At 43.2% G+C, this 142,509-nt stretch overlaps 8 protein-coding genes and 1 non-coding gene across 10 annotated transcripts in view; 6 read left to right on the top strand and 3 right to left on the bottom strand.

Annotated features, from left to right (window-relative positions):
* Window positions 1–29,145, bottom strand: part of als2b (alsin Rho guanine nucleotide exchange factor ALS2 b) — a 33,407-nt gene extending 4,262 nt beyond the window's left edge. Inside the window, exons 1-35 of the mRNA XM_072683551.1 lie at window positions 28,930–29,145; window positions 25,777–25,849; window positions 25,506–25,589; window positions 23,964–24,112; window positions 22,787–23,847; window positions 22,065–22,241; window positions 21,456–21,606; window positions 16,977–17,145; window positions 16,351–16,447; window positions 16,014–16,091; window positions 15,504–15,695; window positions 14,912–15,083; window positions 14,428–14,617; window positions 14,215–14,280; window positions 13,321–13,483; window positions 13,070–13,201; window positions 12,135–12,263; window positions 8,881–8,951; window positions 8,736–8,802; window positions 7,737–7,927; window positions 7,576–7,641; window positions 7,383–7,481; window positions 6,648–6,812; window positions 5,304–5,415; window positions 5,092–5,169; window positions 4,861–4,994; window positions 4,561–4,725; window positions 4,321–4,438; window positions 3,309–3,466; window positions 3,088–3,195; window positions 2,045–2,221; window positions 1,913–1,958; window positions 1,116–1,177; window positions 851–1,000; window positions 108–204 (exon numbers count right to left, since the gene is read on the bottom strand). Coding sequence (XP_072539652.1) covers window positions 108–204; window positions 851–1,000; window positions 1,116–1,177; window positions 1,913–1,958; window positions 2,045–2,221; window positions 3,088–3,195; window positions 3,309–3,466; window positions 4,321–4,438; window positions 4,561–4,725; window positions 4,861–4,994; window positions 5,092–5,169; window positions 5,304–5,415; window positions 6,648–6,812; window positions 7,383–7,481; window positions 7,576–7,641; window positions 7,737–7,927; window positions 8,736–8,802; window positions 8,881–8,951; window positions 12,135–12,263; window positions 13,070–13,201; window positions 13,321–13,483; window positions 14,215–14,280; window positions 14,428–14,617; window positions 14,912–15,083; window positions 15,504–15,695; window positions 16,014–16,091; window positions 16,351–16,447; window positions 16,977–17,145; window positions 21,456–21,606; window positions 22,065–22,241; window positions 22,787–23,847; window positions 23,964–24,112; window positions 25,506–25,522 — 5,007 coding nt within the window. The 5' untranslated portion in view covers window positions 25,523–25,589; window positions 25,777–25,849; window positions 28,930–29,145. The remainder of the gene's footprint in view (window positions 1–107; window positions 205–850; window positions 1,001–1,115; window positions 1,178–1,912; window positions 1,959–2,044; window positions 2,222–3,087; window positions 3,196–3,308; window positions 3,467–4,320; window positions 4,439–4,560; window positions 4,726–4,860; window positions 4,995–5,091; window positions 5,170–5,303; window positions 5,416–6,647; window positions 6,813–7,382; window positions 7,482–7,575; window positions 7,642–7,736; window positions 7,928–8,735; window positions 8,803–8,880; window positions 8,952–12,134; window positions 12,264–13,069; window positions 13,202–13,320; window positions 13,484–14,214; window positions 14,281–14,427; window positions 14,618–14,911; window positions 15,084–15,503; window positions 15,696–16,013; window positions 16,092–16,350; window positions 16,448–16,976; window positions 17,146–21,455; window positions 21,607–22,064; window positions 22,242–22,786; window positions 23,848–23,963; window positions 24,113–25,505; window positions 25,590–25,776; window positions 25,850–28,929) is intronic.
* A 3,136-nt stretch (window positions 29,146–32,281) lies between these two features.
* Window positions 32,282–61,326, top strand: cdk15 (cyclin-dependent kinase 15). Its single transcript, XM_072682865.1, has 14 exons — window positions 32,282–32,552; window positions 42,735–42,766; window positions 45,878–46,015; window positions 46,153–46,247; window positions 48,222–48,301; window positions 49,340–49,434; window positions 49,719–49,781; window positions 49,884–50,007; window positions 51,099–51,219; window positions 51,471–51,564; window positions 53,015–53,078; window positions 57,880–57,928; window positions 58,215–58,357; window positions 59,551–61,326. The coding sequence occupies exons 1-14, from the start codon at window positions 32,507–32,509 to the stop codon at window positions 59,661–59,663; spliced, it is 1,257 nt and encodes a 418-aa protein (XP_072538966.1). The 5' UTR covers window positions 32,282–32,506; the 3' UTR covers window positions 59,664–61,326.
* Window positions 61,327–81,469: 20,143 nt separating this feature from the next.
* fzd7b (frizzled class receptor 7b) lies at window positions 81,470–84,621 on the top strand. The gene is made up of 2 exons (XM_072682863.1): window positions 81,470–81,815; window positions 82,107–84,621. Coding segments are annotated over exons 1-2 (1,680 nt in total). The 5' UTR covers window positions 81,470–81,813; the 3' UTR covers window positions 83,785–84,621.
* A 6,987-nt stretch (window positions 84,622–91,608) lies between these two features.
* Window positions 91,609–98,436, bottom strand: sumo1 (small ubiquitin like modifier 1). Its single transcript, XM_072683550.1, has 5 exons — window positions 98,265–98,436; window positions 97,482–97,550; window positions 95,420–95,497; window positions 93,818–93,889; window positions 91,609–93,247 (listed from the first exon to the last, which is right to left on the bottom strand). The coding sequence occupies exons 1-5, from the start codon at window positions 98,274–98,276 to the stop codon at window positions 93,179–93,181; spliced, it is 300 nt and encodes a 99-aa protein (XP_072539651.1). The 5' UTR covers window positions 98,277–98,436; the 3' UTR covers window positions 91,609–93,178.
* A 1,921-nt stretch (window positions 98,437–100,357) lies between these two features.
* nop58 (NOP58 ribonucleoprotein homolog (yeast)) lies at window positions 100,358–108,096 on the top strand. Its single transcript, XM_072683547.1, has 15 exons — window positions 100,358–100,541; window positions 101,202–101,278; window positions 101,721–101,773; window positions 102,066–102,190; window positions 102,865–103,001; window positions 103,213–103,277; window positions 103,500–103,634; window positions 104,008–104,153; window positions 104,244–104,370; window positions 104,742–105,040; window positions 105,257–105,318; window positions 105,435–105,583; window positions 106,465–106,577; window positions 106,699–106,782; window positions 107,484–108,096. Exons 1-15 carry the CDS (start codon window positions 100,497–100,499, stop codon window positions 107,535–107,537), a joined length of 1,671 nt encoding a protein of 556 aa, XP_072539648.1. The 5' UTR covers window positions 100,358–100,496; the 3' UTR covers window positions 107,538–108,096.
* On the top strand, window positions 101,864–101,951 carry LOC140560465 (small nucleolar RNA SNORD70). The gene has a single exon (XR_011979968.1). It is a non-coding gene; the product is annotated as a small nucleolar RNA SNORD70 (small nucleolar RNA).
* A 3,898-nt stretch (window positions 108,097–111,994) lies between the features above and the next one.
* tcf23 (transcription factor 23) lies at window positions 111,995–114,858 on the bottom strand. 2 transcript variants are annotated; one of them, XM_072683548.1, is made up of 3 exons: window positions 114,571–114,858; window positions 113,238–113,519; window positions 111,995–112,382 (listed from the first exon to the last, which is right to left on the bottom strand). In XM_072683548.1, the coding sequence occupies exons 1-3, from the start codon at window positions 114,700–114,702 to the stop codon at window positions 112,245–112,247; spliced, it is 552 nt and encodes a 183-aa protein (XP_072539649.1). In that variant the 5' UTR covers window positions 114,703–114,858; the 3' UTR covers window positions 111,995–112,244. The 2 variants fall into 2 exon arrangements, with proteins under 2 accessions (XP_072539649.1, XP_072539650.1); XM_072683549.1 differs by having other exon boundaries at window positions 111,995–112,364.
* Window positions 114,859–118,037: 3,179 nt separating this feature from the next.
* wdr12 (WD repeat domain 12) lies at window positions 118,038–127,963 on the top strand. Its single transcript, XM_072682861.1, has 14 exons — window positions 118,038–118,178; window positions 118,488–118,582; window positions 119,590–119,637; window positions 120,826–120,920; window positions 121,088–121,194; window positions 122,905–123,020; window positions 123,670–123,824; window positions 124,399–124,444; window positions 124,579–124,661; window positions 124,843–124,983; window positions 125,652–125,757; window positions 125,892–126,024; window positions 126,140–126,212; window positions 127,301–127,963. The coding sequence occupies exons 1-14, from the start codon at window positions 118,138–118,140 to the stop codon at window positions 127,376–127,378; spliced, it is 1,317 nt and encodes a 438-aa protein (XP_072538962.1). The 5' UTR covers window positions 118,038–118,137; the 3' UTR covers window positions 127,379–127,963.
* A 1,156-nt stretch (window positions 127,964–129,119) lies between these two features.
* Window positions 129,120–142,309, top strand: ercc3 (excision repair cross-complementation group 3). Its single transcript, XM_072682860.1, has 15 exons — window positions 129,120–129,288; window positions 129,888–130,087; window positions 130,320–130,556; window positions 131,047–131,096; window positions 133,119–133,254; window positions 133,353–133,520; window positions 134,382–134,586; window positions 134,688–135,002; window positions 135,382–135,566; window positions 136,054–136,256; window positions 136,982–137,078; window positions 139,442–139,559; window positions 139,679–139,797; window positions 140,155–140,304; window positions 141,574–142,309. The coding sequence occupies exons 1-15, from the start codon at window positions 129,261–129,263 to the stop codon at window positions 141,709–141,711; spliced, it is 2,349 nt and encodes a 782-aa protein (XP_072538961.1). The 5' UTR covers window positions 129,120–129,260; the 3' UTR covers window positions 141,712–142,309.
* The last annotated feature ends 200 nt before the right edge of the window (window positions 142,310–142,509 follow it).

Raw genomic sequence — 142,509 nt, 5'->3', positions numbered from 1 at the left:
TCACACATAGAGTCAAAAGAAGGAGGAGCTTAGTGTACTTTTACTAATCACCCAGCTAGTTTAGCGCATATTCCTATACAGTATGTGGATGTTTGTATGTACAGTACCTTCAGTGTGGTAAACATGATGCCATGTTCTCCATGCTGCACGCATGGGTCCATCAGGTCCTCTATCAGACTGACCTCTGAGCCCAGGTTCCTTATGCTGATGAGGTAACACAGAGGTAACTTGGTCACAATCTCTGGAGGTCTCTTGAGAGCCCATTTCTACCCATTGCAGAGCAGGAATCGGGACTAATACTTAAGAGAGGTCCATATTAAATGTATTATAATACTGAGTTACATTAACACCAACTGCCTAATATTGGGTAGGTCCCTACTCTGTGCTGCCTCAACAGATCTGACCATTCAAGGAATAAACTCCACAAGACCTCTGAGGGTGTCCCATGATATCTGGCACCAAGATGTTAGCAGCAGATCCTTTGAGTCCTGTAGGTTGTGGGGTGTTCGGGGCCTCCATGGATCAAATCAATGGGCCTTAGGTGCCCATGACACTGTTTAACAGTTGTCCTTTCTAGGACATCCAGACTTTTGGTAGGTACTGACCACTGCATACCAGAAAAACCTGGAAGTCATGATGTTTTGGAGATGTTCTGACCCCGTCATCTAACCCTCACAATTTGACACATCAACCTCAAGACCTGACTGTTCACTTGCTGCCTCCACCACTGTAGATTAAGATAATCCATGGTTTTTTATACTGAATATATGGAAACTGTCTTCATTTAGGATTTATATTTATTAAGCCTACAGGAATTTGGCTCCATCATGCATCATAGGGTGTTACATACCGAGCGCGCAGCACAACATAGAGGAAAACAGGAAACAGATCATCCATGGACCAAAGAAAGTCTTGTTTCAGCAAAGCAAGAACTTCTTGGGTTATCTCCTCAAAGGTCAGCTGGATGACCTGCAGCTTGTCTGAGGGAGTGAATGTAGTGCTAGAGGAACCAAAATGAAAACCACACAAAGGGGCATTAAACTGTAGCTCTTTGCATTTCTAAGCTGATTTGCTGGAATGTCTTATGCTGATCATTGTCACGCAACATCTCTAACCTGATTTGCTGTAGCGTTTCCACTGCTGATGCGAAACAGGCATCTTTAGTGCTGGAGAGGACCTAGACATTGAACCCAGAGAAGAACAGGCATACTATAATATTATTACAGCATTTCTTTGATTATATATAGAGACACACCAACTCCACCTTTTTTCTTGCTACTGATACATATACCTGATCGTCCAGTATCTGCTGATCCTTGCTGAACTTGATCGAATATGCCTATAAATCCTGTATCATGTATCCCTTTCTACTTTTTACATACACTTCATAAACATTCATTGTTTGTTCTGAAATCAAGGGTATTAAAAGTTCATCATGTTTTTGTTGGAGTGTTTTTCTCTACAGTCCAGGACAGTCTTTCTACTAGATTTTCTAGCATTGCTGTGAGAACTTGACTGCATTTAGTGACAAGTGTTATTATACATTAGTGAGGTCAGGGTGTTGGATGATTACCACCCCACCTCATCATCCCTCAACTCATCCCAAAAATATTTGATGGAGCACTGTCATTCCAATAGGTTCATGTTTATCTGCTCCAGAGAGTCATATTCTATTGGCAGTACTTCTTGGCAATACAAGGACTAGACAAGTGTCAGCAATAGATGCCCCCTAAATTATCTGAATGCATTCATAAAGAGTGTCCACAAACATTTGACGCATTGCGTATGTAATGTTATTTACTGCATGAATAACTTTTAAATGGTTTCAGAGCCATGAAATGTAAAACAAGCAAGCAAGCAAGCAAACAAACAAACAAACAAACAAACAAACAAACACCGACAGCATTTTTACCTGTTGCTTTTCTCCATGTAACGTCATGGTCACAGGCCAGAATTTCCTACGAAACAGAGAGAGACAACAGTAAACAAACACACAGCAAAGACACCACAGCTTTGTACGTTTCTGCCCGAGTGTGTGCCTCACTGTTGCACTCCGAGGAAAGCGAGGAGAGCCAGGTCTGGCTGTTTGTTAAGCCTCAACACACACTCCCAGTACACATCGTCCTCTTTCTCCTTTTCCAGGGCGTACAGAGTGAAAAGAGGGGGGTACAGACGCGGCAGCAACACGGGCAAGAGCAGAGCTGAACTACTGACCACGCGCCTGCAGAGCAACACAGACAGACATGCTCATATCATAAAATGAAACTGGATTAAAGGTCATAATGGTTCAATTTGATAACAATTCTTGCAGAAACAATAAAGCGCATCCTAAAATATGTGATTTTATTAGATTTGATTATTTTTACACCGAAGACACAAATGTGGCTTGAGGAACTATGAAAGAAAGTGGTGGGATGTAGGCAATAAAACAATGCTAGGCGCTGATGCCAAACCTCCTTAAATCATTTTAAGTGACCTTTTTCCAAACCTCCCTTTATCCATTACACTTTTATATGTAAATGAGTTCGGTTCTGATTGGCTGCCCTGTATTTTGCCTCATAAAAAACAAAAAAAAAACAAAAAACAGTATGGGGCTGAAACTGTACTTAAAACCTCTTTGTAAATAAGTGGTGCTAAATTGATGTGGAGGAGAGGCTTAGTGAGGAGTAGGTATGGTAGAATGAAGCCAATCAGAGGCTTTTCTGCTTTGACAGTCACTGGTGCAACCAGTGGGAGCATTAATTGAAATGTCATTTATCTGTGTAAATGGTTCCTGTTGGATGAATCACAAAATGTTACAAGTAGTGTATCTGTGCAAATCATTGTGTACTATATGTCCAAATGTTTGTGGACACCCCTTTTAATAAATGCATTCAGCTACTTTCAGTTGCACCTATTGCTGACCTAGATGTGCAAATGCACGCAGAGACACACACACAGCTTGTCTAGTCACTGCTACCTCAGAGGTGCTGCCAATAGAATAAGACTCTCTGGAGGAGATAAATATGAATCTATTGGCACCATGTCTAATGCCAGGTGTGTGCTAGAGGGGTATAAATCCTTCCAGCATTGAGCTGTGGAGCTCACCCTGGTTTTGGAGACTCTATTTTGGTTCCAGATGAGTCCGGTTGTTTCTTCTCATTTGGAGCCTCTGTCAGCAAGCCCCCTTCCTCAGGAAGATCAGGAAAGAGGAACCTAAAAACACACCCGTACACGCCAGATTCAGATCAGCTTAGGCTGGAATCCCACTGCAATTCCATTAAAATCCTAACCTGGTTCAGGCACAGATGACACACAGACATACACACCTGACGATCTGGAAGATGCGGCTGAGGTAGGATTTGATCTCATTAACAGCCTGCTGCAGCAGCCTGCGGTTTGCTCCAACACCCACATAGGTCATCCGGTACACGGCAACTAGTGCCTCCACCAGCCGCCCCAGAGGGTGCAGAGGCGTATCACATGCCTGGGGGAAATGGATAAAGGTGAATAGCAAGAAGAAGCGGGATTCAACTCCAGTCCTGGAGGGTTAAATACCGCCAGGCTCCAGTGCAACGGCAGGGAGAGAGACGGAGACGGAGAAGCGAGAGCCTGATAGCCAGATACTAGGCTAAAAGCTAACCCTACCAGACCCTACTGCAATCTCATCTTATAGCTAACCACACAGTATTCTGACTGAACCCAGACAGGCCAGCAACACTATCCAGTAAGTTCTTGTTACAATGTTACTACGCAATGTGGCTGACATAAACCAGACAATAACAGAACTTGGCCTGTAAAACATCTGAGCATTTTACACCCCACCACCACTATATGTCCAAATGTTTGTGGACACCCTTTCTAAACAATGCATTCAGCCACTTTAAGTTGCAGCCACTGCTCTGGAATGATGGTTGGTGCTCCATCCAGTACTTTTAGAGTAAGTTGTGGAGTTGGGGATGGGGTGGGGATCATCCAACATCCTGACCTCACTAATGCTATTGTTGCTGAATGCAATCAAATCCTCATAGCAAATCTCCAAAATGTAGCAGAAAGCCTTCCTCCCTGGACAGTAGACACAGTTACTCCAACAAAAAGGATCTCTATTTAATACCCTAGATTATAGGAGGAACAATGAATGAGCATGTGTCCCAATACTTTTGTCCATGTAGTGTACTTACTATTTATACATCCAAGAACTAATTAACATACTCAATTAATGCATTATATGGCACCTTTAAAAATATGATGTGTGAATGAAAATGAACTAAATAAAGATTAGCCGTATTTATTTCCAGCCCAGGATTCATTAGGCTTTTACTGAAGGCCCATCAGACCCACCTTGATGAGGTAGCGGCGGACAATATGGTACTTCTCCAAGGTAACCGGCCCCACGTGCTGAGGGATAAACTCCAAACTCTCCAGGGTTTTATGATGGGAACGACTCAGCAACTCAGGACTAAACCACATACACGGACACACACAAACACAATGACACTGTGGCTTCGGTGTGTATGCTGTGAATAATTTACTGAACACATACACATGTACGCAGAAACATTAGCCTGTCTGTGTTTATACCTGTCTCTATGCTGCCTCCTGTTGGCAGTGAGTGCTATAGCGATATTGTCCCAGGCTGTGCTGGTCTCTCCCTGTGCTGGTGAGTCACAGCCCAGTCTGCTCCAGCATTCTCCAAACACTGCCTTCCACTTTTCCTCTGAAGGCACTGACAATCGACCTAGCTTCCTACACACACACACACACACACACACACACACACACACACACACACACACACACACACACACAAAGGATTATGTACACACATAACAGAAATGCAAGCCACAGCAATTTATTTTTTGACATTTGGGGCAAACATACAGTGTGCGGTTCTTCTCCTTGTCCGAATCGTAAAGGTTGGGTTTGTAGTAGGACCCAGAGATCTTTAGGGCGGTGCCCCAGACTCCACTGAAGGACCCTTCAATGTAATCACCATTAGGCATGGTCAAAGTTCCCTGCAGAAAAATCAATATGAGTGTATGTGGCATGTCACGACTCAGACAGAGATAAAGACTGACAGGGGGGGAAGGGGGTCTGCAGTCTGGGTTTTACCTTCCCACTCAGAGTCCAGTCATCTGAGAAATCCCCCTCAAAGGTAGTGTCGTCTTCTGAAAGCAAAACACCCATACCCTGTGTGTGTGTGTGTGTGTGTGTGTGTGTGTGTGTGTGTGTGTGTTTAGGAGAGCAAACAAGAGAGCAGGAAGTCAATAAATCAATCATTTCTAACACAGTTCAACTGCTGTAATATTGAATTTAGGCCTCACCATCATCTTGTTGTTGCTAAAGGCTCCCTCATAGTACAGACCAAACTGGGTGACAATAACTCCATTGCCCTGCCTCTGATCGTCTTGCCATAACCCCATATACTTCTCCCCTCTGATGCATACAAACACACACAAGCAAAAACACAAAAGAGGTAGAGTTGGCTCAACATCCTCCGACAAAGACCGTTATACCCCCTTCCTCTCCCAGTTCACGCTTTCATTTTTGACACACTTGACACACTACTGCTGCCAGATGTACAGTCAGTTATTGTTTGATGCCTCGGTTTAGAAACTGTTTCAGAATTATTCATTAGACAGAACTGATTATGAGGAGGTAGGAGATGAGTCATCATGGTCTCTGCAAATAACCCAAGGTGTCCCACAGGGACCAATTCTAGGTATGAAATATTCAGCTACATGCTGATGACAGCATTAACATATTCTCCTGATTCTCCTTTCTATTTGCTTTTAATAATATTCAAAAGACACTCACTCATGAATTTACACACAGTTACACACTGCTAAAAGATGCAGTCTTTTGAACGTTTGGGTGCCCCTGGTCAACGGTTGATTTTGATGTGTAAATAAGTGAACACATTCACTATAGGAAATAAACTTACACATCATAACGTTCTGCACATTTTAGACACAACTCACATATAAGCCATAGTGTTATATGCCACTCTCACAATTTCTTTCACAATCTTTCAACCGGTTAAATTAAGCTACTTAACATTAATGATGTAATGTTATGATGATTGTAAATGGGTATACGTGTATCTGTGTAGAGGATGTGAACTTAATTACACTTTAGAAAATCAAAAAAACTTTTTTCGGGGGGGGGCAATAGGTTGCTATCCAAAATACTCACCTATAGCAACATACTAGGCCTGCGCCTAACAACTATTTCTAATGGTTCTAATGGTCCATTACGATTTACTTTTAATTGGCAATTTTTGGCCATTTGCCAGAATTGGGAAAAAGTGCTGTTAAGTCCTTCATAAACTAAATATTTCAATTTTAAAAATCAAGAATTTATTTGTCCTGTTGCATAACAGTCCTTTAAACAACAAGCTCTAAATACCAATCATCACATAACGCTCCTTTAAGGGATGTTAACGTGAAGTGTTTCCATATTTTTGACTAATTAGGTCATGAACAGCCCTGTAGTGCAGTCTCTGCTGTGTGTTGTAAATGTGAAGAGCTTATCTAGCAAACTAACCGATGATCAGATTTGATTGGATTGTCGATTAGTTGTATCAAAACTACAACAGAAACGGCAGCTTTTGAGATGCCATGGTACACTGGACAGGTTTCCACACACTCAGTCATGTGGGCTCTTACCTTGTAATATCATCAAACACACCGTAGCCAGTTTTCTTGTCGTTAAGCCATTGGCCAATGAAGACACTGGGGGAGGTGGAGTTCAGCTTGCCGCTCCGCAGCATGCCGTGGCCATGGCGCATGTTATCTTGAAAGGAGCCCTCATACACTTCCCCTGTGGCATACCTGCATATACATACACACACAGCATGTAATGTGCTTACACTATATGGACAAAAGTATTGGGACACCTGCTCATTCATTGTTTCTTCCAAAATCAAGGGTATTTTAAAAAATAAAGCTTACCTGTCTCTACTGTGTTTCTAGCTTTCTACTAGATTTTCTAAGCATTGCTGTGAGGATTTGATTGCATCCAGCGACAACAGCGTTATTGAGGTAAGGATGTTGGATGATCACCACCCCACCTCATCCCTAAAAGTATTGGGTGGAGCACCATCATTCCAGTGAGCACAGCTTTACTGCTCCACAGCTCAGTGCTAGAGGGTTTTATACCCCTCTATCCTATGTCTGGCATTAGGAGGCATTATACCAAGAGGTTCATGTTTATCTGCTCCAGGGAGTCTTACTCTATTGGCAGTACTTCTGCACAGTGACTAGACCAGCTGTGTGTCTGTGCATATTCACATAGTTGAAGGCATTAATTAGAAGGGGTGTCCACAAATTTTTGGACGTACAGTGTGTTTACCATCTGATGGTGGCGTCAAAACCAATCCCCTATCGTACACACACACACACCTGAACGTCCCAAAGCCATGCATCTTCCCATCCTTCCAGTGGCCTTGGTAATGGTCACTTTTGTTAAGGTTCTTGTTAGGAACAATATAATCACCATATCTAGAAAAAAATGGAAAAAGATGTGAGAGATCAATAAAGTCGCAAATGATGAATGATTAAATGATTAAATGATTAAACCTTTAGTGTGACTAACCCGTCCTCAAGGCCATTCTTAAACGTCCCAGTGTACGTTCTACCATCCGCCCATTTCAACACACCCCTAAAAAGACAAAAACAACCAGTCAGTGTTTTCTCCTCCAAGGTGAGAGTTGCACCCTCATCCCATTTCCTTACAATTCCTTCCTGGGCACCCACCTGCCATGGGGTTTGCCTGCCAGCCAGCGTCCCTCATACGTGACTTCCTTCAGCCTGCTATCTTTGTAGAAGGTGTAAGAGGCGGTCCGGGAGATGGGCGGGTCTGCTCGCGGCGCCGTGCCTGAGGTGTCAGACCCTGCCCCACTTAACGCTTGCTCCACTGCCTGATTTATAGCACGTAGCCACTTAGCCTGAAATCACACAAAACATGGGATGGTCAGACTAGAATATAGTCAGAGTAAAATGTCTGAGGCAGTAATGGCTCTAAATGCTCTCTGAATGCCTTGTCCGAGTATGGACACCTGTGGTTCGTTTTTTTTTTGAGTACTGGTATACACCTTTTTAGCCAATATCTGCACAGAACTGTACCCCACATGTACTCTTGCCCTGCTGATATTTGGTGGCTTGCCTGTGGCTTCTTTCTGTTTTGTCCCTTGTTTAAATTTGGCCTTAGCTTAGATTGGCCTAGCCTAGGTCATCCCAGACTAGCCCAAACTAGCCCAGCTCAATGCTAATTGTATCATTTTTTTTAAAAGATTTTATTAGCCGTAGATGCTGGCCTACAGCCACCTACACACCACCTTATTTGCCTTTGACTTTATCTTTAGCCGTCTGAAGTCTGATGTAAGTATCTGGACACAGCTGAGAGCAGAGAGCCTCCTCGCCTCATTTATTAACTATGAGCGCTTTCTTGTGAAGATGAACTGTCCTTCTGACAATTATGAAGAAGATGCTGAGATACAGCAGGTCAGTCATTGTGTCTGTCGTCTTGCCAACACCAGAAACAACCGAGACTGCCAGTTAATTATATTATATTATATTGTATTGTAATATATTATTAATATTACAATATATTAATAGTAATATATTATATTAATTATTATTAACAGTGTGGTCGTTATATTGTAACGGCTACAAAAGTCCCAACAATTAATGAGCAAGTTTATAGTGAACGCATCCGTCTTGACAAAGATAAAGCAGGCATGACTGAGACTCTACCTTCTCTGATGGGGAGGAGGCTAGCAGCGTGAAGCTTTCCTCAGGTGAAGTCACCTTCAGCCCATACCTACACAAAGCAACACACGTTACTCACATCACACTAGCACACTCAAGCAAAGAAACACATTCTGATGGACACACTCACAGGCCAGCGTTCTCCTCAGATATTGGCTCCACCCACAGAGTGGCCAACGGGAACACGTGATGCGTGGAGAACTGAGAAAGAGGGAGGGAAGAAGACGGTGGTGATGATGAGGACAGTCAAGAGTCATCCAAACACTTATTCATACAAACATCGAAATGTTTGGTGGTACGAGTCTCCACTAGTCAAATAATACCGGGTTCTGAACACCTCACTGTGCAACGCATTCCAGAATTCATCCGTGGCATGCTTGCACGTTTATTCGCAAGCACTATACATTCACTTAACATGTAAATAAACACACATACACGCTAGAGCTGCACAATATATAGTCAGTTAAGGCATTATATTGTAATATGAAGACAATATAATGCATGTTATAGATATTTCTGTTTACGATCCCATTTACACTTGCATTTATATCTTGTAAGCAAATGCACCTGAATTAATTACTGCATTAATAAACAATATATTGTGTATGTCTAAAATCAAACCCTTTAAATAGGTGTTGAAGAAAGTTGAAGAAAATATTACATTTACATTTATGGCATTCAGCTGACGCTCTTATCCAGAGCGGCTTACAAGGTTACTCATCTTACACAGAGGCAGTGTAGCGTTAGGAGTCTTGCTCAAAGACTGGGTTTTGGTGTAGCGCTGCATGGTCACCCAGACCAGGAATTAAACCTGTGGTGTTATCTGTTGCGCCACACCAACCAAACAGAAGCCTATATAGTTTTAAAATAGTGTAAATCACATTTGCACAATTTATCGCTTACACCACAAGTAGCGGAACAGCAAAGACATGTTTGGTGTCCAGATTTTGCTTTTTTAGTTTAAAACTAGAGCTACATGGGTAATGTAGCTAACAAACACTAGAAGTCAATAGGCATTAAAGTTTTATCCTCTCTCAAGCCATTCAAGTTTTTTTATTAAGGTGTCACAGACTAGTCCATGTGGTTTAGGACTTACTGTGTAGCTGAGCACTTTTAAGCATGGTACAGATTTCTTAGTTTTTAAAGTTCACAGTAAGTCGTACTGCACCCTAAACCTCATCAACAAATCTGTAACACCACAACAAAGACCTTACCGTGATTTGAGTGGGTTGAGAGACGTGTGCAGGCACATTTCATTGGAAAAGCTGTGGGTGACTACTGACCTTTCTAGTGTTTGCTAGCAATGTTAGTCTGTAGCGCCTGATCAACTGCAATTGTGTGAATCTGATCTTTAACTGCACCTTTCCTTTACAACACTTCAACCCTGCAGAGACAAAAATGCAGTGCATCCAACAACAAAAGCGGCATTGTGCTTCTGTTATATAGTATAGTATAGACCGCTTCTATTCCACATGCTGGTCTATCTCACTATGGCCTGATTACTCTGGGGGCAGATCTGAATAAGCTGAAGAGGACAAAGTCAAAGGTTCAGAACGTATTGCCGACAGGACGCCAGGTAAAACAAAGTCCACGTTTCTAGCAAACAAATGGACCTTATTGCCTTGGTCATCACCAGCAGCTTTTTCTCCAACAGAGACAGACACAGATTTATCACAGACTTTGTAAACTGGAAAATCTGGGATTATTTATTTATTTATTTTTTATTTTATTTTATTTTTTTTTTAGGTATCCTAGTTCACTTGCCAGTGCTGAAACCACCCACAAATATTGCCCCTAAAAAATCTTGCAATATTGCAAATCGTTCCACAACCAAAATACGTAGCAGTCTCACTGCAGTGTAATACTTCATATATATTATGCAGCCCTATAATATACACATAAACTGTACACAAGAACTGCAAAAACAGAAGTAACTGGAGAACTAGAGGGAGAACTAATAAAGGCAGGGGTCTGTCAAAGGGGACAACTTACACTAAGTACTATGTCCGACAAAACCAAAGAGTCAAAACAGAACGGATTAACGCACTGTACTTCAGCATACATGGGTACAGGCTTGGGGGAAAGGGGGAAATACAGGCACTGAAAAGGGCTTGGATCAGGCACTTCTGTGCCACTGGCTCCGAAAAGACACTACTAAATTGGTTCCTATAAAAGCAGTTTTTCGAAGACGCAAAAAAGGTATGTAGGGTGGATATTGCAGACAGGGAACACAGCTACAGATAGCTAGGCTCTAAGGCGGCATGTTGCACCTGCACTCACTCTCACTGTTGCACTGTGTACAGACCCTGCCTTGAAAATTTGAATGGAAAGCTCCTTATCTGGGCAGGAAGTGTTCATTTCCTCAGTATAATGAATAGTAGAATAAATACAAAAAAAAAAACCAGTAGTGATTTTACATCACTGTGGGAGTCTAGTATTATGTATAGTCCTTATCCAACACCTGGTTTGGTAAATCAGAGCTTACTGATGGTAAATCAGGTGAGCCGCTGATGGAATTGATGGAGCACATTCACGTGTGTAAACCACCCCCTTACTGCTGAGAGAAATGCTTTTGGGTAATGTGCTTAGGTGCCTAAAATGTCTGCATAGTACTGCGTATGAATATAGTTATATAATGTTGCGCAAAAAACTCCATATTATTAAAATGGTCTCTCCACCCCTTAACTTTTAATGGAAATCTATGTAAAAACGTATTTCCAAGTCATTTTGGTTCGTTTTTATTGACCTATTCGTCACACAATTTTGACACAATGTTAAAAAAAAGAAAACAACTGACAGATTCAGTTGATGTCAAAATATAGAATGCATCACAGATGGAGATGCAAGGTTTTTGTGTGACCGCAACATTATGGTCCATACTTTTGACCGTTTTTCATCATCAGAGCCTACATAAGAAAGTATATTTAAGATTACCAAACATGCATGCCGTTTGTACGACCTTCGTGCTGTATATATTAGTTTCCTTATATCCAGTTAACTTGTTACCTGCATTAGCCTCATAACTCCAACTCGAGAAAAAAAAAACAAAAAACTTTGGACGCCGATCATATTTCAGCGAGAACTATGTTAATTTGACTTTTTGCTGAACTGCTCTTTTAACGAGTATAGTGCTGAACCCAGCCCTGGACACTACAGGGATCTGTGCTAGAGGGGAGTGTGCTCAACTGTTCGTACTCTGTGTATACTTACAAGGCCCTTACAGGGAAGCATTCCCTACCAGGACAGAAATAAACATCAGACACTCAGAACTCCCTCAGAGACACAATAGACCAAAAGAGACAAAAAAGGAGGAGAAGACTGAAAAGTAGAAGCAGAAAAGAACAAGGGAGAACACAACAAACGGGGGACGGGGTAGCGGCGTACTTGTGCGTGAACGAGAGCATCGTTGAAAAGGATGAACCAGTTGACGGAGAAGCGGCCAGCGTTCTGCAGGGTCAGAGCTTTGTTGCTGCTCTCACACACCAAGCGGCGAGATGGCTTACGCAGCGAGTCCTGAGACAGGGGCGAACAGAGGAGAGAGACCGGTCAATAACTCAGCACTATGATGCAACCTTGCCTCACTGTGATTAATGCCCCACCTGCTGTAAAAGAATATGTTTGGAAAACCCCACAAAAACTAAATCAACGCAGGGTCACAATTCACTGGTTGTAATAACTGACGGGCCTTACGGAAGGAAGAAGTTGAAGTGTGAAGATCTGGTGGCTGAGGTGAGAGAGCGTGGGTGGCAGGCATATATTAGACCAGACCACAGAGAGGTGTTAGGGTTTTGCAGCAAAGTCTGCTATGTCTTTGCTGGTTGAACCTGGATTCAGAGGCCGTGTGCAAAAAGCAGACGTGAAAGAACTAACAGAAGGCCGGGTAGCGTGGCGGGTGATGTAGGCTGTTTTTTTTGCATATGTTAATATGTGAAATGTGCATATAATCCACATGGAACTGGTGCCACTGAGCATGCATCAACAGAGCCAGTGGGAACAGACATGGCCATTAGTCATCAGGGAGGCTGGTGTGGTCCTACAGTTAGTTAAGCTGGTTAAGTGATCGTTTTGTGAAGTGAGCTAGGAGGGGAGTGGGTCTGGGATGCCAGACCTCATTGTTGAGCCTTCCTGAGGAGTCAAGGGCTTTTTTTTTTTTTTTACTGTCAATAGACTAAAACTGAGATGTTTTGCCAGAATGACTAGAACTGTTAAGCATGGTAGGGGTAGCATCATGCTCTGGGGCTGGTACACTGCACAGTACGTAGACAACATGACAGCATGTAGTGAGGTATATTTGTGAAGCTGTAGATAAAATCACTCACAGTCATCTTCCCTGGGAAGCTCTTCCAGAAGTGTAGTGTATACTCAGCCTCCTTCCTCTTCCTCTTTAGATGAAGAGCCAGCGACTCATACTTGGAGCAGACATCCTGCAGTTTCTGATAGTCCATGGAATTCTGAGAGGTAATTCAACACACATTTATATAGGGTTTATGTTTTATAATTGGTAATATTTCATAAAAAATGATAATAAATAAATGACAACATAAAAGAATCTTTGTGCATGTGTACCCACCACCTCATAGCATGTTGCTAGCTTAAGCAGTAGATGGCCATACTCGTGGAGATGGCGAACAGGGAGGTAAAACAGATGCGTCAGAATGTCAGGCAGTATTGCCCCGTCTTCACAACCCTCAGACAGTTTCTGCACAACCTCTGCTCCCTTCCCAAAAACATCCCTGGGGAGAGAGGGGAGATACACTAAATGGACAAAAGTATTTGGACACATTCATTGTTTTGTTTTTTTGTTGATGTTTTGGTGTTTTTTTCTGACATCACAGATTTAATTAAAAAATTAAAACTTTATTCAGCTTTTGTTGGAGTAACTGTCTTTCTGACATATTGTAGAGCATTGTTGTGAGGATTTGATTGTACTTAGTGGCAAGAGCAATAGTGAGGTCAGGGTGTCATCCCATCTCAAGTACTGGATGGAGCACATGCCCACACACTCTAGCCCACACATGGCATTAGGCATGGTGCCAACAAGCTCATATGTATCTGCTCCTGAGAGGAACTAGACAAGTGTGCATTTGCACATTTGTGCCAACAATGGGTGCGACTTAAAGTAGCTGATTACATTCATTTGAAGGGTCATTTTAAGGGGTGTCCACGAACATTTGGACATATCATTTATACATCAGGACTACTCAGAACTGCTTACTACATAAACAAACATGACATAAGTATTCTTAAGTGTGAAAGAGTGCATATTATCGTGGAGGTTGACTCTCTAGATTGGAAGGTCAACTACTGTACTTTGCACCAGTGCTTTATGTTGAGACAGGCAGACCTCCATCTATATAAAGTCAGACAAATGTCAGTGCTAATTTTCCACCAACCAAGAGAGAGACTCTAAAACCATATATGAGCACAAACACACACACGCCCACACGCAGGAAAGATGACTCACTGGCAAGGTTTGACAAGAGCCTGAAAGCCCCCCATGACAAGCAGGTTGCCTAACGCAGCGCAGTACCTGTAAATAAAGAGACAAACGTCAGAAGATATAGTAACATATATAAAAACTGATTTTATGAATGTATGCAACTATGTGTATATAATGTCAGCATGTTATTGCCTTATGTTTTATTTACTCAGATTGTGTGTGTGAGTGTGTACTTGCTCAGAATACGTGTCCAGGAACAGATGTGCGTTTTCAAGGACAACGAGGCCTCTGACATCACGCGAGCGCCTCAGGAAGGACGTCAATGAGGCCGAGTTCTGACCTGTTAACTGAGACAGGCGGCCAAATCGACCAATCAGATTTTGCAGGAGTCCGGTACAGGCCGGTCCCAGGGCAGAGCTTAAAGAATCTGTGGGAAAAGCAGACAAGCAGAAGATCATTCAAACCCGGCTGTAGTTATCTGGTACATATATGTGAATGTGTGACGAATATGTGATAATTTTATTTAAAAAAATAAATAAATAAAATAAATATTATATATATATATATATATATATATATATATATATATATATATAGTAAAAATATATAAAATAATATATGATAAAATATAACAATGTAATATAACATATCAATAACTGCGGCACACTATCTAAAATGACACCATTCTCACACAAGCATACACGCTACCCTCCACTCATACCCAGTTTGAGCAGAGGCTGCAGCAAGACGCTCTTGATGCTGCTCAGTTTGCAGTAGTATTTCCTCTCAGCTGCTGCCAGCTCATGAAGGCTGGCTATGAAGCCCATTACGTTGCGGTCAGCCAGTGCTGCGCAGCTCTGTCCACCCGCACACACACTGCTCACATAACCCAGCTACAACACACACAGTAAATAGTCATGATACCAAGAACTGACAAAATGGACCAACCTATACTTACAGTAGTAGTTCATACACACACAGTTAATAAATGATAAACACTATTGTGGAATGGAGTGTTTACAGTAATCTTCTGTCAAGGTATCTGCCTAAAAACTAGATTAACACTTGAAATACAAAGCATTCCATTTAACAATTTCATTGTAACTCCAATCATCATTCTGTACTTCTTTGTCCCACTGATATCAAATCATCTGCAGCTCAGTTCCTCAAACTAGATAATCTGAAACTTCACATGTTTATTATTTCAGAATCATTTTATCAATTTATCTAAATTAAACCTCAAATTACTGCAAACACAGCAAGTCAAAATCATCTGTTCTGCTTAGTGGCAATTGTACTGCCGTGTCACTAACGTTCATGCAGAAGGGCAGCAGCACAGGTTGCTGCGTGTACCCCCCTGTCTGCTCCTGGGACGACTCCGCTGACCCCTCTTTCACTTGCTGACCGCTGTAGTATAGAATTGGTTGGAAGCAGTCTCCATCAGCCAATAGGAGAGTGTGGTGCTGACCCGCCCCCACGTCCCATGCACGGATCCCCTCTGATAGCTACAGAAAGAACAAACAGAGCAAATAAAGCAAGGCAGTAAAAACTACACTCTACAAAGCTCTGTAGAGTGTAACCACTGATTTTACATGGATATTTATAGTTATATATGATACATATAGGACGCCTTATTAGAAAGTATAGATATGTATGTAGAACTCGAGACATAGTGTTTTATATACATATCTACATGTATATGTAAAATCCCATAAGAACTCCACACACTCTCTCTCTATATATTATATATATTATATTATATATTATATTATATATAAAAGCAAGCGAGTGAGTGATTAGAGAATGTGTGTGTGAGTGTGTACCTTGGCCAGACGGGGGATGGTGCTGGGAGATTCCATGTGCCCCAGCTGACCGAAGCTGTTACTGCCCCAGGAGTAGACCTGCCACAGTAAACACACACTCAGCATTACCAATAAGCACACATACACAAACAATCACACAGCAAACACAATTAGAATTGCCAACAAACACACTCAGCAAATACATTCAGCTTGACAAACACCCAGCAATTGAAAAACCACCCTTATAAACACACACATACATACAGGGAGCATCTCACACACACAGCAGAGGCCAAATGGAGCTGCTCTGATGGTACATTTTCTGTACCAGGCAGCCCAAATACAAACACCTACACACCTGTGATTGTGCAGTCAGGGCGAGAGAATGGAGGGCACCTGCTGCCACTCTAATCACCTCTTTACCACTCAGGCTTTTAATACAGAGAGGCTGCAGTCTGCAAGGGGAGAGAGGGAGAGGGAGAGGGAGATGGATTAGCGTTTTAACGGATTAGTGCAAGACCCATGACATTTTTTTGTTTGTTTGTTTGTTAGGCCAATATTTGGTCTTTGCCTTTGTTAGACAGATATAAGAAATGGCTAAAGCATAGAACCCTTATTTAAAGACACACTATGTAGAAATGTAACCTTAAACAGCATCAAAATCATGGTAATGCTCCACAGACTGTAATAGGACAACGTCTCTGTCAGTCCTACTCTGGACAGAAACACTGCTACTGCACTATGGAACTGTGAAGGTGTTGCACAAGCTTCTTGCTCAAGAAGTGCTTAAGGCTGTGTTACCATATTTTACTGATATCAAATCATCAGCAGCTCGGTTTATAGACGATGGTGGTGTAAAAAAAAGTGACCCAGGAGCAAAGAATACAAATTCTCGCACAGTCCTGCTTTAAACATGGCTCCAGAGTGGTGTCAGTGTCTTTAGCCCTGTTTTGCAGTGCACTATGGGAAGTGTGAAGTACTGACCTGGGCAGTAGATCTCCGTGTCCCAGTTGCCCCTCCTGACCACGACCCCAGCTCCACACCTCAGTCTGCAGGGACGGCAGATGGGCGTCTGACTCGGCCACACCAACCGGGGTGAGGGCCACCGCTCGGACAGGCGGCCGACTCGCCCTCCGCAAGAGGCGTGGGGACACTGAGAAAGCGAGAGAGAAAGCCAGAGTGAGAGTTCACACACAACTCACTGAGCGAAAAGGCCTCTTATAGCTCTGTTTACACTTCGCCTGGCAAATTTGTCCCTAATGAACTCAATAAGTCTGGTTTTCCATTAAAGATGCATTAGCTCAGCTGTGCTGTACGATCAGACCCAAACAAACACAACAGACAGGCCAGCGCAAGCACATGAATAATTCACACCAGCGCAGCCTGCTTCACCAACACAGCCAAGACTCTGAGAAACGAGCCCAAGCACTCCACAGCATCCACTGACAGCCAAAACACACTCGCTCACACATACACACAGGAACACACCGTCAGGTGGGAACATCAATGTGAAGGCGCACATACACATTCCTGTCCTGCTGTGTTTTGTTCCTTCCCCACAGAGGTCCATCTGTTGCTCAGGTGGGGGTAAGAAGAGGAGAAAGCTCAAATCTAAGGCTAAATGATGGAGCAGGACTGCTAGTGTAAGACTCAGGCTTGTAAAGCAGGACTCAGCGGTGAACTGGACTGTGCCAACATACCCCAAGGGTGGTGAGCAGCCAGCTTAGCCCCCACTTCCTGACAGTACAGGGAATTGAACCCTATAGGAGGATAAAAGCCCACTTCTCTCATCCATGGGCCATAGCTACACCCACTAACAGAGGCCAATGGCCAGGTACTAAAGCAGCTGCCCATTGGCTTCTACTAAAAGTGTGCTTGGAATCAACAGGTTTTCTGTTCTTTAAGAGATGCACCGATTGCTCAGCCAGTGAGCCTCATATGACCGATTCTGTGTACCGTGCAAGGGCGTCAGGGGCACAAACACAGCCACACACACACATGCTGTGACTGAAATGGCTCCCTATAAACCTTTCTGAAGGTCACTACGCCATCACAATCAGCTCTCAACCTCTTCAAAAATCTTCATTGGACTTCAAGCCAGAAGACAACAGGAGGGCAATTCACATGTCTGGAAGTCTCTCCAGAATGGACTAAAGGCTAGTTTGCGTGGAGCTCAGCGATGAGGCGTATTGGTCTGATCCCAGAGGAATCATGTTCAACACCATATAATAAATAAATGGACAGACTGAAGAAACTAGCATATATTGTGCTTCAATCTGGAGGTTTAATTCCTTCCACTACGGCTGTGTACACATTAGCAACATCAGCAAGTTAACGTTTTTTAAGCACAGATTTACAGACTAAATATGTCCCACCGTTTAGGCCTCGTTAACTGGTTGCCTCGTTAAAAATTACACATGATGAGCAGAGCTTTTCAGCTGGAGTTGAACATTATTCAACTAAATGGAATGGAACCTCTGGTCAGTTTGTTTGGTAGGATTAGTTATGGGTGTGTTATGGGGGAAAGGGTAGCAACCTCAGCCACTGTTTACAACCCGAACACGGCAGCATTAATGTTATAAATATATATATATATATATATATATAAATAATGCACGGCTACATATTTAATAAATGACTATATATTAATAAAAACGTAGTATAAAAGTAGAACACAAAATGTTTCTGTTTGCAGTCATTTATGATTCCTAGAAACACACGAAATCCAAAAATCGTAATCAGCCAAGAAAATTGCAATCGGTGCATCTCTTTAATTAGGAAAAGAGGTATTAGGATAAAAAAACTACTCCTATTACTGAGCCTCTACAAATATTGCTGAGTCTAAAAGCCAATAACTACCATCCCTCTCTATGGCCCTTTACAGTACAGTAACAGTAGGGTGGTTAGCTATGTTCTAGCATTAGTACTACAACATACTAGCACAACGATGGCTAAAATGTTAATCACTACACAGTGATAATCAATTATTTTTCTCACACACAACTATTCAGCCAATCCAGATCTATCTACAGCCTTAAGTAAAAGTTTTGGCACCCTTGGTCAAATGGAAAAGTCTTTATGTAGCTATCTGCAATTTGTCCCTGGTTCTGAGATATTCTTAACACTTGAATTGTCTTGCCTGCATAGCTCTGTTTAAGATCCACCTACACATTTCAGATTATATTGTTTAGGTCAGGGGACTAATTTTTGGGGGCATTCCAGAATCGTCAGTTTGTGTCTTATCAAGTAGGCCATAGTGGATTATTGAATCTTTTGGATCATTACCCTGTTGTAGAATTCATCCTCTTTTCAGCTTCAACTTATTAACAGATGTTTTGACATTTGCATCCAGGACTTGCTGGTATTTTTTAGAATTCCTTCTTCCCACCTGTGCAATATTTATATATCTGCATTCTCTAGATCTCTCTCTCTGTTCTTCAACTGTCGAAGATGTGTAGTGATAAGGGCAATGTTAAGAGATTTCCTTCAAATGATTCTTCCCTGAGGATTATGTTTGTGCAAGCAACAATGCCCAGTAGAACGATGCACCATAGACTCAGCTAAACGTGCAGGTTTTTGGTAATTATATGGGGGTTTTGCACATCTTACCAGCATATGAGCAGTTCTCTTAAGCCATTTTCTCATATGACCTCCGGAAAATGTCAGAAAATCAGATTTAGACATTTTCCATAGTTACCATTTTACACATGTAGCAGAGAACGGGAGAATTTGTCTTGGTTCCTCTCAAGGTTTCTTTCTTTTGATCAGAGAAAGTTTTTCCTTGCCACTGTCGCCCTTGGCTTGCTCAAAGGAGTCTTGGACCCGGATCTCTGTTAAGCTGCTTTGTGACAACATTCGCAGTTAAAATAACTATATAAAGACATTTGAACTGAACTGAAAAGAGTTTCGGTGTCCGGTTTAGGCAAGGGGCAGCAGCTGTGTAGTGCATGCATGGGGTACGGCATGACCCACTGGAAATTCACTGGAAAATGACCTGCTCTATTCACACAGGGGCTCACTCTGAGGTTACCCGGCCTTTATACTAGGGGGCTGGCAGCATAACATCTGTGTAACGTCCAGTACAAATGACGCGGACATTTGCATTCACACGTACAGCTCCTCCAGGTAATGTCCAGAAAAGATAGCTGCCTAGAGAAGCCCATGCTTGATGAGTTTTAGCTTTCTGAGCCAGAAAACATAAAAAGCTTGGAAAATTGATTCAGTTGACAGTTCCTAATTTTAATTGGTGGCCTGCCTCAGGCCTGATTTTCTAACCATGTGATCATACATAGTATCTACAGTACTTTGACTTTGTAAATCGACGTAAAAGGTCATTTGACCAGGGGTGCCCTTAGGAAGCCAAGAATAACTGCTCATGAATTAACTACGACTAGTTGTGCAGCTCTACCACATCCTAGAAATACCTGCAACTGGAGCAAAAGCAGACGGCTCCTTCACTTCAGTCTCTGCTTTGTCTGTAACCATGGCAACAACAGTATTACCGCACATCCGTTAAGTGAGCAGCGAAAGAAGATACAGTTATTTCAGAGGCCTGTATGTCTGTATGCTTTGGGTCAAAGAACGAAAAAGATTCAAATTCAGCTTCTGGCTCCAAACGAAAACCCTGGCTTTATTTCCCCTCAGTCTATAAAACAATAGCTGGCAAATCCCTTTGATTCTTAAAATACTAAGTACCCAATGAACACTCTGCCTGCATAAGAAGACAGAAGTAAGCTACTGGAATTCTTGGAATTCGGTCACATGATGATAAAAAAAAATGGCTTGTATTATTGAAGGGAGTAGACCGCAACAATTTCCACCACCCACATCAAGCAAAGCTTATATACAAGTAAAAACACAGAGCTGGGTTTAGCATTAAGAATACACAAACAAACACAGGCTCATTTACAAAAACACACTTCCGTAAAAGCAGCAATCACTCGAGCATGTACAGTTAAAGCAACAGTCCAGCAAAAAAATAATAAATCAAAATGTACACAATTTGTCCCTTACTCAAAAAGCAGTCCATCAGCCAAGACACGGTTTTGGCTTCCTTTGATTAACATTAGAGCATGTAATGGCAGAGTGCGTACCTAAATAAACACACACTCGCCTCAAACAGTGTTTAGGGTGTCCTAATTACAACTTGCATTACCAGCAGTGGAATCTGAGAGCATTTCTGAAACTTTCGAAATAATAAAGCTGGTAAATCAAATTTATCCCCCCTCAACAAATGCTTTAGTTAAAAGTCTCAACAACAATCTGACCATTTCAGGTCTCCTAACATGGTCAACCCTGGTCAGGATTGGTTTAATTTTGATGACTGGCCACATTCAGAGGAAGGGGAAAATTGTGAAAATGCGATTTTTCGCCAAACTTATGCTTTAACACCAACCCCCCTCCACACTTACACTGATGCAAACTTACGCATGTGGTGGCATAAGATATGGAGAGCGCATGTACCCTGTGAGAGCAGGCCGGGGAGTGAGAGGCGGCGGCTGAGCCCCTCTGCCTCCTCTTCACGGATGTCCCCCAGGCTGCAGCTCTTCTTGCCCTGCCGGTGCTCCTCCTGACGCACCCTCTCTTCAGGACGTTCACGGCTCTCGCCGGGACCCTGGATGGATCACACCACAACACACAGCGGACACTAGGAAGGTGAGGACTAGCACATGCCTCCTGATACATGCAAAGTCAGCCACTGCCACTTGATGCGTCATCACCGGGCAGCTAAACATGCTCTGAGGAAAGCGCCAGGTCCCTGGCTCCATCGCACAAGATAACAGACGCCTGTGCCAACATCGCATCTAGTGATGAAGGGAGAGAGAGTGCCCAGAGAGAGCATGGACAACTGAGCTCTCTCAGACTAGTCTCATATTGATATTTTGACCTCAAACCCATGTCATTCCAGTATGTTTAGAGGGGATTGTACAAATTAGCAAAGATGATTCCAATAGGAATGCCAAACAAAGGCCTTGATGCCTTCATTGAGTTGCTGGGGTTGTACACTAAGCCTGAATGCAAGTAGAACGCTCAGTGTTGTGATAGTGACGCTGTGAATATTTTTATACTCACCCAGTAGTTGATGACCTTCCTCAGAGATAGAGCTTCATATGTGGATGCTACTCTTTCCCCGACAGCCGATGCACACGAAACCACCAGGTGATTCAGGGCCGACCCCATAGGGGTTACCGACTGGGCAACAGGGGTTGTGGGGTCAGAGGCGAAAACATCACCAGGCTCTGGAAGAGGCTTTGATAGAAGGAAAATGATGCTTTTCAGGACTTCACTGCAATCTGCTGCTTTGACACTGTTCATGGTGGATTCCCATCTGCATGGCATCATGATCATATGACCATGTGTAACACCATAACCCCAGAGCCACAGAAAATACAACGCACTAGAAACTTGCTGGTTCTGTGACACATTTATTACTGTTATGTTTATGTTATGCAACATAAAACCTCCAGGGTCTGGAGTTGTCACTGCTTTATAGAAGAAAATGTGGTAATATTTGAATTCTACAACTATGCAAATTTAAGTCATGCCTAAAAAGCTCCTTCTGAGACCCCATATCTATTAGAAGCAGAGGCCATTCTAAAAACACTGTGCTCTACTGGCTCCTTAATGGAGCTTAGTGCTTGGACCCCAATGATTGCCACTTTCAATGTAATTTCAAACTGGATGCTCAAGTCTCATAGTGATTATGACAGTACAGAGAAATCAATGTGATGAATCAAATTAAAGAAACAACTAGCATACTAGCTGTGGCTAGCTGAGCTCTGTACCTCACTGACCTGAGCGCACTGCACTGCTGGGGGGTTCTTAGACGCTTGCTCAGCGAGGGTCTGGTCCGAAAGCCTCTTCAGGTAGTCCTTGAGTGCCTGCTCGTCTGGATAGGGGGAGCACTTCACCCCTGTTGCAGTCAACCCTCCTAAAGCTTTTGCGCTGTCCATCTCAAGCGCTTGTACCTCCTCTCCATCAGCCACTGCAGGTCTGGACCCCTCTGGGTTCAGAGTGATTGACTGAAGATGCTCTTTCTCAGGACAAGGTGTCTGGTCCTGGGCTTCTGGGACAGGTGCAGGTGCTGAAACCGAAGCAGCACCAGGACTGGAACTTGACGGGATGAATGGTTTAGGATTTTGAGTGTGGGCAGACAGTATTGGCTCAGATGGGGAACTCTTCATTCTGCCGTGACTTAAGCTGCTTTCTGATCCTGATTTACTGTCCCCATCCTCAAGCTCCACCCCGAGGGGGCAGTAGTGGCTGTCCGAGATGATGACGTGGTCCTCCTTGTCAGTCATAGTGTAGAGCGACTGGTTGCACTGGCCGCATTTGTCCGCAGGGAGCCTGCGCGCTTTCTGTGCGGGGGGCAGGCAGCGCACCAGAGCCATGCTGTGAGAGGCTCCGCAAACGACCTGCAGGACATGCCTCCCAGCCAGGTGCTCTACCTTCTGAGGCTTCCAGACGGGAAATGTGGTGGTCAGCAGGCCCAGCTGACAGCCGCTGCCCCAGGACCAAACCTCGTGCCGGGCTGAGAGGGCCAGCGTGTGCTGCTCCCCACACGCCACCTCCAGGACCCTCACCGGATGGGGAGGTGTGGCTTCACAGTCCACCACACCCACAGGGGTGGGGTTAGGGACAACGGAAAGCCCTGATAGGCCACACTGGCCGTAGGTGTTGTCCCCCCACATGTGCACCATGCCATCCTCTGTCACAGCCCCACTGTGGGAGGCGCCTGCCGCCACAGAAACAACATGCTGCTCACTAAGTCCTGCCTCAAGCAAAGGCTCTGTGGTTCCGGATGGAGCCTGGTTTTGTTTCCATGGCAATTCTCCAAAACTATACACCTGTCCACCTATTCATGAGTAAATAAAGGCATAAAACAAACCGATTTAAGTAAAGTGGCCTGATAATGAGACCAGATCAGACGTGCGTTATTACATTCTGTATAAATATTAAGAGAATGCTTACCTTCCACTAGCAGAACCCCATGTTTGGTCCCCAGGGCAGCCTGAAGCACAGGTCGGGAGAGGAGCACCTTCTCTGGAGTGACGCTGCAGGAGTAGCCCCTCCACTTGTGAAGCACTCCTCGCTCCCCGGAGCTCTCCTCCTCGCCCGAGCTGGACATATGAACAGCGTGAATGATAGGAAGCTAATCAGTTTGTCTCAAAGAGCTCATATCCTATAATTTTGTACATTGATTAACTACATGTGAAAATACGCAAAATTCATGGTGTGCGGTTGTAACTATCTAGTAACTATCACTTGCCTAAATGAGCAAACGTCATCAGTTCCAGTTCTTTTTACTGTCTGTTGCTTAGTAACAAGAGACTCGCAATGCATTCTGGTCCACATTCAGTTGAGGTAGTGAACTACGGTGTTTACTCTAATTTCCAAATAAAAGATTCAGATTTTATCATTCAGATTAGATAGTGTTCTAAAACGTAAATAGAAGCCATTTCAATCACAGCATGTGCCTTTAAGAGTGATGTATGCAAATGAGCTATTTTTCGATTGGCTGTGTTGTTTCTTTAAAAAGCAGTCCACCTGAACAGACAGGCAAGCCTGTCTCCAGGCTCAAAAGAAGGGTATACAGTGTGGCATGCAAAGGTTTGGGGACCTCTGGTGATAACTGGGTCATTACTCTGCTGTAGAAACCATCTCCTTTTCAGCTTCAGCTTTTTTTTTTGTACACAGATGTTGTATGTGTTGTATGTAACTGAGCCCATTCCTCTACCAGTGAAATGTTCCCTAAGCCACTGGCTGCAACACAAGCCTAAAGCATGACCAATCCACTCTGTGCTTAACAGTTGGAAAGGTGTTCTTTTTATGAAGTTTCGCCCCGTTTTTCCAAACATACCTTTGCTCATTGCAGTGAAAAATGTCTATTTTGACTCACTGTTCTGAATCCTGGGTCATGCCTTGCTCTCTCTGGGTGGGCTACAAGTTACAATATGCTTTACTGAGCATGTTGAGGGAATCGAGGAGATCAGTGATCAACTGTATGCTTCATTAAAAAGATGTCAAACATTTTTTTAAAGTGGTGTCACAGCCCTACGTGGTTTTGCAGCACTGCCAAAAGGTTGCAAGTTCAAACCCTGACAACGTTGTGCATCCAAACCAGTATAACAGGACCTGTTTATTTTTTTTGTATGGGTGCATAAAGTGTGAAAACTGTCTGAGTAGGAATCAATTTAATGTGGCACCACTCCCCATTACCTACCTTCGCAGAAACTACATTTTGAGACATCTGAATCTTAAAAAGTCTCATTGCACTGTATTTCTGCCAAATCGCCCACCTTTGAGCCAAATTTAGACACAGCTCTTGGCACGGCTAGATATTTACTGTGAACACAAGCTGCACTGTCTCATATTCAAAGAGCTGCCCCCCCACTGCCTGATGTCCCGAAGACAAAACTGCCACCGGCTCCTTCTGTTCTGCATCATGTGGAGGGAATGAAGCTGAAGACTCTTTGCTCACATGCCTAGTGAAGATCTCAGCTCGCTGCTTACCTCTTCAGCTTCTCCATCTTTAAGCGTTCCCCATATCACAGAAGGCGAACCAGCATGGCGGGTGACTGTGTTTTGACGACCAGCCTGTGTGCAAGCATATGGGCAATATTACACAACCAATATCAACCCATAAACAGTTCTAAAAGGCATCTGTGAAGCTGGTTTATGCCTGAAAACAAGCCGACTGTTCTGAGAATTAGTGGGGTGGTAAGAGTGAGTATATCCTTCAGGACAGCCAAGAAAAGCAAACAGTAAACAGTAAAACATTAACCTTTAGAAAACCTGGTGCTCCTCTGTGACCGGAGGAAACGAGCAGTCAGGATGTAAACAGATGTTCCAGACGCCTGAGCGAACAAAAAGACAAATGCCAGTTAGTTGTGATTAAAAAGATCATTAATCAGGATTTTCCTGTGATGTAGCAGTCTAAGGGTGAAGTCCCCTACTCCCCAAATTACCTCCCCTTCACCTCCTTCTTAACCCGGTCATCTATCCTTCTTGGCTCCACATAACAGAGAATGTGAGTGGCTTCTTTCCTACCAAGAAAGTAGCCACGCAGCCCAAAATTCCCAAGAGTTGTCCACCCCCACCCCTCACAGTCTTCTCCTAAATTATCACAGGCTGAAGACAAGGTTCGAACCAGTAAAATGTAATTAAAATGTAAAACTCACAACCCATTATTTTCAAAAGCTTGCATCTACAAAACAACATCTTAACTTTCAATAGAAGTTAAAGTCATTTCTTTTTTAATTTCAAGTCATTTTGGAGCATTTTTATTGGTCCACTCATCATGCACTTCTGGGTCAATGTAAAGAACAACGATCAGATTTCCAGTTATGTCAAAAAGTGAAAAACAGCTAAAATAGATAGAAGGCTTTTGCGTGACAGCAGAAATATTATTTATTATATAATTGTATTAATCAATAATGAATTATAATTATATTATTACTAATACTAAACATAAATAAATAAATAAATAAATAAAAGTAGAAGAATGCTTTACCACAAATCACTATAAATGGCATGTGATTAAAAAGGGATAAATTTGGCAGAAAACCATAAAACTTCATATAGATAAAGGTGTCAAATGCAGTGCAAATAAATGAGGTTATAGAAATCTAGCAGCAGAACATCCCATCACCCACAGAACATGGTTAAAAGGGTGGACTGTACACACATGGGTCTTAGACAAGCCAAGACAACCAAGACAACCACTGAGTTGGAAACAGTTGTAATTTGGCCTCCGTCTTTAACCCATTCGTTCAGTGAACAATCACACACACACACACACACACACACACATACATACACATACACAATATTGATCAAGCACACACAGTGACAGTGAGCACACATGCCCATAGTGGAGGGCAGTCACTGCTGCGGCGCCCAGGGAGCAGAGAGGGTGAAAATCCTTCCTCAAGAGCCCAACGGTGGCAGCTTGCCGAGATCGGCTATCGAACCCACAACCCTGTCATTAATGGCCCGGACTTCTAACCGCTGGAAGAGTGCAGAGTAAGAGTAGAAGGGTACGGGCAGAGTAAATTACATAGATGCGGACGTTGAATTTTGCAAATGCTGTAACTATCTACGACACATCAGTATGGATGGGTGTGGAGTCGATATCAGCAGATGGGTGGGATATCAGACGGAAGCAGGAACGAATCTGATCTGATCTGATCCCGAACCAAATTTAGATGTAGCTGTCTGTGTGTGTCTTTTTTCCTGTAGGATAGTCGAGTGTTTGGGTAGTGTGAGCATGACAGCCTACTTTTATATGTTCATCTTTACTCAAATGCGATAGCAGGTTTCGGATCGGTATCAGACGACAGTCAAGATTTCAATATCAGTACTAGAAAAGAAAAGGTGGTCTTAGACCAAATCTGGGGCCTAAACTAGGACCTGTTTAAACTCATGATCAAAACATGATATTACCGGTTACCCATTTTTGTTTTTTGCCCCCTGCCTGCCGGCGCATGGTAATGCGATCAAGCACAGGAAGATGATTTAGAGCCGAGCCGACCTCATTACCAGTAGAAATTATTAAAAGGTTTATTTCATCAAGTTCTGCCTTCATTCTGCCTCAAAAATACCTTTGCTTACAGGTAAACGTGTGAGAGAATTTTGTGCATATCAGAATTTAAACACATTAATATTTCATCACACCTCCTGTTTTCCAACTGGCTGGATGGTCTTTTTTGTAGAGGGTGTGGAGGGTGGTCCACTTAAAGACAGCCTTGTCTTTAGAATTAAATGATCAGCTCAACCTCAGCTACCTCTGCCTATTCTGTAATGGTAGCGTAGTCCACCAAAAAGGGGGGTTCTATGAAACGAGGTCTTTTTATATGTTCATATCTTCATATCTTCAACAAGACATTCAAAAAATTCTACTGATACTTCTAAAAAAAAAAAAGGCCAGACCAGTAGTTAAAGTCATATTCCATCTTTTAGATCTTTTAGGCCTCTGTCATTACATAACGCTGTGACTGAAGTGCAGGTAAAACCCTGGGACATGGAAAGATGAGCAGTTGAAGCCGACCTCATTCAGGTTGGATTATGATTATGTGAAGATACAGATATTGTCTGTATGAAGTGATATGAGGGCTGTATAGAGTCATGCGAAATAATAAGGTAAACAAAGGCTCAGTGTTTTAGATTTCAGATGATTTCAGATGATCTTTAAGAGAAGCTAGCAGCTCTCAACATTCAGTCCGAGGACATGAATGCACAGTATCTGATGTATGGCTGGACAGCCCTTGACAGCCCAATAGTCAGTTAGCTAGTGCTGCTTACTCAGCTCTCCACTTAGACCACAGCTGTCTCGCTAGCCGAGTAAACAAAGCACTGTTTGCTGTAAACGTTGCAGAAACCAGGGCTTATTTCAGTAGCCTACATTGCTAAAGCACTCTTTAAAAAGCACATTGAAAAATCCAAACCTAATACCCCAATAAAATGCACTGTACACTGTACCTCACCATGGGATCAGTGCATGGGATCAGTGCATGGGATCAGGGAATCGCTGCTGTGAGTGAAGTCTGATCTAATGACCCAAACAAACCAGAGTATATAAACACTGATGATCGGACACTCAACTGCACAGACCTGTCATTAAGCCCTGACCAGGACAACTGTCAAGTCAACTGACCAGCCTTCAGGTGCTGCTGTAACCTTAACTCCAGTGGTAACGTAGCGTTAGCTAGTGCTGCTCAGATAAACAAGCAAGGAAGGCAAAACCTGGGTTATTGGCATTATTAGTTAGTTATTACTAGGTGGTGAGAGCTCTAGTTAGCATGATGAAGATGATGAAGATGATGATCAGGATGATGATGATGATGATGACAGCGCTGGAGCTCCGAGCTGCCCCCTGTTTATCCTAGTTTAGCTAGTGCTAGCTAAAGGCTAATTTCTGTGCGTTTCGCGAACTTACCCGTCAGACAGCCAACCGGTACTTGTGTCAAAATTACAGAGGGACCGTGCGCACCCGTACCGCTGGACCCTCGCCGGGTGAGGTGGGTATAATCTGCGGGGCGAAGGCAAACAGGGCTGTTGTTGGGAGTCTTTCTTCGACGGGGTGAGGAGAGGGACAATCTCAGAGGGACCGTTACGACTTCGCTTTCTGTGGGAGCCTGGCCTAGCGACGACTCCGGGAGAGAGGAGAGGGAAGGCTGGCCGCTTCTACACCGTTTAAAGGAGAAGCTCACCCCCCCAAAAAATCTCTTTTCTCTTAAGAAGATTAACCAGGACATGTTCGGTGTGTTGAGTTGTACTTCTTTAGCTTTGTTTTGAGGATGAGGCTAATAAATAATAATAATAATACATTTTATTTATAGGCATCTTTCAGGACTCTCAAGGTCACAGAACATAAAAAAAATAAATAAAAGCAAAAACATATACAAACAACATAAGATTTAATTATATTTGATTAATAATTAATAAAATAATTAATAAAAAATAAAAATTAAAGGAATAATAATTTTAAAATGACATTTTACTGTATTTACATTTATGGCATTTAGCAGACGCTCTTATCCAGAGTGACTTACAAGGTTACTCGTATTACAGAGGTGGGCCAATGTAGTGCAATGTAGTCTTGCCCAGGGACTCTTATCTTATTGGTGCAGCGCAGCATAGTCACCCAGACCGGGAATCGAACCCCAGTCTCCCACATGGTGTGGTAGCTCAGTGGCAGGCAGTGGTGTTATCTGTTGCGCCACACCAACCGCCGTACTGACTGTATGCTGTCCTAAGTGTAGCTACCAAGCAAGCTAGCTACACAATGCTCTGTAGTCACCCAAAATCTATTAGCCGTGTAGCTTCAGTGCAAACTTCATCCACCATAAGTTATCTTGGCATTTATTGCCTCTAAAAGTCACATTACAAAAAAATGCACACGACAAATGGATGCCAATACCGTTGGGAGCAAACACTTGGACACCCCTGCTCAGAATTGCTGTTACTGTAAACAGCCAAGCATGTAAAAGATGGCACTGTTCCTTAATAGTTCTAGTACAAGTTCATTTTTCAGCTCTTATAGTTTTAAAATAACAAAATAAAGTTTAAAAAAGGGCACAAAGCTACAGTTTAGGCATCCTGCATGGCCAGTGCTTAGTATCACCGCTTGTAAACACTGGTCATAGCCAGCTTTTCCAGGCAAAATGCTTTGATGAGATTTTTTTTCTATGTGAGATCTTTTCACAGATGCTCGATGATGTTTAGGGCAGGAAACTGTCCTCTTCACTGGCTTTCCTGTAGCTGCTGCCCAGATCAGATTCAAAACCCTGACTCAGGCCTACAAAGACAAGACTGGACCAGCCCCTCCGTACTTGATGGCAACGGTCAAAAGCAAATCTGCACCAAGGGCCCTTCCAGCTTCAAGAACGGCTCATCTTGACCCGTCATCCTTTAAGATCCACGGAGGACAAGTGTCCAGGCTTTTTTCTGTCCTGGAACGATCTTTCCATCGGTGTCCATACGGACACTGAGTCGCTCGCTGTCTTTAAACGGTGGGTCTTCAGACTGAAGACCCACCTTTTCCTAGAGTACTTAGTGTGTGTTGAGTATTGTGTATCTAGAGATACGTACTGACTTTTGTGTTTAGTAGTATCTAAGCTTAGAGGTATCTTTTGGATCCGAACTGTGCCACTTGAGGTAGCCCATTATGGATTCTGAGGTGTGTTTAGGATCATTATCCTGCTGTAAAATTCATTCTTGCTTCCGTCTAACAGTGAAAGGTTTCCTGTGCCACTGGCTGCAACACAAGCCCAATGCTTGTTGATTTATCCCTGTGCTTAACAGTAGGAAAGGTGTTCTTTTAGTGAAGTTCTGTTTCATTCTGCCTCAAAAATACCTTTGCTCACAGGTAACAGTTATGTGTATATTAGAATTAATAGAATTAAAAAATATATATTTCATTAACAGCAGGCTTTCACACCTCCTTTTTTCACACCCACCTTTTTTGTAGAGGATGTGGAGGGTGGTCCACTTAAAGACAGCCTTGTCTTTAAAATTAAATGATCAGCTGAACTTCGTAACCCCCTCTGCCTAAGACTTTACCTCTGCCTATTCTGGTAGCGTAGTCCACCAAAAAAAGGTGGGTTCGTTGGAATGAGGCAAACATGTTCCTATGCTCTTCAACAAGACATTAAAAAAATTCTACTGATGAAAGGGAAGGAGGCAATTAATGCAGGGCAATGTTGCAAATGAATGTAGATAGAGAGAGGAGCTCCACAGTCCAAAATATGTTATTTTCTATGTATAAATATGTATAAATAAAAAGTCTTTAATTTGGCTTAATAATTGTAAAATACCAGCTATACCAGCTAATTATACCAGCTTCTTGTCTACATTCTATATTATATATAATGAGTTCTATATTATATTTCTTGCAGTTCCTTCTTTTAAAGAGCAATAAAGAGCAATAAAGGTGATATTTCACCCATTTTCAAATATTATGCATAATTTTATGTAAAAAAAAAAAAAGTAGTTTAGAGTGGTTTAGTGTGAAAGGCTACATTCTAGAGAGACTCTAGACTCTAGAGAGAGTCCATGATATGAACTTATGATAGGAACCAGATGTTGGTAGAATTTAGTTCCTCTGATAGATACATCACATAAAGCTATTCCACAAAAGCAAATACATGGTCCTGATCCCTGATACATTGCTTTTACAGTAGTGTTGCGACAAGCTGTAGGTGAGAGTGTATTCTTTAAATCCATTTAAAGCAGAAAGACACATCCAGGGTGTTGAAAAGGAAAGAAAAGAATTGGGCCCAATGAAAACTGTGGCTATAACGTGGCTATATTTCTGTTTTAGACATCAGGACCCCTGGTTCCATTCACTACCACTGTAAAGAAATCTGAATCGAAAAGTTTATCTACAAGGAATTATTCACGACAACAAAAAAATGTAAATGAGTTCCTGGTAAAGGAAAAATAGATTTAATGAGAATTTTAGAGATTGGTGGACTTCCCCTTTAAATCTTATCAGGTGTGCTTTAAGGTGAGTGGAACTACACAGATAACCAAACAAAGGGTGGTTGTCCTTTAACAACTCTCTCTCTTTCTCTCACTCACACACACACACACACATACTGTACAGAGTCACGCACACACACACACACACACACACACACACACACACACACACTCGGCTCCCTCAGTGAGGCGCTCCAGCATTTCAAAACAAACACCGACCAACAGTCTCGCTCTTGGTCCAGCCAATTGCATGGTGACTCCCATCCCGCAATTCTGATTGGCTGGTGACCACACACACACACACACACACACACACACACACACACACATAGATCAGTGGCAGCTGCAGGAGATAGAAGGAAGGGAAGCAGGGAAAGAGAGAGAAAGAGAGGACGCACTTGTCGGTGTGGATGCTGCAGGTGTTAAAGAATGAGGACAATGTGGATTCCCTGACCAGGTCCAGATCCACTGTGGAAATGTCCAGCTTGCTGTGAGGACTGACCACATCAAGGTCCAGCCGAACTGTCAGCATGCAGAACCTCCGGCACGCTGCCACTGAAGCCTTCCAGCGTCTGGGTGAGTACACGCCACTGACTGATCTAACACAACACTGCTCACACTCCACTATCAGCACTGCAGTCTGTCCCAGAGGCTGGAGGTAAATATAGGTAAATATGAGTCTGGGAATTAGGTTCACCTTCCTTGTTCCCTTGTAGCCCATCTGTTGCTCTACAGTTAATGACCTCCACCATCTACAATAGAAAGGGACCACTGTTATAGGACCACTGCTGAGTAGATATTATTTGGATAGCGGCTGAGGCTCAGCACAGCAGTGGCACTGACATGGTAGTGGCATGTCAGTGTATGTTGCCTACAAGCGTATGAGTGTCTGAGGGAGTCTGAGTGTCACTACTGGGATAAGAACCGAAAATATCCAGCCAACGGTGGTTCTTCTGCTCAGATATCTACCTCAGGGCTAGAAGGTGACTCAGGATCATATAAATATGGACTAAAGTGTCTAACTGTGCATCTACAAGGTGTAGCAACAACATGTCCAGCATTTTGCTGATGTTCTTATTCAGAGCATTACATTAAAATCACGTTTCACAGGTAGATGAACGGTAGATGATTTGGAGTTTTAGCCAAGTACCGTTATTGCCAGCAGGCCCTGGACGTCAAGTTAACATCAAAACCAAATGTTGTACAGATTTCAAAATCACATACAAACGAACATTGGTCCATCAAACTAAGGTGCTGCCACTATGACCTGAGGATTGTTGGTTCGAATCCCGGGTCATGCTGCCTGCCATCAGCAGCCAAAACCTGAGAGAGCACAATTGGCCTTGCCCTTTTGCTCTCTCTCCCCACTTTACTTCAGTGTGCCAACTAAATAAACGGTACACTATTCTACGTCAAACCGACTTTGGCATTAGACGGTGTCCTGACACTGACACTTTGGTCACCTGACATCACATCCAACATTAAACCAGATAACAACATCTATCCACGTCGGTGGCCAGCTTGGTTGTGTAGCATGGTGTACTTACCCAGCTACGAAATAGAATTCTAGTCTGCCACAAGGCAGGTGGTGTTGTTACCCATTAGGTTCCCAACCTTGGTCCTGGAGAACTCCCTGCCCCACATATTTTAGGGTTTACCCTGTTCCCAACACATCTGATCTAGCCAAATAACTCACTATCAAGTCCTTCCTGAGTTTAAGGTAGTGTGTTAGAGCAGGAAACCACTGAAGTGTCCTCCAGGACCAGGGTGGGATCAACTGCATTAGACTACACCACACCACAGAGGTAGGTATGTTTCTAATAAAATGGCCACTAAGTGTATTTGTGTCCTGTTTACTTACTGTACACTCCCTGTACAGTGCCGTATAGTCCAATGTAATGTAATGCTGGATTTGACTTGACCTGGCTACACATTACTGGCCCAAAAAAGACAACCTGTTAGCATTTACCTCCCATATCTTTCTAAACAAACTACACCCTGCTCTGTTATGCGTGAAGCTTATCAGCACACCTGCCCGTGATATTACTTAGGCCATGCACCTTTAACTCCTTAAACTCTGTACATATGCCTACACTTCAGGTATTCACCTGCATAACTGCCTTACAGTTTCATAGGCCCTAAAATAGAACCCAGTGGGACTCCACAAAGTGGAAATGTTATATGGTTATAGTAGTTTCTGTATTAGGGTTAATAATAAAAAAACACTCCAGGGGTTAAAGGGCCCATTTCAGGAAAGTGGGGAAAATTGGGGATGGGGTGGGTTCTGGTGATCATCCAACATCCTAACCTCACAATTCTCCCAAATCTACTTAGCGGATGGTTCCCAGGACAGCAGTGGCACAAACATGGTAGTGGTATGTTAGTGCATGTTGCCTACAAGCATATGAGTGTCTGAGGGATTTCACAATGGCAAGGATCATGCTACCTGCCATCAGCAGCCGGAACCTGAGAAAGCACAATTGCGAAGTCTTTCTCTTTCCAGGTGGCTCGCACTTCCTTTCCCCACATCACTTCACTGCGATGCTGGCATGGCTGGCATGGGTGTCTGCTAGCTGATGTTCCCAGCGCTGTCCTATGAGTGCGTTGGATGCCTGGTGACGTTGTGTTGGTGGCAGTGGCTTCCCTGCAAAGTAGAGACAGTTTTTCCAACAAAAGCAGGATAAAGTCTCAGATTTCAGAAGAAGCAAAGAATGAACAACCACGAATCGGTAGACCACGTACTGTGCACTGACCTGACTGAAATCAGATTGCTGTGTGAGGTGGAACGTGCAGATTCGCTTGCTGCACTGCAATTATTACTGGTGTTTCAGTTGTACTGCGAGAGGTTTTGGTTGTGGAATATCTTGGAGAGAGACGAGTGCCACTAAGGTGGCTCAGATATGTCTCAGACCAAATCCTGAAGTGATCCAATTTGAGTGATCAGATTTGTATCTGGTTTTAATGGATCTTGGCCTCAGTCTTATACAGATATAATCCTGATACTCAAGACTCATGAAGTAGGCAGGTGTAAATAGGGTCTAAGGCCTTGTTCACACCATGTAATAATATTTGTCTCAGGTGATCTGATCATTAATGATTGCCAAAAAGCATAGCCGTTTGCACCTGACATTTTAAATGCATGTCCTGTAACCACTTGTGATCGGATTTCTTACATCATTTCTGCTGGAGGAGGGGCATGGTGCATATTAGAGCTGGGCAATATATTGATATTTTTATCGTATCTTGATCAATTTTCTTATCATGAGAACAACATGCTTTTCTAAGCATATGCAGGATACTGTTAGTGTTTAATAAACACTGATCAGTGGCAGGTTTCATTACTTACAGTGTAATTAGACTGGTTTAATTAGATAAAGAGCAGCAGATGTTGAATTAAAATCACTGTGTTCAGTTCGGGAGAGAATCTGAATAGTATTTTTTTTAAGTGTTTGTTGCTACTGATGTATTTAGTCTGTGAAAAAAGTCTTTAAATATTGTGATATAGTATTTTTACCATATCGTCCAGCCCTAGTCACTCTCCCGCTGCTTTTGTTTTGACATAGAAATGTCTAGCAATTTTTAGTTAGTTACTGTAGCATTGTCATCTGAATGGCACGGGCGGTTGATGGTGTGGTCTCACAGTTATTGCGTATTTTCCCTCTGGGGCAGTGATGCTGTTGATGTGGGTGGTGCTTTGCCGGCGCGGACGCGTCGAGACACTTTGGCATTCATACTACAAGAATAATGTGGTCAGATGCATCTCTGACCACCTCCCAGTGTGTGTCCCAGTGTCCCAGGGTTTGAGGGATCAGATTACAATGTATCCTGGAGACGCATTGTATCCTGTTCACCCCTGTACTTTGTGCAGTCCACTGATGATCAGATCTCCCAGAGCGCATGTTCATGCCATGTGTAGATGAGGCCTTAGAGGACTTTTCTGAGGTTTTTAAAAGCGCTCTCAAGGGTGGAGACTTCAGAGAATGCTACTTTCAGGGGTTTTGTGCAGACTGGCAAAACGCAGCTTTTTGAAAACACTGACTTCACGATGTTAATGACTGGGTTTACAGTGTTATTAAACTGTGACAAAACGTCCTGCGCTTAAATTTGGAAAAAGCTACAAAAGCATCACTGTAAATTCCCAATTTTTCTAAACTCTGTGCGTCAGTATTTTGCGAGGTTTGCACTGTATTTAGCCATATTGTAGCCGTTAAAATTGGTGACGCCCCCTGCTGGGCTGCCATGCTCACATGAGTGTTGTAGGGTTGCATTGTCAGAAATGCTGAAGACTGCATACGTTTGGTTTCAAGCAGCCTCATTTCGATGCGCAGCAGTGTTAGCTTAGCTTGTAGCATGGATATATGTAGCTTGTAGCATTCATATTTCGACTTGTTAATGATCTCATATTCTCATAATTCAAATGGATTGTGACCTGTCCCTTCCTGGTCTGTGTGTCTGTTTTGTCCTGTCATCTGCACATTAGCACATGGCTCTGTTTGTTTATTTTCTTGTCTCGGCCCTAGCCCTGCCTTATCATTAGTGTTCCCACCTGTGTCTCCTTTGTAGCCCTGTCATCTCATTATCTTCCTCAGGTGCTCCTGCTTGTGTCTGATGCTCTTAAACCCTTGTGTTTTCTTGGTTGTCTAGCATTGTTGATCTTGGTTTGGTTCACTTGTTTTGGCTTTATTGTGGGTTTTGTTTCTTTGTGCTTATGGATATTTCAGTACTTTTGGATTCTGTGACCTCTTTTAGGGATGATATTAGAAGGATTACTGAAGACCACTCGCACGTGCATCCTGCCTCAACCCCCCAATTGTTACATGAATTCAGTGGCTGAGGTGAAACAGACACGGGTCATAGCAAACTGGCTTTGCTTTGCTTTTTAAAATGCTGTTCAAATTCTCCCGTTTGCTCAGATCCTAGATGGTCTTACTATGGCATCAACTACAGAAGGCCACACCACTTTAGAGGCTCATTTAATGTTTTTTTAATGTTCCATTTCTACATTTTTAAAAACGAGCCACCAGCTTCTCAGTAGTTCAAACCAGTACAAATATACAGAGTGAAGCCGCTGCATAGATCACATAGCAGAGTGCAGGCAGGCCATACACAGAAGGTGTACAGTGGGCTGGAAGTCTTAGCTCCGTGCCAGGAGATCCCCCTCCCCCCTCCTCCCTCCTGTCCTGGGCCGCAGTGACAGACGGCCGGCTGTGCACTGCTATACACAGAGCTGTCCACTTACTGTCTCTCAGCGGCCTACACACACCACCATCACAGAATGCTGATCAGCCTACAAACCCTGCGGGCTGTACAGGGGAACAGGGGCACGACAGAAAGCGAGAAAGAGAGAGAGTAAGCAAGAGCAGTGGGACTTAAAAAATAAAAAAAGAACCAAAGCAATGCACAGGCAAGCAGAAGGATGCAGGTTTGGATGAAGCAGGAAAGATAAGATGAATGGAAAAGCAGGAGGGAGGCAAACAGATGGAAAGACAAAACAAGGAAGATGGGTGAAAAGAGGTGAGGAAGGATGGAGAGAGGGGGGAAAGCTGTGTGTGTGTGTGTGTGTGTGTTTGAGCACTGAGCACTGAGGGCATTGGCGCGTGAGTTATGGGCACTTAGAGCTTCCTTCTCTTGCTCTTGTTCTCCTTCATCTCTCTCTCTTTCATGAATATCACTGCAGAGGACGAGGAGACAGGCACACAATGGTACTCAGACCGAAAGTGAGTGGCAAGTGAGGACCAGAATGTCAGGAAAGGCCTATTTGGATGCATCTTTTTAGGCTGTCCTCATAAATCCCAGGAGGGCAAAGTTAGCATTACCCTCAACCCCTTAACATCTAGGTAATTATTTATTTATTGATCTCAATACAGAAATGATTATGTATTATCTGATAGCCTCACAGGGTTCTATTTTAGCCAGTATATAAAAATAGTCATGAGAGTGCAGAACTAATGTTTGGACCTATATACACAGAGTTTAAGGAGTTAAAGTGATGGTTTGGCAAAAACTCAAGTGTACCCCTTTACGTCGGCCAAGTGCCGTAAATGTAATCTAATGTGATGAACCCTGAATGTCTCAGCCAAGAAAATTTTGGTGTCTTGCTTGTGTTGCAGCCAGTGGCACAGGGACCATTTCCCTGGATAAGAGAAGAATTGATTCAGTCAGGTACCAGCAAATTCAGGAAGCCAACATCACACCATCTGTAAAAAAAAAAGAAAAAGAAAGAAGATGTGTCATGCACTCTGTATCGCACCCTCCCCCGGGGCGATTCTAAGCCGCCGCCCACAGGCCCAAATAAGGACTTCTGCCTTGTTTACGTTTATGTGTTTGGTTCAAAATGTGTTTGGTGTCGATTCATGTTCATTTGGGCCATTTGGTGTTACACCTGGGACTGGGGGGTACTTAAGGAGTCTCGACACCGCCATTTAGTGCCGAGAATTGAACCTGTTGGAGCCTTCAGAACGCCCTCTGGTTCCTCTTGGGTCTCAGGTGTGTTTAGGTTAGCTCAGGCGATTCACCCTCATTCAGAAGGAGGTTTTCTCAGTTACTCACGTGACAAGCGAGGCTCACTCGCTTCAGGTCTGGATACTCAGGTCACCCACGCCCCAGCAAGGCGACCCACGCTCCTTGTCTATGTATTGAGTGCTGCTCGAGTGCCCGCTCAGCTCCCAGCTTCTCCCAGTCCCAGGCTTGTTATGTTTGCCATTTGTGTCGTCACGTTTCGGTTTTGCTCATGTTTCGCCCTCTCATTGCTGCTCATGTTTTTCATACTCTTGGTGTTTGTGTTCGATTTTTGTTGAATAAATCCTCTTGCTTAGATCTCCATCTCTGCAAGTGTTCATCCCATCACCTCTGGCCTAACACGCCATGACAGGACGAAAGAAGAAACGATTGCTTTGGGCTCATTTTCCTTTTTTGTTGTTTTAAAATTTGGAAATAAAAAGATATAAAAGATGGAAATTAAAAAGTAATCTTTTTTTAGAATATTAAGGCATATAAAATATTAAATGAATATTAAATATTAAAGGAATATTACATTTGAATAATTTTTCAAATTTATGTTCATTGGAAATCGAGTCATATTTTACAGTTCTGTGGCCCAGTGTCATCTTTTCATGGGGCCCAAAATCCCTGCCAGCGCTCCTGTGCCACAGTAATGGAAGTGTTTGCTAACAACCAAAAATAAGTCCAGTCAAGATATTCCTTCCTAAAGCTCCAACCCCTATTGGTTATCCACTAGATCCTTCATGGTTAAGGTGGTGGTGCTGGGGGTTACTTCAAGTAGGCCTAAGTTGCAGGACCACGGCAGTGGGTATATATGAGAGTAGGAGCGAGTTAAATATCAAGTTCATGCAGCATTATTAATGAAAATGAGCATATAAACATTAATCATCTATATAATAACCTATAGGGTCAAATCATCTCCTTTCAGTTCAACTTCATTGTCTAAATTTAATATATAAAAAAGAATTATGAATATATAAAAAGGCAGGTAAAGTCAAACTGATTTGTGTTTATTTACATTTGTGTTTAGGCATCTTTAGGCTGTGGTTGACCAATAGTTGATGTAGATGCCTGTAGACCAGTAGTGACGGTGAGAAGGTGAGACGTAAGCAGTTCGACCAATGGTTGATGTAGATGCAGGTACATGTAGACCAACAGTAGTGGTGAGAAGGTGGGACATAAGCAGTTCGACCAATGGTTGATGTAGATGCAGGTACATGTAGACCAATAGTGATGGTGAGAAGGCGGGACATAAGCAGTTCGACCAATTGGTGTAGCTGCAGGTACACGTAGACCAATCGTGATGGTGAGAAGGCAGGGTGTAAGCAGTTTGACCAATGGTTGATGTAGATGCAGGTACATGTAGACCAGTAGTGGTGGTGAAAAATCCGGACGTAAGCAGTTCGACCAATGGTTGGTGTAGCTTCAGGTATATGTAGACCAATAGTGGTGGTGAGAAGGCCGGATGTTAGCAGTTTGACCAAGGGTCGACGTAGATGCAGGTACATGTAGACCAATAGTGGTGGTGAGAAGGCCGGATGTTAGCAGTTCGACCAATGGTTGGTGTAGCTGCAGGTACATGTAGACCAATAGTGGTGGTGAGAAGGCCGGATGTTAGCAGTTTGACCAACGGTCGACGTAGATGCAGGTACATGTTGACCAATAGTGGTGGTGAAAAACCCGGACGTAAGCAGTTTGACCGATGGTTGGTGTAGCTGCAGGTACACATAGACCAATAATGATGGTGAGAGGGCGGGACTTAAACAGATGTGTTTAAGGCTGTATAAATCAATGCGAAATCCCAGTCTGGGTGAATTTTTCACACCCCAAAAAGAGGAGAGGTCTGGGAACAAGAGGACATATGATCGCACTAGCTTATGGCCTTTCCGACACTGTGTGCCACACTGCCATCTGTAAAAATAGACAGATGTCACACAATTTAGGCGTTGGGATGGTTCCTACTACTGTTTGTAACAAAGTAGTGCCTCATTCAGAGAGCCAGAGACTCACAAATGAGTGGTGGTGATGCAGCTGGGCCACTGCTGGCGGTCGCCCATGAACATCCACCCTTAAGGAAAATCAGTTGTGGCTCTAATTCAGTCTCAGCTGCTGTCCTGTCAGTGCTGTGCCAAGGAGGGTTTTTAGTAAATGAAATGTGGAGCGTCCCCACCGGGCCCCAATTATTCGGCGTTAATTGCCTCTTGCTTTAGTCACCTGACCTGTTCGTTTATGTGTCAACTTCCACACCAAGATGATATAATGCTCTTGCCTAAATCCTGTAAGGCCTGTTTTGGCTTTGGCAGTCACCCAGTGGGAATCAGAAAGCACAGGGCACTTCAGGCCTCGGGCCCTCTGACGCTAACGCTAACGGGATTCCTCAGAAACTTTTTCAGAAGCGGTTCGTCTCAGGGCCCCCACCTGTCAAATCACATCACATGTCTCTGCTACACCATAGTGACTAAAGGCCTGCTGCAAAGATACTGAGCAGGAGACATGCTCACACTCAGAGCCATGCTCTTACCCTCTCAAATGAGGTCCCAACAGCCATAACACCCCTGGAGATAAAACTAATTTGACAACTGTCCTCTCCCCTCATTTTCTCTCGACTCCTCTCCAGTCCTGTCCTCCACTCTTATCTCCTCTCCTCTCTTCCCTATTCCTCACCTCTTCTCTCCTGTCCTATCTCCACCCCCTTTCCTCTTATCTCATCTCTTTTCCTACAGTGTCCTGTCCTCTCATTTCCTCTCCTCTCGTCTATTCACCTCTTCTGTCCTCTTTGTCCCTCTCATCTCCTCTCCTCTCTTCCCTACTCCTCGCCTCTTCTCTCCTGTATCTCATCTCTTCTCCTATAGTGTCCTGTCCTCTTATTTCCTCTCCTCTCGTCTATTCACCTCTTCTGTCCTCTTTGTCCCTCTCATCTCTTTTCCTCTCCTCTCTAGTTATCCCCTCCCCTGTCCTGTCCTGTCCTGTCCTTTCTTCTCACGTCTTCTTTTCTCCTCTCCTCTCCTCTGTTCTTAGCCCCTCTGCTCTCTTTTGGTCTCCCCCCTGTCCTGATGTGTCCTTTCCTGTCCTATTTTTCTTCGCCCCTCTTCTCCTCTCTTTCTCTTCTTTGAACTCTTCTCATCTACTCTCCTATGATCTCTTGATCTCCCTGTCTTGCTTTGTCCAATCCTGTCCTCTTCTTTCTCTTCTTACTTCTGCTACTCTTCTTTCCTCTCTTTTGTCCTGTCCGGCCCTCTCTTTTCGTCCCCTTTCCTATCCTTTTCTCTGTCTTCTTTTCTGTCCTGTCTTGTCCTATCCTGTTCTCCTCATCATCTTCTCACATACGAAGAGTATCCCTTGTCCTGTCCTCTCCTCTCTTCACTTATCTTCCTATCACTTGTCCTCTCTACCGCTCTCCTGTCCTACGCTCTCGACTCATCTCAGTGTTTTGCTGTTGGTCTCTCCTTGTTACACATGTCATGTGGCTGCTCTCTGCTGGGACACCTGTTCTCTCTCAGAATGTCAGAGGTGTGCCATCTGGCCCTCAGCTCTCCTTGCCTTCTCTCCATTTTCCACCCCGTCCTTTCGTGTCCTTTCCTGTCATATCCGTCCCCTTTTATTTCTTCTTTTGCATTTTGTCCTGGCTTGTGTTTTCTTTTATGTCATACCCATCACTGTCCTGTCCTTCCCTTTTAAGTCTGTCCTCTACTGTCATTATCCCGTTCTATCATTTCATCATTCCCTTTCCTTTTAAATCCTCATCTATCATGCTGTCCTGTCTTTTCATGTCTTTTCTCATCATGTCCTGTCTTTTCATTATGCCTTTCCTTTCATCCTTTATTTCCAGCTTTAGCTCTAGTCTCCGGTCCTTGCCTTTCATTTTGTCCTGTCCTGTCCTGTCTCTTCATCCTGTCTTTTCTTATCATGTCCTCAACTGTCACTTCTGTTGATCTTGTCCTGTCATTTCATCATGCCCTGTCCCTTCATCAAAGTTCTGCCCTTCATTGTCCTGTAATTCCGTACTTTGCTCTGCTCCATCTTGTCCTATCCTTTTCTGTCCTTATCATTTTTCTTCCTTGTCCTTTTTTCCCTTAACTTTCCTGTTCTGTTCTGTCCTGTCCAGTCCTTCCCCAAATCATTTCTTCAACACTCATCTTACATACCACCTCCTACTTGTACAGTTTATCTGCATATGTGGAAGAATGTGTTCATGGTTACAACTGTCCAGTTTTTTGGGGTAAAGTGTCCTTTCTTTGTCTTTGCTTGTATTCCCAGGTTTGAAGCAGAGACATCTGGGCTATCATGAGGTAAGCAGACAACTGTCTCCACAGTCTTCAGAAACAACACCAGCATCATCTTAAAATTATTTAGACTTAACTTGGTGTGTTCCAGCATAGAAAAGCAGGTGATATTTAAAACACAGCACTGCCACCTGCTGGAGAGAGAAGACCTTTACAGGCACACACACACAATGCTCTTAGTCCAAATTAGTACAGATGAAGAATAACCAAAGCAAGAACATAGACCACATACCCAATCTCTTTATCACTCTCTCTCTCTCTTACACACTCTAACTCTCTCTCTTCTACTGATCACACACTCCACTTGTACTTAATCTTCATCACCACCAAAGGTAAAGGTGCACGTATTTGTCACTGTACTATGTACAGTATATATATACAGTCCTCCGCATTTAACCCATCTGGGCAGCCAACTCCAGCGCCAGAGGAGCAGAGAGGGTAAAGGGCCTTGCTCAAGGGCCCCAACAGCGGCAGCTTGCCGAGTCCGGGAATCGAACCCACAACCCTGTTATCAATAGCCCGGCGCTGTAACCGCTGAGCCACCACTGCCCTACACCAGCTGAATTGTTTAAGCAGGATTTTCATTTTTAGGCCTATTCTTTAAGCCTTTGGACAAAAGAGTCTCTCTCTCTCACACTCACACATAAACACACAGCTTTGCTGGAGACTTGGATTATGAACCATCACTCCACAATCAGGCCTTTTATACAGGACTTACATGCTCCAAAAGTACAGTACCTCTTCATTACTGCTACTGCTCTCTCTTTCTCTCTCTCTGTCTCTTACCCTCTCCGGCTACTCCTTCTCTCCTGTCTGCTTGAATAGACATGCTTGTTCCCATTAATACAGAGAACATGGCTGTTTTTGTGTTACTCTTGCGGACGAGAGATGGTCATAAGACCAGGCCGCTGCGCTGAACACACACACACACACACACACTCCTGCTGGTCATATGAGCGACAGGGCCGACCCACAAGAAGAGGGAGAGAGAGTGTAATGGAGGACTTGTTATGGAGGCTCCGGCTCTGGGGGTCTCTGTGTGTGAGGAAGTGCTGCTGGTGTTGTGGACAAGAGAAAAAGTCCAGGAACGGTCAGGAAAGGGTGGACGAGACTAGCGGCATAGGGACAGAAGGGCATGAGGAGGTGGAAATGGAAGAGAGGCCTTCGAGGAGCTGGAGTGTGTCGTCCCTGCCAGTCACTGAGGTAATGCCTGTGTATGCTCCAGTGGAGCGAGAAAGGGTGTTGTCACTCGTCAGTGAGCCATAACATCTAATTTAGTCGAACTGATCCGCCTTTCTGATTGGAAAATGAGCATCAGTACGTAATTAGAGATAAGGCCTTCAGTTTTCTTTCAGAAATGACAGATTTTGATTGAATTAGGGCATCACAGGGAATTCTTTTGATGTGTTTCTGCTGTAGATTATCATATCATCATGGCATCATAAGACGCCAAAGCAACAGTGATCTTTCCTGTAGATTATGATGTCAGAATAGGGAAAGAAGCAATCATAACAGTGATATTTCATATAGACAGTGATGTCATAATAGAGCAAAGAAACACTTAACAATTGTATTTCTAACCAATTATGAAATACGGCAGTTTGCAGTAATATTTGTATGGATCATGATCTCTGTGTGTGTACAGATCTATGTTACAACATATCTGTAGATTATGATGTCATAATAGGAAAAGAAGCAATCAGAACAATGATCTATCATATAGATTGTGATGTCTGAATGGGACAAAGAAGCAGTTCTAGCAGTAATCTTTTCTGTGGATTGTGATGTCATAATAGGGAAAAGCAGCAGTTATAACTGATCTTTCCTGTAGGCTATGATGTCATAAAAGGGCAAAGAAACAGTTGTAGCAGTGATCTTTCCTGTTGATTATGATGTAATAGGGGAAAGAAACAGTCATAACAGTGTTCATTGCTGTGGATTATGATGTCATAAAAGAGCAAAGAAACAGTTGTAACAGTGATCTTTCCTGTTGATTATGATGTCAATAGGGGAGAGAAACAGTCATAACTGTGATCATTGCTGTGGATTATGATGTCATAAAAGGGCAAAGAAACAGTTGTAACAGTGATCTTTCCTGTTGATTATGATGTCATAATAGGGGGAAGAAACAGTCGTAACAGTGATCATTGCTGTGGATTATGATGTCATAAAAGGGCAAAGAAACAGTTGTAACAGTGATCTTTCCTGTTGATTATGATGTCATAATAGGGGAAAGAAACAGTCATAACAGTGATCATTGCTGTGGATTATGATGTCATAAAAGGTCAAAGAAACAGTTATAACAGTTCTCTGTAGGTTATGGTGTTATAATAGGGAAAGAAGCAAACATAACAGTGATATTTCATATAGATAGTGATATGATATAAGATACACTTATAACAATTGTATTTCTAACCTGTTATGATGTCAAAATAGGGCAAAGAAGCAGTTAGCAGTAATATTTGTTTGGATCATGATTACATTACGACCCATTCAGATTCCACAGCTAGTACTTCTCTCTATTCTCTTCACTGGCTACACAAATTCTTAGACTTGATCTCAGTCGTCTCTGTCTGCACTAGCTTGCTGACATTTACTTCACCTTGAGTTCACATCTCTCTCTTTCTCTTTTTTCTTCCTCTCCTCCTCTTGTTTCCTCTATTCACAGGTTCTGTGAATTTCAATTTATGTTACTTATAAATAACATTATTCTTCTCATATTGCACAACACCCATACACACACACACACACACACACACACACATTCTCAATCGTAGGTTACCATACTTGTCTGTCTGGTCTGTCTGTTCTTAGGTTCCCAGCTATTAAAACTAGGATAAATAAACACTCATGATGCTGGGTTGGGTTTTTTGTTCATTTTCTATTGTTCACAGTCTTCTTCTTGGCAGCCACAGTACAAAAAAACACACTTCATGACTTGACAACTGCACACACAGACATATACAGTATACATATACACACTAACAGACACTTTAGCAGCATCATACTGAACCATGTTATTAAATCAGAGATAATAGATAGCTGACGTCAGGCTTCAGTCACAGTGTTGAATTATTAATCATTTTTAACGATCGTATCTGTCATCTCCCTCCCAAGCTGGGCGACTTGGACGGGGTTGAAACTCCTCAGCCTCACTGGTTCCACACACTGCAGGTGCGTAGACTGCGGGTGCAGCGAGGCCGCAGCAACAGTGACCCGCTGGGAGGCAAAAGCTTCCAGCAGGAGTTTCAGTGGGTGAGCACACACACACACACACACACACTGGAGTACTGGGAGCTGCAAAACTAGCCATAAATACACAATAACACCTGAAAGACCCTTAACTGCATCATATCAGAACAATACACTCACATTCTCTGCTGTATTCCCAGAACACAGGGCTGCAGTTCGGAACAGCCACTTCTTACCTGAACCTGGAGAAGCTAGGAGAAGGCACATACGCCACTGTGTACAAAGGAATAAGCAGGTCAGTAACACACAAACAGACGCACACAACCTCATATGTGCAAACCTAATAGTCTTCAGCCGTGGAAAGAGTCCAGAGAATGGGTTTATCACTGACCCCAGATGCTGTCCATCAGCCACAACACATTTCCTATCTAAGGTTTGCTTCTTTTATTCAGAATAGGAGATGCTGTGCTAGCATTGCTAACAATTACTGGAATTAGACTGTCCCCTAGCTCATCTCTGTAAATACAGGCCACAAACATATCTCTGAGCCCACTCAAAACACTAGATCTAGATCTCCATGCTGCTTTGCCATCAGCAGCCGGGGTCGGAGAGAGCACAATTGGCCATGTGGGTGGGTCTCTCCGTGTGGATAGATGGCGCACTCTCTCTCCTCATCACTCTACAAGCAATGCTGTCTGGCACAGGCGTCTGTTAGCTGGTGCAGTGTTCTTAAAGAAGGTCTCTATGGAAGGGTTTGAGGTTTTGGGACTTGAGTGGTCCAGCGGATTAATTGCGCTTTTACGATGATCAGAGGATTGCTAGCTGGAATCCTGGTCATGCTGCAAGCTATCAGCAGGCAGGGCCCCGAGAGAGCACAATTGGACTTGATCTCTCCAGGAGTGGGGAGATGGTACTTTCTCCACACATCACTCCACAGTGCGGTGTTGGCCGGTGCTGGCCGGCACTGGCATCTGCTGGCCATTGCATCAGAGCCGAGTATACATCGCTGTCCTCCAAGCGTGTTGGGTGCGTGGTGGCGTTGGGGGGACAATATGTATGGGGTGGATAATTGACCGTCCACACTGGGGAGAAAATGGGGGGGTAAACATCAGCAATAAAACTTTACAGGGAAAGGTTAGGGGGTTCAGAATTAGGAGCACCGTTTTAGCCTCAGGTCATTTTAGGACACATTTCGGTTTCAGGGTTCTTGCCTGTGTGGAGCTCTACTGTGGCTGACTCAGTAGTAGAAAAGTGCTGTGGTTGCCCTCTGCTGGATGAATGACATATCAATCAACCCTCAATTTCTCTTGCATTGACAAGCAATCACTTGCCTTCATAGTAAGTGACAGGCGGTTCTTACTGTACAGGCAGAACTGGGTATTTACTAAAAGTGATATAACCAGATACAACCAGTTGCCACAATGGCCTTGACAATTATCCTTTTTTACTATTAATCTATCCCTCTATTAGAGGTTGGTTGGAGATATGATTGGATAATGGTATTTAACTGTGTGACAACTATAAGAAAACTGGTCAAATTGGTATGACATGATAAATCATGACCAATATGGTCAAGTGCATAAACCAACTGACTTTAAAGAAGGGATGGAAGGACCTGACAAAAGTATTGGGACACCTACACATTAAATCTTACTTTATGTGGTCTGGCAGTTGGTGGCTGAGTTGCTCTCTGTGGTTCCTAAATGTTTCCCCTGTTCAATAATACCACTCACAGCTGACGGTGGGATGTCTAGGAGGGAGGATATTTCACCAGCTGACTTGCATTATGCAATGGTAGCATCCTATTACAGTACCTCATCCATTCTTTCACTAATGTGTGTAAAGACAGACTGCATGGCTAGGTGCTTGATTTTATACACCTTTGACAATTAGACTGAATGAAACAGCTGGGTTCAGTGATTAAGAGGTCTCAATACCTATGTCCATATAGTGTGAGGGCGGTCAGATTGTTCTGAGGTCAGTGTTTATAGGCACTATTTCCCACAATGAGCATTTCTTACGATGTGAACACAGAATTCAGAAGTTTGAGAACTTCTCTATGGTAAATAGACTCAAAAGGACGCACTTTACTCCTGAGCTCTTTGTTTAAGGTCATGCTTGTGACTAAACCCTGTTGTAGAAACTGACTATTAGCACACTTACATAAAGAAAAACAGCAGACCTGCACTAATACAAAACCCCCTTAGTAGCTAAGTTCCTTTGGCTGTAGTTGCAGCTCATGTGATGTGTGTTTCTGCTGTGCTTTAAGGATTAATGGCCACTTGGTAGCACTGAAGGTGATCCGCATGAAGACTGAAGAGGGCGTTCCGTTCACTGCAATCAGAGAGGGTAAGCGCAATATCTACCTGCTGTAGTAATAAGCCCTCATTGGCTGCCTCTTTCGATCCAACAGCATTAAAGGAATGTGGTAAAAAAAAATTCCATTTCCATTTACACAGTTTTTCCCCTTACCCTTTCCCTCTTACTGTACCTGATTAGCCAAGGCATGTTTGGTGTTAGTGGTTGGTGGTCACCTCTGTAAATACAGGCCACCAACATCTCTGAACCCACCCAAAACACATCCAGATCTCTTTTTGCTGCTTTGCCATCAGCAGCCAGAGGCTGAGAGAGCACAATTGGCCGTGTGGGTGGGTCTCTCATGATGGGCAGTTCAAAAAGAGGTGGTGGCTGGCTTCACATATGTGATGGCGATGTGTTAGGTCGGGAGGATTGCTAGTGCAAGGGGGAGCTCCGGACAGGTGGGGTAACTAGTAGTACCAAATTAAAGAAAAATGGGGAAAGATTTGATGATGAAATTTCTATATATATTTTTTTAATATATACATATGATGCATGAGGTTAGAGGAGCCAATCTCTAATCAATCAAGTGGATTTAGGGGAGCTTCTCCACCTGGCCAGGTGGTGGTGGGTGTCTATATGTAATAATAATTGTCACATATGTTTATATATATATATATATATATATATATATATATATATATATATATATATATATACCATACACTATATTGTGTTTGTGGACACCCCTACTCATGAATGCATTCACATGTTATGATAATGTTTCATATGTATTATATATAGTATGCGCACATATATATAGCATACACAATATGTCCAAATGTTTGCGGACACCCCTACTAGTGAATGCATTCAGCTACTTCCAGTTTCACCCATTGCTGACACAAATGTGCAAATGCCAGGCGTGGGCTAAAGGGGTATAAAGTCCCCCAGCATTGAGCTGTGGAGCAGTGGAACCACTGTGTTCTCATCAGCACAACCATGGAGAATTTTGAACCTGATAGGGTTCTCTGAGTACTAGGAAACACAGATTTTGTGTTACCGTACTGGTGTGTTTTCTTTTCCCAGCCTCTCTGTTAAAAGGCCTGAAGCATGCTAACATTGTGCTGCTCCATGACATCATCCACACGCGCGAGTCTCTCACCTTCGTCTTCGAGTATGTGGTAAGTACAGAGCACCATTCTCCCAGGTTTGTCTTCTCCGTATCCTGAAATCTTCAATGGACTTTGTAGGGCTTCATTAGGGCTTATAGATATTATATTACATACACTCTCACACTCAACAGTGACAATGTATACATTTTGGAATACCAGTAGTTCATTTGTGCAAAGGAATGTAGTTTTAACATAAGAATAATAACATTAATAGCTAATGTAGCTTAAATAGCACCCAGTGTGTGCAGAATAAGTAATGTAAGTGTCTTTTCTCTCTCTCTTTCTCTTCTCAGCAAACAGACTTGTCTCAGTATATGATACAGCACCCAGGAGGACTGCACTCGTACAATGTTCGAGTAAGACGATCCGTTTTTGCCTTTGGCTTCACGAGGCTTCAGTTCAAAGAAGAGGAAAGGACATAATCTCTCTCTTTCTCTCTCTCTCTTTCTCTCTATCAGATTTTTATGTTCCAGCTGTTGCGAGGTCTATCATATATCCACAGTAGGAGGATCCTGCACCGGGACCTGAAGCCTCAGAACCTGCTCATCAGCTACCTAGGAGAGCTCAAACTGGCTGACTTTGGTGGGTGTCTATATGTAATAAGGCAAGTCAAGTCAAGTCAAATTTATGTGTAGAGCTTTTTACAACTGTTGTCGTCACAAAGTAATTAGTAAAAGACAGAGAAAGAAATAACGTAAGACATGAAGGATCCAAGACCCCCAGTGAGCAGCCAACGGCGACAGTGGCAAGGAAAAACTCCCTCGGAGCTGAAGGAAGAAACTAGAGATAGAGAAGATATTAATAGTGGCAGACAGTTACGAGTCCTTTTAGGTTTTAACATGGTCATTTAAACAGGTAGCAGTGATAGGAGGGTGTGCCGCTGGTCTGGTATGGGTGGTGGAGGGTGGGGGGCATGGCCACCCAGCTGAGTGGGTGGTGGTGGGTGGACCTGGCCAGGTGGTGGTGGGTGTCTATATGTAATAATAATGTCACATATGTTTATATATATATATATATATATATATATATATATATATATATATATATATATATATATATATATATATATACCATACACTGTATTGTGTTTGTGGACACCCCTACTCATGAAGGCATTCACATGTTATGATAATGTTTCATATGTATTATATATAGTATATGCACATATATAGCATACACAATATGTCCAAATGTTTGTGGACACCCCTACTTGTGAATGGGCTTGGGCGTGGGTTAGAGGGATATAAAGTCCCCCAGCATTGAGCTGTGGAGCAGTGGAACCACTGTGTTCTCTGGAATGATGGTTGGTGCTCCATTCAGTACTTTTTTTGGAATGAGTTGGGGAGCTGTGGATGAGGTAGGGCGGTGATCATCCAACATCCTGACCTCATCTTAACACCCTTGTTGTTGAATGCAATCAAATCCTCACAGCAAGAAAATCCAGTAGAAAGCCTTCCCAACTCTTTTTTTTTTATAATAAGTATCTATAGGTAATAACAATGTCCCATACATAATACATATGTATTATACTGTATGAGTTCCTGTAAAAGTCTATGTGTAATACTAGTGTCTCATATTTATTATATTTAAGTGTCAATAAAGGGTCAGTCTATAAAAACAATAATAATTTGTAAGCAAACAAACACACTTTTCCTCTATGCCACACTGAGCAGGCCTGGCCAGGTCCAAGTCCATCCCGTGCCAAACATACTCAGCAGAGGTCGTGACTCTGTGGTACAGACCACCTGATGTTCTACTGGGCTCCACAGACTACTCCACAGCGCTGGACATTTGGTAAGAAAATACAGTTTTACAGCCATAACCAAACACACTCGCACACTGTCGGCCAAACAGAATGTTCATCAGCACAACACACTTACTGACGTCTCGTTTAACCATACTAGCACACTTTCCATACTAGCACATTGTTTTGCAGTGCTGTATTTGGCTCAAGTGTTTTATATGGGAGAAGCCTTCACACTCGTTGTTGATGACAGTTCTTTAGACTGAGCAGCTTTTAATGCAGATCTCGCTCTCTGTTGTAGGGGCGCTGGTTGCATTTTCATTGAGATGCTACAGGGGGCGCCAGCGTTCCCTGGTGTGGCTGATGTCTTTGAGCAGTTGCTGAAGATTTGGACAGTAAGTGTCTGTGTTTGTCTGGGCTGTGGAAACAGAGACAAAAGGAACAGCAGTAATAACACATCATCACATCATGGCATATACACCGACCAGCCATAACATTAATACAAGTGAAGTGAATAACATTGATTATCTGAGGGTTGGGATCTACAAAGTAGGCAGCAAGTGAACAGTCAGTGCATGAAGGGGATGAAGGCCTTAAAAGCAGGGAAAATGAGCAAGCATAAGAATCTGAGACACTTTGACAAGGCCCAGATTGTGATGTCCCAACGACTGGGTCAGAACATCTCCAAAACATCAGGCAGGTGGATTGACCTTTGCTATGCAGTGGTGAACCGTCTGTGAACCGGCAACAGGGTCATGGGGATCTTAGGCTGTGATCCATCGAGGCGCCACCTTACAGCTAACAGGACTTCTTACAGGAATCTGCTGCTAACGTCATGGTGCCAAGACGTCACAGGATGCCTTCAGAGGTCTTGTGGAGTCCATGCCTCAAATGGTGAGATCTGTTGTGGTGGCACAAGGGGGACCCTCTCAGTACTAGGCGGGTGGTGCTAATGTTATGGCTAATATCTGCATCCTAATCCTTAGATTAGTCAGTTTTGGGGTTTTTTGACAAAGTTTCAGCCGTTGGTTATCTAATCAGGCCAAAGGCATGTCACCAGTTGAAATTAGGAACTGTCAGCTGAATCGAATTTCCAAGCTTTTAAACCCTCTGACTCCTCAAATCTTGTGCTAACATTCAGCAACCATGGGCTCATTCAAGCAACTGTCCCCAAAGCAGGGGGGAGCTATGAGAGCTCCGGATCACTGGTCATGTTTGCTGTTGCTCGTTGCTGCAAGTGTCAAATCATCTGTTAAGGGCTTAAGATGGTGTTCAGAGTGGCTCAGTGGTCTAATGCACCACTACTATGGCCTGGGGATCAAGGGTTCATCTGCTGAGCCATGCCACTTTGCCATCAGCAACCGGAGTCTGAGAGGGCACAACTGTGCTTGCTCCCTCTCTCTGGGTGGATAGATGGTGCTCTCTCCCCTCATCACTTTTGAAGCGATGTTGGCCAGCACAGATGTCCGATAGCTGGTGCAGTGTAGCTGGGTACCCAGCGCTTTCCTCCGAGCATGTCGGCTGCCTGGCGCTGGCTGGCTGACCCTTGGCAGTGGCTGGCTGTTACGTCTACGTCCTTACCTTCCTAGTGTCAGGAGCATTATGGTTAAGGCTGAAAAGTGCATGGCTTCTACAGCAGGATAATGGTAAAATCCAAAATATTCCTCATAATCCAGCTCGGATCACCTGACAAGACACAGAGCCAGAGACCTTTGGAAAGGCCCTTTCAGGCTTCTGACCTGAATATCATGAAACATCTGTGAATATATATGTTATGTTTGATTAGCTACAGCTATTTGATCAAGGGTGCCTATTTGATCAATTCTGCCTTCTCTTGCTGTGCAGGTTCTGGGGGTGCCCACAGAAGAAAGCTGGCCAGGTGTGAGCGAGCTGCCCAACTATAAACCGGGTGAGTGGACGAGCTCTGTTCCACTCTGAGGCCCTGCTGGGTTAGTAAGGGTTAATGATGAGCTCACTTTTATGCTTTACTGCTTTTTACCCCACACACATTAAATCATCTGACTCAGCCATGCCTTAAACTCACTGTACACTGCAGGGGTGTGTGTGTACGTGTGTGTGTAGTTGACTTTGCTTGTCTATTAACACATTTTGTGAAAGGAGCAGACACTGGTTTATACAGTAAGAGATTAACAGTCCCAGTGTGCGCACATATACACACACACACACACACACACACACACACACATATATATAGTTTAAACTATGTTACTTATTTATTTATTTATTTATTCTATCCAAATACAAAAATTGGTTCTATGTGTGTATGTGTGAGGAGGAGTGTGTGTATGCTATAGTACAGTGGATCTTGGCTTGCAGTGCCATTAAAAGGGCCTTTTCATGGAATGTGACCCCTTTTCCTCACTTTTGGTGAAATAAAAACAATGTTACAGTCAAAAAGTCCAGCAATAAGCTGTTCACACAGAATATTTTCAAAAGCAGAGGGAGGGAAATCCCCATTTTTTTATTATCTGGATATGTGTGGTTGGGGCCTCGTTTGAAGGCAAAATAACAGGGTTGTAAAACAGCATCTGAGCATTTCTACCCCATCCAAAGACACATTGAGCTTTTCTCTGGACCCAGGTCTGCTGTCTTCGTGAGTTTGATACGTTTGGTCAAAAGTGTGAAAGCAGTTTTCGAGCCCGGGAGTGGCCCAGAGAACCGATCTCTGGTCCTTCCAAAGTCTGAGGTCTGAGGTTCGCTTCTAGTGAAAGCCGCAGGTGTGGAAGCTATCTGACTCTGAATCTCCCAGCACCACACGCATTGGTTCACATGACTGCTTCAACTTGCCGTCTGCATAGCTAGAAACCATCTCCCGCGAGAACGACTCCACGATTCCAGGTAAACGGACAGCGGACGAACCTAGGTTCTGCAGAAATGCGTGGGGAAAAGTGACGTTCGGAATTGCGCAATAGAATCTTCTGTGTGAAAGTGAACCAGTGATAATGAGCCCCTCAGCCAAGAATCGAGCCAAGAATCGGTCCTGGGTGCTGACCTGTGTATTCGGGACCTAAAAATACTCAATAAATGCATTCTATGGCATCTTGTTAAACACATAGGTTTGGACTCCTGCAGAGTTGTAGGGGTGTAAAGTGTGTTTGTCATTTGTAATGTAAACGTCAGTTATTTTGGTATGCAAACCTACACAATTGCTATAATTAGACATCGGGGAAACCTAAAAACAGTGAAAAAGTAGGATATGGGCCCTTTAAGCAAACTGATATAAAGTGTGTATTAGAGCAGTGAATTCACAGATTGCCGCTGAAGCCCTTTCGCTGACTTGCATGTGAGTGTGTGTGAGACTGTGTGTGTGTTAGCGCACTGCAGGTTTGGCTGAGCTAACACGGTACAAGCTGACTTCACACCCTTGAGTCAGACACAAACACACACCTTCACACACGCCAAACAGAAAGGTGTGCAGTGGGGGGGTCTGGGGGGATTTGGCAAGGTTTCCTAAAAACACTCATGAATCTAATAGACTGTGAGTGACAACAGATGGGCTTCAGTGTATAGCTGTGCAGCTGTATAGCAGATCTGTTAGTAAGGATGGTGCTCGTAAAGTGGACAGTGAGTGAAGATATATGCTGTAAAATAGCAGCTTCAGAATCATGTTGATGATACACTGGCTGTAACAGGGAGAATGGCGTCTCCGTCATTCCCACTCTAGGCCGGAACGCTGCTGCTGCACTATGGGGCATTGGTGGAGCTGCAGGAGAACCTCTCAGCAGAACTGTGTAACACTGCATAACCCAAGTCATATTAGAGTAAAGTTCTGTAATACTACTCTACCACCTCGGCCCACATGCTTCTTTCACTGCAGCTTATCAGCAAGTGCTGTAAAATTTGTATTTACAGCAGTGGAGTAAAGGTGAATGACACTCCCAGACTGTAGGGGGAGCCCAGGAGTTTTTTTTCAGACTTCATATTAAATGATCAAAGTATAAGCCATAACATTAAAACCACTGACAGGCAAAGTACATATCATCCAGCCAGTGAACCGTCAGTTCTTGAAAGTGAAAATGGGCAAACGTAAGAATCTGAGCCACTTTAACAAGAGCCAGATTGTGATGTTCTAGACGACTGGGTCAGAACATCTCCAAAACATCAGGGCAGTCTTGTGGGGTGTTCCCTGTATGCAGTGGTCAGTACCTACCAAAGGTGCTCCAAGGAAGGACAACCAGTGCTGACAGGGTCAAGGCGCCCAAGGCTCATTAATGCGATCCGTGGAGGCCCCACCCACCTCACAACTTCTCTGCTGCTAACGTCTTGGTGCCAGATACCACAGGACACCTTCAGAGGTCTTGTGGAGTCCATGCCTCGGTGGGTCAGAGCTGATTAGGTGGCATGTGGGGACCTACACAATACTAGTACAGTGGTTTTAATGTTATGATGGTGCTGATGGTGTATATTGTCTATATAACTGTGAAGAAGAGAAGAGAAAGTCGAATGACTGTGTATGTGTGTGTGTGTGAAGAGTGTGTGAGTGGGAGGGTGTATTCTATGTCTGAGTGGATCTTGGCTAGCAGTGGTTTGTCAATAAACATACACTGTATAACATCTGTTCCATAGCAGCAAAGTCACAGGGAGGTGTTGAAGCCCTTCCACTGACATGCATGTGTGTATGTTCCAGGTTAGTCCTGAACCAACACCTTACAAGCTGACATGTTTAACCTCTTGACCCCTAAGCCTGGTCTATAATTCAGCTTTTGACCCTTAGGGCCCTGCACAGGTTTTCTTTAAGTAATGTCCTTCATTCATTATAGAGAGATTGGGGAAGATGTGTTCCTGACTGATAAGACAAGTACTGCATGGCTTCTCCACAACCTGTGTGTAGAGGGCTGAGCTCTCAGACTTTGTTAGAGTTATGGCTTGTTCATAGGGCTGGGCAATATGACAATATTTTATCGTATTGTGATTTTTGTTATTTTGTTATTGTGATACACAGTATGCTTTTGTCAGAGCTTAAAGTACACTGTTCAACTGCATCTACTGATATTGTCTGCAGTCACGTGTATCTCATTAAAAACATTCTGTATGGTGAAAAGATCTTTTGTGATACAATATTTTGACCATATTGCCCACCCCTTCTTCTTCACATAAAGAAAGACAGGGAATGCAAATTAATACAAATAAGTTCATTACTTTGACTTCTCAAACCTTGCCATGGGCTCCTCTAAGCAGTTGCTGTAGCGCTCTGAAAATTACAATAGCTGATGCCCTCAAAGCAGAAGGGAGCTATAAGCAGATAACACTTTCAGGTAGCAATTTCCTCAGTTTGTAGTGTAGATAGGAAATGTCAGTTAACAGAAATGGTGGCGGTCAGGTAGAGGGTAGAAGGAAAAATCCCCCGTTTCACTGTAAATGACTTTCTGGAAGATTTTTTTTTCTTCAGTTGGATTTTTACATGAGGAAACTTTTTGTTGACCAGGACAAATCCCATAGAGCTCAGACTAGAAAACAGGGCAAGGTGCAAAATCAATACACCTAAAAGTAAATAACTAAAAATAATAAAAATAACAATGAAAAAAATAGAGGAAAAAGAAAAGTCAATGAAAGAAATATGTCCATAAAGGTGACCAGATCCTCCAGAAACAGTCAGATTTTTTCTGTAAATCATGCATTAATTTGAGCCGTGTTCAACTGTGCAGTGACACCTGCACAAATATGGCCTCTGTGGAACAGTCATCAGATAAAATTTAGATGAATTGTAAACAGAACCTCGCCAACAGTTAAGCAGTTGTGTTGCAGCCAGTGTCACAGGGAACGTTTCACTGTTGAAGGGAAAACTGGATTCAATCAAATACCTGCAAATTCTGGAATAATGACCCTTAATACACCTTAAAATCCACAAAAGAAAACCTCAAGAGGCGTAGCTGAGGGTTTGCCATGGTCCTCAGAATCCCCTATACATCTAAGCATCGTTGAAAATCTGTGGCTGGACCTCTGGAAAGAGCAGAGCAGAGCAGAGCAGCAAGACGACCCAAGACGAATGGGAGAAAAACCCCCAAACAAGAACTGAGTGTTAGCATCTATAATAAACGAGATTCAGAGCTGTGAGACTTGCTGTGATCGTTTTTTGTTGTCTATCAATACTGCAAAAACTAAAAATCAGGGACACACTGATACCAGTATACCAGTATACACAGTAGACTGTATCTCTGTGTCTCTAGACATCGTCCACCAATGAGGCTTACTCCTCTAGGATCTGTATTAGCTGCTTGCTAAAGTTCTAGCCCTTCTGAAAAAGCCAAGCCATGTGTTTTGAAGTTATAGACATGCTGTGTGGAGTGTATGGCACATCCTGCCTCTCTCTCTCTCTCTTTCTCTTGCTCTCTCATTGACGGTCTGACTCAGGTTTAGGCCCAAAGCCAGTCTCTCAACCACAACCAGGTGTGCTAGGAGGTGAATACAGCCTCACACAGAGTAGCTTTTAGAGAGGGAGAAAGACAGAGTGAGAGAGACTGGGTGGCCGTCTACTCGGAGGAAGGAGAGAGGGGCCGGGCAGAGAGAAATGTGTCCATGAGATGGCCAAGTGTGTGGGTTCCAGGGCGTGCGAGGTCACGTTTGGCCTGGAGAGAGAGAGAGGGAGAGAAGCGAGTGGTTTAGTGGAAGACGCTCAAGGCGGAGGCCGCCGGTTTCAGCTTTCTCCACGCACTGAGAGTGTGTGTGTGTGTGTGTGTGTGTTCCTACAGAATGGTTCCTGCCCTGCAAAGCCCAGCAATTCAGAGATGTCTGGAAAAGGTAATATCAGTTCAGCTAAACATAAGTATGTGTGAGTGTGTGTGCGCTCACATATGTGTGTGTGCATGTGTCTGTGCTCGTTCCAAGATTGAACAGAGGGGTCTTTGTGTAGTCAACCACCCCCCCCCCCTCCAAAACTTCCCCCCCTAGCCCAACAGCAACTTCCCTTATATGAAAGCCTGACCCATACCTTGGCCTCTGTGTGTGTGTGTGTGTGTGTGTGTGTGTGTGTGTGTGTGTGTGTGTGTGTGTGTGTATGCACATGTCTGTGCGTGTTTTGGCTCAGATTTGCACAGTTGCCCTATAAGACGGAAGACCTGGCGCAGCAGATGTTGATGATGGTCCCCAAGGACAGGATCTCGGCCCAGGATGCACTGCAGCACCCCTACTTCAGTACCCTCCCACCCCCAGTGATGCAGCTGCGGGACAGTGAGTGCTCCCTTACCCACACTATAGCACAACCTGCCTTAAAGGGATAGTTCAAACCCTTCAGACCATCTGGAGACGGAATGTAACTGCTCTGATAGCATCCATTGTTGTTGCCGTCTGGTTTAAAGGCAACATTATGCAGCAATGTTACCTTAAAATTGCAGCTTCCGAATCATGTTGATGGTACACTGACTGTAACAGGGGAGATTGGCGTCTCTGTCATTGCCACTCCAGGCCGGAAGGCTTCTACTGCACCATGAATCTGTGGTGGAGCTGCAGGAGAACCTCTCAGCAGAGTCATATTTGTGTCAAACACAGTCCACATGCTTCTTTTACTTCAGCTTGTCAACAAACGCACATGTACACGTGCTTTGTATTTACCACAGTGCAGCAGGATAAACCCTTTTTAATACTATTGATTTTAGAAGAAACACTGAATGAGTAGGTGTCCCTATACTTTTGTCCAACAAAAGTAGTGTATGTCTAAATGTGACAAATGTGCAGACAAAATTTAAGCCAAGCAGAGGTGAAGCTTGCCCTTTGAGTATGTGGGAGCACGTCTACGGAAATTGGACAAAGCCTGCCGTATCCAACCATGTCAAATATTTTAACGTAAGCATAGTGATATGATAGTAAAATTATAATGCAGTAATAATTGTCACTGTAGAAAAGTAGAGATTTTATTCAAGTTATAAAGTTATATAACATTAGCTAGCTTACTTGCACTTATTTGTTTAGGTAAAATTAGCATACCATCCTACGGTCCTGGTCTTGCATATATAATAGTCTACTAGTCTACACAAGTCTATTAGAGGGTACTTAACAAGTCCCTGTGAATTGAGGCTAGCTACATTAGCTGCATAGCTCCAGTGCAAAACTAAAAAACACCTGAGAACTCCTGACGCCAAACATGTCTCTGAAAAAATGTACTGTTCGCCAAACTGTCTCTTTTAGGGAGTTACATAAGCGCTTCAGTGTTCTGGGAAATCCTATCCTGTTGTAGAGGAGATCAAAGAAAAGGAGCTGTCACTTAGCATCCACATCACCATGTGCCGATAAGGCAGCTAGATTACGAAACCTGCGTGTGTGTGTGTTGACCTCTGTTCCTGCATGTCTTCTACTCTCACGCCCTCCCTTTCTCTCTCTCTCTCTCTCTCTCTCTCTCTCTCTCTCTCTCTCTCTCTCTCTCTCAGCTGTATCGATTTTTAAGGTGCCTGGTGTGAGGCTGGAAACGGAAGTGAGGGACATCTTCAGCCCCAGCAGGCGAATGAAACCCTCCCTCGTTCCCTTGGGCAAGTGCTGGTGAGAGGCCTCCGTTGGCCCACGACGACCACACGCAACTTTGTAGGACAGAGAGACAGAAAAAACAAACTCACTATACTTCATACAGCATGGCAGTCCGTCGATTTATGTGTTGTCCTATCGTGGAGCCCCATTAACAGTAACAAGCGTGACCGTTACGCCTTGAAGGAGCGGCCCAGTGTCTTTTCTCAGACTGAGTGTGGTCAGGGTTTTACGGTGTTCAGTGGCCTGTGGGCCGGTGGGATGCTGTGGACGAGGGATGCTCTCGCAACCTGCCGGGAACGTCATGCAAACTGCACTTGTACTTTCGGTACGGTATTTAACTCCCTCCTTTAAAAAAAAATGTGATGCTTCGGATTCATTTGATTCAGATCCACACATCATTTCCATATGAATCAAAGTATGAATCATAAATCTGCATAGTTTTGTCCTTTAGCTGACCTACTTCTGGTAATACCTGTGGTAAAGGGACAGATTGTATTCATGTGGAAACAATGTGTACCTCATCAATCCTGTTAATTCAGGGCTTCTGTTTTTTTAGGGCGAGAGAGTATAGGCAATAAGAGAGAGAGAGAGAGAGAGAAACAGAGAGATAAGGAGATAAAGAAACACCATCACATAGACAGGTCATGACCGTATGTGAACAAGAGCTGGAATCAATCCCAGATATTTCCAGGTTCAGAGAGCGAGAGATGGACTAGTCCAGTTCGTGGCCTGGCTTGTGGACCAAGTTCAGCTGATGATTCAGTGACCTGGATGAGTGATGACCACCACACTCAAAGCTCTTTCGTTACACTGTAGAAAACTACAGTAAAATTTACAGTATGGTTACAGAACAGTAAGCTTGTGAGTTTATCCAGTGACTCAGTGGGCTATGTTATGTTATGCTATGTATTCCTATGAGCCAGAGTGCCCATTGTACTGTACTGTAATATTACTGTAAAAATTACAGCAGCTTTTTACAGTGTATCCATCCAGATCCTTTCAGGTGATGTGCCAAATTTCGTTTTTTGCCAAATACCATTGGAAGCGTACCTCATTTGATGTGTAGCTGTAGTGTCTTTGCACGCCGCACGGCCTGTTCCTCTGTATGACACCGAGTCAATCCTGTAATCATACATACATACATTTTAAGGTAGTATTTTTACAAGCACATAGGCCTACACAGCTTGAAGCGTGTAATGGTTCCCTCGGGATACGGTTTCTTCCAGATACAGACGTCACCGGGCAGAAGCCAAAGAAGTCAGAGTGGCTAACAATAAATGAAAACGAACAGCCAAAAATTATTGTGCATTAAGCATTGTGCAGATAACGTGCTGTCATGCTAATTGGTGCCTTCTACCTTCCATTCACTGTTAGCCACGTTAGCATGTGTGTTTAAGCTAAAACCAGCGTTGAAATCTTTGTTTGAGGAGCCTCGGTTCAAGCTGGACTTTCCAGGAGATGCTAGCGACACTAATGAGGGCGGAAGGTGATTATACTGTATCATCTGCACACATGGAAGGCCTGAATCATCACAGTGATTTCATTTCCTTCCAGGTGTGTAACACACGAGCTGAGGTCACAGCTGGTGTGTGTGTATGTGTGTGTATCTGTGTGTGTATGTGTGTGTGTGTCTGCATTTGCTGGGAATCTGTTGTTTGTTAATACAGAAATAAATATCTCATTTGGCCGGATGATGCTCCTTGATTTCATTGTCGCGGGCCAGGATGTGATGGGTCTGATTAATCACAGTCAGGTTGGTTGTGGTTATGAAGGGAGTTTAATACTGTACTTGATGAAATCATCAAATGGGCTTATGCAAGACTGGGATTTCAGTTTCTCAGGAGGTAGGATTTCATACACACCTGCAGGGTTTTAGAATACATGCATGCACACACACACATTAGCTTGTATTCCTGTCTTTGTGGGCTATGATTTTTGGGTTATTATTGAAGAAAGTGCCTGTATTGGTACTGCTCTTTACAGGTCTTAGCTTAGAAGGCTGGGGTCAGAGCTTAGGGTCAGACATACTACAGACAGCACCACTGGAGCAAAGAGGGTTAATGGCCTTCCAAGAGACCTTTATTGGTTACAACCCTGTAATCAATAACCCAGTGCTATAACCACTGCCCCTATACTTCTATGGATGAGAGCAACCACACGTCACTTCCCTGTTATCCCAATGACCATGCACTCCTACTGGGTGAAAACAAACCCAATCATATTGTGCCAACAAATTAAAAATGTAACGGATTTGCTCATACACCCTAGTTTACCATTTTCTGTGCTTCCCCAAAGAGCGAAGGACAGCAAAAGGAGAGATCGGTGGCTTCAGGCCATCTGCAGAGAGGATGAAAACAGTAAACTGTGGGACCCGGCCAGTCAATACATGTACTGTGGACGACACAGTTCATCGCAGGTCAGTTAGCTAATGATGCTACAGTCAACAGGTATATGGTTAAATGTCAGAGTACTGATTGTCGATGCTGCACTTAAAGAGCAGAACGTGGAACCTAGTGAGAAACCAGCACCAGCTATGGCTGCAGTCGGCTGAATTTTCCCTCTGGTTTGTTGAAACCCAGGTACCAAAACAGCTTCACCTGCCCATTCCCTGAAGGGATTTTTACATCATCCAAATGTTTGCGTGAGACTATATACAGTATGTACTGTAGACATATAATTATACATTAATACAATCCAGTACGACAATATGGATCATATCTGGCACGCAATTAAAATTTATGTCTGCAGCGATAGAATACAGCAGCATTAGCAGCACGCTGGCATCACCCAGGATCGCTACAGTGGCTTTGGCATTGCTATCAACATTGTTAGCATTGCTATGCTACTCTGCAGGCCACCAGCCTCGTCCAGCATCGCTGTGGCAGCTTTAGCATCTTTAGCATCCCAGCCTCCACCAGCATCTACTCTGAGGGAAAGGCTTGAGTCCTTTACCAGACAGGGTCACATGAAATGCTACATGAAGCATAATAGAGGTCATTTTAGGCCACATAACCTTTTTCACAGTAGAGCAGATATTTTGGTCCCCAAATTCCTGGATAGATTTGGTTCTCCGGTGGTTATTTATTATAGGTGTGTGACAGTTCACAATGTTCCGAAATGGAGCCTCACTTCCATACACTTTTCGATACAGCAGGTAAACCCACCACACACACCTTTGATTGAACCAGCTCCATTCAATTTCCTCATACCCCAAGACTCAACCCTTTCTCCTGCCACTAATATCCCAGCCAAAGGAGGGCGCTCTACCACACATCTGCTCACTAACACTCACAAGTTCACTCCTCAGACTTTCCCACAGCTCCTCCAGTGTGCTGATCTCAGCACATCTACACACACCCAGTGTGCTGAGTTTCCTCTGGAGGACGGCTCTCTGAGGAGGGAGTCAGCGAGCTTTGATGGAAGCGTTCAAGGCCGCTAAATTAAAAGCAAGCGGTGCACACTTACTCATAATTCCCTCCACATTTGTTTAGCTAGGCTTAAATCACTCTGATGTGGTCTGCCAACCTGGCTGATCCTTGCTCTAGTGCTGTTTGGATATTCATTCATAGCAAAGTAGGAGGTTGTGGAAATATTAAGTTATTAATCGTCATCGTTTCTCTTAATGAAGAACTGCAGCTCTTAAAAAATAAAGGTGCTACAAAAGGTTCTTTAAGCGAGGCCATAGAAGAACCATGTTTGTTCTTTAAGAACCTTCCTACCCAACATATGGGGCTCACACAGGGGGAACAGTGGGCTAGGTGGGTTTGTAAAGGTGTCGTTACTTGGACCCAGTTGGGCTTCACAAATGGGCCTAATTGTTACTGCCCACCCTAATCTTACATGGGTTCCGTCTAGGCCCTTAAGTGCAGTGTACAACCCAGATGGGGCCCATGCTTAACCCCTCTTGGTCCCATCACTGACCCTGGTGGGCATCCATATGTGGGGCCAACATGGAACCTGAGGACAAAACCTTCTGGTTTCTCGGTGGGCCACCCATACAGGCCCCACATTGACACATTATCTGGATTTAAGGGATGGTTTACACCAGGCAGTACCTGCGTTTTGGTGATCGGATCATGATCGGATTTTGCTTGACCACATTTGAAGTGTAAACGGTGGTTTCAGAGCTGGTCTGAGCTAGTTTTTGATGGTCATGGTGGTTAAAAAGCTGGACTTCCAGACAAAAACAGCTGGTTAACCAGCTCCTGACCAGCAAAATGTTTGTTGCATTTGATTTTGGTCATCCGAGGTAAAGCTGGTCGACCATCTCTTGCAAAAATTGTTCCTTATGGTCCCATAAATGGTTCTTCTATGGCATCACCCAAAGAACCCTTCATGACAGCCTTATTTTGAAGAGTGTGTGGGTCTAGACGGTTATTAGAGCTCTGCAAAAGGATAAAAAGGTGTATGGTGTTCACACACAGACACATACATACACACACACACACACACACACACACACACACATACATACACACACAAACACACACTCCGACGCATATGCCATTCTCAGAGCCCAGAGATGCAGATCTGTTTCATACAGGTGGTGTTACACTGAACCAGCCTAGGGGAACAGTCGTCCACAAACACAAAGACACTGAACACTGCTCTGTGTGTGTGTGTGTGTGTGTGTGTGTGTGTAAGGAAGCATGTGTTTAGAAGTTCCTCTGGGCTCCTCTTACAGATATGCTAGACGGAATATCTGCGTTACCCATCATAAAGGCTGAAACCAATCCAAGCCTGCTCAGACGTCAGCCTATCTAAGCTGCTGATGAGTGATGCAGGCACAGCTCGGAGGTCGAACCATCGGTCTATCTGTCACCACCGTTCCCCCTGCGCTCAAAACGGCTACGTTTACATAAGTGATCAAGTGCGAAGCGTCTCGTCTGACATGAACCAGGTTGTGCTCAGTCCTGATGATCTGCTGCGAAAGACGAGTGCCCTGATTTACCCTGAACTGTACACCTGTCACGTGTTTCTGGTGTGGAGGATATTCACTATGCACACCGATGCACATAAATGTGTGCATACACCAATCAGCCAGAACATTAGCACCATCTGCCTATAATTGAGGATGTCCCCCTTGTCCCCCTGACCATTCAAAGCATGAGATAATTCGACTCCACGAGACCTCTGAAGGTGTCCTGTGGTATCTGCCACCAAGACGTTAGCAGCAGATCCTTCAAGTCCACTACGCTGTGAGGTGGGTGGGGCTTTCATGGATTGTGTCAATGACCCTTAGGACTGGCTTACCGGTAGCCCTTCTTTTGAAACCTCACGAGTCCTGTCTGATGTTTTGGAGATGCTCTGACCCAGACGTCCAGTCTTCACAATTCAGTGCTTGTCAAAGTGACTTGGGGGCCCAGTGTAGCATCTTTTCAGGGGTTTGCCCAAAGTCCTTGGCAGTGCCACTGGCAGTGGGCACAAGCTAACCACAACTGAATAGACTGGAAAAATGCATGTGCTATCTATGAGCTAGCTCTCACCCTCCCAGCATTCATTAGTGCAATCATGTGATATGGATGCGTCCTAGCTAATGGCTGGAAAGGCCTGTAACCCCTGCGTCCCAAACATTATGGTGTGCTGAAATGAGGGGCTATATGTACGTCCTTTATTACCATTTAACAATATGCACTTTGACCACATGTGAGTTGTTCTAGCACTAATGTAATACTGCTGAGCAGAGTTTATGCAAATAAACAGACATCAGCCTTTGTCCCAAACGTTATAATGGCCACTGTATTAACTTAATGCGCTTCCACCTGACGCTTAAGCTTCAGGGACCTATTTGACCTTTCTGAGGCAATTCTGAGAGCTAACGCTATCCAAATGAGCTTAGCTGACTAGCTAAACCTGATTTTCCTCTGTCAGCTTCAGGTGAGTATATGTTGCAGCCCAGTCTTGTTGACTATGAGCCACATTGTGCTGTACACATTGTACATTTCACTTTTTTTATTTGTTTGAACCAAGGGAAAATGGATTAATGTATTAGTAAAGCACATGTCCTCAGACAGGGTGTAAACAGAGCGGCCGCAGAATATTTCATACCATGAAAATATTTTTTCTGCCTTTTTTCGGAAGCAACTCCCAGCCCTAGCTAGAGGTTGTGGGGGAAACTGTTAAACAAGGTACTTGTGGTCCAATTATAATTGATTGTATGCTCCTAGATTTACTGATTTTTTAACTGAGGCTTATTATACACACAACACCCTGTCATTTTTACTGTATTAACAGCTGTAAATTAAGTGAAGGTCTATGTCCACCGCTAATCTACAGCTCTCTTTACAGCAGCACTATGGAGAAAGGTTCCCTCTTGCTCCTGAGCTCCCCCTACAGTTGGAAAGTGTAATTCACGCTTTGAGCCCCATTAAAGGACCTGTTCTGGACAAGCTGACAAATACAGAACCGTCACTGAATGCGAAGAAGCATGTGGACTGAACATTGTCTTGCACGCTTCACGCTACTTTTAACAAGTGAGTGGATGGTCACAGTGATTTTGAAGTTGTTATTTTAAGGTAAAAACATTACATAGTGTTGCTTTAATTGTCCTACATTTATTGCAAAACTGCACTATACAACATGTAAGTCTAACTTGGCTTTCCTGAGCTTGAAATGTGTGAGTTTAAGCTGTGAATGCTAGCAAATACAAACATGAACCACTGTTAGCATGGCGGTACGGTAACATGGGAAACCTCACAGAGAAAGTGCATCATCGTAGCGGATGTGAGGCCTATTTATATAACAGATAACATTACACGACCCTTTTACAGTGTACTTATATACACAGCTGCCGTGCTTTAAGTTAATGTAAATTGGCTTTCTAGTGTAAGAGAGCTCATTTAGAGGCAAGTCCAGTCTGAGTGGGTTTGTACGTGTTGTTACTGGGACCCAGTTGGGCTTTCCAAATGGGCTCCATCATTACAGCCTACCCTAATCTCACATGGATCCCGTCTAGGCCTCAAGTGCAGTGTACAATCCAGATGAGGCCCATGTTTAACCCCCCCCTGGCCCCATCACTGACCCTGGTGGGACCCTGGTGGCCATCCATATGTGGGCCCAACATGGAACCCTTGGACAAAACTCTCTAGTTTCCAGTTGGGCTACCCATACAGACCCCAGGTGGGCATGTTAGCTGGGATGTACAAAAGTCTGGCATACACACAATATTGAATTGCCCCTACCATTATTTAATTATTTAGCTTTTAAAGAAGAGGGATCAGCACTGTGGATCAATGGGACAAAATATGGTCTCTTGTTGTTAAAAATTAGTAAAAAGATGCTGTCTAATGAGTGTAGCTATGTCCTAATATCCAGACCACTCTGTCCTGAAATACGAGACCACCCTATTGTCTCCTTTGTGGCCAAACTGCATGGCCTTCGCTGTGTCTCAGTGGAAATCTAATAAGTGTCGCAGTAACTCACAACACACTCCGAATAAACAGTAGGAAGGCGTTCGGGTCGCTGGATTACATTTGTAGGTTTTTGGTAGCATTTGTCTTATGTTGTAACCGCATGTTAGCGTAACCGAGTGTGTGTGTCAGCATGGTGTGTGGTCTGCGTCTCCACACCGCACTGTTTATCTCTCTCTGTTTATTCACGGCTCCTTCAGACAGATGCGAGAGACAGCTGGTACCACACACAACCTGCAGCCCGGTAGGCCTCGCAGCCTGGGGCTAGATTTAGCTTCTGCCCAGGAACATGCCAGAGGGTCCTGGGTAAAGTGTAAAACGTGGTGGGGTGGGGTTGGTGGGGGTGGGATGTTGGGTGGGGTGGGAGGTCAAATGGGGGTTGTGACTAGGCTTTCATCTCAGCCAGCGTGGAAGGCAAAGTGTGAGAAAAGGCCCAGATACGTGACGAACGTAGCCTGCCTGCTTCCCTGCTCCTCCCTTTTTCAACAACAAACGCGTCGCTTCGGATCGATCCGGAACATCCGGAGAGAGGAGAAAGCTAGGAATAACATTCCAGCGCTGTATCCACACTGAAGAGTCCTCAGAAAGTCTGTGTTTTCTACCTCAACCTTCATTGCCCTCTCTCTGCTTTCCCATCTCCGTGTGAGATTGAATCTGTTGACAAAGGCCCCCTCCCTCCTCCTCCCCTTGCTCAACTGTTAATTCAATCTGCTTATCACTGGCCTGTGGGCATTACCAACAGAATACCCACCCGTACTTAGCATGCAAATGATAGAGTGATTTAGAGGGCGAGAGAGAAAGAGGCCTAGCGGTTAGGGGCCTAGCGGAGGGGAGCAGGTTTCCTCTAAGATAATAGGATTTGGAAAGGAGAGGTCTTTTGTCTTTCATGAACTCATTTACACCTTCTGTCATTCCTGCTTTTGTTGAGGGAGAACCCCTGCTGATCTGTATCATCTAGCTCGCATTCCCTCCTTTCTGAGACCTGAGTGGTCTGACTAAAGGATTATGATGTAGTAAATGTAGCAAAGTGAAACTCTCAGCATACTCACTAATTCAGGTCCTTACACTATTTTTCACTATTAGTATCAATATTTACATTTTTATTCAGTTTTCTCCTGCAGTATATCACATATATTTATTTAGGCAGTCCTATATGTTAGTTAGGGATGTAATGATACACTATAATGCACTGTATCACAGCAAATCGCACTGTATTGTATCAAAACTAGCATGTTACCATGTTAGCTTTGGCCTAGCATATTCGCTTGGGGCTAGTTGTGGAGTGTTTTAGACTGTGCAGCACTTGTTTCGAATATTAAACATGTATTATAAACTAAAATGGAAACATTGGTGCAGTGGTGGCTCAGCGGTTAGAGCGCCGGGATATCGATAACAGGGTTGTGGGTTCGATTCCCGGGCTCGGCAAGCTGCCACTGTTGGGCCCTTGAGCAAGGCCCTTTACCCTCTCTGCTCCCCGGGCGCTGGAGTTGGCTGCCCACCGCTCTGGGTGTGTGTGTGTACTCACTGCCCCTAACACGTGTGTGTGTGAGTGTGTGTTCACTACCAGATGGGTTAAATGCGGAGGACACATTTCGCTGTACAGTCCACACTGTACAGTGACGAATACGTGCACCTTTATCCTTTAGATGAACAAATACAGGATTTTTACATGAGATGTACATGAAATGTAAAAATTTACGCTAAGACAACTTGAGAGACTTCATCAGGATTTTACATCAAGATAAAAAAGGTACAAATGTGATCTTCTAAGACTATGCATTTAATTTATATATTGTTAGAATGTATTTCATGTACTCAGTGCTATTAGAATGGAGGCTAGATAACCACATATTTGAATTAGCAAATTTTCCGCTAAAATTAAAATAAAATTGTGCTATTAATTTCAACATTGTCAGTAAAGTACCAATGTATCGGGTAATTACATAGGCACGTTTCATACCATTACTTAAAAAATTAAAACAGTGAACCATGTAGAAAAAAGAATCAGCATACTGTTGTATTGAGACTGGCTCATCATGCGCCACCACATCCAACTCACTGGACAGATATAAGCTATATCAAGTGAACCTCGAGCTATTGTATCGTCTCGTCATAAATGTTGTTATTGTGATAACAGTATGCCTTTCTAAGCATATGGAGGAGACTGTTATTGCTTAATAAACACCAATCAGCTGCAGGCTTCATTACTAACAGTGTCATTAGACTGGATTAATTAGATGAAGAGGCAACTACTAATTAATACGGAGGATTATCAACACTGAGCCCTTGACTGTAAGCAGCTAGCTGAGTTATACCTATAGTCACAACTGGGACCGTTGGCATGTTTACATCTCGTGTGAGCATTACATAAATGTAGCAGAACGATCCTACTAAAATGTGAATAACAGGTGATTTAAACATGACATGTACCAAATATGGCAGTTATAGCTGTATTCTACACGGTCTACATGCCTCCTTTTGTAAAGCGTCAATGCAGACATACAACCAAACCAGGTGCAACCAAAGTAAAGTAAAATGTTTTGGTCATGTGATCGGTTGCACCAGCCACATATAAAGTTTCATGCAAAATCAAGACAACCTATAATTTCATTTATAGCTTAACGTTTCGGAGAAAAATAAACGCTAACGACTTTTTTAGAGCTTTAATAAACTAATTCTAAGTCTGTTACAAACAAATGAGTTAACAGTTTAACTGCTCTGATGACTTTATATGTTTATTTAAGAGGGACAACAAACACTAATCAACATTAGTTTTACAATGTAAAAGTGCTATATTTAGCCAAATGGCTCATTTTCATTGGTTGACCCAAAACAAGCTGATGTTTAACAATATGAACTATATTACATTTACAATACAATAAACAAATTACTGGAAAAAAAAACTTTTTAAAGCTGAAATGGAAATTTTGGATGAGTAAAATACCTTTAGTTGACTTTAATGTAAAAAAAAATGATTCCGAACCATTTTGGAGCTTTTCTGTTAGCCCATTCATCATGAAATTCGAAGACAGTGTTATGAACTACATTCAAAATAAGTCAAAAAGTAAAAAATAGCAAGAAATGAAGGTTTTTCAAAACAAAAACTCATCTGCAGCACTAAACTTTTAAACTGGAACGGGAAACTCTGCACATAAGCTGTGCATCTATACATTTTGCTGTACTGTACACCTTGCTTATGTACGTGATGCTGTTTACAACACCAGGCTGGTGTACCTCAACATACACTCCTGAACTCCCCATGTTTTACTCTTCATTTACACACACAACACAACACTGCTCTACAAACGTATTCCATTTACTGTTATTATAGTAACTTAGACTGGACCTTAATCACGCAGCATTCATGCACTCATTTGCATATGCATATATTTGAATATTCCTGTATTTATTGTATTTATTGTCTTTGTACTTACTGTCTATGGACCCTGTCCTGTGTTTTGTCTATTGACAGAAACATCGAAACATCTACAGAAAGCCCAATATAGAGATATTTGACCTTTAAAATATTTTTACTAACGTTTTTTAATCCCTTTAAAAACCTCAAGCTTAAACCATACATTAAAGATAAAAGTGGCACCCCAATTATGGAATGACCCAGCTATGAATCATATTTTATTAGCAATTAATTCATAGTTCAAATGTTCAAAAAGTACCTCATGACCGACCAAAAATTGGGCCACCAAGTGTGAGCCCTTCACAGTGTATTCTGGATGTTTAATCTCACTGACTGACCGCTGCGTCACATTGACCCCTGCTGCGTGATGCTTTGCTTAACCTCGGGTATCCTTTCCACAGCCAAGACTTCAGTGATGGAGAGCCAGAGACGAACATGACCACTGGCTGCAACCTTCATTAACACACATGCAGTATAGGACACATCATGGGGGGACTGAGGGAGCAACACGGCCCAAGCTAAATTGGGTTTTGTTGAGCCTGGCCACTATTTTTAGCTCAAGGACAGAAGAGGTCAGAGTGTAGTCTGCTCTTCCCTCGCTACGTCTGCTTCACGGCTGGAAAGCACATGGGCGATCTCCCTGCGAGATGATGAAGTTCATATGGCAATGATTTGGATGGTTGTACTGCTGAACTGTACTGCCCTACACACACGCACTGTCTGTAATTACACAATAATGCACGAGAGGCTGTGATTAGGAATACACTGTTAGACTTAATGCAAACCACGCTGGAATTTCATACGGCCAAGCTAGATCCAGGCCTCATCCGTGTTTAAGGGAGTGGTTAGAGCTGGGAGTCCATTCCAGAAGGAGTTGATTCTTAAGATTCCAAGCATTTGGAAAACAAGTTGACTCCAAAGCTTTGGACTCGACATACAGATGTTCTGGTTTACCTGCAGCAGAGATAAAGTGAAATGGAAAATTTGGGACAATAGACACCACATTTGCTGAACCTCCTTTTGTGTTGTTTTGATTTTTGAAGTTGTGAAAATTGGTGGAATCAACCCTTGGAATCCACTCTATCAATCTCAATCATTTAGGGATCCCCATCATGACTCAAATCCAAAATATCTAGAATTCAACAGCTTCAGGAATAGTAAAGGAAAGTCCAGCATTTGCTTCTGGTTCATGTATGTCAAACTTGCTTACTTTTGTTTAGGGTCCCTCCTCATTAAACACCCATGATTCAACTCATCAGCTAAGTAGCAAAGCCCTTATGAGCAGGTTTTCCTTCTTCTGATGAACTCAGCTCATGAAGACCTCGCTACTTAGCTGACGAGTTGAATCATGTGTGTTTAATGAGGAGAATTCTGGAAGGAGACTGTGGAGGTGTTGGAGGTACCTTTCTTGAGTTAGGAGTCATTCACACCTTTATGGCATCTCGAACTGAAATGAGCTTTTGATAGGAAAACTCTTACGTTCCTCAATTCCCTGTCATTTTCCTGAATAGAAAAACCTGTTGCTTCACAGTTCTGTTGCATGCCAGATGCTCAGGAATGCTCAGTCCTTATCCTGGAGATCAGCCACCCTGCAGCGTTTAGCTCGAACCCTAATCTAACACACTTCATCCAGGTGATCACGGCCTTCAGGATCTGAATATTAGAGCCAGGTATGTTTCATAAGAACTTTCCAGTTAGACAGGCGTTCAGGACGTGCAGCAGAATGATAGTGTGATATTAGCAGCCAGAAAGAGGTTGGATCAGAGGTTTTAAACTTGGTTTCTTCTCTTTAGGGTTCCTCCTCATTAAACATACATGAGTCAACTCATCAGCTAAGTAGCAAAGTCTTCATGAGCTGAGTTCATTAGAGGAAGGAAAATGGTCAACTCTGCAGAGCTGTGGCCCGAACATAAGCCAGTTTAATCTACATGGACCAAAAGGAAATGCTGGACTTTCCTTTACTATTCCTAAAGCTGTTGACATCCAGATATTTTGGAGTCGACTCATGATGGTGATCCCCAAATGATGGGGATTGATAGCGTGGATTCCAAGAGTCGATTCCACTAATTTTCACAACTTCAAAAATCAAAACAACACAAAAGGAGGTTCAGCAAATTAAGAAACTGGAAGAAACCAAGTTTAAAACCTCTGATCCAACCTCTTCCTGACTGGTAACAGCACACTATCATTCTGATGCACATCCTGAACGTCTGTCTAACTAAAAAGTTCTTATAAAACATACCTGGCTCTAATATTCAGATCCTGAAGGCCGTGATCACCTGGATGAAGTGTGTTAGATTAGGGTTCGAGCTAAACACTGCAGGGTGGCAGATCTCCAGGATAAGGACTGAGCATTCCTGAGCATCTGGCGTGCAACAGAACTGTGAAGCAACAGGTTTTTCTATTCAGGAAAATGACAGGGAATTGAGGAACGCGACTCCTAATTTATGAAAGGTACCTCCAACACCTCCACAGTCTCCATCCAGAATGAAGGTAAAACAGTCTGTAGAGGAATGAGAAGGAGGATGAGCAGAATAATGGATGGACTTGAGGGCCGGACGACAGAATGGAGCGAGTGATGGAGCGGACGGACGAGGAGGAATGAATGCCTGCAGACGAGGCCGTCATCTGGCTTTCGTCAGCTCCACTTTCCCTGAGTTGGAATGCGAAATGACGGAGGGCTAATTTAGAGTGGGAGAACGAGAGACGGAAAGAGTGAGAGAGAGTGCTGGGGGGGATGAAAGTGAATGAAACCACTGGAGGATGGAAAGACACAAACAGAGAAGCAGAGAAAGTACAGGAAAAAAGTTCCCGAAAGCGTCCAGAGATTCCTGAGAGAATTCCACGGCGGTTGCTGTAGGAACAAAGCAAGGAAGGCACCGGGGTAAAGGTTGGGAGTTCAGCGAGCAGGGCCGATGCCAAAGCACATAAACATACGGTACACACACACACACACACACACACACACACACTCACACGACCGCAAATATATACACGCTCACGCACCACCACATACATAAATTACGCTATGAATGCCTGCGACTGTGTTGCCGCGTGTACTGCGCACGTTACAAAGGGTAAAGTGGGGCGTTCCTCAAGGCTCTACATTAGGACCATTCACAGTCTCAAACTTCAACTTACACTGATATAGGGGGCTTATGTAAAGCCTAAAAACCTGTAACCTGTGAATCCTTAAATGCATCCATACGTGACCTGTACACTAGGCCGGAGCTATAGGCAATAGGGCCTCAGCAAACTGTGGACAGATTTAGGATCTGGAGACTCTTACTTTTCTGTGTCTCTCCACCCACTCACCTGGCTTGTCCTTGGGTCACATTATACCACAGCAACCCCCGTCGGGTCATCATCACAGTGAGACACTGATGAGTTGCGCATGTTAAAACAGGCACTTTAATTGCAAGTGTGAAAAGGGTGCATTTGTATTTGCCATAAAAAAGAAAGAGAGAGAGAGAGAGAGAGAGAGAGAGAGAGACAGTGAGCAAATGAGATCAAGACTGGACTGAGATCAAGTAAAATGTATACCAACCTGTTACCAATACTTATACACAGCCGGAGCTGGCGTGCTAGCATTTTGCCTAAAATGGACTTGGCCTGGTGGCTCTGTTTGACTTCTCGGCCTGGTCTGTTTACTCCTCGGCGCTTCAGCTAGGGGAGAAAATAAATTCGAGGGATTACCCAGAGTGCACCAGGCCACTCTGCGTGATTCATCATTTCAGAATGAGTGAGTGAGCGAGTAAGGGTGAGGGTTTTCTTTTTTTTCTCTTGAGGGCTGCCATGCAACAGTCTTAACAGATGGTGGCAAACAGAAAACAGACCCAGAATTACCGGTGCTTCATACATTAGTTTTAACAAGCATCTATGGGGCTTCCTATACTTCCTAATAGCCATGAACTGCAGGAACGCAGGTCACATCAGCTTGGGTTGGATGGGTCAGAAGAAGAATCTGTACAGGAAGAAGGATGCATTGTTGGGTGTTCAGCCTCTAAGTGTAAATGACTTAAAACCACATGGTTTAAGACTGAGTGGTTAATAAATGTTAAAGCTAGATAGCTTCTGACCTTTCGCTGACCTCCAGAAAGAGACTGCGAGACAGAAAGGCAGGGAGAGAGTGAGAGAACTCTTGTGTGGGCTTTAGATACTGTTGAACCTAAAAAAATGGAATTGGAGAATTGGAGAATTCCACATTTTTCCACAGAGTTTTCCAAATTTCTGTGTAATGGTTCACTATAGAGAAACATACTGAATAAGAATCTGGGGTCACAGTGGCTACAATGCTAACATAGTCATTTTAATTACTATTCCAAACCAGGGGAGCCGTGTGGGGGGATAGTTAGGACGATTCTAAGGGCCTGTGACTCACAGGGGCCCTAAAAAAAATGTTTTAATTGAGTTTTTTTGGCAGAATTTTGGGGCCTAGTGTAACACATTTCCATGGGGCACAAAAACCCCTGGCAGTGCCCCTGTTCAAAACCTCATATTTCGCCCCACAACACCCTGCATGTACCTCTCCACCATGAACGGGCTAAATAAAACACATTTTACACCAAAATTGAATCAGAAAACGATCATATTTCAACGTCTCAAGCATGACACAGCTAATCCGTAGCTATTTTGTGCAGTATCTGTCTGTGATGTTGCTTTTCCAGCCATTAAACTGAGACATTTGGTTCACCACCATCACCACCACCAAGTGAGCAATTCACTCAGTTAGCTTCACTAAAACATAGCATGTCACACCAGAGAGCTCTGAATCAGTGGAAATCTCTTCACCGGTTAGGATGAGATTAGCATTAGCATTAGCGGCCTTTGACGTCTTCAATGTAGTTTTGCGAGTTAGCAATGCTATTACTTGTGCTAGCTCAAATTAGCAGGACCCAACCAGCCCATACTGTTCCCACACACAACCCAACACACACGCCATCATGTCGCAGGTGAAATTTCCGGCCTTGCACAATGTTAGCGTATTTCTCACAAGACCTACATGGTTTGCGCAGTTTAGGCTAACATGAGAACACGCTATTGGCCTTTCACTACTGTAGGTGACATATAACGGATTAATCGACACAGCGCTCGTTCCCAGCCCACATGGGCCAGTTGCACAGGAAGAGCAAATGGTTCTCTGGCACTGAGGAAACTACAGAGCAGTGTGAAGAGTGACACTTTGTCGTCAGAGTGTGTGTGAAGAGAGGGAGAACGAGAGAGAGAGAGAGAGAGAGAGAGAGAGAGAGAAGGCAGATGCATTGCTAATATCATTTACTTCGATACACAATTTGGACAAAAGTATTGGGACGCCTGCTCGTGCGTTCCTTGTTTCTTCCCAATTCATAGGTATTAAAAAGGAGTTTATCTCGCTTTTGTTGGAATAACTGTCTGTACTGTGCAAGGAAGGCTTTTATTCAGATTTAGAGCATTCACAGCATTGCTGTGAGGATTTGATTGTTTTGATCACTTTGATGATTCAGCGACAAGAGCATCAGGAGCCCACCACATCCCCAACTCCCCAACTCATCCCAAAGTATTGGATGGAGCACCATCCAGAATTCCAGAGAACATAGTTCCATGGCTCCACTGCTCAATGCTGGGGGGGCTTTGTACCCCTTTAGTCCATGCCTGGCATGGTGCCAATGATAGGTTCATGTTTATCTGCTCCAGAGAGACCTATTCTGTTGGAAGTACTGCGCTACAGGGACCAGGCCGACCTTAACATACAGCGCTGGATGGAGTATCAGAGGGAAAAGAACAATCTGAGCCAATCCTGAAATAAATCCACTCTGAAGAACAGAGCGATATGATGTTCTTGCTGAAGGTCACAGCAGAAACAAGAAGTTCCAAAAAGCTGCTGGCCATTTTAGACAATATCTCACATCCCCTGCACCCAACAGTGGAAAAACCAGAGAGGCACGCTGAGCAGCAGACTGATACAGCTGTGCTGTGTTAAAGAGCACCATGTGAGATCCTTCCCACCCACTGCAGCAAGGCTCTACAAAGAGTCTCCCTACAGTAGAACGAGCTGATGTCCTGCTGAATGAACTGTGCTGAATTACTCTGTCCAGCTCAATGTAAACAGTATCAGGCCACAAGCTCTGCTGTGTTCCATAACCTACTACTGTTATGACACTTTCACTGTTACGAGACTCTCCAGCTTATGTTATGTACTGTAGGTTGACATCCTCGCTGCTACTCTTAATAACAGTCACTGAGAATTCAACCATCAACCTCCTGCGAACCAGTGCCAGGGCGATACCAACATCTGCTGAAGGCCTTGAGATTGAGATGTTTTCAGTTTGTGGTTTCTAGAGTTTGAACTGGTTTTATTTAGAAATTGCAGTTCTGGGAAACTGTGGAGGTCAGGATGAGATCTGGAAGACCAAGACTGGCAAATCAAAACCCCCATAGGGCTGCCAACAACCTGCAGGACGCTTTAGATGAGTCAAGAGTGGTGGCGCACCGTTCAACTGTGCAGCGTTGCTGGTATAACAAGAGCTTCATGGACAGGAGCTATTGGAAAGACCCTTACGTTCATGGCAGAGGGGGCTACATGCAGGATGTTGCACTGCTAAATAGTCTTAAAAGAGCCTTACGTTTCAGATTTGCCACTATTTTAGCATCAATGTTACATATAAAACTGTGAAGACAGTGAAGAAAGTGTGACAAGTAGTCGGTGTAGTCATAGTGATTGCTGGTTCCTTTCACCACTATTGTCAAGAAATCTAAGCCAGAAATTTTCTCTACAATGAACCATTTCACATCAACGTTCACAACATTCTAAGCAGATTTCCTTTTGTAAAATTATCATTTTGAAGATAGGAGGTTTTGTAGGATATGTATTTTGGATGGACTTGAGTCTAAATAAATGTTTGCAATATAAACCAGGCCTTTTGTAACCGCACTGTCTGTGCAAGAAATGAAAAAATTATGCTATTGCAATGTCTTCCAAATAGCTGTAACAGTACATGATGACGGATGTTCTGCAGAGAAATGAAGCACACACACACACACACACACATACACACGACTGAGCTCCTGCATGCTCTGTTGTCTTTGAAAGGCATTGCTTTCAGCCCCATGTCTCGTTGAAACCAATCCCAGCTGGAACTGAGGTGTTGCAATGCAGCAAAAGGAGGGAGGAGTACTGGGAAACTACAGGAAAGAAGGAGTTAGTAGATATTTTAAGGGCCGTGTGGACATGTCAAATCTGATCTTTCCAAATCAGATTTGAGTACCATTCATGTTTGGTCCTAGATTGGAGTAGAATCTGATTTGTGGGCATGCAACATGAATGTGAGTGGTCAGATCGAATTTCATGCATGTTTATGCTTGTAAGCGTGTGATACTGCTGTTGGTGATTTAGGCCACAGTCTTTATAGGAAACTGCTGGGCAGTTATTTCCAGTCACACAAGACCAGGCCTTTATCTCTATGAAGTTCCAAAACATATTTTACAAACCCTGACAAAAAGGGCATTAATGATTTGAATGATTTGGTTGGTAAACTCTGGAACCTGACAAATAAAACTGATAAAAATGTGAGATATGGGCCCTTTAAAAGATGCCCCGAAAAGCGAGAGACTTGTGTATGTAGGTTTTGAACATTTGCCATATATGAGATTAGGGCCTGTCGTGGCCATTCGCTGTCAGTGCTCTTTAAGTTCAGCAAGAACGTCCGCCTAACCATATCATTCCACTGGCCTGGATTTGATTGGTGCCGTCCACTGTGAACCGCAGACGGAATTTGACCAGCAGTGGTAAATCCCACCTTGTCGCCACCATGGACCGCAGACGAGGCCTTGATTGACAGCAGCGGATCCCACTTCATCATGGGCTCCGATTAGCTAGAAGGAGATGACAGACAGTCTAGCATTTGACCCACGTTGAACCTCCACTTACATGATTCAGTCTACTCCTTCTGGCCTGTGAGGAAGCCCTGCGTAGACGCCGCTACTCTTTCCATACTGTTCAAAACACAAAGACATCCTTTAAGGCCTTCTGTCACACATGGAGGCGCAAACTTCTGTCATAAACAGACGTTGCTCTTTAAGCCTCTTGCGCAGAGTCTCTGGCGCTAATTAGAGATGCTCGCTCATAACAAAAGTAAACTGCCCCCTTAAATCTCGGGGTCATCTGTGTTTCTAGTCACGGCTTGAGCACTCTTGGCAGCTGAGGCCCAGTACTAACATACCGTGAGGCTTTACCAGCAACTCCCAGCACTGAACTTCCCTATAAATATAACCATTATTACAGCAGTCACTGACCCAGCCTGTGGTCCTCAACCCCTAGTCAGACATTTTTCAAACTAGAGAGTTTGCACAGACATAAACACGCACACACACACAATTCTGTATATATGTGAGGTAGTTCCACTGAGTCCTGCATTTGCTTAGCTAAATATTACAACACACTTAAAAATGTATTTAGTGCCACACAGGGTGTAAAACGTTGTATTAAGAGGTCCTTTTCATGGAATACTTTGGAATTTCCCTCGCTTTTTCAAAAAGAAATGTACATTTATGAGGCAAATTAACAAAGTAGAAATTTTAAATATATATTTTTGTGATATCACATGTAATAAAAGTCATTTCCATACATCTACAAATTCAACCTACAACAGTTTAGCTTTTGGAAAGAGACATGATTCAAGACAGCCAATCATAGCTGAGCTCATTTACATATACTGGTCTTATCTGTAATAATCTGTTTACTTTTAACCAAATACCACAAATGAACTAAAGGGAAATGTAGGATACACTCCCTTTCATTTTATAGGTGGTGCCTCTTTTTTGTTGGTTGCATCACAAAAACCTCATAAACACTAATTATTGAGGTGCATATCATAAATCGCAGGGATCGTACAGTACAGTGATATTTTTGCCATATTACCTTTAAAAAAGGGTTCTGTAATAAAAGTAATGCTTGGAACAACTCAAAGCCCCATTTACTGCTTAAATGATAACATGATAACATGGTTCTTTAATAGATCTTTATATAAAGTCATATACATTTTAAGTATCTAAAGAAAAAGTATAGTATGTATAAAGAAAAACAGCCGAATGTCACACATTGCCATTTTTTTTTTTACTGCTCCCCCTTTCTGCCCACAAACAGCTTCAGGTTGTATGCTGAAGAATTCCCAGTGAGGTGATAAAGCTGATCACATGCTCCACACAGCAGACTACATGTCTACAGGTGCTTGGCTCTGGTCTGTGGTGCATAATCCAGGTACAGCTGGAGGGTTTGACTCTTCTAGTCATGTTTTCTTTCTAAAAGCAGGTTATCGTGCTAAAACGGCTTGTGTGCTATTCCAGGCTTTATTACCCTTCAATATTCAAACCAGAATTTGATGCCCCCAAAAGCGAGAGATGCCATATTTTGGAATAGGGCCTGTCAGGGCCATTAGCTGTCAATGCTCCTTAAGTTAAGCAGGCATGTCCACCTAACCATATTATTCCACAAGCCTGGATTTGATTGGTGCCGTCCACTGTGAACCGCAGATGGAATTTGACCAACGGTGGAATGATCTCTGAGTAAAATTGTGAATTTTTAAACCAGTTAACTGAGTTGGTTGAATGAAATTGAATAAACTGTTTTCTCGATTTACAGGGAACGCTTTGGTTAAACTGAGGGAACAATTTATTAAATGGAGGGAATGATTTATTAAATGGAGGGAATGATTTATTAAATGGAGGGAATGATTTATTAAATTAAGGGTGCATATTATTAAATTTGAGTGAATTATTTAATACATTAAGGGAACAATTTATTAAATTGAGGGAATTATTTATTAAATGGAGGGAATGATTTATTAAATTAAGGGTGCATATTATTAAATTTGAGGGAATTATTTAATACATTAAGGGAACAATTTATTAAATCAAGGGAACAATTTATTAAATTGAGGGTGCAGATTATTAAAATCAAAGTAATTATTGATTAAATTGAGGGAACAAATATTAAATAGAGGAAGCAGATTATTAAATCTAGGCAATTATTTATTAAGTGGAGGGAATTATTTATTAAACTGAGGGCAATCATTTATTAAATCAAGGGAACGATTTATTAAACTGAGGGAGCAAATTATTAAATCAAGGTAATTATTTATTAAATCAAGAGAACAATATATTGAACTAAGGGAGTGTTTTAAGTCTCTACCTTAATACTTTAGTGGCTCCATGATATAATGTGAGTATCTGGTCTTGTAGCATAAACAAGCTTAAAAAGCTGACCTTTCAGGCCTTTCACACGCTGCTCTGCGGTAGCCATTGTTGAGCTCACCGCCACAGCAGCAGCCACACCCCCTGCCCCACCCCCTCTACTGAGACAGCCAATGAGAGGAGAGGTCATTAATATACAAAATCAACACTCCAAAAATGATATTTAGAAGAAGAAAAAAAATGACAGGGTAAACAACTTTACGTAGTATTATATATAAACACCTTATACACTATTACTATTCACGGTTACAGGATACAGGGGGGTTTTCTGTTGGAAAAAATAGGGTGGAAAACCGGTCTCCTTTAGAAGGATCAGTCTCGGTCTCATTACGTTCACGTTGCTATTGATCAGACTGAAAAGAAAATCAGTGGTATCAGAGGTTTCGCCCATTCCCAGCATCAACTCCTGCTCAGTGCTTTATAACAGTTTTTGTTTTTTTAAAGACATAAAAAACAATATCGATGCTTTATGTTAATCCTCTCCATGCAAAGCAGTTACTAATATCTATTATAGCTCACCGGCTCAGAGTTACAGTGTGCAGAACCACCAGATTTTGCGTTAAAAGGCTGGTTCATTTCTTCAGGCTGAGATTTGGGTACAGGGAGCTTTTCCAGCGGGCACGCCCTTTTCGATGCGCTCCCGTTCATCCAATCAGCAACGGCGCGCTAAGGAAAACAAACCTTCCTATTGGCCGGGGCGCGGGAGGGTTTCAAGGCGCCCCGCCGAGAGACGCGCCGCAGAGCTTGAATGAAGGGGCGTCTGGAAACCGTCTCATCAGCGCCAGGGCAGTGTGGAGCGTCTGTGTAAACTTTAACTGAGGTAAAGTTAGAAAATCTGAAAGGAACCAGGGCTGGAAGCGGCTTCACCGGCGACCGAGGCTGCCGGAGGACAGACGGAGACGGGTTTTCTTCGACGCCTACGATGAAATGTCCGAAGGAGTCGCGAAAACGGGCCACGAGTGCGTTACCTGAGTGAAAAGCCAGCGCGCGAGCTGGACGTTGGGGGGTTTGTGAGTAACCGTACCACGAGGGGGTCGGCTAGCTGCTCCTGGGACTCGTAGTCCAGCGCAGACACGGGTTCTCGCTATTCTCCCCTGTTTTTGAACGGCAACCTTTAAATGTAAGTGGTCCTTTTGAGTTATTTTGCAGTATTAGAGAGTTTACTAACCTTTAACGTAGGAAATATCTACTAAGATAAGGGAATATCCACAATAGGGGGTCCGGGTGTACGATAACGGAGCACAAGTGTTCGTGGTGGGGCCTAAAACTTCCCTAAAGTTTCTCTAAGTGCAATTTCTCGCGTTTTTCTGGGCCAGCAGTGGATCTAAATCCTCACAATGTCACTTTTTCTTGCTTTCAAGTGTAGAAATTGCGTTAAAAGCTGTAAATAACGTGTATTTCTACCTTCCAGGCTTCTTCCCACGATGGCGGTATGGCGAGCCAGTTGTTGGAGCCAGGCTGCGCTCTGCGTGTTTGCCCTCTTCCTCAGCTATGGTGCTGGCCAGCATCATGGTGAAAAGGGCATCTCCGTGCCCGAGCATGGCTTCTGCCAGCCCATCTCCATCCCCCTGTGCACAGACATCCAGTACAACCAGACCATCATGCCCAACCTGTTGGGCCACACGAACCAGGAGGACGCTGGCCTGGAGGTGCACCAGTTCTACCCCCTGGTGAAAGTGCAGTGCTCAGCAGACCTCAAGTTCTTCCTGTGCTCCATGTACGCACCCGTGTGCACCGTGCTGGAGCAGGCCATCCCGCCGTGCAGGTCGCTGTGCGAGCGCGCCCGCCACGGCTGCGAGGCACTCATGAACAAGTTTGGCTTCCAGTGGCCTGAGCGCCTGCGCTGCGAGGCTTTCCCTGTGCACGGGGCAGGGGAGATCTGTGTCGGGCAGAACACTTCAGACCCCGGCAGCCCCACAATGGAGCCCACGCTGTATGCGCCGGGACCCTTGACTCCACACCCGGGTCTGGAGAGGCCAGGCCAGCCTTTCACGTGCCCCCTTCAGCTTGCGGTGCCTTCCTACCTCAACTACAAGTTCCTGGGGGCCAAGGATTGCGGGGCACCATGCGAGCACTCGCAGCCACACGGACTCATGTACTTCAGGGAGGAGGAGGTGAAATTCGGCCGCCTCTGGGTTGGAATATGGGCCATTCTGTGCTGTGTGAGCACCTTGTTCACAGTCCTCACCTACCTCGTAGACATGCGGCGGTTCCGCTATCCGGAGAGGCCCATCATTTTCCTCTCTGGCTGTTACTTCATGGTGGCAGTAGCCTATGTCACCGGCTTTCTGCTGGAGGACAAAGTGGTGTGTATCGACAAGTTCAGGGAGGATGCGTACAGGACTGTGGCTCAGGGAACTAAGAAGGAGGGGTGCACTATCCTGTTCATGATCCTCTACTTCTTTGGCATGGCCAGCTCCATCTGGTGGGTGATCCTCTCGCTCACCTGGTTCCTGTCAGCTGGCATGAAGTGGGGCCATGAGGCCATCGAGGCCAACTCGCAGTACTTCCACCTGGCAGCCTGGGCCGTGCCCGCTGTGAAGACCATCACCATCCTCGCTTTGGGCCAGGTGGATGGTGATCTCCTGACGGGCGTGTGCTTTGTAGGAATCTACAACGTGGACGCGCTGCGTGGATTTGTCCTGGCACCACTCTTCGTCTACCTCTTCATCGGTACGTCCTTCCTGCTGGCTGGCTTCGTCTCGCTTTTCAGAATCCGGACCATCATGAAGCATGACGGTACTAAAACGGAGAAGCTGGAGAAGCTGATGGTGCGAATTGGTGTGTTCAGTGTGCTTTACACCGTCCCGGCCACCATAGTCATCGCCTGTTACTTCTACGAGCAGGCATTTCGCGAGCAGTGGGAGAAAACATGGCACATGCAGACGTGCAAGCGCTTTGCTGTGCCGTGCCCATCTTCCAACTTCGCACCCATGTCTCCGGATTTTACCGTCTTCATGATAAAATACCTCATGACCATGATCGTGGGAATCACTTCTGGGTTCTGGATCTGGTCAGGGAAGACCCTGCAGTCGTGGCGCCGGTTCTACAAACGCCTGGGAAATGCCCAGGGAGAAACGGCTGTGTGAAATGGTCTCTAAACAGACAATAATCAGTCAGGATTGCAAGACAGACTACAGGTCATGAACTACAGTGTGGATTAAAAACTTTCGATCATTCTGAAGGTCGTTGCCCAGGGGAGACCCACAGGATGATCTTGCTCAGATAATCCACTTATGCCAAAAAAAGCTTGCCTTATGACACTTAAATACTTGAACTTTGGCCCTGACTTTGTCTACACTTTTCTTTGAACTCTTTTGCATGACTTCAGCATCAATGGACGTTTTTTTAATGTTTTAAAATATTTTTTAAATAGAATTGTTTTGTGCCTCGTTTAAAAAAATACCTGTTGTTTGAACACTAAGAGGACATTTCATGTTTTGAATGTTGATGGAGAAAATTTTATTGATGGCGAGAGAATCTCCGCAATGGCCAAAAATGTTTGCCTATTGATCTTGTGCCTTGTTAAATTGACCAGTCCCCATAGTTCACTTTTTTTTCACGTTTGTTTGCTTCATCAGTTTTTGGCACACGCATTGCAGGTGTTTGTATCTCTGTCTGTTGTTGAATGAATGTGTTTTAGACGTAGTTACATTTGGTTCTTCTGACTGTAAAATGTCGTTTCCTGCAAGTAAATTCAAACTGACCTGGACCTTAATGACACATGGTAGTACAAACTACAAGGTGGCGTGTCGAGTTTGTACAGGCGTGTTAAAAGGGGAAGACGGACTGTTAGCAGATTTCATTTTGTTTAACTATCATGTTACTGTTCTAAGACTACATGTATTTATTAAAAGTAATCTCCTTTTTAAGACCATGTTCTCCATTCAGCAGTTTCACTTAATAAAGTGACTAGATTTTTAGAATTGGCTGTTTTTTGTTGTTTTTCAACCTGCAGTACCTTTTGGCATTTTCTCTGTACTCATTTTGAGGATGTTTCCACCCTTAATGTATCGTTAATGTTAGTCAGGTCATAATATGGGCACATTTTGGTTAACAGTAAGACGTCTCTGTTGGGTAAATATGGTGGTGGCTTAAGTGCTGATGTACTTTAAAGGAAAGGTTCACAGATTGAATTCATACAACGAAAACAAGTCAACTCAACAGCAGAGACCTGATGTCTGAAGTTTGCTTTTTTGGTTTTGCGCTGAAGTTACGAGGCTACTGTAGTTTACCAGTCTCTCAAAATCTTCTTTAGAAAGTTATGTTGTATTAAAATTGTAGCTAAATAAGCAAACGTGACAAAAGAGCTCTTGGCTGATTTGAAAATGGTTTGGGATCAGGGGACAACTTCTTCCCTCTCCACTGAACCGTTGCTTTAGGAATTTAGTCCAGGCCATTTTGGAGTATTTCTGTTTGTTCATTCATCCTGAAATTTGGACACCGTCTAAAGGACAACTGCCAGATTCACAAGATTATTGCATAATAATAAGCACAACTTTATTTTTTTCGTAGTCTGTATTTGTATATTAAGTTTTCAATGTATTTTTCCCCTCAGAAAATACCCCCTGTTTAATTCCCTTTCACTAACTTACAGTATTTGGTGGTAGACATTTAATTGGCAGTAAACTTTCAAAGCCAGTATTTGCTCAGTTTACTGGCTGTCTCATTAAGCAGGCAATTGAGTGGCGTTAGAGTGTGTACTGTAGGGCGAGGAAAGAGGAGGCAGAGAAATAGTGTGAATCATGGAGGAAGAGTAAATGTTCCTTTTAAGAACGGAGGAGGAGGGGGGTGGTTGAAGTGTTACACAAAAGCCAAGAATAACAGGACATAATCAGGGCTGGCGTGAAGTTTGCCACCCTGCCTTTAAGACAACAGGAAGTCCTAAGATGCACTGAGGCGTATGATCCTTGCCCTTCCTCTCCTGGTGAAATACGATAGCTCGCCATTCTTTGGCTTTAAGGTAAATCTCGAACCTTTTGTTTGGTTTGTGTTTTGGGAAGGTGTGGGGGTTGTTGGGGGTTACAGTATCCAGAGGGAAGGCTTTTGTTGGAGGGTCGGGGTGGTCAGGGGTTGCCTGACCAGTTGGGGAAGCTTGAACTAAGGTTTTAGATACATGCAGTGGAGATTTGGGGGTTTTATTTGATTTATTTATTTATTTTTTTGGTGATGATCAGTAGTGCGCCGTTACTGTAGGAAGTGTTTTACAGGGACATCTGTTACAAAGCTCCAGCACTAGTCACGGGGTGGCCAAACATTCCAGCAATTCCTAACTGAGGCTACAAGGCCTGATAAACTGAGAAGAGACTGCACCTTCGAACCCTCCACCCAGGCAGTACTAAAGACAGCACATGAAAAGCTCTACTGCATTCCAATGAAATTCGCAGCTTCTGCTGAGCTGTTTACTTGTGAATGGTATGGTAGGGTTGCCAAGTTGAGACTTTTAAGCACATCGAGCTTAACCTGCCAGCACTAGGAAGTTGACCTGCTAGTTAAATAACACGGATATCGTGTGAAAAGAATCATTTGCGGCACAACTAGTGACTGTTGACTATTCATTTAATTGATCAGCTTATTTAATTATGATTGAGTTCAGCTTTTTGCATGTATTTGCATGTCTTTTGTCACTGCTTGAGTTAAATACTTCATAAAACTTTCAATATTTAGAAAATCTCTATTTACGTACGCTAGCACTGGGGTGACCTTGCAATTTGCCTACAGTTAAATTAAGATAAAATAAAAACTGGCAAATATTGGTAATGAACTACACCACAGCACCCTAACGAACATTTTAATGGATGAATTTCAATTTTCAGTCTCAGTCTTTAATAAGAATCTCACTAAAGTTTAAAGAAGCACCACACAATACAGAGGTTCTGTACCAACATGCCCCAGCCAAGCTCCATTTAGGAAACCATTGAGTTTCTAAGGGCAAATTAAATAACGTATGGTGATTGGATTAGCGTGGGCAGAGAGACGTTTTCATTAGCATATCTAACACACAGGTGAGGAGTTTTATTCAGTGAGGTGTGTCTTATTCTCCTAGAAACAACAGATATGCTGGTGTGTGTTGTGTTTCGTTATCTTACTGCTGATCTCCCGGTCATCACAGGCTGAATGGGGTCCTGTTGAAAGTTTTGAGGTCGTATTTCTTTGTATTGTTAACAAAACTGATTTAAAAAGTAGATACATTTATTGTGTGAACAGTAAGATTCAGATATGGTGTTCAGACAGCAGTGTGTGTGTGTGTGTGTTTTGCTGTGGTATTGTCTGTGCTTCTATACTTGGTATATCTGTGTCTTACTGTATCTTCTAACTGTGACACACAGGGCCGGAGTGGGACTAGTTTACAGACCAGGACTTCCATAACGCAGACCAGTCTGCCTAAGCCTAAACTCGGTGGTTTCTGTGCTGCTCGGCCTGCAGACATTTCCAAAACAAAGGAGAAGGACTGAAGCAAATAAGCGAACGGTTAGTTAACCACTCTCTTCCACCCCATTTTCTCAAAACTCTCTTATTCTTCTGCTGTAATGAGATAACCAAGCTGCCCTCATGCTTCTGCTTGACTGACAGCTGGAGAAAGCTTTTATCTATTATAACGTTGGCTAACAACTTCACAACCTTCACAGCTGCTTTTTTTTATTATTATTCTTTTGCTGTCCATCTTCATGGGATTCACTTTTGGATACCAATACATTAATAGAAAATGCTAAAGTGTGTTAGCTAACTAACACCATAATTGCACCACCATGCCGCCATTTGTAAATGACAACTAGGGCTACACTATTTGAGAACGGTGCTGCTAATTTGACCCCTAACTTGCTAAAAAGATGCCCAAAGTACTCGCCCGAAACTTTCCCAATACGTCCAGTCACCTGTTTCGACACTGTCACAGCGCTGCCATCTGCATTAAGCAATTTCTTCCTGCACGGTGAATCAAAACTACTGAGGCCATATCGCCCCCTGCTCTTCCTGCAGCGTACTGCAATCTGTCACAATGACAGTCTAATCATATTCAGCCCTTTTGTTTTCAAGTAAACGTCACGCCCACTCCTACTGTAATCTAATCAACTCTCTGCATATCGCTAAGAAGATGCAGGGCGGCCTGTTGGTGCACACTTGAGCATTAAAAAAAAAAAAGCAGCCTGGCCTGACATTCTGTCAGAGGTGCCGCAACTGCTCAAACACAGGTGCATTGACCAGTTGTCCAAAGCAGGGCCGGGCAGTTCCACAGTCCTGGACAAAAATTGAGAGGCAGCACAATACATCACAACCCAAACCAATTACAATTCCCTGTCAGCATCTACTTTACTGATGTGGCGCATTTGTTAGTTAGCTTCCTGTAGAAACATGCCCTCGGCGAAAATGTGACAATGGCCCGGAAAAAAAAGAAAAGTGGGTTTGTGTTTGGATGTGCAAGCTTTTGTGCCTCCCAGGCTCTGCTCTTTCTTAACCAAGCCTGAGAAAAACACATGGACAGAGTCTCAGGTAACCGTAACCCCTTCCCCAGGTTCTTCTGCCTCAGTCCCACGAGATACTATTCCCTAAACTGGATCGATACCCAGCTCCGAGACACCGCCTTAACTTTTGTCAGGGTTTGTTTCTGCGATGTTTACCCAATGTGGAGAGTTGTCCCAGCAGATGGCCCCAGTGGTATGACTGGCTATCCAGTTTCTCCTCTCTTGTTGAGAGAGTTATAACAAGGACATTGTACACAGCGCTGCGAAATGCCCTGAGTTACATTCTTGGCTGATATCTAATATTTTCCTATACGGCTCCCAAGACACGTAGGCCTGCACATTAGCACATAATAATATCATAACACACAGAGCAGCAGTTTCTGTAATGTTTCTGCTTTGTTCGCTTTCATTACCTCTGTATTTCTTCTCCACCCCCTCCAAGAGACCCCAACCTGAAAAACAAAGGCCTTTAAAACCCGGCCTCACTGTACTCACTCATTTCCCATACACACAAAGAAATTTGACTTGGACACAGACATGAGCTCATAGGTATTCTACACCCATCCCCCCTTTCTCCCTAACACACACACACACACATACCCCTTCCCCCCATTTCTAGCGAGCCCTCATCTGGTAGTGTTCAGGCCTGTGTGTGCTGCTGAGAAATACGATCTTCCCTTTGGGTTTCAGCTATAAGCACAGCCTTACAGAGAAGGAACCTAGCCTACAGGTCCTGAACACAGGCCTCTACAGTGTCTCTTTCGCTTGTCGTTGACATTTTTCGCAAACAATCTGCGTACAGTAAACACGAGAGAGTTCCTATTAAGCCTTAAAGGACAACTCCGCTCGCTCCTGGACAGAAGCGAACATGATCCCAGCAGAGGAAACTCATCCCTGGCATAGAAAGCCCTGAGAAGTCAAGGGCTGGCGCACATAGAGATGGGCGTTGTCCTTGTGATTTTAAACTTCCTCTCACTCCAACGACTCCAACCCATCTTTATCGCTGCATTCCTCATCCCTCAGCCCACTCTGTGCCTCTGTCTCTCACTCCATTACCCATAAATAGCACACACTCGCCATGTTCCCATTGAAATCAGGGCCTTTATCCGACTCCTGTTGGCTGAAAATGGAAAACGTGGTTTAACAGCGGTTGGTGTAGCATAGTGGGTGATGACACAGCCTTCCCTGTGGTAGTCTAGGGCTCGATGCCTTGGCCAGGAAGGCTCACCACAATGTACCATAAGAGTCAAGACTTGGGCAAGACTCCTAACCCTACATTTGCCCAAACGAGGCTCTGCATGGAACCAAAAGTGGGTCTTCTTTGCCATCGCTATGCCAAGAGCTACCTTTGTGTTTATAGATGTGGACTGAAATGAGCATAATCTCAGCAAAAGAAACTCACCCTTGGCTTAGAAAGCCATAAGAGGCCCGGGGCTGGCTCACATATAGATGGGTGTTGTCCTTGTGTTTTTACTTCCTCCCACTCCCACGGCTCCAACCCATCTTTATCACTGCATTCCCCATCCTTCACCCCACTCCAACGCCCTTTTCCCACTCCATTAACCTCAGATAGCACATTCTCATCCTTTCTCACCCTTTTCCCATTTTAACATCCAGACCTGTGGGATTTTAGGGCCTGTCCCATACACCTGTAGCCTGCATATGTAAACATCAATGGGAGGTTTTACATCATAGTTTTGCAGGTATGGGCGGAAATATATGCCTCTGCTGTCATGTAAGCATGCTTGTACAGTACAGTGAGCATTTTCTCTTTGCATATCCCAGCTTAGAAATCTGGGGTCAGAGCACAGGGTCAGCCATGCTATAGAAGCCATAGAGCAGAGAGGTTTAGGGCCTAGCCTAGCAGCACAGTGGACCCGGGTATCGAACCCACAACCAAGTGTTTTCCAAATGTTCATAGTCTTTACAGATTATATCAAACGTGTATGGTAATAAGTAAAATGACATGCCAGCAGTCCTTTAAAACATGCTCTTGCTGCAGTTGCGAGAATGAGCAAGTTCTCGCTTTTAGGAAGACCACCAACCTCCAGCATGTGGACCAAGCACTGCTCAGTTCATCATAAGCAAAGTACTGTTTTCTAAACAGTGGTAGTCAAAGGTAAACACTACTAATGACCACTACTGCATTATTTATTTAGGACCAGACAGCTGATGGGGAAGAAACAGGGAGGTCCAGGGCATTGTCTTTATGGTCAACTGTCGCCCCCTAGTGGTTAAGACAATTTACAGAACAGAAGGGTCTAATTAGTCCAGGTAAACTTGATCTTGTAGAGCAGTGTTTCCTAATCCTGCTGAAGGGGCACTGCGCACTGTCGGTGTGAAAAGGTTCTATACTCCTAAAGTATGGTTCTTCATGGGAACCTGTTTTTATAGGAATGAAAGCAAGCAAAATACTTTCTCCTGCTTAAGGCTCAGGGTTAGACTAAGTGCCCTAATTAGCAAGATTTGAAAAGTACCACCATGCAAAAGTTTGGGCACTCCACAAGATTTGACCTCTCAGACAACTTTTACCAAGGTCTGTGACCTTCATTAGTTTCTTAGAGTCATGGTTTGACCCCAGTCATTTTCATCGCTAGGAAAGAAAGGCCAAATGATCCAATTTAAAAAACAATATAAAATACGGTGACTCCTCAAACCATGTCCCAACAATCAATCAGACGCCATGGGCTTCTCTAAGCAGCTGCCGAGCACTCTGAACATTAAAATAACTGATGCCCACAAAGCAGAAGACGACTAGCATAGTGGTCTCAGTTAGATTTCTTCTGTCTGTAGCATAATGAAGAAATGGTAGTGAACAGCAGTGGTGGAGGTGAAGCTGGGGTCTGGAAGAGCAGGAAAGTGTTCATATATCTGCTGGTATGATTGCAGGAAAGACAAAACACCTAAAGGGGGGCACAGAGTGGCTCAGCTGTCTAATGTGCAGCCACTATGGCCCGGGTGGTCACAAGTTCAAATCCCAAGCCACACTGACTTGACAGAGCAGAACTGGCCCTGCTCTTTCCCCTCATCACTCTTAAAGTGATGTTGGCTGGACTCGTGTCGGCTGCCCATTGGTGGCAGCTCTAAAAGAGGCAGGGATGTGTTAAGTCTTTACTCTCATAGTGCCGAGAGCATTGCTAGCTTTTTCTACAAATGGATTGCTTAATTGGCAGTACCAAATTGGTGACAAAAATGAACAAATTCACCACATAAATGTATTTTAAAAAATCATAAATAAGCAGATCTATACATATCTTGACAAAATCTTTCAGAAAACTATTAACTATTAATAAATACATTACATTTCCCATTTAACCAGGCGAAGAATCATCTTATGAATTCAAATGAATCTTCTGATTGCTCCCAGCCTTTCCTAAACAACCTCTGATGAACAGAAATGAACCGAATGGATGCTTAATGACCCTGCATGTGAAAAGAACACAAATGAGTACATTATTTTATGACACATTTTATTTAAAAAACAAGACAAAAGAAAAATAATAGTCTTTCTATGTCCACAAACCATCTGGACCAAAATTCCCTCCCCATATTTAATAGTTGAGAAAAAAATAAAATAAAATAAAAGGCAAGAAACAAACAAGAAGCTGTCTCCCGAGTGGTGCAACCAAGACCGAATCCAGACAATGCCACAACCCAGCCGTCCATCTGGGAGAGCGCAATCAGCCCTGCTGCTCTCTGAGTGGGACAGGTGCCTTAGTCCTTTCTACGAATGAACCAATTGTGGGTGTCTACCAGGGCACGGCGGGCAATCGGTGCTCTCCTCCAAGTGTGCTGTTCAGGTGCACTGCGATGCTGAGTAAGCGTCAGAAAAGAGAAGTGGCTAGCTCTGCATGGCTTGGAGAACTCATGTTTTGGCCTTGTCGCGGTCAGATAGTACACAACAGAGGACAATTCAGAAAGACAATGGCAATGACTGAAATTAAATACTGGAAAGACTCTCCTGTTCAAAAGAAAACAGCTAAATGTGCAGTAACATCTTCACTGTGTGCAATCACTGTATTTATTGAGTTGATAAGCATTGCCCCTGAGTGCTGATCAAAGATCATTCTAACATTGATAAATAAGCTGTGGCAGGGGAATCACCGGCGAAACAGGTCTTCTGTGTAATTGGAGATAAGTAGAGGAACAGATATTTACATATCTAAAACTGGAGACAACAATTTCAACAAGGGGAAAATCCACAGAGAAATCTTTTAACATAATTCGGAGACAGACACATGCAACTGAAGCCACTGTTCAGACACATTACAACACAAGGGGTTCTGCAGTTCACAGTGTGCAAATCTCAACACAGTTGTAATATGCATACACAGAAAGCAAACCTCTCTTTCTTTCTAGTATCAGAAAAACAGTTACATGTACCCCCCCTCCCCGAATCCTAAGCGTATCAAAAGCTAAAACACTCATTTTGTCCTCTAACTGGGGTCAATTAGGTCTACAACATAAACTGGGGTCAGCATCAATCAGTACAGCATTCAAACTCTACTCTCCACAAGTGTGGGGTGTGTGTGCTCTCACTCAGCGCAGAGTGAGAAGCAACACAGGACCAATAAGAAATGGAATAACTGGGCAACATGCTCTACAGTTTAACATCTGAACTGATGGGGATGTATACGAGATTTACTCTAAAGATTTTTGGGGCAATTATTAAGTTCCATTATCGGTCATGACCCAAAAAAACAAACAAACAAAAACAAAAAGCACACATCCAGAGTCCAAGTGTATTAGAGAAGGACTGAGAAAGACAGACGGACAAAAATTGAGAGAAGGGAGAGAGAAAGAGGTCTGGAAGGAGGAATATTTTGCACATCCCTCCTTACTTATCTATATTTCTTCTTATTCTTGCCTCTAACTCCCTCACTTGCAGCAGCCCTAGTGGAGTTTCTCTTTGATCCAGATGGTTTTTCCATTTCCCTCTGAGAGAAGCACAAAAGGAAACAGAAGAAATAAACGTTATACATACAAAATTAAGATTTAAAGAGAAGAGAGTTGAAGTAAAGGTCTAGTCGTTCCAAAAGCCGCCGGTCTGTTCCTGGTACACCTCAATAACATCCTCGTCCTCCATTCCCAGCTGAGAGAGACATTAAGAGAGAGGCAAATTGAAACATCGTCAAAACCAATAATCAGAATCATTTAGGTCTTGTTTACATGGCATTTCTGAGTCTGAACTAGGCTGGTGCTCTACTGTAGATTATTCTGTGTATTAAAAAGTAAATTAAGGTGTCATAAGATTCAAAAGTTTATTGTCACATGCACAGAAAAACAAGCAGTTACACTGTTTAATGAAATTCTTACTTTGTAAGAATTTGAGTCAGGGGGTTAAATTACTATCACTAAAATCTTTTATCTTGAAAAAATAAATAAATAAATAAAACGTTAACTTTTAATGGAGGTCAATGCAAACATTTTATTTTATTTAGTCATTTGAGAGCATTTCCATTGGTCCGTTCCTCAAGAAATATTAACAGAAAGTAAAAAAAAAAAAAAAAAAAAAAAAAAAAAAAAAAAAAAAGACACAAGGTTTTTGCATGCAAGTGATGAGATCAGCACTACAAAGGGAATTACAGGCCCGGGTTCAGCACAGCTTTTCTAGATCATGCACAGCACTATTAATCAGGGAGGTGGATATTGAGCACTATACCTCTTTAGGGGTCTGGTTGTCTGTGATTCTCTGTCCTTCAAAAAGAAACCTTAGAGAGTTCATTGGAACACCCTGTAGAAAACAGAGCGACAACAGAATTAGCTTTGACGTCAACTTTGACTGACTGATGTGTTCCCCGTTTAGTCTGATGTACACTCACTCACAACTCTATCAGTAATCTCTGGCTGAATGAGAGAAAATGACGAGGCTGAATTTGATCAGAAACTATTTAGTTTTGATTAATTACCTAAAGTGTAACAGCTTAATGTTTATGCCACATCAGGGAGCTAATGAATATGGCTTGAAAGCACAGCACTTTTTAACCATAGTTGATTTATTCTGACATTCTCATTATTTTTTGGGGATTTTTGATTATTATTTTTTTATATTGGACCATGAGGTGTATACTTTTGTAAAGAGCTGAATCTCTTGATTAGTGATAGTGAGTATACATTGTATGCGCTATATATTAAAAAACATAATGATTTTTTGTGACCGTGAACTGTAGTACCAAAGGAATGTTCTGCTGGTAGAAAATACCACATGAGAGCATTATAACAATGTTTTTTTTTTTTTTGTGACAATTATTTTATCAATTTATCAACTCACTGCCTATTTAAAAAAAATAATAAAATCAAAAGACACATCCACAGGCTTATGACTAGCAAATAAACTGGCTACATTTCTGCTGAAGACATCATCACAGTAAAGAAATCTGAATCAGTGCGTATCTACAATAAATGTCTGAACGATTGTAGACACCTGCTCAACCTTGCTGTCGAAATCAAGGGTAAAAATAGGGTGTTTGTGTTACCTCTTTGCTGCAGTAACAGCCTCTATTCTACACTATATTTTGGAACACTGCAGTGAGGATTTGATGGCATTCAAGCATTAGTCAGGTACTGATAATGGGTGATAGGTTTGAGTGGCAGTTTTGATCTAACTTATCTCAGAGGTATTGGCTGAAGCTCCAGCACTTTAGAGAAGCCAGTGGAACTGGGGGACTTTACACCCCTGTAACTGCTGGAAGGCACTGATGACCTACGAGCGTCCTGTTATATTGGCAATGCTTTTCTATGGAGAAAAAAGAAGCTGTGTGTGCCTGTGTCAGTAATGGGTGCCTCATATTCGAGCTAGCTGACGTTATCCTTGGGTAAATAGCAAAGCACTTTTGTAAGTCGCTCTGGATAAGAGCATCTGCTAAATGCCTTAAATGTAAATGTACTGTAAAGAAGATGGACATATTTATTAAAAGGATACTTTTGTCTGTATGGTGTATGTATACAATTCACATTCACAATTCACATACACAATTGTACATATGTATACGAATTCACATGAAACCATTGGTGGAATCCCATTTAAACTCTGATTTCCTTTAATTAGAAATTTTTGATATGAGCTAAATAGACCTCTGTGCTTCTTTTGACAAGCCATTCAGTTTCAACACCTAACTCACCAAGTCTCGACTTCAATAACTAATATTACAACAAGACCTTTATCTATTATAGTGCAAAACCAAAGCACACCACCACACGTTACAATACTTCACAGCATAACAATGACAACATAACTTTGGTAGTGTGGTTTGTTTTATCGTACCTGTCTCTGACTGTATGACTCCTTCAACTTCTTTAAATGTGTCGTCATCTTCACTTTAAAGTGAATTTCGCTGTTGTCCTGGAAGGAAACATCAGGTAAGAACACAGGGTAAGTGAAGTGGGGAACAGCTGAGGCTGCCAGTCATCTATTTAGCCACTCCACACCACAATTAGGGGTGGGGAATATGGTAAAAGCAAATCATCATCACAATATTTAAAGACATTTTCATAATACACAATATTTATCAAGTTATTTTGACATGTACACAAAATGCACTAGTAGCGAACGATTTTAAACAATGCTGTCCAAATACCGTCCCAGTGTAGTACAGTAGTTTTTAATCTGTGGTACTGTGGTAAAGGTTTGTGGTTTCGCTCATGCCTTTCTTAGACTCTTTCTTACATTTGGGCAAAGTGTAGTATAGTTTTGCTGTCACTCAAACAACCTTGCATCTCCACGTTTATAGGTTTTACCTTTGACATGCTGTGAATCTGGCTGTTCTTTGCATTAAGGCAAAATGACATGATAGATGGACCAACAGAAATGCTCCATAATGACTCCCACTGAAAGCTAAGAACGCTGTTTTCCTTCCCCTGCAAAGTTACCATTTGGAGATACAAGATTTTTAAATGACAGAGAAGATACGTTGCTTATTATTGATCTTGGTTATGGTTCTAGGTATCCATACTGACTGCTTGTGGCAGTATCTAGGCTTAAAGTATCTTTTGGATTTAGGTCTATTCACAATAGCTAGGGATCTCTTCTGAGTGAACACTAAATCACTTCTGTAAGTCACTCTGGACAAGAGCATCTGCTGCTTTGCAGACATCCAGTAATAAAGACATTTACATTTAAGGCATTTAGCAGACGCTCTTATCCAGAGCGACTTACAAAAGTGCTTTGCTATTTACCCAAGAAAAACCTCAGCTAGTTCGAATAGACTAATAATTCAAAGATACCTTTAAGCTTTAGACATTACTAAGCACAAGTCAATAAGGAGACCATAGTACTCTGCTATTTGCTCAAGTATTCTCTAAAGAGGAGGGTCTTCAGTCTGCGTTTGAAGACAGCGAGCGACTCGGCCGTTCGGACACCCAGGGGAAGCTCGTTCCACCACTTTGGTGCCAGGACAGAAAAGAGCCTGGACGCTTGTATTCCGTGGATTTTGAGGGATGGCGGGTCGAGCCGAGCCATACTTGAAGCTCGAAGGGCTCTTGGTGCGGATCGGCTTTTGACCATTGCCATCAAGTACGGAGGGGCTGGTCTGTTCTTGGCTTTGTAGGCCAGCATCAGGGGTTTGAATCTGATGCAGGCAGCAGCTACAGGAAGCCAGTGAAGAGAACACAGCAGTGGAGAGACATGGCTGACAAAAGAACAACAGATCAACACCACACACACAACACTGGACACAACCCCCGGTGTCCAAGCCAAAGGAGACAGAGGCAATGAAAAACTCCATCATTGATGAAGGAAGAAACCTGTGGAGGAACCAAGATTTATAAGGGGGAACCACTTATAGTCAGACCACCTATACATTATTATTTTTAAAAAAGCCACTATATCACCACATAAGTCTGAGTGTTATGCTCTGAGGTGCTGATATAAGGTAAAGGTGCATGTATTTGTCACTGTACAGCGAAATGTGTCCTCCGCATTTAACCCATCTGTGGTAGTCAACACACACACTAGTGCACTAGGGGCAGTGAGTACACACACCCAGAGCGGTGGGCAGCCAACTCCAGTCCAACTCCGGTCAGCCCGGTCAGCAGAGGGGGTAAAGGGGCCAACAAGGGCCCAACAGTGGCAGCTGTTGGGCCCTTACCAAGCCCGGGAATCGAACCCACAACCCTGTTATCGATAACTCGGCGCTCTAACCGCTGAGACACCACTGCCCCATATAATCACAGCAGTCATTGTGAGAATAATAAAGTTGATGATAAGGGGAAGGTTGGAAATATATAGTGGTTAGATCAGGTCTTTTTTTTTTCTCCACTTAATCCAAACATAAGTTTCTAAATCTTTGTGAAACCTCTCTGCCAACTTCTGAGCTGCCTCCTCTCACCTGGCCGATCACTTTCAGTTTAATGTACTCTCCGTCCTTCTTCTCTCCGTCTCCTGAGGGCTTAGTCTCCTGTAAACAGAAGGACAAGCAATTGACGTCTGCTTCGTAAGAGAGCACAGCAGCTGTGGATCACTGTAAACACGAGAAACGACATGGTGAAAGCCTCCACACCGAGCAGCTAGCTAGATAGCTAGGCGTTAGCCCTTCGCTAACGGGCTGTGATAACATCTCAACATCTGCCTTAGCCTTCAGCTTAGCCGGCTATGCTAGCCAAGTACCCAACTTGGCTAGTTGTGTGAGAACACAGCAGCTCAATCTCAAACAGAATAACTAGTCAGATACATGTGAACTGCGAACACACTGTCAACTTTCCTGGGTTTCCTGGGCCCAGTAACGTCCGAAGCTAGCGAGCTAGCGAGCTAGTGCTAGCTAGCATGCTAGCGAACCTATGAGGCTTTCTACTGGAATGCCAAGCTAACCAGCTAAGCTAACCAGCTAAGCTAACCAGACTCCGGCCTGTAAATAGCTAGCTACAGCATTTACAGTTACAATAAAGTAAACAGGCTCGAATACAAAGCCTAAAAGCGCTGGCAGTCGAGGCTTATAGGGACCAGTGAGCAGTAGGTGGCCCCGGCCAGCAGGGAAGCAGTGGAGGACTCCCTGAGCCTGCTATCGATAGCTGGTAAACGGGCCCTCGGATGCCCCTATTTCAGCGCTGTTTCTGGAAGCCTGCTGCTCGTCCAGCTTCAGCTAAACTCATGCAAAACATGCTGTGAAACTCACCGTGTCTGACATGGTAATCCTCAGCGTTCAGCCCTTCCCCACTATTAGCTAGCTAGCTATATTTAATGAGAAATGTAAGAGCGGCTGTAATGTAGGTTATGTTATGTGTCTGTCTGTGTCTCTGTGTCTCTGTGTCTCTCTCCCTCTCTCTCTCTCTCGCAGACTCACACACAGCAGCGCTGACCTCACTGGAACAAGGGGGGCGGGAGGAGCGATGACAAGACCCCGTCCAGTGTGTAGAGGAGGAGTGTTTACCTCTCAAATATGGATATATTACTTTTATTAAAATTACTTATATATATAAACGTTATATATTACCTTATTACTGTTCATTCTCTCATTATCAAATACATAATAGGAGTTATAATCTATAGCTATGTATATAAAGATTATTCTTTAATCGGGGGATCATTCTAACATTCAACTTTAAAAACAATACGCTTATTAATAACGTTGATTGAATTATTTATAGATGATGTTTACTCTTTCATCCTTTACGTCAGCCCTATATTAACTGGGGCAGTAGTGGCTCTACAGTTAACGCACCGGGCTATTGAGGACAGTGCTGTGGGTTAAATTCCTGGGCTCGGTAAGCTGCCACTGCAAGGCCCAACAGTGGCACCCTTCCTGTTTCCTGTGTGCCGCAGCAATGGCTGCCCACTGCTCTGGGCATGGTTGCTCACTGTCACCGTGTGTGTTTGATCCCTCTTGTGAGCATGTGTGTGTTCACTGCTCGGATGGGTCAAAGACAGGGGTCAAATTCCATCTGGGTCCAAAACAAATGGTGAATATGGTTGTCTTGGGTAAAAGAGTAAGTGAACCCCTTAGATTGACATGGATTTCGGTGCAGTCTTGGCCTTCATTAAGTCTGTACATCAAAGCATCTAAACATTGTCTAGAAATAATGAAATCAACATTATTAATAATTGTATTGTTTTTAGAGTTAAATGTTAAAATGAGCCCTTTATATACATATATAGATATCTTTATATACATATATAGATATCTTTATATACATATATAGATATCTTTATATACATATATAGATATCTTTATATACATATAGATTAGAACTCCTATTATGTATTTGTTAATGAGAGAATGAACAGTAATAAATCACCATAATTTTTTTAATGTGTGATTTTTATATTAGTCTTAAATTCTACACCTTTTTTTAACTAAACAGTTCAAAAGATTCATTACCGGGTCATGACCATCACAACCAGACATTTTTTTTACTATTTCATTAAAAAAGGCCCTAAGTTAAGTCCTTACAGCTCCCTATTGAATTTCACACCGACAGAAACGCAGCATTTTTACCTCACTGAACAAATCTATACCTGGATGAGCTGGATGTGGCCCGACTCCACTTTCTGGACTTCATTACATTAGGGTTGTGGGTTCGATTCCCGGGCTCGGCAAGCTGCCACTGTTGGGCCCTTGAGCAAGGCCCTTTACCCTCTCTGCTCCCCGGGCGCTGGAGTTGGCTGCCCACCGCTCTGGGTGTGTGTGTGTGTACTCACTGCCCCTAACACATGTGTGTGTGTGAGTGTGTGTTCACTACCAGATGGGTTAAATGCGGAGGACACATTTCGCTGTACAGTGACAAATATGTGCACCTTTATCCTTTTATCCTTTAATACACAAACTGCTCCGGTCGAAAATTCACATCTAGCCAAAAACCGTCCAAATGCCTGGATGTGCTCTTGTCCCAACCGTGTGGCCTTGGGATAGCCAGATATCCCAGAAAGGGAATTTCGCACCAATCTCAGCACACGGCAGCGGGGAGGAGAAACCTCACAACCAGTTTTTGACTTTATGAATGTGGCTGATTCATCATAAAAAATTTGAGCACAAGTTCAACACAGTACAAGTGCAGACACACCATGCAGACAAAGAATAATAAATAATTAGGGGTAGTGTCCAGTGTCCAGTGAGGTAGTATAGTTTGCAGTACTTTGCATTGAGAATCCCTCATAAAGCAGGCCTACATGTATCGCAGGCCTACATGTATCGCCATTATATCATACCGGGTTGGGCAGTATCGCCCATCCCTGCCTAAAGGCCGCCTATCAGACACACCGCGCATGCGCGGCTGGTTCGCCGTGTGCACCGCGTGGTGGGGAGCAGTTCATGCTGTTAGCGGAGCTGCGGAGCTGCGGAGCTGCTCTCGTCCGGGGAGCTTCCTACCTTCCTTCACTCCTTGTAAATTAAACTGACCAGCAGTTAAAAATGCTAGTGCTTTTTGAGACCGCGGCAGGCTATGCCATTTTTAAGGTAAGCTCACTGTAGCTCAGTATTTCGTTGTTAAATCAGAATTGCTCGGTACTTAGTGCGTTTGACTCCTGGTTAGCTATAGCTATAGCTATCGCAGCTAACTGCCGTTAGCTCAGCCTCGTCCGTAGTTATCGAGCTGCTCCACCTAATTTTTGCAACGTAAACCTGGTTAAATGTCCAGTAATATGAATGCATGTCCTCTATATAATAATAATAATAATAATAATAATAATAATAATACTGATATTCTACCAGCGCTAGCTACCCCTGTTAGCTACATTCCGCGGCTCAGCTGCAGCAACAGGCCTGCTGTGCACCCACGTTGTGACATTTATGCTAAGCTAGCTAGCTAGTGCTAAGTTGGCCAATTTTCTTTTCTTTAACGTTATATATAGGATAGAAGGACGTGTTTGCAGCCCGTAATTAAATCTGTGTGTTTAAGGCAGTAAAAGTATGCGAAGTGGGACTGCATGGTCAGATAAGTTGGCGTTTTATTAGGTATATTTATAAATGTATGTTGGTGTGTTAGCCTCAGGGTGGCCACGTGTAGTGAGTAGGGGGTACCAACGTGCTGTAGAAGGGTCACAGGAAATTTATGTCGGGTGTGGAAATGCAAGCAATGTCTCCCTTTTTAATTATATGGAAATGAATTTGTTGCAGGTCCTCGATGAGCAGAAACTCCAGCAGGTGGACAGCCTGTGGAAGGAGTTTGAAACTCCAGAGAAAGCCAACAAAATGTGAGTCCTCTCCCTTCAGAAAGTGCTCGATCAAGCATAAGCGTGTAGATTTGGGCTCTTTCTTAGTTTTAATAAATGTATGGGTTATTTAATAATAATGGGTAACTGGAATAATGGATTCTGAATGGTTGTACATTGTACAAAGGACATCATATATGTATGTTTGCACTAATAACTATTCATACTATTCATAATTTGCACACTACCCCTAATTATTTATTATTCTTTGTCTGTATTGTTGTATTGTCGTATTGTCTGTCTGCACTGGTACTGTGTTGTACCATGGTCCTAGAGGAACGTTGTTTCGTTTGACTGTGTACTCTGTATGTAGTGAACTCTGAAATAACAAAAACCCTACTTGACTCGATCATATCATATCATATAAGTATTCGTGTTTTGTATTATTAGCTCATTGTTGTTTCTTCTGAACTTTGTGTTGCAGAGTGAAGTTAAAGCACTTTGAGAAGTTTCAAGACACAACTGAAGCTCTGGCAGGTACAGTAAATAACCTTGTGTAATCAAATGTCCCCAGATCTCGCACATTTAAATTAGAGAAATGTTGGAGAAGAGCGATTAGTGTAGATTAATGCTGTTGTCAATGATGTTTCTGTTTGTCTGACTAGTATGAGGTCAATAATCAGTATTTCGTCACTACCACTGAGACAACAGCGTGTCCTGCACTTCGTTAATGCCAGTGATGCTTAATATGATCAGTGAGTTTGTGCTGATCTGATGCTAATTTAAACGATTAGTAAAGAAGTTTTTTCTTCTTTTCTGTGATTTTTAGCGGCCACTGCTTTGGTAGAGGGGAAGATCGGAAAGAGTCTGAAGAAAGTTCTGAAGAAAGTTGTGGCCAAGGATGCTCATGAGCAGCTGGCTATAACGGATGCTAAGCTGGGAGGCGTTATCAAAGTAAGTGCTCTTCAGCATGTGTTCTTTTACAGATGTGAGAAGGTGGATAGTGGTGACTGTTGTCTTAATGAAGGTTTAAATTTCATTATTCGTCATATTCGGTGGGGGAAATGGAGCTGAAGTAGCTGTCCAACCTTTCCAGTGTCCATTTAAATGTCCTCTGCTGCAGCTCCTAGTGTAGTTAATCTTAGTTTATTGTTCTTTAAGTTTAAAGTTCTGTCAGTTGTTAAATTATTTGTTTAATTCCTGAAGAAATGTCTTAATGTCAAGAATTTCAGTATTCGATGAATATCAAGGGAAAATTATTATAATAGCAACGTCATGTGTTGCTGCAGTTGTCTTTACCCAGTTTTAAGCTTCTCATGAGAACTTTGTGGTTCACTTATTTAAATGTGGCCGTATCCATAAGAAGCCTTTTAATAAAGGTATAAAAAAAGATTAAGCTTTAGGTTTTGGCTGTAGTTGGAACTGCTTGTGGTCTGTTGATATGCTAATGTATAGGCTATGAAGTCACAATTAGTATAGATGACCAAGTCTTGAGTCTTGTTTTTATTTGCTTGTTTATTTATATCCATCTGTCTGTTTCCTTTATCACAACCGAGAATTGGGAGGAAAGGCCCTACTGTCTCTGTGCGTCTGTTCATGAATGTTTTGCTCTCTGTCGCCCCCTCTAGGAAAAGCTGAACCTGAGCTGTGTACACAGTCCTGCTGTAGCTGAGCTCATGAGGGGCATCAGGAATCAGATGGAGGGCCTGATCACTGGCCTTCCTCCCAGAGAAATCAGTGCCATGTCTCTTGGTCTCGCCCACAGGTGAGGAAAAGCACATGGAACCCCAGATAAAGGCTGAACTACTTTAAAGAATGAACTGCTGTCAATGATTATGTGCAGAACTGACTTCTCTGAGGATATTAATCACAATTCGTCACTACCACTGAGACAGCAAACTGGAAAATAACTTGTTTGGTATGCTCTAGCTAGTGTGGATTTGTTTTGGAGGGTAACAATCTTTTCATTTTTCTAGCCTTTCCCGATACAAGCTGAAGTTCAGTCCAGACAAAGTGGATACCATGATTGTACAGGCCATATGTGAGTTTCCCCCTCTCCCCCTTTTTTTAATTGTTGCAGCTTTATTGATCTCTTCCTATTTCTGAGCACTGATGATTATGACCTTGTGTCAAGAGCCTGAAATGTCTGTGAAGGTTTCTAAGTCACTATCTCATCTGAGCTTGTGGAGTTGTATTGAAAGTGTTCCTATACCCGGGACCTGTTGTTTTCATGGTTTAATCGCTCTTTCTTTTTTGTCTCTAGCTCTACTGGATGATCTGGACAAGGAGCTGAACAACTACATCATGCGCTGTCGTGAGTGGTATGGCTGGCACTTCCCTGAACTTGGCAAGATCATAACAGACAATCTGGCTTACTGCAAGACTGTCCGCAAGATCGGTGGGTACTAGAACTTGGCTGTGGTGTTACCATAATTGGTCACAGTAAGACTTTTGGGCATTAGAATATAAAGGATGCTGATGGGTTTTATGAAGAGGTTTGAAACTGGGCTACCTGTTGGCTTTTTTATGTTCCCATAGTGGAAATCTGAGTGTGAAGGGTTGTTTAAAAAAAACTAGTACTCCTGGTACTTCTGTTAAATCAAAACCTATGAAGTATTTTGCTGTTTTGTCCACTTGGTGGTAGTCACTAGAGGGAATTGGCTGTCGACTAAGTAATTAATCCACTAGGAGCTTCTGAAACAGTGAATTTACAATGCACTGATGGCGCCATCTTAAAGTATATTGCTGAACTGTTTGTTTATGGTGTGTAGGTGACCGCACAAATGTGGCAACCACTGACCTGTCTGAGGTGCTGCCAGAGGAGACTGAAGCAGAAGTCAAACTGGCTGTGGAAATCTCCATGGGAACAGAAGTGTCTGAAGAGGACATTAACAACATCATGCACTTGTGTGACCAGGTGTGTGAGATTGTGCATGTTCTTGATGTTTGCAAAGGCACCTCCTGATGAAACGGTCAACTGATTGCATGTTTACTTAAATTTTTCCAGGTGATTGAAATCTCAGAGTATCGTACTCAGCTGTATGATTACTTGAAAAACCGTATGATGGCCATCGCACCAAACCTTACAGTCATGGTGGGAGAACTGGTGGGGGCCCGCCTCATCTCCCATGCTGGTAAGTACTGTTTAGACCTCGGTCTGCTTTGACAGAAACCCATGTTTAAAATAAATAAATAAATAAAAATACTTGACTGTGTATCATTGGGCATTTTGAGATCTAATTCAACTGCATTGCAGCCAGCACTAAAAACCCACTCCAGCAAACAAATTGAATGTGCCCTATTCTAAGCAATGGATTAGAGATCAACTTTTTAAGTATTTCATAATTTTGTATTGAATTGAAAAGCCAATATCGGGGATAGAATTGATTGAGTCGTGGTCTCATAGTATTGCTAACCCTACAAAACACTTCGTTAGTAGTGTGTAGATAGACCTAAGGCTTAAAGTGAGCCTTTGCATCAAAGTACATTTGCTCTCTTCTATCAGGTTCCCTGTTGAACTTGGCGAAGCACCCCGCATCCACTGTGCAGATCTTGGGGGCCGAAAAAGCTTTGTTCAGAGCGCTGAAGACCCGCAGGGACACGCCCAAATATGGTTTGATCTACCACGCCTCCCTGGTGGGGCAGACCACGGCCAAAAACAAGGGCAAGATATCCAGAACGTTGGCAGCTAAGACAGCCCTGGCCATCCGTTATGACGCCCTGGGTGAGGACACCAATGCTGAGATGGGATTGGAGAACCGAGCCAAGCTGGAAGCTCGACTGCGGCAACTGGAGGAGAAAGGAGTAAGCTGCCTGTCTTCTATCGCTGTGAAATGGTGTTGGTGTCTGTGTTTCAAGCAGTGATGAAAATGACATCATGTCAAATTACTGAATTCTCCATGTGGCTTTTGTCACTACCTCATCTGAGCTTGTGAATAAGGGAGTGATGTTCAGTAAGCTCAGTAGTCCTGTCAGTATTCTTGCTTATGGCTGCTCTCTGCTTTTTGTTTTCCTTCTCAGATCAGACGCATCAGTGGGTCAGGCAAAGCTCTGGCCAGGGCAGACAAGTATCAGCACAAGAGGTGAGTTGTTTGCCTTTTTTTTTTTTGTAGTGCTCAGTCAGTCTCAAGGATTTGATATGGTGAAGTACATTAATTTTATTTATGAAATTGTAATTGTAATCTGTGTCTTTCATTAGTGATGTTAAAGTGTACGACCCATCTGGCGACTCCACGCTCCCCTCTGTCTCCAAGAAGAGGAAGATAGAGGAAGTGGAGGAGGCGGAGGAAGAAGACAAGCCAGTGGAGGTTAAGGCCAAAAAAGTAAAAAAGGAAGCTCCAGCAGAAGGTGAGCCTGCACCTACACGACTGCACTCTGCTTTGTCACACACAGGGCTGATGTCTGTTCTAACTGACCTCAAGCAGACCAAAAAAAGATCTAATGTCTTTGGGGTGGCAGGCTGAGCCTTCCTTTAATAATAAGCCCATTTCAAACCAGACAGGGTAACCAGGCTGCACCGCAAGCAGTAGTCTCCTATATTAATGAATGTGGTCTTTATCGCTGTCCCCACACAGAGCCGCAGCAGTGATGTATGTATGTGAAGCCCAAAAACACGATTTGTGGTCCATTGTTGACGTGCACTGTGCACAACAGTGCCGCAGTATCCTGGCAGAAACAGTACAACATGCAGTGTAAGATTTTGGCCAGAAAATACGAGAGCCGTATACGTAAACCAGAGAGCCAGGATATAAATTCCACAATAAGCAGCTATTTGCGAACCGATATTTTGGGGAAAAAAATTACTAACTAGCAAACAGTCAAAACATGCAGGTAACAGTGAGGTCTGTGAGCTAATTAAAAAAGCTGTGGTAAAATTTAGCAATGCACAGACGACAGACATTTGCAGCTACTGTACCTTCACGCCTATATTGCACACCAGATTCACAGAGCCTCATGCATCCCAGTCTCTTCTGATTAGTTTGAGCCTTAGACTACAGCCTTGTAACTGTTCTGCGACGCAAAACGTCAAGGTGTGCGAGACCTAATCGAAGCTATTGACTTGACGTCTACATTGGCTCCATGGTTGTGATCCACCTTCATCAGGGAATTGAGCAAATTCAGCCACCTCATGAGTCAAATTTGATTAGAAACTTCAGGTGTTATAAAATGGATAACTTGGCTTGACTTTTTTTTTTTTCCTTTTCTCTTTTTCCTTTATTCCATCACAGAAACTGAAGCAGCAGCCGAGACAGAGACGCCCAAGAAGAAGAAGAAAAAGAAGAAGCAGCTGCAGGAGGAGGAGGAGCAGCCCGCAGTGGAGGAGGAGGCTGCAGTAGAAGAGGTGAGAAGTCTGATAACTGCGGTTTGTATGGCAGATTCTCTGTGCAGCCTAATCTACAGGAAATTGGGAAATGTCTAAAATGCTTTGTAATAATTGCTTCTTTATTTCTACACTTTTACAGACAACAGAGAAAAAGAAGAAAAAGAAAGAAAAGAAACGTGAGGCAGAGGAAGAACAGGAGGCAACAGCCAGTCCCACAGAAGAGGTAAGAGTGGAGTTTTAGGTTAAATGCCTCTCAAATCTAGCTACTTTTGTTGTTGGGGGTGTAGAATTTCTCAATTGCGATGCATTTGGCAGATAATTTTTGGACAAAAATGAGAAATCAGACATTTAGATTTAGACAGTAACGAAACAATTTTACTGTGCCAAATCACATGCAGTTATTTATTTTTACTGCATTTATAGCTACAAATGTAAAAAAAATAATAATAATAAAAAAAAAAACACTCCCATACTGAGTACAGTGATTCATACTCTTAACACTGCTGCACCTCTTCTAATTAAACCAGACTAATTACTATGTTGGTAAAGAAACATGCAGTTGATCTTTGTCCAAGGGCTGACTATACCCTCTATGCTTTGAAAAGCAGATTGCCCAAGTCGTTGCCCATCTCTATTTTAGGAAGTGATTCCAAGGGTTCTTTGAGTGATACTGTAAAGAACCTTTTAAAATATTTTTTTTGGTCAATTAAGATTCTAAACATGCTTTAGGAAACAAAGGTGTTTAATCTAAAGAACCCTTTGAGTCGGGTAGATATAGTCTAAATTTGTAAGTTCAGTATGTGTATGCATCAGTATTGCCAAGTTGCTTGAAATGAATCCGGTATAATCAGATTAGCCCATTAAATGTGCCCTGTATAAATGTTTGCATATGCACATCATGTATACTTATGTTTCCCCCCTCAGATGACAGAGAAGAAGAAAAAGAAAAAGAAGAAAGTTAAAGAGGAGGCTGAATGAACAGACTTTTTTTTCCTCCTTTTTTTTTTTGCTCAACATTTTTCTTGTAAATGAAATTTTATACATCTTGTTTATGGATGTCATGTGATCCCCACATGACCATGCCTGGACAGTTGAACACTGATCAACATCAGAGGACTTATTTTTAGTACCCTTGTTATTTGAAAGAAAAGATGATGATTTGCTCACTTTAAGCTGTGGGAATCCACAGCCATCGGGTTCACAGCTCGGTTGAAAAGCAGAAGCAGATCAATGACTGTAGGTTTGGTGCAGATCGAGCCAGTAGCTTCCAGTCTGCGTCAGAGGTGCTGCACGCAGGGCACTTCAGTTCATCTTTTGTATACTGTGTTTGATTTGAAGAGTGGAAACGTCAGTAGTTTCAGTGACATGAAACTGAGCGGTCATTGAATGTGAGAGGTGTCCACTGTGATGCAGAGAATTATTCTGTCTTTGTTTTCATGTTTCATTTTTTCCACAGATCTGACAGTGAATAAATCATACACCTCAAGCCAGTGCAATCACCTGTGCTGGTCTCATGGTGTGTTCAGTGACTGATGAATGTTCTTGACATGGTCTCATTTCTTTCTAACTTCTTACACCAACACTGCAGCCTAGATAAGGAGGTTTTGGGGATCTTCGTCCTCCGTGTCTGGTTGTTAGATGAGGCTGTGTTTTAGTAGACTGAAGTTGCTGTGTTTGTTGAGGGGTACATTCCTCAACGGTCGCTCTTCCGACTCCTCCGCTCTTGCTTCAGCGCTGACCAGTTCAGGGAGTGTGGCCAAGGCACGGCATAAATTCATGGGTTGTAGACAAAGCAGGTTTTTTACTTTTTCCTCTCTGTGAACTAGCTGTTGGTGGAAAATTGAAATTCATTTGGCTCTGAAGCTCAGACAAGCGAGACAGTTTTTGTTAAATCTATTTTGTGGCCTTGCCTCTGAATGACTCTGAAGTTCATTGGACTGGGGACTGCTTAGCTGGCCATTGCTTAAGCCTAGTCTTGGGCTAAATTGCAGTGCCAATGTTGAGCTGCTACTGCAAATCTAGTTCAAATCTTAATCCAGGTTTGATGAGTGGTTTTAGATGTCAAATGTAGAAGGAATTGGTGTGCCAGTAATACTTATTTCTGTTTGAGAATTGATCTCTGCATAACAATATTGAAGTGTGTTTCTTGACCGTTCGTTTACATCAAATCATATACTGTCATAAATTCATTTTTCCAGAAGTGCAACTTATATGCAACTTTTTTTTTTTTTTTATTAAAAGGTTTTTGTCTGCTAATTATGTAAATGTTATTACAAACAACAAATATTAACAAATGTTATTTGTTTTATAATAATAATAATAATCTGATATTTGCTCCCCCTAAATGAAGACTGATCCCCTAAACTGGCATCTTTTGAATGACTTGTGAGCTCATAAATGGTGCAGAAATACAGCCACTCGTTCTACGGCACTCCAGCCAAAGTGTTTTGGAGGCTGTTTCAAAGTTCTTTGAATTGTTAGCTAATCAGAGTAGAGGTCATTTATGTATTATTAAAAGAATAGTAACCCAAACGGGTGGTTTAATTGATCATGGCTCGTGTACTTTATAATACGTAGATGTTTAACTGAGTTTTAAGATTATGTAGAGTTCAAGATTAAGCAGAAACAAACACCGCTAGCATTCATTCCCCCTCAGGGCATCTATTTTGTTTCTTACCAAAACCCTGTTGAGAATTCAGCTCTAGGCCTGCTTTTGCTGGTTTTAGATGGTTTAAGCTTGTCTTTGATGGTCAAATTGATAGGAAAACTGGTCATCCAGGTCAGAACAACCATATATCCGATAAGTCTGGGTAATCTTAACATGATGTATGTTGCCTGCTCTCACGCTCTTTAGTTGCACTAAGTGGCAAAACATTCAGCAGTACGGCTGCAGTGTTTATTAGAGAGAGCAGCCAAACCAGGAAAGAAACAAGTAATTATCTGCTGAAGTTAAAGGCAGTTGGACTCAGTTGGACTTAGTCAGTGCAGACCTTCTCTAGAACCACAGGCTGCCACTCAGGGGGGGGGGCGGTGTAGTCAGTGCAGACCTTCTCTAGAACCACAGGTTGCCACAAGGAAGGCCGTGGTGTTATCCACTACACTACGACATTACTGTTCAGCATGGTGGATTTCAGTATTTGTGATACATGCCTCAAACGTATGTACATAAAGGTTAAAATATATATATGTATATATAATAAAAAAAAGACAATATCGTGGACAATATCAGAGATTATAATCGAGTTATAATTTCACGTTACAATTCTGACACTGGAAGAAAAATGTCATTGCTAGCTGTGTAGCCTGTGCTAACTAGCAAGCTAGTAGCCTACATACAAAACACATGGAGCTGATTGGTACATACAGCAACTGCTACGTTCGCAGTGACTGCCGACCAAGTTCTGCAGCCAAAGTCAACGGCTTTGCTGGCTCAGTTCCTCGCCCCTCCAAGTCCTTATCTTCACTTGTGCTAATACAGTAACAGTACGACCCCTAAGACGGCGTCGATCCCGACAAGGCCTTATTTAAAGCAGAACAGACCAAAACAGACCCCACCAACAAAGAAGCGAATGTTCCCAGCTACAGATTTGATTCACAGACGAATCACAGTGTTCTTGGACAAGGGACTCACATATATCCCTAATTGGTGAGAAAACTGTGCGAGGGTGCTGATGAATCTCCCTGCCTGGAACCAACATTTGCCCTCGTTCTCTTGGTCTGTAACCCTTGCCTTAGTGGAGTGATTCTTTTCGGTCCACTCCGGCTATTAATATGAGCGAGAAGGCTTTTATCAGGCAGCTGAGCAGATTTATAGAGTTAGCCTTGACCACTGTACCATTCCTAATGGACCAGAGCCCATGTTGTGCAAGAGAGGGAATGAGAGAGACAGAGAGACCTGAGGCTTTGGATGAGAATATGTGAGGATGCTTATCTTCAGCAGTGTCACACAAGTCCAGCGGAGTGCAGGGATTGTTGGGTAAGAGATGGATTTAGCTAAACATGGTGTTTGATAAAAAATGTCAATGACTATTTTTCATACGGGGGTGTCTGCACAACCGCGAAACTGCCTTAGTAACCATTTTGCCCTGCAGTGGAAAAGAGGGCAATCACTGCAAAACTAACCATGATGCTCCCTCCACCATGCTTCACAGTTGGAACGAGTATTGCCACTAAATTGTTGCATGTTTTATTTAGCATGATGCAAACATTTGTATTTCAGGTGTTTTTGTTTTAATAGTTTGTCAAAGTTTTGGTACTGCCGATTAACCTGGCCGTTCGTAGCTTCCCTTAGCACTAGCAACGCCACAGACGCTTTTGATACGTGCAAAGCCAGCCATGCAGCATCGCCATGCAGCATCGCCAGGATGGAGACATGCTATGGCTAGCAGACGCATGTGCCGGCAAACATAGCTTTACGAGTGATGAGGGGAAAGATGGGGCAGTGGTGGCTCAGGGGTTAGAGCGCCGGGTTATCGATAACAGGGTTGTGGGTTCAATTCCCAGGCTCGGCAAGCTGCCACTGTTGGGCCCTTGAGCAAGGCCCTTTACCCTCTCTGCTCCCTGGGCGCTGGAGTTGGCTGTCCACCGCTCTGGGTGTGTGTGTGTGTGTGTGTGTACTCACTGCCCCTAACACATGTATGTGTTTACTACCAGATGGGTTAAATGGGGAGGACACATTTCGCTGTACACTGTACAGTGACAAATACGTGCACCTTTACCTTAAGAGCGCCATCTACCCACCCGGAGAGAGCAAGACCAATTGTGCTCTCTCGGGCTCTGGTTGGTGTATATTATTTATTTCAGTTGTTTTAGGAGTTTATAGGAATACATTTGAACAGGTTTCATTTGAGAAGAATCATTTTAGCGATTCAGATGCCAGGCCTCACCGCGTGATGTGGGTCAAAGCCAACTTTGATATTAAAGTTAGGCCAACAATTCAAAGAAACTACCTGTTGTCGTAAGGCAACACCATTCAGCAAAGGCCTGAAGCAGTAGGCTGTGTATCAGAGCAGCCTAGTGCTTCTCTGGTATCTTGGGCAATAGAATCCCAGCATTTCTGAATTATTGCTGAGGATTTGCTTCACTAATACACTTTGACGAAGTGAAATGAGTTGCTGTGGAATTAATGTGAGATCCTGCGGCAGTGGACATGATTAAACGGACATAAGAGGGTCCTCCTCTCGTGTGTGGTTGCCAAGTGTTCCCCATAACAATCCTCCCCTTCTACTAATCAAGACCTTGATTCACTCCCATTTAGTACAAGACACACAAATTAAACCCAAACTTCCCAGGGCGAAGACGAGTCTCGGAGTGCCGAAGCGAGACGTAATCGGAAAGAATTTGCACAGCGTTATTCTGGCTAAATTCATCCTACTTACTTAATATTTACTTCAGTCTTACACATGCCAATTCAACAGTATGTGAAAATAGTGCATTCTTTATTCCTAATGTAAAACAATTTACACATACGCATCAACTTCAAATACATCTCACACGTTTAAGCACAAACCAGTGGCTGGAATGGATGCTTATGATTATTATAAATGAAAAAATGTACATGTAGTCACACCGAATAGATATTAATAACATGTAAATTCATCTGTCAGTCAACCGTCTCATTGCTCTGACATTCAGTTATCGTCCACCTGTGTTCCAAGTGATGTGGGGTGAGCCATCTCTGCTAGCTCAGTCTGTCTTGACCTCAGCTGAACTCCCAGGTGGTCGCGCCTCATCCTGATTGGTGGATGCTCCCGTCAATCGCTCCCCAATACTCCCACAGTAGAGCAGGGAGCGCATAGGCCACTTCTGAAAGAGAAAATACATCTGAACACAAAACAGATTTTTTTCATCAGCCAAAGCTTTTATATATGATATGGACAAAAGTATTGGGACACCTGCTCATTTTCTGAAATCAAGGGTATTAAAAATAGTTTATTTTGCTTTTGTTGGAGTAACTGTCTCTACTGTCCAGGGAAGAACACTTTCTACTAGATTTTGGAGAAGCATTGCTGTGAAGATTTGATTGCATTCGGCGACAAGAGCATTACTGAGGTCAGGGTGTTTATTGATCACCACCTCAATTCATCATCTCTAACTCCCAACTCATCACAAATTATATGAAATGGAGCATCATTCATCGTTCTGGAGAACACATTTCCTCCACTGCTCCACAGATCAATGCTGGGGGGCTTTATACCCCTCTACCCCACACCTGGCATTAGGCACGGTGCCAATAGGCTAATGTTTATCAGTCCCAGAGAGTCCTGCACTTTGGTCAGTACTTCTCTACAGGGACTAGACAAGCTGTGTGTGTGTGGTTTTTGGGCTAGGTGGGTTCCAGGTAGGCACAGGGTGCTGACCCTGGTGGGATCCTGGTGGGCATCCATATGTGGGACCAACATGAAAACCATGGTTCCCATATAGGCCCCACATGGACATGTTATCTGGCGTAGTTCTCAGTCCTGGTTCTGGGGTACCACTGTAACCAGCTTCTTGCTGTGTCTTCCTGCTCTAACACATCCAGTTGACAGCAAGAAGCCCATGTTATTTACTTCATTAGTTGAATCAAGTGGGTAAGCTCTATAACCTGCAGGGCAGTGGCTTTCTAGGACCACAGTACGAGTGGTTCGGAGAACCACCAGAGTAGATCAACATGCTGGGTGAACAGTAATATCTGACCTTAACAGGGTGCAGGTAGCCTTCAGCTCTCTGCAGAGCCGGGTGTTCACACAGCCTTCCCCCTTGGTCCAGTGTCTCGGTCAAGTGGGCGATGTAGTTGGTGGCCAGGACTAGCACGTCCAGCTTGGAGAGCTTTGTGTCTGGAGGGACGGATGGCAGTGCGGCCTGGAGGCTCTGGAAGGCCTGGCGGAGGTTGCGGACCCGGCTCCTCTCTCTGGCTGCGTTTTCGGGGGAATTCTGCACTTTCTGTGACCTGCTTTGCACCACGGCTGCAGACTTCGGCTGGTGAGATCAGGAGAAAGAAGGCGTAGAGTGACAGGATAGGATCCTTGGGTTGAGAATGCATGTGGTGCAGATGCTGCAGGTATGCTTAATGCAGTTGGCTGTGTCGTAAGGTAGATTCGCACAGTAGATACTCTAATATTACTGTAGTAAAGTTTCACCATAAAAACAAAGGGTTTCATTCCAGAGTGTATTAAAATAAAAAAGTATTGGGACACCTGCTCATTCTTCTGAATTCAAATGCTTATCTTGCTATTGTTGGAGTATCTGTCTCTACTGTCCATGAAATTAGGCTTTGTGCTAGATTTTGCAGGAGCATTGCTGTGAGGATTTGATTGCATTGAGTGACAAAAGTGTTCTTAGTGAAGTTATGATGTTGGATGAACACCACCTCACCTCATCCACAACTCTCCAACTCATCCCAAAAGTACTGGATGGAGCACCAACCATCATACCAGAGAATACAGTTCCTCCACTGCTCCACAGCTCGATGCTGGGGGGCTTTATACCCCTCTAGCCCACGCCTAGCATGTTCGGCAAGTTCATGTTTATCTGCTCCTGAGAGTCCTAGTCCTAGTCCTCTATTGGCAGTACTTCTCTACAGAGGTAGAGAACGCAACGGGTGCACCTTGAAGTAGCTGAATGCTTTCATTAAAGGAGGTGTCCACAAACATTTGGACATGAAGTCAATACATTCGAATGGCCACCTTCAGGCCACCTTCAGGCCACCTTCAGTCCATTTTAACACCACTAGTAGCGTCTGTAAAGCTAGACTGGCCTTTCAGGCTTAAACAGCATTTCCACAGAAGAACCCCTTTGCTTCCCTAAAGAACCTTTAAGAGGATGGGTTTAAACCTGAGGACCCCTTTCCCACCCCAAATGAACCTCCATATGCTGTAAAGGTCCTCCACCAACTAAACCTTTTTCCTAGAGCTGTAGGATCCTGTATACTCCAACATCCTTGTGGAACCGTCGCTAGTTCACCACCACCCTCGTCTGTCTGGACTACCTGTTGGCTGGTGCCGTTCTGCCAGTTGGTTGCAATACTCACCCACTTTCTCGGCTCTCGGCGCGCTGCCTGTCTCACGCACGGCTGTGTCCACCGCAGAGTCTGATGCAGACCTCTCCCTCCCATCCCTCCCTGCTCTTCGGCCAGAGCCTCCTCCAGCACCCTGTCTGCCATTGGGTAACCACCGGCACCAAAGCAGCCTCTCTACGGCAGCGCCCGGGGGTATCACGGATGAAGTGTACAGATGGTGGTCTCACTCCTTCTTCTCGGCGGAGCTCTGGATCCCTCCCTTTCGCCTTATCTACTGAGGTAATGTGGGGATCTTCAAGCGGGTCCGTTATCTTCCCGCCCTGCCTCCCCCGGGTGCTCGCTGCCAAAGGGAGCAAAAGCTCAGGGGAGTTGCAGGGTGTCCCCGGGCAGGATGGAGGGATGGAGCGCTGGAGGAGGAGGGTTTGGGAAAAGTACGAGAGCCCCTCCGCAGCTGCAGGCCCATCCCAGGCGCAGCCTTGGCCCCGCTGGCCCGTATGGACAAAGTGACCTAAACTAAATAAACTAGAAGAGCTGAGTGTGTCTCGTTTGGACATACTAGAACTTCGCACACAATCTCAGAGAGTCCAAATGTTTGTGGACAGCCCTTCGAATGAACGCATTCAGCTACTTTAGGTTGAACCCATTGCTGGTACAGACGTGCAAATGCAGCATTGCCTAGTCCCTGTAGAGTAGAGTAGAGTATTGCCTGAACATATTGGCACCATGCCCAATGCCAGGCGTGGGCTACAGGGGTATTAAGCAGAGCTGTGGAGCAGTGGAGGAACCTCTGCGTTCTCTGGTATGATGGTTGATGCTCCATCCAATACTTCTGGGATGAGTTGAGGAGTTGGGGTGATGAGGTAGAGTGATGATCATCCTGAACATCCTGACCTCACTAACGGTCTTGTTGCTGAATGCAATCAAATCCTCACAGCAATGCTCCTCCAAAATCTAGTAGAAATCCTTCTGTCCTGGACAGTAGAGACAGTTACTCCAACAAAAGAAGGATACACTGTTTTTAATATCCTTGATTTTGGAAGAAACATTGACTGTGTAGGTGTCCAAATACTTTTAGTCCGTGAGTTTTTCATTCAATGCTTTTAAAGGAATCTGAATAAGATTAGTACTGTACTTTTGAAAATGTAAATGTTGATGTTTAGGGCTGTTCTTTGGTAATAGAAGTTCGTAATAACACTTTTGGCCCCTATGGCTGTAATAGGTTTCATTATTACAGTCGTCTCAGAATATTTTTTGGCCATATTGACTCAATTTAAGGCCTTTCCACCATTTTTTATGTTTTTTGCAAGTAGAAAGAAGTTACAGAGACGAGGTACGAGAGTGGTGGTCAGCTATAACGAACAACGCCTGCTCTTCTACAAGTGAGCACGAAGATTCGCTTGGGCATTAGCTGTAACACATGACCAACTGAAAGACCCTGATCATATTTGGGCGCAAAAACACTTGCAAAGCTTGCGTGACTTCTGCTAATGGATCCTGCTTAGAGATTTTAACAGAAAGCAGGAAAATAGAACAGAGTTCTTCTGTGCTTGCACAACAGGAACGGATATAGGGACAGAGTTGCCAGATCTAGCAAAGAGTGCTTGACAGATGAGGAAACTGGTCCAACATACAAAGGATTTCATCACACACACATATAGAGTACATATGTATGACAACCCCAATCAAGACAAGACATCCTTTTTGACCATTTGTGACAGAGTGACACAGTGAGACACACACATACATATACACACCAGTGAAACACACACAGTGTGAGCACATGTGCCCCGTGTGTTGGGCAGCCATTGCTGTGGCGCCCGGGGAGCAGAGAGGGTGAAAGGTCTTGCTCAAGGGCCCAACAGTAGCAGCTTGCCGAGCCCAGGTATCGAACCCACAACCCTGTTATCAAAAGCCCGGAGGATTTGATTGCATTCAGCAACAAGACCATTAGTGAGGTCAGGATGTTCAGGATGATCATCACTTTACCTCATCACCCCAATTCCTCAACTCATCCCAGAAGTAGTGGTTGGTGGTTGTGTGGCGCAACAGATAACACCACCACCTACCATTGAGTTACAACACCATGTGTGAGACTGGGGTTCGATTCCCAGTCTGGGTGACTATGCTGCGCTACACCAATAAGAGTCCTTGGGCAAGACTCCTAACACTACATTGGCCCTCCTCTGCAATATGAGTAACCATGTAAGTCGCTCTGGATAAGAGTGTCAGCTAAATGCCATAAATGTAAATGTAAGTATTGAATGTAGCATCAACCATCATATCAGAGAAAGCAGAGGTTCCTCCACTGCTCCACAGCTCTGCTTAATACCCCTAGAAAAAACCCACTAGAAGCCCACGCCTGGCATTGGGCATGGTGCCAATATGTTCAGGCAATACTCCTCTACAGGGACTAGGCAATGCTGTATTTGCACGTCTGTACCAGCAATGGGTTCAACCTAAAGTGGCTGAATGCGTTCATTCGAAGGGCTGTCCACAAACATTTGGACCCTCTGAGATAGCCCGGAGCCACTACTGCCCCTGAACATTTTGTTAAATGAGTTAACAGATAAATAAAATATTTGATACATTATTTATTTTAATAATAACAATAAAATATTTATAAATAACAGTAAATTCATATCTAACATCCAGATTTCTATAGTCATTTCCAATTCTACCATCCTGCCAGTACTTTGAAGGTGAAGCTTAGCATGTGCCTGTTCAAGCTGCTGCCTGTTCCTTCAGCTAACTCCCATACTGATGGCATTGATGGGGGTCGAACCTGCTAATCTCCTGATGATTGGGCCAATTCTTAGATGGCTACATCACTCTGGACTATTCTTTGTATGTTTTAATATATAAATTAGAATTATAAATTACAGAGACAAGAGGGAAAACACTGAGATACATTATTATTAATGCTAATGTACGTTTATTGCTTTATCATTTTTTATCAGTGCATAAATATAATCATCAATTTTATAATTGAATATAAAATTGTATAATATATATCTTTTTATATATTTTAAACAGTAGAAATTAGGATTATTTTGTCCATTTGCATTTAGAAACCATTAAAAAAAAATCACCTGCTTCCAAATAATTACGTAAAACGTCTTTCCCTTTCTGCGTACATTAATTTTGTCTGATTTGTAGCTCATGGCCCCACTACATACACTGGACGGAGCTGAGTAGCCTGCCGATCCACATTGTTAACAAATCAGACAAAATCGAGAAACACACATGGAAAATATAGTTTTCCTCACGTTTTCGGATACTATTAACTAATTGAATACTATTACACTAAACCTGTGTCAAAACGTCATCATTATAGTGTGTATTAGTGTACTAAAAGTGTGTACGTTTGGAAGCAGCCTATCAAACCTTCACCGCGGCGAAGTACAACGAACAGGCATTACTAGCGGCCAGCTGGTAGCTAATGTTCTGTGATCGACTTCTACTGCCTGTACATTGGAGCACATGGTGGCTGAGCTCTCCTGTGCGGGTCCGGGGCAGCACTGACCACACGTGAACATTCAGCAGTTTAATGAAACAGTGTTCACAGGTTTGCAGAGGAAAATGTCGCAGCTCCAGGCGAGGTTCTTCACCGATGATAGAAAGTAAGATGAGATTTGTGGTGAAAGCTGCTGTTTTGGGTCTAGAAGATGGGATGTTCTGCTAACCTAGCTAGCAATGTAGCTAACTGTAGCCCACCTAACTAGGCTGATTTGTGGGTGTCTGTGTATAAATGGCTGTATTTCGCTATTTCTGGGTCTGCTCTGCTCTGTGTACATGTGGCTGGGGCTTCGCTAGCGGTTGAAATAGCTGGTGAACAGTGCTGTTCGTACTGAAACGGTCTGTAAACATTAGCCTGTGGACAGCAGGCATTACTGGGATGTTCAATCAGTACTTTTCCCCCTTTCATTCAGATTCGCTATAGATGATGTTCCTTTCTCCATTCCTGCTGCGTCTGAAGTGACAGACCTCAGCAGTGTCATCAACAAGCTTCTGGAGGCCAAGATCGGTGAGCTAGGTCCACCCTGAATGACCTGAAAACTAGACCCATACTTCCACTATGAATTATTCAGTTACTGCTATGGACTATTCAGTAACGACTGTAACTGACTCAGTATCCAGTATGAATTGTTTAGTATCCAGTATAGATTATTTAGTTAATACTATGGACTATTCAGTAACGACTGTAACTGACTCAGTATCCAGTATGAATTGTTTAGTATCCAGTATAGATTATTTAGTTAATACTATGGACTATTCAGTAACGACTGTAACTGACTCAGTATCCAGTATGAATTGTTTAGTATCCGCTATAAATTATTTAGTTAATACTATGGACTATTCAGTATTTACTGTGAATGATTCAGTATCCAGTATGAATTGTTTAGTATCCACTATAAATTATTTAGTTAATACTATGGACTATTCAGTAACGACTGTAACTGACTCAGTATCCAGTATGAATTGTTTAGTATCCAGTATAAATTATTTAGTTAATACTATGGACTATTTAGTAACGACTGTAACTGACTCAGTATCCAGTATGAATAGTTTAGTATCCGCTATAAATTATTTAGTTAATACTATGGACTATTCAGTAACGACTGTAACTGACTCAGTATCCAGTATGAATAGTTTAGTATCCACTATAAATTATTTAGTTAATACTATGGACTATTCAGTAACGATTGTAACTGACTCAGTATCCAGTATGAATTGTTTAGTATCCAGTATAGATTATTTAGTTAATACTATGGACTATTCAGTAACGACTGTAACTGACTCAGTATCCAGTATGAATTGTTTAGTGTCCACTATGAATTTTCCAGTTAATACTCTGGACTATTCAGTAATGACTGTAATTGACTTAGTATCCAGTATGAATTGTTTTGTTTAGTGTCCACTATGATTAATTTAATTAATACTTTGGACTATTCAGTAACTACTGTGAATGATTCAGTATCCAGTATGAATAGTTTAGTGTTGTTCCTTTCTCCATTCCTGCTGCGTCTGAAGTGACAGACCTCAGCAGTGTCATCAACAAGCTTCTGGAGGCCAAGATCGGTGAGCTAGGTCCACCCTGAATGACCTGAAAACTAGACCCATACTTCCACTATGAATTATTCAGTTACTGCTATGGACTATTCAGTAACGACTGTAACTGACTCAGTATCCAGTATGAATTGTTTAGTATCCAGTATAGATTATTTAGTTAATACTATGGACTATTCAGTAACGACTGTAACTGACTCAGTATCCAGTATGAATTGTTTAGTATCCAGTATAGATTATTTAGTTAATACTATGGACTATTCAGTAACGACTGTAACTGACTCAGTATCCAGTATGAATAGTTTAGTATCCGCTATAAATTATTTAGTTAATACTATGGACTATTCAGTAACGACTGTAACTGACTCAGTATCCAGTATGAATAGTTTAGTATCCACTATAAATTATTTAGTTAATACTATGGACTATTCAGTAACGATTGTAACTGACTCAGTATCCAGTATGAATTGTTTAGTATCCAGTATAGATTATTTAGTTAATACTATGGACTATTCAGTAACGACTGTAACTGACTCAGTATCCAGTATGAATTGTTTAGTGTCCACTATGAATTTTCCAGTTAATACTCTGGACTATTCAGTAATGACTGTAATTGACTTAGTATCCAGTATGAATTGTTTTGTTTAGTGTCCACTATGATTAATTTAATTAATACTTTGGACTATTCAGTAACTACTGTGAATGATTCAGTATCCAGTATGAATAGTTTAGTGTCCACTATAAATTATTCAGTAACTACTATGAAAGATTCAGTATTCAGTATGAATAGTTTAGTGTCCACTATAAATTATTCAGTAACTACTATGAAAGATTCAGTATTCAGTATGAATTGTTTAGTGTCCACTATGAATTATTTAATTAATACTTTGGACAATTCAGTAACTACTGTGAATAATTTAGTGTCCAGTATGAATCGTTTAATGTGCATTATGAATTATGTCATATCTACTATGTATGGATTATTCTGTATCCATTGTAAATGATTCAGTTGCTGACATTAATTATTCAGTTGTTATTATGAATAATCCTTGTTGTTTGAGGGTTTTTAAGCGTAACCCATATTAAGCAAAGTATAGCTTATGGACTCCACCACCAATACCTGTGTCTACTGCTTTGCTGTGAACTGCATTGCAGTTTGTGCAGAATGGGCAGCTAAAATGTCTGTGTTTGTCTCCACAGCGGATCACAAACATGTGGAGTTTGACTTTCTGGTTCGAGGGCAGTTCTTGCGCTCCTCCTTGGCCAGTCACATGGAGACGGAGAACATCTCGACGGTATGAAACCCGCGTACATCACGTGATCTATTAAGTGCTGTTTCTTTAGTAAGGATGAATATATGGCTGATGTTTTGTAAAGCATGTTGCTAATGCTCCACATAAGTGTAGTGACTCTTTGATGATCTCTGTGTGTGTGTGTGTGTGTGTGTGTGTGTGGTGAACAGGAAGAAGTTGTGGAGATTGAGTATGTGCAGAAGTTCACAGCTCCGCAGCCAGAGGAGTGCATAATGCATGATGACTGGATCAGCTCAGTGGAGGCAGACTCAGAGTGGTGAGAGAGCGAGATGTTTAATACACGTTCCCAAGAAAGGAGTCCTGCTTTCGGTCACTTACAAACACCCTGGATGAATGAGCAGTAAAATGGTGGAGGGGTACCTGTGGTTGTGGTGTGGTAAAGCAGACCCCAAAGAAAGGCATTTTTCCATATTCTGGCTCACCAAGGCCAGAGTAGCCACAACAGATTGTTTAGAGGTGATTCTCTCTATTACAGTCAGTGGAGCATCAGTGAGTTTGAAGCTGTTATGTTAAGGAAAAAATTATAGATGACCTGATCAGATTGTTTGCCCCCAAACCAATCCTAGTCTCCTAATGCTGAGTATCGTCCGATCCCGAGTCCGATCTGATCTTTGTGTGTGTATGAATAATCCAGCCACACAGTTTAGATCAGATGAGCTGCTGATTAATCCGCTCAGTAAAGTCCCTTTATTTTCAGTATCAGCTTCTATAATCAGACTTTCTGGCTCTGATTGATTTTAGTTCAGTCGAGACTTTTCTTAAAACCACTGTTTTCTAGTGTTTAATATCTTATAATCTAGTCTGACTCTCCTCCCTGACCAATCAGCTCCCAGCTCCTTTACAACACTGCAGTCTAATCACTTCCCCCCTGTGTGTGTGTGTGTCTGTGTCTGTGTGTAGTGGTACACACTCTGGACTGGTATCGGTGGATTGTTGGTCTACTGGTGTGTAATAACTGGTTTATAATGGGAGAATTTGCTGTGTGTGTGTGTTAGCATTAGCGTTAGCCTCCACTTGGTTCTGAATGGGCTCTTCAGAGCTGGTTTAAAAACAAGAAAGGCGAGTGAGTGGTTCTGCGGTTCTCCCGCTGGTAAAACAGAGCGTTTCAGTGATGGTTTTTATAAAGGGTCAGATATTATAGTCTGTTTTCATGTTCCACTGTAAAATAGCTCCACATTGCAGATCCTCAACTCTTTATTTACTTTCTGAGAGTTAATGGTGCCTTGTGGCCACCAGATGGCGCTCTGAACACCATTGTTTAAAACAATGGCTTTGAACTGGATTGGGATTAAAATAGCTGATCCCCGATCCATTCAAATATGCCTGGATCAACACTGATCCTGATCCTCTAGGTAGGATTGGGACATCCTTAGTAAAACTGGTAAATAATGTTGCTTTTAGATGTAATTTAAGAAAAATATGTTGATAAGTTGGTCTAGAACTAGGCTTAATCCTTGTCCAGGAAACTGGCACATTGCGTAATAACCTAGTAATGTCTAACTGCCCAGTCCTAAGTATGATCAGGGCTAAAGCCACTTAAGCCCATGTCAACCAGCATCTACCCTTCCAGGGAAAGCAAGGCCATTGTGCTCTCTCGGGCCCCGGGTGCTGGTGGCAGGCAGCATGACCCAGGATTTGAGCCAGCGATCTGCTGGACCACTCTGACACTCGCCAGTGTTTTCTTCTTTAGGTCAATTTATGAGGACAGTGAGATCCATCGTTATAAGATCAGAGCTGTGAGCAATTGTGCACTTCAGAAACACATCATGAATCAGATCTTTTGTTGGAACTTTTCTCAAGATCAGATTTCTAAGAATTTCTTAGGAAGATTTATTTAGAAGAATTAAAAAGAAGGTTTATTCAGATTAGGAATTTCTGTCTTCTGGCTTAAAGGCAAGTTATATTGTTAATTAAACTGGAACTGAAATATATTTGATGTGAGTTTGTTTTCTGTCTCTTGTGTCAGGATCCTCACAGGTTCATACGATAAGACAGCCCGGATCTGGTCTCTAGAAGGGAAGGCGGTGATGACCGTGGCTGGACACACAGACGTTGTGAAGGATGTGGCCTGGGTGAAAAGAAGTGAGATGGTTAAGCACAGTTTTAAAGCAGCAGTATGTGAGAATATTGTATATGATGTTTTTGCTCCTGGGCTCCCCCTACAGTTGTGGAGTGTATTTTACTTTTACACCACGGCCATAAATACAAATCACCCCCATATGGACAGCCGTACAAGTGCATTTGTTAACAAGCTCAGTGGTACAGACCCAGGTATTTTACCCAAATATGACAGTTCTGGCGAGAGGTCTCGTGCAACACCGCTAAAGAGTAGTAGCGCTCCAGCCTGGCAGTGATGGGAGCTGTTCTTCCTGTTACAGTCAGTGGAGCTTCAACATGATTCTGAAGCTCTTGTTTATTGCTACATAATGTACATCATGTAATATTGCTACATAATGTTGCTTTAAAGGGCAGATTTCAGATTTTATTGGTATTTTGCTAGATGCTTTTATAACTAGCTGCTGATTCCCAAACCTGGGACATTATAGAAGAATGTACCTTACCAACACTGCATACCTATACAGTCCATATGGAAACTAAGCTTCTACAATTTAATGAATTTTTTTAATGTCACAAAAACATACATCTGCCTATTTAGCCTGTAGCAGTTTACCCCAGCCCATACTCCCACTCTTTGATGGTTCTGATGTTTCTGGTTCTTTTCTGTGGTCAGATGGGCTGAACTCGCTGTTGCTGACTGCCTCCTTGGACCAGACCGTGCTGCTGTGGGAGTGGAACTCGGAGCGGAACAAAGTGAAGGCCCGCCACTGCTGCCGGGGACATGCTGGGAGTGTGGACACCATTGCTGTCGACCCCACACGCACTAAGGTTTGTCTTATGACCATGCCCTTTAGTGAGGGAGAGAAACTTCATCAGTTGAACTGCGGCACGAGTGTCAAGGGTGTCACTGGGTCATGTCTGTCAGTCACGGTGTTGCTACTTAACTAGGAGCCCAAACAGGGTATTGTCTGAGGGGTTCCGAGTGGTCCAGCGCACTGAAGCGCTGGTTCTAATCGCCATGGGTTTGGATGCTGCTTGCCATCAGCAGCAGGAGGCTGAGAGAGCACAATTGGCTTTGCTCTCTCAGGAGTGGGTTGATGGCACTTCCTCACTACGTCATTCCTAGTGTGATGGCTACCTAGTAATGCTGCATTGCTAATGATTGGGGGGGGGGCGGGAGTTCACATGAATGGGGATTGGGTAATTGGCCTTCCGAAGAGGCTGGAAATGAGGTGAAATTAGCCAGGAATTGTATTAGAAAATTGAGTGATGGCACTAGAGGCTACGTGTGAGCAGTTAAACGATATGTGGTGCTCAAACCCTCTTAACCTTCTTTTATAATCTTTTGGACCATGTTTCAAATGTAAAGTAAGTTTTTGTGTTTTCTTCCCCTGTACATCAGTTTTGCAGTGGCTCTTGGGACAAAATGCTGAAAATCTGGTCAGCAGGTAAGATGTTGAGATGTTTGATTGGATTGGGATGGAATTAGGGATTGTAATAATTAAATGTAGCTTTGGAGGTTGTTACAGAAGAGGTGTTCCAGCTAAACTGCAACGTTTCAAAGCCACCCTTCCTCTCTCAGTTCCCACAGACGAAGAAGACGAGGTGGAGGAGCCCAACAGGCCTCGGAAAAAGCAGAAGACCGAACAGCTGGGGCTGACGCGGGTGAGCACACACTCACACTCTTCAGAGATGAAGCTTAGTGCTAGGCTACAGAGAGCTGACTTTCCTCAGATGAACCTGACTGCACGCTGGCCGCTGTCTTTAGTCCAGATTAGGTCTGTAGACAGAAACAGAGCTGCTCTAGAAACCGTAAGAATGAATATTGTTGGTGATCTCTCTGCAGACTCCTCTCATGACTCTGTCGGGCCACAGCGAGGCCGTCTCCTCTGTCCTCTGGACGGACACTGAGGAGCTGTGCAGTGCATCGTGGGACCACACCATCCGGCTGTGGGACGCTGAGACGGGCGGGCAGAAGAGCATGCTGGTAAGACGTAGCATGTGCAATGAGCGTCCAATTAAAAACCCCAAAAATGATATGTGAAGCTGTAGAAGCCAACTTGGAACACCAGACATGGTCTTAAAGGACATGTTCAGCAATAAATCAAACAAAAATGACTGATTACTGACCCCAAATGCAGTCGATCAGCCAAGACCTGTTTGATATCCAACGTGGGCTTTTTTTAGTTTAAAACGGGAGATGCTAAGCTAATGTTGCTAACAAACTGTCACAAATTTCATATTATGGAAATACATAACACTTTTTATTTATTTGCTTCAGATGTCTGTTGAAAAGCTATATGAAGAAGCTCCCTAAAAATGATCTATTATTATGACAGAGCAATATCAGTGGCCTCGCATTTACATTTACAGCGTTTAGAAGATGCTATTATCCAGAGCGACTCACAAATTTGCTTCACTGTTTACTCAGAAAATACCCTTAGCTAGTTTGTATTGGCTAGGATTCCAAAAACGGTTCCTTTAAAAGATGCAGTGGATTCTGAGTAAGATGTGGAAGTTGTGTAAAGTTGATCAGTAGGCATTAGTGCAGATGTGTGTAGTGCTTGTGTTTTCCGCTGGAAATATGGTGGTCAGGAGATGGGGTGATGTCACATTGGTCAGCTGGCTGAGCTTATTGTTTTGATTGTGTTGTAGACGGGCAGTAAGGTGTTTAACTGTATCTCCTACTCATCACTCTGCCGCCGTCTGGCCTCAGGAAGCACAGACAGACACGTGCGCCTGTGGGACCCTCGCTCTAAAGGTACGGTTGCGCGTACACGCACTCATACTGCTCATATCATCGTCGTGGTGTTTTTTTTTTTTTTTTTTTCCTCTTTTGTGTTTATCTCTCTCTTCCTTTCTCCTGCTGCGTCTCTCTCTCTCTCACTCTCTCAGACGGTTCTCTGGTTCTGCTGTCTCTGACATCTCACACTGGCTGGGTAACAGCAGTCAGGTGGTCTCTGTCCCACGAGCACCAGCTGGTCTCCGGCTCTTTCGACAACATGGTGAAGCTTTGGGACATCAGAAGGTGTGTGTGTGCTTTTTATTTATTTATATACGTTCCAATGAGAACCTGAAGGCAGTCTGATGGTGATTTGCAGAATTACCATGATTTAGTGTTTTCCTTATTCTGTCCTCTGCAGCTGTAAGGCTCCTCTCTATGATCTGGCGGCTCATGAGGACAGAGTGCTGTGTGCTGACTGGACAGAAAGTGGGGTAAGACAGATGTGTGGGGGGTGTGTGTTGCATGCAGGACTGTGTATTATGATAATCTAATACTGAATACTGATTCTGATGGAGTGCACAGAGCCCTCTAGTGGAACGTCAGCGGCATAAAAGTGTATCTGAATCGCTTTAGAAAGTCACAGTAATTGTTAAATTACACAAAAAACTGTCCTTAGCTGAAAGTTTATAGGACCTAAATCATGCAAATACAAACTTTTCTTAGATGAACTTATTTAGTTCATACAGTCCATTTATGGAACTTTAGGAAAGACCTGTGGCCCAAGCTCCAGAGTGGCACAGCTGTATAAGCAGGGTTCCCATCATTGGAAAATTGAGAGTCCAATTCCTGGTGATACCTGGGAAGGCCGTCCAACAAGCAATACTATATGTATATCATCATTTTCAGCTGCTTTTCTCAAATCAGGCACAATGCTGAGCTGCCAATCAGAAAATATTGGTATATATCAGTCTAAAAAGCACAGTAACATAAACAGTATGTTGAATTGTAAGAGACTGGAAACTTAAAGTTGATTTTTCATTAGAAAAGATTGCTATATTGAAGTATTGCGATATTGTTTTGAAAGTGTATCACTTTTTAATAAATTTTTAATTAATAGTTTACATATGAAGACTGGTGTCAGTCAGTGGTTCATTTTGTGGAGTGATTAAACCCTGACCGCTAGATGGCAGTGTTGTACTCCATACAGGTTGCATAAAAAATAACCTTTTTTTCTTTTACTCAGATTTTATGCAGATGATGGTGTTTTACGCAATGACACGATGATTTCTAAAATGTTGGTTTAAAAATATAATAATGTATTATTTTGCTTACAGTATCTAAATATATATATAAGCATATTGAATCGTAACCCCTGTATCATGATGCATATCGCATTGCCAGGTGCCAGGTCAACACGTCCATATTTTTCACTCTGATGTAAATTTAATCTTTAGGCCATCTAGTGTGCAGTGCTGTGTATATTTGTTAGTTTATATTATATTTTAATGATTTTGTGCACGTTTTAAAATATAATTAGTCATATTTTGAATTCTGTCTCTCTTTCTCCTCTCTACTCTAGCTGATCCTAAGCGGAGGGGCGGATAACAAGCTGTACACGTACCGATACTCAACCTGCGTCTCTGATGCCGGGGCATGATCTCCCACCCGCATTACCAAGCGCAGACCTGGACACATCGGCCCAGAGTGGACACCAGCTGTGTCGTGCAAAAGCACCTACAACATCTTGACTGGCCGTGGACGTGGACGTGCACGTGCAGTGGCTAACAAGATCCCCCAACCTCAGAGCAGGACTGAATGAAGAGAATCACTCTGTACTGGATTAAACACAGTGTTTTATTATTTTATATTTTTGATATTCACCTGTCTGATGTTTGCCCTTTGGTGTCCCTCTTTTACTCCTTTGTACCGGCTTTGTATTCAGAGTAAATATAAGCAAGACGTCAGCAGATTAATACACAGTCATATTGCCTCAAAATATTGTCGTTTCATTCACTGATCATTGTTATAAGTGTCTGTATTTCTATATTGACTGTTCATGGTTCATACATTTAAATAAACTACTTAACGTAAATACACAGAGTCTCAATGGGTGCACAGCAGAACTGAGTTTTTTTTTAAGATATTAAATATCACTTATTTGAGAAAAGGATTTATCTTTAATATGACAAATCTGAACACTGAGGTTTATAACTGAACCCTTCTGAATAAAGGGATCTTATTATGGCTGCTTAAGTGTCTGGCATCCAGTTTTGTTCAGTTATGCATGTCTTGACTGTAGAACGTTAGATTTTAGAACCATTAATAAACCAGAAATCACTGATAATATTGATGTAGAGGGACCACCTATTCACTATTGCTGAACCTTATTAATGTAGTGGAGGAGTATGGGCGTTTATAATTCATTGTAGGTATCAGTAGGTCCAAGCTAGAGGCCCTGGAAGAGTGATGGCTAGCATGAGCTTCTTCTGAATCTTGTGGAACCATCTAATGCAAAGTCGTTGAACAGCTGAACACGCTTGGAGGAGAACACTACATCCTAGTTCTGTTATGAATCTAACGTCTGTCTGTGCTGGCTAGCACTGGGAAGCAGTTGTGATGCCTGAGACTCCCAGTGATGGATGGCTGTGGCATCACTCGGGGATCGACTGTCAAATGCACAGGTGGTTATTAGTGGCATTTTAGCTATAAATGGCATCTTCAAATCATTGAATCAGTCTGATGCCTCACTGACCGGTAATAGGACCTGGTACGGCGTCTCTATCAGTGCTACTTCGGGCCTGGAACCCTGCTAACTGCAGGATGGATTTTTAGTGAAGCCTCCAGGAAAGTGCTTGTGAGAACTGCGTAGGATAACCAGGGTCATATTCGGGTGATATTACTCCACCGCCTCAGTCCACATTCTTCTAAAAGTGCCAAGTGCCTCCAACCTGACTGTAGGGGGAGCCCAGGAGCAGGCAATGCCAGTTCTCCATAGTGCTGCTTTAATCGCTCAACTCGTACGTCTGGGAATTTCAAATTTAGCCGACAAAACTATACAAGAGTATAAATATTATCTGTAATTAATGGTACTGTTTAAATTTTATGGATCAATCGCAATACGGTTTGTGTAATGCAGGAAATTTGTAAAAAATTGTACAAAAAAAAAACAAAAAAAAAAAACAGGGATTTAAAGAAGGGGAAGGAATGCGGTTGGAATACGCATCTACTAAAAATGTGAATAAATAAATAGCAATCAATTTTAATAGTAAGCAATTATCATTACACAACAGTACACATCATCGTCTACAGCGTCTATTCCCTCGTCTGTCTATTAGAAGCAGAAACAGAAGGGGGCGCTGTGCAGCTGTGTCGCTCTCAGGCCGCTCTCCTCTCGGAGAGGAAGAAGACTGCACGGAGACGCTGTGCTGGGTGGAGGGACGGGCTGGTCACGCAGGAGCTGGTGGTGTTTTGCTGCAGTAATATATGATAAATAAGCAGCTTATTCACTTAAACACCCTTCCTTCTGTAAGGCGAGCAGTATGGGGAGGAAGGAAAAGGGAGACCGGGGTAATTACAGTGCTTTGCCTCCTCTGGCCAGTGTGTGTAGGAGTTAGGCTAGCTAGCTAGCGGCTAGCAGCTAAATAACAGCTCATGTGTGTAGCTAGCTAATAACATTCTCGTATGTATATGGTTCTCTATAAGAACCACTCTACTTCTATATGGGTTCTAGCTAGAACCTGGAACCTGAAACCTTAGATAGATAGCGCTAGCTAAGTCTATTTGGGGTCTGTTGATCTCTATGGGATATAGCTAGCTAGATGGTTCTGCATGGGGTGTGTGGCTATTTACATACATATAGTATAAAGTATAGACAAATATACATATATACACACATATGTGTGTGTGTGTGTGTGTGCTTTTATACGTCCATAAACCGCAGTAAGGTTTATGTACTGCACCAGAATTTGCCATGACTGTGGATTATGTGGTCCAGTCCAAGCTGGACAGCACCTCACATAACCTCACCTCACATAACTCATCAGTTGTTTCCTCACTGAGGTTGACTTTGAGGTTGAGGTTAAACCCATGGGATCGGTTGTGCATCAGATCACTGTCCCATGGGGGTGGGGGGAATGACGTGTGATCTGGTCTTGTGTGTTTGTCAGAGAGAAAGTCCAAGAAACGGTATCACGAGGAGGATGACGATGACGATGAAGCCATGGGGAGCGAGTCACAGGAGGCCATTCCTGCGGCAGCTGGCAAGCAAGTGGACGAGTCCAGTACAAAACTGGATGAGTATGGAGCTAAGGACTACCGGGTACAGATGTTGCTAAAGAATGACCACTCCTCTCGACCTCTGTGGGTGGTAAGCTGAAGCTGGTGTGTCTGGAAACCAAACCACACGGCCGTTGAGGTTATGTCGGCCAATGAGAGAGTGTTGATTTATGTACTATACCGTCAGGTTTGAACAGCCCTGGTCAAATGAGGTGTCTTGTTGATTTTCTAAGCACAATCAAGTGAACAATCGTCTGCAGGACACACAATTTAGAGAGCACTTTCTATATGTTTGCTAAATTTCATTTTTGTCTTTCTCTTAGGCTCCTGATGGCCATATCTTCCTGGAGGCGTACTCGCCAGTCTATAAGTACGCTCAGGACTTTCTGGTGGCCATAGCCGAGCCAGTGTGCCGGCCCAACCATGTGCATGAGTACAAGTTGACAGCTTACTCCCTGTATGCTGCTGTCAGTGTCGGCCTGCAGACGTCTGACATCGTGGAGTACCTTCAGAAACTCAGTAAAACATCGGTGCCTGATGGCATCATTCAGTTTATAAAGGTGAGCATGTGACTGACAGAGAACAAGGTTGTGTGTGCGTGCACATTACATTATATTACAGTTGGGCAGTATGACGATATTTTATCGTATGGTGATAACTATGCTTTTGTAAGCATATGAAGGATACTGTTAGTGCAGGTTTCATTACTAACAGTGTAATTAGCCTGGTTTAATTAGATGAAGAGCAGCAGATGTTGAATAACCTCTGTATCACTGACTAAGCTAGCAGTCAGCTGCGGGGGGTTGCTGAGTATTGTATTGAGAGAACACTGTTGGATGAAAACACAAAAAAAATCCTGTTTTTCAGGCAAAAATGTCTTTAAATATTGGCTCACAGTTAAGTTTAATTTAATTATACCTTGATTAATCAAAAATACTCATAGATACACTCATTTTCAATTGCTCATTTCCAGCACCAGCCTTCAGTGTATATGCTCAGTTGTGTAATGCTGTACCATGTTCTCACTTTTATCACTTTTTCCTTTTCCAGTTGTGCACCGTGAGCTACGGGAAAGTCAAGCTGGTACTGAAACACAACAGGTGTGTACTATTATGTTTTTGATACATCAGCTCAGTTTTCAGACTTGCTTGCAGTGAAGGCTTTCACTACTATTTGTCTGTGAATGTATCCAGCTTTAGCTCAAGTGATCAGAAAGGACATCATTCTTTGGTGTTGAAGGGAATTACTGTTTTTTTTATTTTTTAATTTCTGCATTATTATAAGGTTAGGATTGTAAATTTCACCAGCACTAAAGAAACATTTTTCTACAATTGATCATTTTCATGTTTTCATGCACCTGCGAAAATTCCAGCTTCTGATCTGTGCACTGCATGTGTGTGTTTACTCAGTAAAACTGATATTAGAATAAATACCATCAAAATACATACAAAACGTAGTGGATTTACATCACTGTGTTCATTAAAACATTTTCAAAGCTCTCTTCATAGGAGTCTAGTATTATTTAGAGTTCTCATCACATCAACACCTGGTTTGGTAAATTAGGTCTTAATGGTGGTAAATCAGGTGAGCTTGTGAGAGTACCCTCAGGAACCAAGCTCAGTTCTTCAGACTAGCTCATAAGGTCTCCATTACTTTCTTCAGAATGAAAAGGTCTTGCTCCTCTTTGCTGGATTTATGTTCACCTGCGTCTGTTCTATCTGGAGTTTCTACAGAGAAAAGTCTCTTACTGCTCATAGACATGCTTTTCCATAATATGCTTAGGTGTGTAAAAATGCACCGAATGCATAAAAATGTGTTAAAATGCATCAGATATATGAAAACATGCCAAATGCATGAAATCTCACAAGAACATATTGTATGTGCTTGTGTCTGTTATGAAATGATGCTCTGTCTGAAAAAGCTATTTCATTCCCTCTCAAGGTGGCTAATTTAACTAAGCTTGTAAATGCATTTATTGCTAAACGCCTTTAAACTTGCATTATTTCAGAACCCCCCCAATGAAAGCTTGCATTGTGTGCAAGCATGTTGAAGCATTAAGGTCTATTCCTCTGTTTTCACTTTAGGTGATTGTGATTAATCCCCAAGCTGGACTCGGCATGACCCCTGTGGTCTTGTTTGCTGAACCTGTTGTTTGTTTGCCGGCCTGTTGTACAATGATTCCAGTTGGACAGTCTGTACTGGAGGCTGAGTGGGGTTTGCCCTTTGCTTAGTGGGGTTTGGGCTGGTGCTGTACAGTGGACAGACCGTTTACTGACCGCATGACCGTGTTGACTCTGTGTTTACCACAGTACAGTTCTCAGGCCACTTTCCTACAAAGTATAGGCCTAGGCTTGTTGTTTAATTGTCTTGTTAGGACGCCTACTCATTCATGCAGTTATCTAAACACCCAATCGTGTTGCAGCAGTGCGGTTCATGAAATTGTGCAGATACAGGTCAACAGCTACACCAATCAACCCTCAGAATGGAGAAACTTTGATCTCTGTGATTTTGCACGTGAGATGATGTGCAGGTGCTATTTTATTATTATTATTTTACAGTGGAACATGAAAACAGACCATAATATCCGAACCTTTAAAAAAACGTCACTGAAACGCTCTGTTTAACCAGCGGGAGAACCACTCACCTTTCTCTGTTTTTAAGCCAGCACTGAAGAACCCATTGAGAATCGGGTGGAGGCTAATGCTAATGCTAATACACACTCACACACACATTCATCCCCTATATACCAGTTATTATACACCAGTAGATCAACAACCACAGACATCAGTCCAGAGTGTGTACCACTACACACACACACGGAGGACGTGATTAGACTGCAGTGTTGTAAAGGAGCTGGGAGCTGATTGGTCAGGGAGGAGAGTCAGACTGGATTATAAGATATTAAACACACTGTGTGTGTGTGTGTGTAAATTAATTTATGTATAATAATGAAATTGTGTGTGTGTGTGTGTGTGTGTGTGTGTGCACACACACAATTTCATTATTATACATAAATTAATTAATACATAAAATAAAGCCTGGTCTGATGAGTCTTATTTTATGTATTAATTAATTTATGTATAATAATGAAATTGTGTGTGTGTGTGTGTGTGCGCGCACAGGTATTTTGTGGAGAGTGCCTTTCCAGATGTGATCCAGAGGCTGCTGCAGGACGTTGTGATTCGGGACTGCCGCCTGCGCACTGCTGAGGGGGAGGAGACTGAGCTCATCACTGAGGTTGTCTCCAGCAAGCCTGCGGTGAGTGTGCACACACACACACACACACACACACACACACATGAAATGGAAATGGAAATGGAAATGGAGAATCTGAATCCTGGTGTCCTGCTGTCCAGATTTCGAAGTCGCAGCAGGACGGCGGCGGTGCGTCCACATCCCAGCCAGTGGAGGGTCAGCGCACTGGTGCACAGGTCCCTGAGGACATCTTCAGCTACTACGAACAGATGGACAAAGAGGAGGAGGAGGAAGAGGAGACACAGACAGTGTCGTTTGAGATTCGCCAGGTGTGTATGTGTACGCTATATAGACAAAAGTATTGGGACACCTGCTCATGCGTTATTTCTAAAGTTACAACATAGACATTTGCCAGAGAACACCTAGCTTTTTTTAATACTGTAAACAGACTCCTAGATGCATCTACATCCTTATCTTATAAGGACCCCCCCCCCCCCACACACACACACAGATTTCCCCTCGCCAGTTTATTAGGCATTATTATTTATTCTCCTGCCCAAAAAAACAAAGACAGACTAGCTAGCATTTTAACTTGTGATAAGCCAGAATTAATCACAGAATATTGTTGGGATTAATGACAATAACATTTTAATAGAATAAACCACCACTAGTTTAAATATGTCAAAAAAAGAAAGGTTTTATGGGGCACCCCTTATTTTTTTTTACATGACTGGTTGCTACCTTTAAAATGGCTGGTGTTTGTCCTTGCATGTGCAGATCGCAAGGGAGTAAGTGATGTGAGTAAAGGCATTCAGTATGATTTGGCACAGTGCCCAAGCAGCCACTTTCCTCTGAGCCGGCCTGATGGAGGCACGAAAAGCCTGCTGTACGTCTATCAGAGAGAGAGAGAGAGGCTTTGTAGTAATGGAGGAAGCAATGGAGTGGTGTGCTTTCAGAGGTACATCTGCAGTTAAATAAGTTCAGGGTTTCGTTTTATAGATACAGAAAGTTCAGATGAAATCCGCCACTAGTTTAACCAATAGCTTGACAAGTGTATATGACAAAGTGGGGGTCGGGGTGATGTTTAGGGGTGGAGTTAATATAATAAATATATAATATAATCAATGCTATTGCTAACTGATTGCATTAAATGATGATTGATTTTTCTCCTTCTGTTTTCCATCGTTCAGGAGATGATTGAAGAGTTGCAGAAGCGCTGTATCCAGCTGGAGTATCCTCTGTTGGCCGAATACGACTTCCGCAATGACACGGTCAACCCCGACATCAACATGGACCTGAAGCCCACAGCTGTGCTCAGACCATATCAGGAGAAGAGCCTTCGCAAGATGTTCGGCAACGGCCGGGCTCGCTCCGGAGTCATCGTTCTGCCCTGCGGTAACCTCACAGAAAAGCTCAACTAATGGTTAGTGTTTTTTGTTCTCTTAAAACAAACATTATTCAGTTGACTTGGGGTCTTCTCCTGACGGTGCCCTCAGGTGCTGGGAAGTCTCTAGTGGGAGTGACGGCAGCCTGTACTGTGCGCAAGCGCTGCCTGGTGCTGGGAAACTCCTCTGTGTCGGTGGAGCAGTGGAAGGCCCAGTTTAAGATGTGGTCCACCATCGACGATTCACAGATTTGCCGCTTCACGTCGGATGCTAAAGACAAGCCTATTGGCTGCTCTGTGGCCATTAGCACCTACTCCATGTTGGGCCACACCACCAAGCGCTCCTGGGAGGCAGAGAGGGTCATGGAGTGGATGCGCAGCCAGGAGTGGGGGCTCATCATCCTCGATGAGGTCCACACCATTCCAGGTGTGTGATTTACACGTAGTACATAACCCATTAATAATCATATGGAGGGGGGCACAGTTAAAGTAATTGCACTCTATGGACCAAAGTATGGGGACAACTGACAATCACATCTACAATATAGATATACAATATAGATAAATGTCCTGACATGTTGTGCAGATGACAAATAAACTTGAAACTAGTGTATAAAATACAGTGTAGCTTACTGCTGTAGTCTCCATGTAAAGAAAGCAGTAAGACAAATGTCTACATGTCTATAGGCTGAACAGTTAACAGTAGTATTGCTGGTGGTGGTCATAATGTAATGGGAATGTGTATGTAAGTAATCTCTCATTTCTCTACCTGTTCTGCTGCTCTCCTCCATCTCCCACACATCCAGCAAAGATGTTCCGACGTGTTCTGACCATAGTCCAGGCCCACTGCAAGCTGGGTTTGACCGCCACACTGGTGCGAGAGGACGACAAGATTGTAGATCTCAACTTCCTGATTGGTCCCAAGCTGTACGAAGCCAACTGGATGGAGCTTCAAAACAATGGATACATTGCAAAAGTGCAGTGTGCTGAGGTGACACGCTCTCTCACACACACACACACACACACACTATAGTATATATTACAGGCCTGTATTTAAATAGGGAATTATTTGATCGTTTGCCTCAGATGATTCCATACAGCTGCAAATTCAGCTACTTCCTTCACACTGCTGCACTTGTCACACCCAAATGCAGACCCTCCTTTCAGCCAATCATTAACATCTGCTTTGTGGCCCATTTTCCCCCCATACATCCAACGAGACATTCACTGCACTGTCCCACTTCTTCTCATTCTTTGAGTCCCGTCACACCCCGCAAGTATTATAGGCTGACATTCCTTGCAATGCAATGCCATCTGCAGGAGCCTAAAATAAAGACATTCTGGGTGATCTGGGCTCCTTAAATAAAGTTAAGATGTGAGTAATAAGCAAACTAGTGTTAATACACATGCTCTCCACATGTGTTTTGAGAGCATGAGCTCATTTTTAAATGTGCAACCTTTGTGTGTGTGTCTCTCAGGTGTGGTGTCCGATGTCGCCTGAGTTTTATCGTGAATACGTGGCTATAAAGACTAAGAAACGGATCCTGTTGTACACCATGAACCCCAACAAGTTCCGCGCCTGCCAGTTCCTCATTCGCTATCACGAGAGACGGAACGACAAGATCATCGTCTTCGCTGACAACGTCTTCGCGCTCAAAGAATACGCCATCCGCCTCAACAAGTAAAGCGTGTTTCTAACACACATTTACAGACACTGGCTTGACCATCAGATACCACAGTCACAATGTGCTTATATAGGCCCATATATGTCCAAGCAACCCTGAGTGGTGGTGGTGATCATTTTTGATGATCCAAAATTGAGCACCAAGAGCTGAATTTACAAATTTACAAGTTCATACTAACTGGACCAATAGAAATGCTCCAGAATGACTCTTGATCTCCATTAAAAGTTAAGAAGGTCTGCCAGATTTGCCACACGTTATTTATTAATTTATTAATTTGCTGCAAACAATACACACAGGTATCCAAATGCTCGTGGCAGGTTTTAATTCTCACGTTGACTTTTGTAAACCCTTTTGCGTGCTCTGAATATCGTCTTGTATTGGTCGTCTTACATTTTCCCACATAGGTAAGCTTCTCCATGGGGTTGCTCTAAGCCTCATGCAGCAGTTGTTTGGACTGGAATAACCTCTTAATAGAGTTCCATGGTGGTGTGTGGGTCTCTGGGGAAACTTAGGAAACTTAAATTGATCCCTTCATCATCACCGCTTCAGCCTATAATCAGATCAACCCAATTAAAAAGGAGGGAGAGAAAATGCAGCAGGAATTAGCCTGACTTCATGCTGGAGGACTTTGGAAAGCACACCGTCCAATTGTCTAGTTTTGCAGGGCATGCGCACACACACACCTCAACCTTTCTTTCTTTTTTTTTCTGTGTTTGTGCAGACCATACATTTATGGGCCCACATCACAGGGGGAGAGGATGCAGATCCTCCAGAATTTCAAGCACAACCCCAAGATCAACACCATTTTCATCTCCAAGGTAAACCCATAAACCCATCTGCCCTTCTGTTCTCCACGCATTCCTCTGGACACTGTGTGAAATCAGGCCTCACAGTTGGTCTAAGCCCAAGTATAGTCCAAGAACATCCAGTCTGAACCTGACCTACAGCAGGTCTAGAGCAGTTAACTGTAGCCTGACCACCAGCAATAAAGACTGTGGAGTTACCTTGTGCTTTGACCACTGTTCTCAGATTATAGAGACACAAGATTATGACCTTTCCCCGAACTGACAGGGGCAGCATATTAAGTCCAGTCATGTAAGGGAGAAGAAGAAGGAAGCTCATCATAACAACAACATGTTGAATGGCATTGGGTAGAGCTGGCCAATATGATAATATTGTATCGTATCGTGATTAATTTTCGAGGATGTTCTTGGTGCTTAAAAAACTCTGATCGACTGCAGGTTTCATTAACAACTGTGTAATTAGACTGGAATACTTGGATGAAGAATAGCAGATATTGAATAAGAATCACTGTACTCAGTATGGGAGAGTATCTGAGCAGTAGTTTTTAAGAATCTGCCACTGCTGATGTATCATGATAAATATTGTGTATCGTAAATATTGTCTTTAAATATCATGATCTAATATTTTTGTCATATCGACCAGCCTTAACGTTGGGAGTTCGAATGATGAACATAGTCCATGCTCATTTTTGCTAAGTGAGCCAAATTTTGCTTACACTGCAGTAGCGATTTTGAACAAGCCTAGCAACTGAGCCATGCTAACGCCGAGGTACCTATGTTGGATGAGGCCATACCTAACTCAAGTATGCTAAACTTTATTATGCTACAGTTAAACTTTATTATGCTACAGTTATTATGCTACAACTATTTGTTGCCACATTAATAAACACATGAAGCGCTTCAGGGAACTCATCTGGATTGGAAAATATAAAGACCCTGGTTCTTACAATACCCACAAATATGGAGCCAGTCTGTGGATCCCTACGTCATTAAGCGCTCCCACCTAACGGTTCTGTGGCCCTAAGTGCGGTTAGCTAAGCTCGGTTTGTCAGCGCTCCAGGCCAAACCGTGTCCGGAAAAGCCACCAGAGCGGTTACCCTCCATGCTCAGAACTGTTCGGCCCTGCAGTGGAAAAGAGGCCATGTGTGGTTATGTGGTTCTGGGAGGCCTAATCGGGTTGTTCCCCCAGCCCCATTTGCCCAATACCTGTATTGAGCGAGTCATTTGAATGTGTACTAGCTGATTGCGTGGGTCCATTTTCTATGACTAGGTTTGGATCATATGTACGGAAACATGTTTTCTGCTCCTGCCCCAGTTCTCCACTGCTTTTTGCCCAAAGTAGTCCAGACAGATCAAGGTGCAAACTTCATGTGCTTTGGAGTGTCCAGACTTATGCATGGTGCTGCTTTACTTCTCCATCTTATTAATGGGGGCATTTTTCCATGCCACTGTACCTTGTTTGCAGCCAAAACCTTTGACAGCATTATGAATTAAGATTTGCAGTCTAGGACTTAAAACTGGGCAGTGGCTTTAGAGGATAGATTCAGCAAGTTAGGCACATGTGTAGTTTACCTCGCGTCCCCTGAGGTTCACTCAAGGACTGCTAGAGTTCCACTAATCCGCAATACTTCTCAGAATCTCAGAAGTGGAACCGAGAATGGCCCCATTGTACACATGATGTCAACCGCTGGTGGGTTAGTGGACTCTGCACTTCACAGCAAGAAGAATGAATCATTTATCAATCAACAGTAATCCCTGTCTGGGGAAAACTGGGCCATAATGTATACACTGATCAGCCATAACATTAAAACCACCTGCCTAATACTGTGCAAGTCCCTCTCAAGCTGCCAAAAAGCTCTGACCCTCCGACTGCCAGTTCACCAGTTGTCCCTTTTTGAAGCACTTTTGGTCGGTACTCCTGCTTACCAGGGAACACCCCACAAGACCTGCCTGTCGTTTTGGAGATGTTCTGACCCAGTCATCGTCTAGCCATCACGATTTGGCTCTTGTCGGAGTGGCTCAGATCCTCATGCCTGCCCATTTTTCCTGCCTCCAATACATCACCTTTAAGACCTGAGTGATCACTTGCTGCTGGCCAATATGTAGATCCCACTCCTTGACTTGTGGCATTGTAATGAGATAATCAATGATATTTACGTCACTGGTGTTCCCTGGTTTTAATGTTCTGGCTGTTTGGTGTATATACGAGACCTCTGGCGCTGCTTACCGCACAGTCCTGCTATGTAAAGCAGAAGTAAAGGTCGAGATGGGAAATTGATAGGCTGATAAAATTGTTACCATAGGTCACCCTAGTCAAATCTCTCTCTCTCTCTCTCTCTCTCTCTCTCTCTCTCTTTCTCTCTCTCTCTCTCTCTCAGGTGGGAGACACGTCATTTGACTTGCCTGAGGCGAACGTTTTGATTCAGATCTCGTCTCATGGAGGCTCTCGCCGCCAGGAGGCCCAGAGGTTGGGCAGAGTGTTGCGTGCCAAGAAAGGTAAGACGTTATCAGAGTTATCATATAACAGTCGTCCTACCACAGAAAAGGCTGAGAAGCTGATACCCGTAAACGTTCTGCTGCTCTGCGTGTAACCGAAGGTGTGTTGTCCCTTGCAGGAATGGTTGCTGAAGAGTACAATGCCTACTTCTACTCGCTGGTCTCTCAGGACACACAAGAGATGGCCTATTCTACTAAGAGACAGCGGTTCCTGGTTGACCAGGGATACAGTTTCAAGGTTCGTCTCTGGGCTCAGAAATGAACTGACAAACTAGCAAGCAGTGAATCACATTTCAGATTTATGTTGGATTCATTTAAGCAGTTAAACAGATTTGGATATTATATTATCCCCGTCCTTCCTATCCTCATCCCATCCTTACCCACCCCATGCCTCCTAACGCATACTACCCCACCCCACACATCCCATCATATCGCATCAAAACCACCATTCCTCCACATCCGATCCCGCCACTCCACATCCGCATCCCCTTCCCCTGCCTTCTCCTCCTAACCCCATCCCCATCCCTTCCCATCCTCACCCACCCCACATATCCCATCAAAACTATTCACACATCCAATCCCATCCCATCCATAGGTGATCACCAAGATGGCAGGAATGGAAGAAGAGGATCTGATGTTCTCAACACGTGAGGAGCAGCAGCAGCTCCTGCAGAAGGTTCTGGCAGCGTCTGACCTGGACGCTGAGGAGGAGGTGGTAATGGGAGAGATGGGAGGAAAACCTCAGGTACATATTCATGATTTCTTTAGGTTCTTCTACAGGTTTCTTCTGTTAGGTTTTCTTTGTTCATGAATTCACACATTTAGACAGGAGATTGGAGGCTGGAGGCTGGAGACTGTCTTTTAAAAGCAAAACAGATTCCTGAAAAAAATCTAATCCTTTGTGCACATCAAGCAAAACCATTCCCAGAAGGGAGTAAATAGGGGTCACACGTGCAGGGTTGATGAAACAGGCCTAATGGAGCACTGCAGTGGCTTATTGTTGTATTGTTGTTGCTGAACGATTAAAAACCAGACACGGTCCAGATTGGGACATTAAGGTGATTAAGGCGTTTGAATTTTGTGGTTTTGTGGTGTTGAGATGTTTGGACAAAAATCTTACAAATCTTAATCGACCAAATTTCCCAACAAAATCGTATCCTGGTGCTTAAAAGCAGTGTGAAGGAGCCACGTTTCTCACGTTTTACTCCATTCTGCCATGTCTGACCCTGCTTACAGTGTCGATGAGTCAGAGAGAAAATTAAAAAAAAAAACTGGGAAAACTGGGCCATAATGTATAGTGTATAGATCAGCCATAATATTAAAACCTAAGAGCTTAGCAGCAGGTCCTGTAAGTTGTAATGCGGGACCTCCATGTGAGTGAGCCAGTATGTTTCTTTATTTATTATTATTATTATTATTAGTTTTGTACAAAACCTACACACTGCTAGAGGAGATACACCTGACCAGCAGGTCAGTTTATGTAGCACCAAAAAGGTGGTTTGGATTATTAATATTTTTATTTTTTGATCTTAAAATTCTGACCTTAAATTATTGAACCATTGTGATTTCTTGAGGTAGTAATAATTAAACATGATGTTCTGGAAATTCCTAAAAGGCATTATTGTTATTATTACAATTAAAACACATTTAAACACGACAATAGGCTTGAGCGTTTTATTGGTAAGTGCAAATAATACTGATATGATTGACCAGATTAGGAGTAGCTGTAAATCTGCTGAGCTGCCCAAGTTTCCAGGAAAATAAATCCTACGATTGCCATCATCCAGATGAAATTTCAGGATTAGTTAGATTATAGCCATTCCGTAAATTTCCGTGAAATCGCCCCTTTTGTGCCCATGAGTGAAAGTAAGGTGGGAGAAGAGCGTTTTCACCTGTGGGGTAGTTTTTAACTATCCTTAATTACCCCAAAAAGTGTTGAAATTGGGTCTTATTGGATTGTCTGTTAAAAAAAGCACATTTTGTTAATCTGGCTTTCCTTTTCTTCCGTGTCCAGTTTTCTCGGCGGCCCGGCACCATGAGCTCAATGTCGGGAGCTGATGACACCGTCTATATGGAGTACCACGCATCTCGCGGCAACAAGGCAGGGGCCAACAAGAGCGTCCACCCTCTTTTCAAGCGCTTCCGCAAGTGATCTCTTCACGGCTCTGGAAGAGAACAGTTCTGCCAATCCCAATCGGGATTTGCTCAGACCCCCTTGCCCAAAACTTGGACTCCCGCTAAGAATCCTGGGAGCAAAGCGTTGCCAAAATGTTGGAGGGGAGAGTGACTAGAGTGGATGCAGTTGCTGGGCCCTGATGGTGATTAGCACAAACTAAAGCACTAATGGGGGGAAAGGAAAACAGACTGACCAGTCCTATAGAAAAGTGTTGCTAAAAAATGCAAAGTTGTGAGTTTTCCAAAAAAGTTCTGACCTGGAACATAAGATATGGTAGAATGGGTACCACTTCGAATGATATTTGCACTGCACTGGTTTTGGGAAGAGTGTAGTGTGCTCATTGAACCACCTGATTCAAACCACCGGCTTCTTTTTAAGCTTTTTGTAGGTTGAATTTGGTATATTGTAAAAGTTGGATGCGCTAAACTGTGCAACACAACAACTAATGACTGAATTTGGGTCAGTATGGAAGTGAAATTGGTTCCATACTGCTGCAGAAGTGTTTTTTTTTTTATGACTCTCTTTAATGTATTTTAGTTTAGTGAGGTGTCAATAAAAATATCTTGAATGCTGAGATTTGCCGTGTGGTTTGTTTTGTTTGTTTTTCCAGAACTGTTCTCTCATGTTCCAGCCAGCAGGAGAGAAGGGTAGATATTGTTCCCTCATCAGCTTTGGATTTGTTGTAATGAATGCCCCCCCCCCCCCCCCCCAAGGTGCTTCTTGGAAACTGCTTAAACACTCCCTCTTCTCAGTCATGTAAAGGAGAAAGAGTTC

The sequence above is a fragment of the Salminus brasiliensis genome, chromosome 7 (genome assembly GCF_030463535.1).
Source record: "Salminus brasiliensis chromosome 7, fSalBra1.hap2, whole genome shotgun sequence".
Taxonomy (NCBI): domain Eukaryota; kingdom Metazoa; phylum Chordata; class Actinopteri; order Characiformes; family Bryconidae; genus Salminus; species Salminus brasiliensis.
This window is presented reverse-complemented; position numbering and strand designations above follow the sequence as displayed.

Excerpts from the sequence above, each read along its gene's own strand:
- cdk15 (XM_072682865.1), top strand. The coding sequence starts at position 32,507 with ATGCAGAACCTCCGGCACGCTGCCACTGAAGCCTTCCAGCGTCTGG. Across the intron at positions 51,220-51,470 it reads TCCACAGCGCTGGACATTTG|GGGCGCTGGTTGCATTTTCA; the intron begins GTAAGAAAATAC and ends TCTCTGTTGTAG. Across the intron at positions 57,929-58,214 it reads TTCAGAGATGTCTGGAAAAG|ATTTGCACAGTTGCCCTATA; the intron begins GTAATATCAGTT and ends GTTTTGGCTCAG.
- sumo1 (XM_072683550.1), bottom strand. Across the intron at positions 95,498-97,481 it reads AACTGAAAGTGATCGGCCAG|GACAACAGCGAAATTCACTT; the intron begins GTGAGAGGAGGC and ends GTTTCCTTCCAG. Across the intron at positions 93,248-93,817 it reads ACAACCAGACCCCTAAAGAG|CTGGGAATGGAGGACGAGGA; the intron begins GTATAGTGCTCA and ends TGTCTCTCTCAG.
- nop58 (XM_072683547.1), top strand. The coding sequence starts at position 100,497 with ATGCTAGTGCTTTTTGAGACCGCGGCAGGCTATGCCATTTTTAAG. Across the intron at positions 102,191-102,864 it reads AGCTGGGAGGCGTTATCAAA|GAAAAGCTGAACCTGAGCTG; the intron begins GTAAGTGCTCTT and ends CGCCCCCTCTAG. Across the intron at positions 106,783-107,483 it reads CAGCCAGTCCCACAGAAGAG|ATGACAGAGAAGAAGAAAAA; the intron begins GTAAGAGTGGAG and ends TTCCCCCCTCAG.
- tcf23 (XM_072683548.1), bottom strand. The coding sequence starts at position 114,702 with ATGGCAGACAGGGTGCTGGAGGAGGCTCTGGCCGAAGAGCAGGGAGGG. Across the intron at positions 113,520-114,570 it reads GCCGAGAGCCGAGAAAGTGG|CCGAAGTCTGCAGCCGTGGT; the intron begins GTGAGTATTGCA and ends TGATCTCACCAG. Across the intron at positions 112,383-113,237 it reads GCTACCTGCACCCTGTTAAG|ATGTATTTTCTCTTTCAGAA; the intron begins GTCAGATATTAC and ends TTTTGTGTTCAG.
- wdr12 (XM_072682861.1), top strand. The coding sequence starts at position 118,138 with ATGTCGCAGCTCCAGGCGAGGTTCTTCACCGATGATAGAAA. Across the intron at positions 119,638-120,825 it reads GCTTCTGGAGGCCAAGATCG|CGGATCACAAACATGTGGAG; the intron begins GTGAGCTAGGTC and ends TTGTCTCCACAG. Across the intron at positions 123,021-123,669 it reads TGTGGCCTGGGTGAAAAGAA|ATGGGCTGAACTCGCTGTTG; the intron begins GTGAGATGGTTA and ends TTCTGTGGTCAG.
- ercc3 (XM_072682860.1), top strand. The coding sequence starts at position 129,261 with ATGGGGAGGAAGGAAAAGGGAGACCGGG. Across the intron at positions 130,557-131,046 it reads GCATCATTCAGTTTATAAAG|TTGTGCACCGTGAGCTACGG; the intron begins GTGAGCATGTGA and ends TTCCTTTTCCAG. Across the intron at positions 140,305-141,573 it reads AGATGGGAGGAAAACCTCAG|TTTTCTCGGCGGCCCGGCAC; the intron begins GTACATATTCAT and ends TTCCGTGTCCAG.